The sequence below is a fragment of the Agelaius phoeniceus genome, chromosome 13, assembly GCF_051311805.1.
Source record: "Agelaius phoeniceus isolate bAgePho1 chromosome 13, bAgePho1.hap1, whole genome shotgun sequence".
NCBI lineage: Eukaryota > Metazoa > Chordata > Aves > Passeriformes > Icteridae > Agelaius > Agelaius phoeniceus.
Window position 1 is genome coordinate 14,680,340 of NC_135277.1, and position 109,295 is coordinate 14,789,634.

A 109,295-nucleotide genomic window follows, 5' to 3' on the forward strand; every position below is an offset into this window, starting at 1 on the left:
GGACAGGGCTTTGGGCAATCTGGTCTGGTGGAAAATGTCCCTGCCTCTGGCAGAGCATTGGAACTAGATGGTCTTTAAAGTCCATTCCAACCCAAACCTTCCATGATTTTCTGGCCATAAAAACACATTAAACTGTATCTGCATCTCTGCTTTGACAGAAAATACCTTCTAGATACAGTTTAAAAATAAACTTACCTTTGAGTCATAGAAATCTTTGCAGGAAGTTTTCTTTAGTTTCTTTTTTATAAATGAGCCCAAGTAAAATAAGAACACTTTTAATAAAGTAGAAAATGCACAAAGGTTTTGGATTGTTTTAGTTAAGATACAATGGAACTAAAAATTTAAATTTAAATGGCACAAATTTCTACCTGCATCTGAATGCCATCCATGGCAATCAGCTGGACTTGCTAAGGCTTCCTAGATTCAATTTCTGGACAGGAGCTGACAAGCTGTTTATTGTGGCAGTTACTGTACTATGGAATGGGGGGTTGTTCTGCCCCTTCAGTTGATTTTGGGGCAAGTGTTGTCTCATCTCTTCATGCAGCATTAAGTCTTTTCTTTGCACACAGTACTTCTTTATAGTATCTGTGAAAGGTAAAAGTGAAGAATTTATTTTTATTGATAATATGAAATTTTCACAGAGTCACAGAAATGAATTACAACTGAATAGCAGTTATCAGTCTCCCTACCAAATGTAATGCATGCATTTTAGCTCATTTGATCTTGGCAAACCTCAGAAGTTAATAAGTTAGTAATCAAGAAACAAAATAAATTATACTAACATATTTTAACAAAATAAAAATAAAGCTCAAGTGAGAACACCCTGGAATCATATTTTACCTATAACAATTTACACAACCTTAATAACATTAACAAAAAACATTTGAAATTAGGTTTGGGCAATTTGTCCAGTTGAGAATTAGGCTGATTAAATGTCAACATTCTGAGCACTCTCATGTGCAAAAGTGTTCTATAATCTGACAAATTAAACAATAATAATAAGTCTTCATCAAGTTCAGGGTGTAAAATAATTTATTAGGTTCTGGTCATAAAAAAATTTAGCTACTATTCTTAGGGTTTTTAAACAGCAGCAGTCAAAAAAGTGACAATTGAAAAGTGTTCAATAGAAATAAGGCAAACTTTGTAAATTTGTTCCTTAAAAATCAATGCTGTAGCACTACAGAATCAAGGATAGCAGAAAATAATAAACAAAAACTTAGTAAAACAATCACCAACTTAATTTCTTTGCTATCACTTTAGATAGCCAAGGAAGCATTGGTAAAGCAGTATGAAAGTAAACTTTCATTTCAAAACTAATAAGAATTAATTAAGATTTAAAGGCATCCTTTTGAGGGGAGGAAGTGAAGTATGCCCTAGTGATGAGAATTTCATATTCTATTGGTTTAAGTTTGTAAAACAAGAGAGAATAGTGAACCAAAAGCCTGGACTCTACTGTTTCTGCTCAGTGATCCTCTGGAGGCAGAGTTTCATGTAGGAGTTTTTATTGCGGATTTCCAGCACTGCATCTCGGACAAGCTCAATGAACAGCTGAGGCCAGAGCTTCTGCAAGGATTCATTCTTCATATTGATGTCAGCTGCTTCTTTCACTAAGTTCTCAACGTATGTCTGGCAAAATGTTTTTCTTTCTTTGATTTCCTGCATGAGAGAAAAATTACACAATGTATTAAAAAAAAGGAAAAAAAGATTAAACCAGAGCAAATCCACAAAAACCCTCTCAAAAATCGAATGAATTAAAGAACATAGCAATTAGCTGGCAGATGCTGTTGTGTACTTTCTCCCCCTGGTTCTAAGTTGCATGGCTCAGGGTCTATGTCCAGGCTTTTATGAGTGTAGCCACAGAACCTTAATGTATTCATAATGTTCATACTATATTAAGTAATTAATTTATCTGAAATTAATTTTCAAGTAATTATATAAATACCTGTTAACAGCATTACAATTTGTGTTGCTTTCTGGCATAGCAGGGAAAATTTACAGAAATTATTAAACACTAAACTACTTTTCCTTCTCTCCCTTCCCAGAATTTCATCCTTATAGTACAACAGTTGAAAAGTAGATAGTTTTCTACCTGCCCTAACAAGAAGATTGTCATAGAAAAACATCCCAGTACTCATCCTTTGCCACAGTCACTCTGGCAAGTGCTGCTTCCTAATGTGTATTACATTAGATACTGAAGTAAGCTGAACTTTCAAAAATAATAAAAAGATACTATGCTTTGTGCAACTACTAGCTCTGCATTTTAATAACTCAAACTGTATTAATCCCTGATTCAGCAAAGTTTCTATAAAATGCCTTAAGCTTTGAAGAGTAAGTTATATTGGAGCTAAATATCTAGTTAGCTTGAATGGCAGCAGTGTTAAAAATGTTAGATCATGCTTCAGGCCACCAAAACAAAAGTTTTTAATGACTAATAAAGGTGAGAAAATGCTTTCCAGCAGTTTCAGCTAAAACTCCAAATTATTAATCAAAGACTCAAGACTGTCATCTTTAGCAATACACTTCTTCAGTGTCACATTTGTGAAGGTTACAGCTGCTGGGGACCTGCAAGGAGTCCTTTTTCCAGGACATAATCTTGTGACACCCTGTAGTACCTGCTGCCACATGCACAATGCTACAGCAAAGGACAAAGGGGAATTGCTGCACTGGGAAGAGAAAACAACACATTTATTTAATGGACTGTACAAATCCTAAGCTTACTCTATTTTATTTTATTATAGGGCTGGTTCCATGGTAAAGGACAACAGGAATACTTCACTGTCTTCTCCATGCCATTCAAAGATTGAAGAGCTATCACTGTTTTTGAGACTAAAATGTTTTCTTAATTTAATTTAAACCCTCCACACATGCAGTCATGGTCTCCTTCTTATGCTGTGGATCTGAGATAATAAAACCACAATGGAATAAAAGATTCAGTGATTACTGAATTTGATTTAATTTCTTGCACTACAGGATTTACATATTTCCACAAAATCAAAAAGCAAACAATGGGACAAATGTGGGAAGCAGAGTGCCTACACTTAGAACTCATGATGATTGCTCAGAAGGGAGATTGTGGCTGAAAAAATCATATTCTCCCTGGGAACAATTCCCCTCTGCCCAAGCAAAAGAGTGAGCAGATCAAAACCACAAACTAAAACAAGCGTGACTGATGCCCTTGTCTGAAACAAGCCAGCTTGTAATTTTACTAATAATTAAACCTAGTACTTTGCTTATATATTTATTTTCCTGTAGCTCACTTAAAAGCTAGGAAGCAGCTTTTTGTTACTACAGCCTGAACTATCTCTGAAGGTGTTCTTCACCAATTCATTCAGGGAAAATTGAACATGCACAATATACATTTTTCTTCCCAAAAAATTGTGTTCACTCCATATGGCTTGTAGGTGAGAAAGTATTTCTGAGACTGTGGCATTGTTCAGGAATCACATCACCAAGGACAGAAACTGAACATTTTCCAGTATTTAGGGGAAAAGATCAGTTAGATAAAATCAGATATGTAAATACGTTAAGCACTGATCTTTTAAAATCACCATTCTCAATAGCACAACTGAAACTTGACATACAGATAAATTCAAAGAGCAGTAGCCTAAGGTTACCTAAAGGAAAATGTAAATATTTTGTAATGATATATTTACCTCAAGCTTTTCCATATGAAAATCTTTTGTCATGTAATTCAATGTTGCTCGAGCTGTGCTTTCCCCTCCACTTCTTCTGTTATCACCACTTTCCTCACTCCCAACCCCAGATTTCTTTCCCTTTCCCTCCAGCAGATAATGGAATTGCTTCCTCCTGTGAAATGAGATTTACAATCCTAATTATCAAAAACTTTTAAGTGCATATGTTTCTAGCTATTGTGAGGGGGGTTCTCCTTTTGAACATACATTTTTGAGCTTTGAAGTACTTTACATCCTCAAGTTATTTAATTACATATGACTCTAGATGTCCCTTCATTAATTTGTCTCTAAACAATTGACTCTGATATCACATAGCATCTCCTAAATAGGAAGTCTTGCAGCTTTAACTTTTATTAAGTATTTCTGCATAGTCTTCTATAGAAGACTAAAAATAGGGGGGTTTGGCAGCCTCTTTTACACTACAACTCTTAAATCTGTTAACCATTAATTACCCACTATAAAATACCCACTAAATAACCAGTTCTCATCATGAAGGTCCACAAGTCTTCAGCAGTCCCAGTACAAATGCAGAATTGAACATGCAGTTCATTTGTGTGCACATTCCTTTTCATCTCCTCAGCAGACTTCATACAAGGTCTGGGAAAGCCTCTGGCTACATAGACCAGAGTTGGTAACACCTGCGCATTATGCAGAGGACTTGTCTTCTAGAAGATGGTATTTGTGAAATTTTCATCTTTTTACTTAAAATGAAGTTATTATAACAGTGTGCAAAAGAGTTAAACAACACGTTCTGGACAAACTCCAGTTCTGTTCTTGTATTTTACCTGGATTCTCCAAATAATGAAAGCATGCGGTAATGAGGCAGCTCTGAAGATGCCACATATGCCAGGATGCCAAAGAGCCTTTCTGCCTTTACAATGTCATTTTCAGTAACCTGTGAGACAGTGGGAAGAGGAGAAAAAAGAAAAAAATTACATTTCAAAATTAGCACATTTATATTTCATAACATATGTACATTAAGAATTAACTGAAATTTTTTATATAGAACACTGCACACAGATCTGTTGCAGGCACACCTTCAAAACATAGACTTGCTTCTACTGGCACTTTAAATGTATTTTAGAAGAAACCAGATGGGGTACTGGTGCTTGTTTTATTTCCTGTCATTCTGGATATTTTAATGTATATACATGCTGCCCTGTGCTTCATGATAGTCTTTGTGAAGTGAGGAATTTTAAAAAGGTTCCTTACATTCATTTTCTGAAGGCCAGACATATTAATTCTGCATGCATTTACAAAAAGGTCTACTGGAAAATTTCTGATTAAGCTATGCTGGAGAAACAGAAAGATTCTGGGCATGCACATGTGAAAAGATAACTTACAGACTCCCTTATTTTGGCAGCATCATGGAAAAGGTTTCATAAAAGAGAGGCTTTAGAGGGAAAAATTTTTCTCTGTATTTTTCAGCTCCTGAAAATAAGTGTTCACTCATTATATTTCTCTAAATGTCTACCATACTGTTGTTTCAATATTAAGTTCCAGCTGCTCTTTAACTTTCAATGGTTGAAAAATTTTCAGGATTCATTTTACACAAAATTGAAAAGCGTAAAGAAAGTGGAAGAGATTCATTCTTTGGTGCTGCTGGTTACTATTTTTTGCTTGTCTTGGCTTGTAGTCTCTGGAGACCACGGCCTGTGTTTCTCCCTGATGGCCAGACTATGAACTGACTTCAACTGCCAAAAGTTTGTTGGCACAGTTTCTGGACTCCTGGCTTTGTACTGAGTGCAGAAGCAATCTTTATGATCACCATCTGACCTGGGTAACACTGGACAATGAAACTTACTCATTGACTTCTTAACTTCTGGATGAAATTTAATTTCCATTCATCCTATAACATACTTTGGGAGAGCAACCATTATTAAATACACTTCAATACTCACAATATTTACTAAGCACTTCCAGATAAACTTTGTATTCTGTGCTATTGAAATGCATGCATAAAATGGAATTTTGATCCACATTAACAGATTTTTATTGTATTCTTGTGTAATGTTTAGAGACTATACAATCTACAGTTGCCTAAAGTATACTGCTATAGCATAATGCAGGGGGGTAAATTTAGTCAAAACACAGATCAGGCAATTAGAAATGTCAATTCAATTTTTACAGTGGAGTTGTTAATTTTCATTTAAAATTAAGTAAGTCTTACTTAGTAGCCTAGGAGTAGATGACCTTGCTGAACAGTCTGCAACAGAAGCAAGGTCTAAAACAAAGAGCACAGAAGGCAGCTAGGGAAACAAAGCCCAGTGCAGGCAGAAATGCCTGCTGGAGAAATAAGTGATTTTAATGTATTTATTTATGTTAAGAGAAGCATAAGGACCAGGTCAACAGAGACAGCAATGCTGAATACAGTCTCCAGCTCACAGAAACTCATGTTCTCTATCTTAGTGCAGTGCATTGTTTGCTCCATTAATCACAAAAAGATGATAACGGTGGTATCACATAAATGTAAGGCTTTATGCCTGCTCCTTGCCAAGTGCACAGAGTAGGCACTGACTGTGCCAGCAGCCCTGCAAAGGCACAGGGATGCATCTGTCACACTCTATCCCATACCACGGGGTGCACAGCACTCTGGAGGGCTTGGAAACTTCAAACCTGGACAGTTTAGAATTAATCTGAGTTTAGAATTAATCTGAGATTACTATCACTGGGAAGAATTTCATGTAGTATCTCAATAAAGACAATTTGCTTCTTCACAGTTAGTAAATGTAACAATTGGACAAGGGCACAGAATTATTGTTAGGGGGAGACCAACACTCAGCTTCTAGCCTGGAATATTAAGTGGAATGGTGGGGGAAGGCTGGGGAGAAAATAAAAGTTTTTTAAAGAAGTTTTTTACAGTTTGATAGTGCTAGAGTGATGGAATTTATTTAGTTAATTCAGTTAGTATATATTGCTTTTACTTTGCAACTCTGCGTACCTCAGAGCTGACAACACAATATGGTCTCCACAAACACTGCTCACAAATGATGATCAGAATAGCAGAATATGCACATTTCCCTTTCTGTCATCTGGAACTGTTATTTAGGGCTGATCTAAGGTCTGAGAATCACTTCAGGGGTTGTGTTCTTTACATTGAAATAGAATTTTTTATTACTCATGTTAATCCAATAGGTATACACATCTGCAAAGCTGAACATCATGACTTCTGCTGTAGAGTAATGAAAAACAGCAATCAGAGCTCATCTCTTTCTTCTGCTTAGCTAAGACACTTTTCAAATGATTCATGACACTAGAAAAAAATCCTGTATGCACATCTTCATGTAGTGTGGTCTGGCTGAAAAAGTTTGTTGAGGACAAAAATGTTCTTGTCATACATATTTAAGATCTGATATATGTCCTACATAAAATCATGCTGTGCTACATGTGCTTCATTTACTAAATTAATCCCCAAGAACTATTAAATACAAAGTTTTCCCTCAGAGACTGAATTTGTTGACCTTGAGTTTGTAACAAAAAGTCTACTTAAACAGTTGTGTTACTTTCTCTCTCCATGAAGACCAAACACAAGAATTATCTATTTGCTTATCATCCAAATCTCTAGTAGATTTTGAAAATATGATGAAGTAAAAAAAGAAATAAACTTTCTATTTTTTAAATCAAATTTGAAGAGCATTTTTTCAGCAAAGTACTATTTTGAAGTTATTCTATATTTTCCATGGGATTACTATAGTTATATTTTTTTCCTTTTCAAGATACTGTGCTGTTGGAGTGAGCCCTATTTCCATCCTTTCCTTGTGAGTTAATTCATTTAAGCTCTTTACCCACTCTTACTCTTCTGAGTGACTAATCTATGTTTTATACAACTAAAACCAAGTAAACCACAACATCCAGCTTTGGCTGGATCAGATAACAAGTATATCTAATCCAAAACATATGATGATGACCAAATTAAAATACCAGATCTAAATACTAAAGCTGTGTATTATTTTTGCTCTAATTAACTTCCATAACATCTCTTAAACTTATTTAGCATTTAAAATTGAATGTGTATTCATACATTGTGTTGCATTGTAACTATTTTCACCCCCTTTATGATCAAAGCCCAAGTATAAAATAGCTGGTTTATATGCTTGAATAAATTTAATTTCAATTGATGTAAAGGGGAACACATAGTATACAAAGAACAACAATATTAGTGTCCTAACTTTATGTTTATTTAAACACGAAATGTTCACTCAACAACAAAAAATGCACCCTAAAAATCTTGTACATAGCAAGCAGAAAAACTTTTTAAAATTGTATTTGACAGACTTTTCCTGTAACAGGCTTAAAGCAGAAAATATGATTCTATGGTATTTTGTAACACTGGCAGTTGCAAATAATCATATACAGTAAACTACTAAGGACTCCGTCAAACACATTTTTGCCTAAGTATTCAATGTCAGTGCTGTGATTTCCTTAAAAAGTGCTTCTTAAAATCAAGTGCAATTGGGCAGTTCTTTAATAATAATTTCACTAAATATTATTAATTTTAGTATTAATTGCACAAGAAATTACATGGTGAAGTCTACTTAAATCTTTTCCCCCTAATACCGAGAAGACACTGACAGGGTTGTGCTCATTTCATTAGGAATTCATCTGCTCTTTTAAAACAACACTAATTTATCCTGTAAGAACAATTATAAGAAGCAAGACCATGCTACCTTCTCTCCATTTATCTTCTGCAGATTAAAATGGTTCAGTCTGAAGAGAACATAGTATTTCCACAAAGTGAAGTTGACAACTGGATTTCCCTGAGGATCAACTGTCAGCTGTTCCATGCGATGCATCTCAGCCAAGGCATTGAACTGCTGCAGCGCCACAAGATTTGTCTCCTTAAACTTCAGGTGCTAAAGAAAGTCAAACCCCAACAAATTAAATAAGGAAACAATAAAGAGTGAACACAGTGATTCTATTCTGTGCCACTCCATTTTCAAACTGTAACACTCATGTGTCTGATGAAGCAACTGAGCCCATTTCATTTGAGATCTCTGTAGCAAAACACATCAATGTATCAACCAACTGCTGTATTACCTATACTAAGAGATGTCAACCTTACAAGCCCCAAGCAATTTCTAAATTCTTTACTTAAAGCAGGAATATTTTCAATGTTACATAAAGCAATGATACTACTTAAACAATGCCTACTTTAATTCTACAAGTAAAGCACCTGCAATATCTACAGATAAAAGTAAGTACAATACACACTTTTAAAATATTCTGCCCTTTTCAGGCACAGGGTGCTGACTTAAATCATTCCTGCCCTACACCAATGTTCCTATGAACATGGTGTGTGCTACATAGCAGCATTAATGCTGGAAGAGCAAGGGGGAAAAGTTGATGGTGAAGATAAAAATTTAGTTGTGATTCTGCTATCACCCACAAATTGTCCCCCAATCACAGTGAAACAATGGTTTTGTTAAGACAGATAAATTTGTCTTGAGCTCCCCACAAATTGATCAGTCTCAATTAAACCATTAAGTTTTGTTATACTCAAAATCTTGAGAAGCAGCAGGGAGCTCCAGAGCCAATCAATCTCAGCTACAAGTGGCTTGCTCAGATAATGTTTGTTATCTCTATTTTACTATTTGCATTAAAATGACTGATTTGAATGACTAAGAAAAAAAGAGACAAACTGAAGAGACTTCTCATTCATATTGCTTTTCTCTATCAAGAACTGAGGAATTTTGTTAACTGTGCTGATTTAGTCAGCTATTCCTTCTAATCTTCATCTTTTTATCCTATCAGCAATTTGCTCTTTGGACACAAATGAAGTCTTCCCGATACCATGGTTTCATAACAATAGTACAGAACAACAATACTATATTTACACACAAGTCTTGCAACTTAAAAATAATTAGGTAGGTCAAAGGAATTAGAAGAAATATAAATCAGTCTGAAAATAAATCTAAATTTAAATTATTAATTTTTAAGTATCAAGGTTATCATTATAACAGAAGAAAATATGCAATTCTTAACTGTATCTATTCACATGAAAGCACTTAGTGGGGGAGGGGGTATGCCAAAGTAAGGTTCTTTTAAACAATCCCTATTCCATAGCTGTTCAAAGCTGAAACATGAGGCATGCTCACCACACAGTTAGGGAATTTTGTCTTCAGTTTTGCTAACACTTGAACAATTTCATCAAATTCTATGAACATGAAGGAGACTGTGGCAATAATGCCAGCTGTTTGAACACTCCAGTTTCGATCCAGGCACTCCAGTGCCCCAGAGCCATACAAGCCAAGAGTGTCTCCTTCCACCTCCACTAAATGAGACTCCAGAACAGACAAGCCTTGTACTGCACTGCTCAGGATTGTATCAAGAGATCTGTAGAGGAAATAAAAATACAGTGATAGAAATGAGATGATTTTGAAATAATATCATCACTCTACCAAGTAACATTACTTTCTTTTACCAAAACTCAACTGTCAAATGCAATGGCATTTCTCAGTATTCATTCATTTTCAGTACCCCATCTGGTTCAAATACATAAAGGCTGGAAAACCCTTCTTCCATCAAGTAACACTGTATTTGTTCTACTTCTTCAGCAGAAAGGGTCTGGGTGTATTTGAGTTGGTGGTGGGGTCAAATTAAATAAAGAGTCCATTCCCATTTAGTAATTGGCTTTAAAATTTAAGCTCAGAATGGTAACCTAGCATGTTTTGTGTTGCTTTAGATATCTAAACAAAGCTTCAAACAATCTATTTATTTAAGCAATGTCGCCTTCACATTCTGTTTGCTATGTGAAGTGTAAAAGTGGACATAAGCAATAACTCAAGCATTGCTTTGAAATAATGTGACCTTTCCAATTCACAAGAGCAATTTTTAAATTAAGCAATCAATCCAGGTATTCCTGAAAACTATTTCTTTTTGTCCTACCTCAAACATGACACACTCATCTGGCTGGACCTAAAGCGTACAGAGACCTCAGGATAAGCACAAATTACAGGTTTAGAAAGTTATGTGATGATTGTTATTTTATACTTTATTCTTTACCACATTCTTAGTCTTGTTAATGTATTTTGACTAGTAGCAATCATTTGACTGATGTTCTCTTGACAATAAGAATCAGAACTCTAAAATTTCACTCCACTGAAAATGTTGAGAGCCCACCACTTCATATGTGAGGCTTTAATTACTTCTCTATTCTGAATTGCACCTGCAATTTTATTGCTTAGTAGCTCATCTTGCAATTCTTCACTATGATAAAACACATACATCAAAATAGCATCATTTCTCAAGCAATGGCAATTTTTTGATTAACAGACAAACAGTCAAACTACCATAGTTACACTGACTTGGTCATGGGGGAGGGATTACTGAATTAAATTAATTAACACTGAATTAAATGGCAAAGAAACCAAGCAGGCAATAAAGCAGTGGGTAAATGCATTGAGGGGAAACTTTTGGAAGCACAAGAATAGAAAAGATGATGGCAATTTAAAAATGCAAAGGAAAAAGGGGTTCAAAAGATGTAGCACTTGACTGGAGATAAGAACCAGTTCTAGCCACACAAGACTGAAACTCAGATGGGTGCTACTTGTGAGAGACAAAGACTTCCTGAGCATCCCTGACATTTGCAGCATTGACCAGGGACAGCAGGAAGCTGTACTTGCTATTGAATTTGTGCAGACTATTTTTTCAGGCATTTGCTCGAGCTAGCCAAGGTTGAAGTGCTACTTTGGTTTTAGCCAATCCAAGGCATACACTGCTCATTAAGTTCTACAGTGGTTTCTGGCCACATGGCCACTTTTTTAGATGCAAATAAACAAAAAATAATATCTTTTAAACCAAAAAATACTAAAATAATCTTGAGAATAAAACTAAGTCTGGTAATTGCTACTGTTACTGTATGGGTGTGAAAGCAGTCCAATAAAAGATGCTGCAGTTCAGACTAAGAGCCTGAATTCAACTATGAAACCTCTTGATACACAAAGAGACTACAAATCTTCATAATGCTCATACATCTTCATTTTGCTCATTTAAACTGAAGGCAACAATCTAAGCTGTTAAGGAAATGAACAGCCTCAAGAAGGCTCAGGAATTCACATTTAACATTTCTTGTAAACATGAAGTTGTCCTTTATTTAGCAAAATCACATAATAATTTAGCTTGCACTTCTTTAGGCAATGAGTTGCTGTTCTATTTCTTTTTAAATATGTTACTCATTACTAATGGTCAAAAGCAAAGTAAGCCATCTTTCCAGGGTTGCTGTGCATATATAGTACTTTTGATAATGAAATACAGTGAGATCTCAGTGGTGAGAAGCAGTAACCTGGAACTGAAGACTTGAACAGGTAAAAGCATCACCAAATAGAATACCTGCTTTCTTCAGGAAATACATATGCAGCACTGCCATTGATCTGGCAGGGCTCATTTTCTTTATCTTTGTTTAAAGAAGCCTCAAGAGCGAGTTGGTTCTGCTGGATCTCCCACTGCCGAGCGATGTTACCGATCGTTAACCGCTTCTTTTCCTGAAACGAGACACACCAGGCACCGTGAGCGTGACAGGGCAGGGGCAGCACATTTGTTTGGTCTGAAATATGCTGCTCAAGCAAAACATTTTAAATTGTTTCAAATTGAAGAAACTGTACTAGTGGTTGGTGGTTATACATTAAAATCAATGCATTGTTCTAGTGCTATTTTGCATAAGTGCCAGCACATAATTTCACAAAATTTGAAATAAAGAAACAAGAAAAGTAACATAATAAACCCACAGCTTATGAAAGCATGAAGTTAAGTTACTTAGGACATGGAAACTGCTACTTCTGCAAGTTTTTCCATTTCAAAGAGCTCAAAACTCTAGTTCATGTTCCATTTGCCATGGGAGTTTTGATGCTCTCTGGTCAGTGCTCTACACTTACAGACTTCCACAATGACCGAGCTCCATGTCACAGGAAGGGAGGGAAGCTGGAATCATCAGTGGTTTTTATCACAACAATCTTTAGAAAATTCTGTTGGTTCTCAAGGCTTTAGGGTCTCAACCTCAATTACTGTACAGCTCTACTGCTTTGTTAGCCCTCAGATGTGGGCTGCTGGATTCCTACAGAACTTCAAAAACTTCCATGAATTCCTTCTACATAAAGCAAACTTTACAAGTGTGAAGATTCTGCTAGCAGTAACTTTCTCTTGTTCCAGTAAATATTAAGTTCAACCACTGTTGGAAAGGAATGACATTCTCTATACATTTCAAAGCACATCTCAAGCTTTCCCAGAAGAGTGGGTTGGAAGCAATAAAAGAGAAGCTGGAAAAAGAGATGAAGAAATTCTGTTGTTTGGACAGACAAATATCAGCAAGGGAAAAAGAAGAGATGACATTGGTGAAATAAACATTTTCAATGCAGTGCATACAGGAAAACAGCAATTGTTTGCTACTGAACAAGTGCCTATAATTTCATTTACACTTCATATAGCATAAGGAATGTTGGAGAAATGTGATGGTAAAAGAAAATTGCAGAACATAATTCTCTAAATATTTTTTCAGATTTAACTATGAAGAAACCTATAGTTGACAACTTTTTTTGCTGGACATTGTATCTATGTCATATTTGTTCCTTCAGTTCAAATGTGTAGAACAGGAAAAAAGCCTGAATCATAACAACCCATTCACAAAGGAAAATCTACAAAATCATCAAATCGTATGAAAAATATTGGTGTTTTACTGTTATCCCACTTAACTGTTTGAAGATAGGAAATATACTTTGATAAAATAAAGTCTAAAATGTAATGTTGAAACTGATTAATGATGACACTAGGTGTTAAAAATATTTTTTCTTCTAAGGAAATTTTCCACTAGCAAAAAGCACCTCAAAATCTAGGCCACCAAGACAAACAATCTCTCTGCTACAAGGAAACATCACATCAATGATTAAGAACATGAACTACAAATAAATACCTACTTTTTTTTTTCTAGTCAGAGAGACACTTTCAACAGCATGAGACAATGTCATGTGTGAAAATTCTTTACTAATTTTCCATTTCTTGATGCTACTAAGATCTATCACCAACACTTCAAATCTGAAGATATTTTAAATACATCAATATCTTGCAGGGAAAGAAGAAATACCAAAACCAAACAAACACACTATTTACAAAACCCAAAACCACCTCTCAAACCATATCTAAGTCTTTTATTATAATATCAATATTTTTTAATCAAACAGAAATATACAAGGATACAAATATACAAGAAATCAAAACATATTCTTATTCACTGGACACAAAATTTTTCACCCCTATTCTCTTGGGGGGTTTTGATATACTTAAAACATCTTTTAACATACTGTTAACATTCTGTTTGTGTCTTATTATTTTTCAGTTCTATGTTTGCTACACTTCTTATGGCCTCCTGCAACTAATCCAGTCTAATCCCCTTCATGAAATATGATTTTACCTAGGAAACTTAATATGGACATGAACATTTCTTGTTTATTTGAATGCCAAATGGAAGGAGATTGTTTGTACGGGCATTACTGGCTGACAACAACAAAAAAAAAAGTAGGCACTTTTTATCCCCAAAAAAAGAGATTTGGAGCCAGATGATGATATTCACACAGCAAATGGAATGAAGATACTCTTAGATTCTGGATCTTTGGTCTCCTATTAGGAGCACAGCCCATGCAGTCAGCAGCCCATGAAGAGTGTTCTGGAGGGCAGCAGGGTCTGCCCTGGTGGGGCACTTCTGCCTGTGTGTGTCAGCACCAAGCAGGCCAGCTGGGCTGGGAGATAAGATAGATCAGAGTTGTGCTGACAGAGACACAGCTGGAGCCTGCCTGTGCCCTCAGGGCCCCTGCACTCTATCCACAGAAAGGAACAAACTCAACAGGAGGAAACAAAGGAAAAACTACTTGAGAACACCAGAGTGGTCACCTGGAAAGGGGAGACCAAGGAATGTGAAATGACTGGAGATGTCCTTTACTTTAGCCTGGATTTAGGAAAATGAAGTTTGCCATCCACTGACATGTATCACACTCGTGGTTCAACATGGGCTTTCTGCTAAAGTGCACCTTGCATGTTTGACTGAATAGAGTTTCAGTCATGGAGTGCACTGTTGAAGCTGGGAAAATAGATGGAGGCATATTAGGGTATACAATACAATATCTACAGCCAAAAAAGGGATATAAATGATTGCTGTAAACTGGTTTACAGTAACCTTAGAACAGCCATGACAATACCTTAAGCAAGGTCTGTCTGTGGCTTTCACGCTTCCTCTCTTCCTCTTTCCTGGCTGCAATAGAGGCCATACGTCTTTCTTCTTCCTGGAGGAAAAAAGAAACACAAATTCCTAAAGGGAGGAACTAAGCCAGTTCTGAAAAGTATTACTGATAAAATACGTTCTTGTGTTGGTATTTGAAATGGAAATTTTCATTTTAACACAATTTTAGAATTTTTATCATCTTAATGTTTCTAAATACCATTAAAACCAATCAAATTGTTACTACTCAGATAAAAATGCTGAAGATAAAGCAAGTTAAAAGTAATATATGTAAGAGTCTTTGAAAAAGTATAAAGCATATGGTGACCATGAAAAATATTTTTAGATATGACACTGCAATATATCTTTGTAGTAGTTTTTGCAATTACCAGGATTTTTTTTTTTTTTGGTAAAAAACACACAGAGCAAAAAAGCTGGGTTCTAGTTATGCTTGAATCACAATCCAGGATTAATTTTCATCATTATAAGCTTTTTTCTGGGCCTGGCTTTTCTCAATCAGCAACAGAACTTGAGAAGAACAGAACATTTTCCAAGTTAGCTATTCCATGACCATTATGCCTCATCAACATTATTGCCTAATGATGAAGTCTCAAGAAGAAAGTCATTGATTTCTAAACAATGAAAGTGAAGCTGTTTCATTTTCCTGGTACAGCAATTTGATACTGCAATAGCCATATTAGGTTGGATGCCCCTTGTTTACAGAAGTCTAAACATTCTCACAGCACAGTATTTTTAGAACATATATTTTCCAAGTAACAAAAGAAATGTTCACTATGAAGTAAAAAGTGTAGATTCTTTCCAACACAAATATTTGGGAAGCATACTTTAACTTATTTTGATTTACTTCACATGCCATTTGGGCGTTTCTATTGAAGCCTCTTCCCAGAACATATGAAAAGTGTTTTCATTTCCTCAAAATAGAAAGCTCCTGTCCAAATCTTTTCATTTTCTGGAAAAGTTATATGTTAACAAAATTAACAAACAAAAATGAACAGAAAGCACCATCAACCAATAAGACAAATTGACATGTCAAAATTTCTGCATAAATACAACATGCTATGTTTAGAGCATTTTAAGAGCCCCTAAGCACATGGGTGAGTGCTTACTGGAAGAGAAAATAAAACAGGAACTTCACACTTAGCAGGGCCATTACATTTTTAAGAAAACAATTTCCAAAGCATAAGAAATTCAGTGCACGTAGCAGACTTACTCTGATGTGTGTACAGTCCCCCTGAAACCAACTGACACACCATGGAATTTGGCACCAGTCTGAAAAGGGGTTAAAGAACAGATTTTCAAACTGTTCCTCCATGACTATCCTAATATCATATATTAACAACAGCATACCTCAATGCACAGAAAGGCAAGAGGCTTTGCACAGAGCAAGCTTCTATAACAAAATTGTATGCAAGAATTTCCTTGGAACACTAACTGAAAGCCCTTAACTTTTTTTTTTTTTTTTTAATTTATTTATTCTCAAAGCAACTTGTCTTTCACTGGTGAAGTTCTGGCAGCCTCCTCTGCTACTGGGATTTTAAGCTATTCCTAAACAGGATATTTCCAAGGGGCTACTGCCATGGAGTTACAGCATGATCCTGGTTAGAAGGACTTCTGTAGGTCACCAGTGCATGTTAAAGGAGATCACCAGTAACTGAATGACAAAATAAAAGGCACGTGGATACAGAAGGCCTTCTAGATGCCACTCCAACAAAACATCACACAATGAAATCCAGCAGGGAATGGGATGGTTCGGGGTTCAGGCAGGCTGTGGAAATCATGAACAAACCCCACACAGACAATATGTCACAAATATGAATGCATTATTTATAATGCAAATAAAAATGTACTGTTCCTCACTATATGATCCAGAATTTTAAGAACTGAAAATATTATCCCAATTATGTATTACATTATTCTGTTAGTGTTTTGTCTAAAAACCACAAATCTTAAAATAAAAGATAAACACTAGCAAACTACATTAGTGATATCTTTCTTTAGAGAGCAGGTTAGATTTGTTTCAGGGATTTTTTTTTAATTAAATAGCTTCATTTGACTGTGTATCTATGCTTTTAAACCAGGCTTCCTAAAGAAACAAGCTTTTTATAATTTTTTTGTCTTCATCTTCTCTGATGACTTTTCAACACATTGATCATATCAAATAACAATGTTTAGAAGTCTTAAACTAAGGGACTTTTCTTGTTCCCTAGAAGTTTGATTATATTAAACTGGTGTGTAGAAAGAAGAGAAATGTAAGCTAGTTTTACCACCAAGGAAGAGGAAGAAGAAACTATCCATTCTATTTGGCAGAAAACATCTGGCCATTCATCAGAGACTCAGTTTCAATCTAACTGAGCTGGTGTTGTGTTTCACAGTGGTGGAGGTGAGAGCTTGATAACAAAATGCCATTAATAGACAATTAGCCTTCATTAATTTTATTCATTTCAAAACAATTTGCTGTAGTTTTTTCCCAAGTTTTAAAGCAAAAGTTCCCTAATCAGTTTTCTCTCAGCTTCTACAAGTCTCTTCTTTCTCTGTCTTCCTTCCCAAAGCTGTCCCTTAATCCAGCCCAGATGTGTACCTTATGACTGCCTCCCATGCAGGAGGGTCTGCTGCCCCCATTGCAGTCAGTCCTGGGCCTTCCCTGCCAACACAGTCTCCATACAAAGATCAAAATCAACTAATGCAAACTACATTCTAAAAAGAGTTTTAACTGAATAAGGCTTTTTTAACTTGATCAAGAGTTTATCCTAATTATAGACATTTTAGAAACACTAATCCTTCTCTAAAATAAGCTAGCTTAGCAAAAAATTAAAATATATCCTTAGCTTTACTCAGTATTCATAAAGGCAGAGTGATAGAGGAAATCTCTGAATAAAGATCAAGGGTTACATCTACATATGCATTCTTGATTCATCTTAAAAAACACATTCCCCAGGAGCCCACAAAAAAACCACCCAGAGCACTGAACAAGTAATGAAACAAACCCCTGCCCAGCCTTGCCACAATTCATTTTTACTGTCATCCCTTCTCTTTTAGAAAGGATTTGGGAAGAGCTGGAGCCCTGTCCCTGTGTCACTCGTTTCCCCTCGCTGTCCCGCCGGTTGTGTCCATGTCCGTGCCTCTGTCCGTGCCTCTGTCCGGACGCGTTCCCAGGCCGTTCCCGCCGCTGTCCCTGAGGGCTCTGCCGTGCCCACGGCGCCCCCTGCCGGCCCCCGCGCGCTCTGCAGCAGCGCCCATCCCTGCCCGCCTGACCGGGGGAGGAACCCCAGGGAAGCGGGGAGGATCCGCACGGACCGCAGCGGATGCGCTCCTCCTCACCACCGCATTGCTATTCTTCAAACAAGGTCCTTTCAACAAATGACACCATTTAAGTCACACTTAAGTGTCTTATTTCCCAGTGGAAAGAAAAATAAAACCGTTAGGGATCCCTCCCTAAAAAAAACCCCTCGGTGTGGGAACCCAGGACATCCCTCTGGCTGTCCAGGACAGCCAGGACCCCTGCCAGGGAGCTCAGAAGCCCTGGCACAGAGCCCAAAACACCTGTGGGTTTGATTATGAGCAATCACCAACCTTATATGAAGATCAGCAAGCCACAACAGTTTAGGCAGAATAATAGTGAAGTTATCAGGGGGTGGAAAAGTAGATTTTGGGGTTTCTGTTATGGGGGTTCAGGAGGCAAGATGGAGGGAATTGGGCATGTCCAGCCTTTCTCCTTCTTCTTCTTGGCCTCCATCTTCTGCTGTGATGTTGGCACTCACAGATTGGTTTAGAGTAGAAGAAGCTCACTGTCTAACATAGGTGAAGGGTATTGGAAAGTAATTGTAAACATTGTATACATAGTTTTCAGTATAAAGACATAACACCGCCCTGGGGGCAGGCAGAGTGCCTGGAACTGTCCTGCTGGACAGACCTCAGCAGTGCAGGAGAAAATTTTTTATAGATAAGACACAATAAACAACCTTGAGACTGAGAAATGAAGAGCTCAGACTCATTCTTGAAGTGCTCAGGCTAGGAAAAGAGACTTTTAACATTCCCGGGGTCACAGCAACCCAAAAGATTCCAAGACCTCAGAACACTTTATGGTAGTGATGGAATCTATTCTGGCTAGAGCAGTAGAACCTACTCCCTGATCAGCAATGAAATGTCTAAGCAAATAATCAAAACCAAACACAGCTCTCTTACTTTAAGGTTCTAAAACGTATAAAACCTCAATGAAAAATCCAAAGCTTTGCTTCTAAGAAGACACAGCTTGTGTTTCAATCTGGCAATATTTAAAAAAATTTGCATTATATATCATATTTACACACACATACAGGAATACATACACACTTAGCAAATTCTCTTGAGGAAGTCTGTTGGAAGTGATGAATAGCAAATGTTCCTGGTTATGTAACTCCTTAGTAAAGCATATGTACATATTTCAATCTTATTTAAATACTTTATTACATATCTGCAACAGTCTCTGCTTACTATTACCAAAGAGTGGAAAAAAAGAAATAGGTCCCAATCAAACTGTAAGCACCACTGGGCAGGCCCACTTTTGAAAAAGTTCAACATACAAAGCAGGGTGAAAAAGCTTCAGAGCCCAGAAAAACAACCAATATGCCAGGTTAACCAAGGTAAATAACCACAAATGCAACCTGAGCCTGCTCTGACTGTGAGGCTCTGCACAAGCCCATTCCATTCATCCAGTCCCATCACCTTGCAGCTAAGGTGAGGTGGAAGTGTGAGTTACTGACAGGAACACAAGTGAACAGGAGTCCATCCAGCTACAATAATTCAGCCTCCTGCCCAGTCTTTAAGCCTTTAGACTGAGCTACCAAAGGTCAAGAAAGCAAAAGATTTCCACTGAGCTGATGTTTTAGATACACAACACCAAGGGGTTGGGTTTTCAGCTGAAAATCATCTTGTCTGGACAATGAACAAGTGAAGAGCATTATAGGTGCTTAACCTCACTGATTTTATCCCAAGTATGGCTGTGCTTCAGTGCTTCAAGAGCTTGAATCTAACATTCAAAAAGGGCTTAGGAATGAGGTGGCCTAAGAGAACATCAGCTTGCACACATGTCAGGGTTTAAGAGTTGACATAATTCAATCCAATCCCTTACCTAAAGGCAATCTACCCCAACTTAAAGAATAATTACAGTGCACAAATGTTTTTTTCCAAGTACAGTGTCTTTGGTTTTCATGGCAAATTAAAATGTTTCTATGTTTCTGAATAGTGCCCTCAGGCAGAGACAGTTGTCATTAAATTTTTGACCAGGGCTCCTTTCTCCAGGGAATCCTATGGAAAAAGCCTGGCACCAAAGTCTGTATATTCTTAAAACCAAACATGAATGAAGCTTCCAAGTCTCATAAAAACTTTTGACAATATCCTTCAGTAAAAGAAAAGTTAAAATCAGAACAAATAATTGTGTAAAACTCAGTTCTTGAGCAGAAAACTTCTGAAGAAGTTAGTGAAGAATTCCTAGTCAGGTAAAAACCCAGCAATCATCCAGCTCTCAGTTTTGTTGCAAGACAAAGCAATGCTAAAGTTCAAAATGCCCAAATGTTCTTCAGGCTGATGAAGAAAAGATCCTATAAATGTAATTAGAGTTTCATTTCTTACACTTATCAAGAGTACAAGTCACATGCTCAGCACTGGAAATCCATTCCCCCAACTAGGTTAGATCTACCCTTAGAGCTGACAGCAACAACATATTGCAGTGCTAGGCAGAATAGCTGCATTTGGGATTGCCAGCTCTTTAATTTTACCACAGATCCCATGATACTTGTTATTTTTCTTTAAATCCCAGTTTCTTAAGTCACACAATTATCTGGGTAGCAGTTTTTATTGGAGAAAATATATAGCACCCTCTACGTGGAGAAAAATGTTAAAAGACTCAAAAAACAGAAGGCAAATAAAGAGTAAAACACATTATTTTTACAAGTAGGTTTATGAGCAGCACAACTGAAGCCTGGTTTTCTATGGCTTTGTGTCTTTGTGGTAGATTCTCTGATGTTTAACAAGGTGCAAACCCAGATTAAGTTCTTCCCATGGCTGTGAATTTCTGACAATTTTCCCCCATACAGATCTCATAGAGTCTAAGAAGGAGTTTGAGCTCTTTCTACCATTTTCCCTATCACTGATATTTCCACCAGGATCCATCTCCTCTTGACAAGGGTTAAAATGGGGAGATGGAGAGATATTTTCTTTATGCAATCAAGTTTCTGAAATAATACTGATAAAACAAGTTTTTAAAAGCAAAGTAATTTGCAATTATTAAGTCAGTATAAAGTCATAATAAAAGTTATTATTAAGTCATTATTAAAGTCAGTATAAAATATAAAACCCCCTAGTTTAGGAAAGCTTAGAATATCCATGAAAAAACAAGTATTTAGTATTTTCAGTGATGGAAGCAAAACTCTCATGTCCCAAAGCACTTTCTTTTTAACATTAACGTTTTCCACACACATGTTACATTTTTCAGCCTAACTGGCTCTATGAAAAAGCATCAGCTGCAGTTCACAATGCAGTACAGCCTTGGTACAAAGCAAATGAGCATTTAAGAGAAGGTGTATATATCAAAACCTGGTCCAAAAATTCACCACTGTATCACTGTTGCTTGCTGCTGGACAGGTTTCTCTGGTAAGAAATCATGCTTACACATCACTTTTGAGCAGGCACAGAAGAATTTATATTCTATATTAAAAGACAAAATTGGTGGCATTATGGTAAGACCCTGGTGATTGTCCTTCATCCCTTGGAGTGGATTTTCAAGAGGGCTGTAGGAGACTGAGTCCTCTCTCCCTTATCAAGGTTACTTGAGTCTGAGCAGCAGAAACAGAAATCATCAGGGAGAGTAGGTTAGGAAGAGAGAAATACAGACAGACACAACCTGTGTGATCACCAGATCTCCCTTGAGAGGCTGAATAAAGAAACCAATTAAATTCTTAAATAAAAGATACCAATTACAGCAGTTTTAGGGCAAACAAACCACTCCTTTGGAAGAAATGTGCTGTTCCTTCTCAGCTACACAACAAAACAACAAAGACTGTCAGGAAAATTCTAACCAAAAGCTTTGCAGGCTCTCTCATGTCAGCTGAACACACAGCATTTGCTGCTGGAGTTTAACCACTTCAAAATAAACATGTTAAATGAAGTAAAAATGCAAACCCTTAAGAAAGGGTTACAGTTTTAAATATTATAATGTCTATTCACCATTCAATTCCATACCAAATTAATAAAAAAAGTTTGTATTTTTAATATACACATACACACAGAAACGCCTGCATTCTACTTCTGCTTTGAAGTATCTATGAAATTTGATGAAAACAGAAATTTCTTACTGTGATTCTCTTCATATCTAGCTGTCGGAGCTGCATCATATGATGGAGAACAGTGTGTTTGTACCATGTCTCCTGAGCTATTGGATTGCCATCAAGGGTGATATCTGACAAGGATGAGGAATCAGCAAGGCACAGAATATCCTCAAAACTGTAACCAAAAGAGTTTAAAGTTTTAATGTCACGGAGTAGGAATAAATTTGAGGTGGAAGATTTTATTTCTTAAGGACAGAACATAAATATTTAACTGTACTGAAACACTTCCACCTATCAATACTGTATATGACAAATACAAGTGTTCTGAAATACCAGCAGCTGCTGCTGGCAAACTTTTTATTCCCTTCACATACAGGTAAAAAGAGATCCAGAATAAGGAGAACTATAGGAGTATTTAAATCAAACTCCCTGGTAAAATATGATACATATAAATTCATATTCAGAAATATAATAGGTGTGTTTGCCATCAAAGGCAGCATGGAAAACCTGGAAAGTAAAAGGAGAGAAAGCCAACCACAAATATCACAGAATGATCCTAGGTGTCTGAATCATCATTAATATTGAAAGTAAAACAACTACAAAAGCATCATAATCTTCAAAACAGCTTAGTCCATTAGTTTGAGTTCAGTCTACAAACTCTAACCAGCTGGCTTCTTAGAACACATCACATTTGGTTACCTGCCAAAAAGTAACTGAGCTGTGTAAAATGCATTTAGAGATGCATAACCTCTCTAGTGTTCCTTTCATTGAAAATGAAATGTGAAAAGAAAGCATCTCAGATATTTAGTACTTTTAAACATCAGAGAACTATTTGACTGGATTTTAATTTAAAAAGCTGAACATTTATGGTAATAAATAAAACTCCCTAACATGTTTACAAGGTATGTATGACACTGCACCATCCTTATGTCCTTTGGCCTTCCAAAGTCAAGTCTGCCTTAAGTCAAGTCAAAGCTTAAGTATGCCCTGAGCTTAGTGATCAGAAAACATATGCAGTACAGATGTTCCTTTCAAAGACTGTCACTGAATAAAGTTGCAATAGCTATTGTGGTGCAATTGGTGCAGAATGCAAGGAGCTCCTGCACTGTACAAAGGGCACAGCAGAAAAGTGACAGGAAAGGGGAAGAGGTTTCTTTCTGCTTGGTGCAAGAAAACAACCTAAAAACCAATGGAAAGTGAACTGTGGGTAAATTGTGACAAAGACAGTGAAAGTTCTTAAGATATCTGAAGAACTGGCTGTTTTGTACATGTATTTAAATCTCAATTATTATTTTCTGTTTCTTTTTATGATCCTGTTTCCTTTCTAGAAAACAGCTTATGGAAGCATATTTTTGGAGGATCAGTCTGACATATTACATAAAATATATACTCAATATGTCCTAAAGATAAAAGATAATCTTCCCAAATGACACAGAATTTAGTAAGGCAAACTCAAACATGTTAGAACTAAAAACCCCATAGTCTGAATTTCCATTGAGCTAGAACATATTTTGTTTGAAAATTTGAAAATCTTTGGTCTTCAAAATTATTTTTAAGTATATTTAAAAGCATTAAATATATTTATTCTGAGTACTTACCACTAAACATTTAACCAAACAGTACTTCTTTCATTACATATGATTTACAGATTTTGAATAAAAACAGTTTCTTCAGGAAATGACAGAAAAGTTGAAAGCTTGCTAGTGTGTTTTCAAGACCTTCCACTTACACATACTGCTGTGCTTTGAAATTCTCACTGCTTCAGCATTGAGACTGAATCAACATTCACTCTAGACCTAAAACCAGATGTGCTTGCTTTATCCTGCCTTTAGCTGCCCTATTAGCAGATCAGTTTTAGAAAGAAACAGCAGTGCACAAAACTGTTTTCACATCTTTGTATATGCATACAAAAAGCCTGAGCTTTAGAAATTCCACATAGAAAAGTTCATATACTGTACTTGTCACACTGGTATCCTAATCCTAAACTAATTAAAGCTTTAATGTGCTACATTCCCAAACAGATTGCACAGTTTCCAACCAAGCTTCTGCTGCTTCCCAGCGCTCAGACTGCTGGGACAGAGCCCCATGGCACTCCACAGCAATCAGAGGCCACATCTCAAGGCTTTGTCTCTCCAGGCTCTGCTCACCACTAAGGAGCCTTTAACCTGCTCAGCAAACACAAAGCAGCTCTGGATGGTGCTGTGTCACACTGCCTCAGGCAATCTTCTCCATGGAATGTCTGATTCTCTTTCCAAAAGGCCTTCTCCTGCAGGACACAACCATCTCTCATTCCTGTTCTTCTTCTTACATAAATTATCTTAGCTAAAATTATCATTTCAGCAACACAAATAAGTCACAAATTTGGGCTAAATTATCAGAAAGCGTTTTCTGGAAAGCTTTTAGGAATAGATCAGTTTTCCATCTTGTGTTCATGCTCCTAGTCCTGCATCCAGGTCTCCCCTCTGCCAAAGGGACTCAAACCCACTTCTCCTTCTCATATCAGAATGCAGCAATTATCTAACAGCAGAGCACTCTGGAGCTCAACCTGCACCAGTGATACACATGCACAGGAATATTTATCTTCTGTTCTAATCTGCTTGTTTAGGGAGACAATTGCTCCTTCTCTACACATTTGCATCAACTTTTAAAAGCACATTGCACAAAGGGGAAAAGCTCTGGAATTGAGAAGGAGGGCAACATACTTACTATAGTCTGAAAGAATACCTGAGAGGGAACTCTGTGTTCAAAAATACTCCAAAGAAAAAAACTTGTGTTTTTCCATGTCTCTAACTACTAAACTACCTATGAGAACAGATGTAACTACCATAACCTCTCATTCCCCTTTACCTGCTGTTGTGCAAGCATTTAACAATGCATTTATAAATTTTCATCTTGCTGAGTAAAAAGGTACTTGCTTGTTTTTATTAGGCTAAGAACATTGCTTCTCTCAGGTTTCCAATTCAGCAACCAAATGAAGAACAAAAATTACATGAGCTTGTATCCAACTCATTCCATATACCTAGACTAAATGAAAAAGCCAACACAATGCTGACCTGGACAGCAGTGTAACACTGAAAATATGTATTTGGTTTCCAAGATTAAAAAATGGTCTTCCCTGGTTTAAAATGTTCAAACATGAGCAATAACTTTCTTTCTGATTCTCTGTGGCAAATCTTTCCTGCAAATGTTACTGCAATCTTTTCCCTATGCCACATGACAAATTAAAAATGAGATTTCTCCCATTTCTTTATAACCAGCTCTATATATAGATACTGCATTCAGCCATCAGGTATAAACACCTTCAGAGTGTAACTTTGGGCTGAAGACAAAACCAGGACTTCCTTTGTTTCCTGTCAGCATCAAGTTCAGTTTTAGCTTACATTATCTTGCCAATATATCTTTTTTTTACTAAAGTTCTGCAGTGAAGCAGCAGCATTCTGAGTCCTTCTCTGAAGTATGAGGTAAAAAGAACATAGTGATTAAACCCATGGAATACCCTTATGCCTAAAATAGTGACAATTTCTATTTGGCATTCTTGAGTCTTCTACTGCAGTATTAATTCAATATGTCAGTATGTGTCAGTTTAAGACTCAAATATTTTCACTGACACAAAAATAGAAACAAGAAAATCTTTCCATGGAAGCATTGCTTCAGAAATGCTATTTTAAAATAATGAACATTAATAAAGTATTGCAATGCAATGGTAACAAATATATCCAAGTTCTGGCAATTTTGTTGTTTGTTATCATTTGCAGGGCCTTTTTTAATGCACCTACAGATAAATTAATTAAGAGTATTTGTGCAACAATTTGCTTGTCAAACAAAATTCAGTTGTATAGACAGAGTGGTTTTAAGGAAAAATAAGGAAAAATAATTTTTCAAATTACCCTATGGCCCAGACTAAATGGGGTAAGTGACTGAAAAGCATACAAAAGCATTTAAAAGGGTGTAGGAATGGTCAGAGAGAGCACAGCAGTTCACTGGTTGGTTGCAAACAAGTTCCTCAGTCAGTTCAAAGAGTATCAAGCCAAGCATCAGATCACAGATGGTCAAGAAAATAATTAAATATTTAATATTTAATAACTTCCCTGGTAGAAAACATATCTACTACGTAAGTCTAAATAAGGAATTATTTAGAGGGACTTAGCCTTCAGAACTGCTATAGGTAGTAAAAGTTTATTATTTAAAAAATCTCCAAGCTGAATGTGATTAAAAGAAATTTTTCATTTGTATTGTTTAAAATAATGACTGGTAAATAGAGAGTTAAAGATATCTGCCCACCTATCTACCACATGCATATACAAAATTTATAGAAGAGCAATATCTTTTGTTTAACGTTAAGATTTTTTTATATCTATTTCAGCTGCAAACTCAAACTGAATTATGTATTTCCATATATGTTCTAGATAAGTATTTGTAGCTTATGAGAAACCTAAGCAATAGACCAACTGAAGTCCCCATGGATAAATGACAGAATTTTTTATATAGTAGCAAGAAGCAAGCTACTGATCACAAACTTTGAGAAATCTATCAAAACCTCACAGAAAATTCCAAACAATTTTCTTTCTTTGAACACTGTAAAAATAACATGAATTTGCATAAAACAATATGAGAAAGCAGCCAGAAAGCTACAACAAAAGCCACCAAGTCCATGAAAAGACAGGGCAATTTCCCTGACTGCAGTGATGCTCCCTGACAGCAAGGGAGCCAAGTGCTGCAGTCTCCTCCTTGCTCCTGCCAACCTGAGACTTTTTTTAGAAAGCCAGAAACAAAGGCAAGTCTCAATTCTGGAACTGATTCAAAAGCAGCAAAATGCTAACCCCCTCTCTTCACTATGCCAAATTAAAATGTAAAATAAAAAGACTAGCAAATTAACTAAGGGAAGAGCATAAGAAAGACTCCTGCAGTTCATCTCTGAATTGTTTTGAAGTGTTTAACAGCCATGAGTATTTAAGATGTACTGCATTTGTACTTGAAAAACCTAAGAAACACAGACAAGTAGGTTGGAGCTGTCTGCAAGACACATAATGCAGGTCAATATGAAATGTTTGAGTGGCTGCTACAATAAAAGCTGCTACTAAGTACATTCTACAGAGAAAGCAGATACCACAAGAATAGCATGGCATTTCCAGTAATTAGAACATGAAGCATCTTCCCCTACCCCACATTTAATTATTTGATGCTAAACAAAGAAAGCTGCTGGTGATCAAGGGATTAGAAAAAGGACATACCAAAGTGAAGATAATGCAGGCACTTAGGGTTTTTCTCAAATACTGGCACGAGTATAAAGGCAGACTTCAAAAATGCATTAATATGAAAAGGCACAGAAGACAAACATTTCTATTTATAACAAAATGCTCTTAGTTACTTGAAACTATAGAAGCCCAGCTTTGTGAGTTGAGCTATTTTGCTTCTGCCATCTGGTCTGAAAGGGAATCATGAATATACCTTTCAGACTTTATTAATACATGGACAAGTAAAATACAGGCATGAAATAATTTACCCATAGCAAGCAGAATCTGACTCAGCAATTTGCATAACTCCAGAAATACAGTGATGGAATGTTAAATATAATTTGTACCTTGCATCATGCTGCTTTAACAGATAACTAGGTTAACAGCAAAACAACCTATTTACAAATCCACTTTTAATTTTGACCACTATAAACAGTATGCTAATCAATTAAAAATATGTTTCTTGGGAGAATACTCATAGTACAACTACATTTAAATGCAAAGGGTCTCAAGAATTTTTTATACTTAAAGTAGAAAATACACAATGGCTTGATTTTTTTCATCTGATATGTTAGAGAAGGAAAAAAGGATCTGTACTCACAGTGTTTGAATTCAAATTTTCATGAAATACAGCTCCAGTAGGAAACTTCAAATTACTGATAGGAAGGAAACTACTATTCCCCTTACCTAGATATATTGTTGAAGCTGAGGAAGAGACGCTGGAGACAGGGCAAAGTATCCACATCTTTCTAGAAAGAAAAGATAGGCATAAATTCAGCAGATGAAAATGGCTTTTGAGCCTCTTTACTTGGCCTGATGAAATGCTTTCATTTCTAAATGCTGTAACCTTGCTGCAACATTGATTTGTGTTGATGGTGCAGCTCCATCTCTCCCTAATGCAGACTGCAAGGGAGTGTTTCAGTGCAGATCCCACTCTGCAGAACACGCTGCATCACTTGCAAAGCAAATCATGTTAAAGAAAAGGAGGATACTGCTGCTGCTTTCTGAACAGGCTTTTGGGAAATAAGCCAAGGTGCTCTCTCAGCATTTAAGCTGCAGGATAAACATGCTTTTAAAAAAAAAAAAAAAAAAAAGGCAAAAAAAGCTTGCTGAAATAAGGGTTTTGAGGTGCAATACAGCAGTGCAATTAGCACTGCCAAACAGCAGTGACTCTCCAGTCAGAGAATTATCTGAAGGACTCTGTCACCTTTACAACCTTCACAATTAACATTTAGAAGAAGGTATGAATTTACAGAATAAGAAACTTCAAATTTAATATTGCACTAAATGGCTTTGCAGAAAACCTCTAAATAGCAAATAGCTCAAATATTAGTAAGATGAAACGTATTAAGTAAGATCAAACTTCATTTATGAAATATACATCCACATCAGACAGACAGCAGAGACTGCAGGGACCCACGAGCCATTCACACCTAACCCCTGAGTTCTGAGTCTGCATCTCCTTACCCTAACAATGGCCACACTCCAGCTTGAAACCAGAGGACACAAACCTGGGAAAGGGAAAGGAGCATCAGAGCTCAGTGCCTTGATTTTAGCCTACAACTCTTCCTCCCTTCATCAGATTTCTGACATGACTACATAGCAGTCCAGAACAGTTCATTCCAAACAGGTAAACAAAGGCAGCTCTAACAAACCCTGCAGATCCTATTAATGAAAAACTGAATTTTAGCCAGCAAAGCTGCTGAGAGTCACCACTGGGTAGGATGACATGTTAGAACAAAGGGCTTAAGGGATCAAATCTGCAGGTGCAAAACTCCTGGGTCAGAGCTGTCCTGAGTCCTCCCAGATCAGACCATGGTAAGACAGAGTTCACAACAGGTGCATTTGTGTATCCCCTCTGTCCCTAGGGCTACTTGGTGTTCATGCCTAAAAGGAAGCGCACACATGTGAGGACAGGCATTACAGGCTTGTGCACTGTAATGCTTAAGCAGCAATGATTTCAGCTAATCACTGGGGAACACAAAGAAATTACCCCTCAAGGCAAATTTCCTAGCATGGTGCGTTGCTGTCTTGTAAAACAAGTTTCAAATCTCATAGATGTGACAGGAAAATCCCAAAAAGCTCCAGCTACTTCAATTTTGATACAAAGTCTTATAGTGAGGTGGACAGAGGGCAAGAGTTCTTTCTTGACAAAATGGTGAACACCTTGACCAGTCCTCCTTTGCAGATGACAAAAGCCAAAACTCTAAATTTTTAGTACCTCAAATTAAACAAGCAGGTCAGTCTTTCAAAGAAAAACATAAATAATCTTCCTAACAGAGGCCCCAGCTCACAACTGGATGGGAAATAAGTAGATTTTTCATAACTCAGGGGATGCATAGCTCTGTGCTTTTGATGCCATGTGAGACTCTTTGTCATCATTGATTCTGTTTGCTATTCTCCTGACAAGTCAGACTCCCTGAATGCACTTCAATCCTCTAAGACTCTTCTTCCATAAACCAAGCCCCAGGACTGTCCCTGCAAATCCTACAGCTTTGAATCATTCTTACAAAAATAACTACTTATTACTCAAGGTTTTCCAGTCTATGGTGGAAAGCTCAAAACCAGTCCCTAAACTGGTAGTCCAAGGCCAGTGGATTGTAAAGGATGGTGGCAGATTTAATTCCCCAAACCAACTACAACCCAGTTGGATGAATTTAGTTATTGAATACAGTAAACTGCAATGGGCAGAGAGTTCAGTATGGAACCTTATTTTTGTTTGACAAATGAGATCATCATTTTTCCTACACAAGAACAATACACTTAGGGCAGGTCAAAGGGAGGTATGTGAAACATAAGGAAGGTTCACCAAAAAATGCAAAGTTATTTAAAACAGAATTATTTTTAAAATTATTTTAGAACAGCAATTTATTTTTAAAATTGAGTTTAGATTCATTCATCTGAAGGAATAATCAAGTTTAAAAAGCTTGATTCATAATGAGCATTGTCACAGTAACTGAGTAACTAAAGCAAAGTAACCAAATTCTTTTCATGAGCTTAGGAGTGAATATTTTGCAGCTAAGTGCAACAGCATAACAACATCATGATTAAAATATCTCCTCCACCTGCACAGTCAACCACATGAACTTAAACTTCATCTTAAATAAAATATAACCCCCCTCCCTCAGCTGCTCGAGTGCTCCAGAAATAATCTATCTTGGGTATTCTTTCCATAGAATGAGGTATTTCTTTCCATATTTCTGCATCTTAGTAATTTCCTATTGCAGCAAAATGTGAATTTCCATACAAAAGGAATGTAGCTTTCATTTAAAAAAACCAAACAAATATAAGAAACACATGCACATTGTTGTACACACAGAAGAAGACAACACCTATCATGAACATATGAAAGAATATTTTATTTTAGGAGCCATATTTACTTAGAGTTTTAGACAGTATAATGTGTCCAAAACTTAAACACAGAGTTAGTGCCATACTTGCTAAAATTAACATTTAATGAAAAACAAAACAATCCACACTCACAAAACTCTATTTCATTAGAATTTAATCAGAGTAAAAACCCAAAAAGATACTGACAACAACAACAGTTAAAAAAACCCACAAGCCAACAAGTAAAATAAATATTTCCCTGAAGAGAACATCATCTTCTGAAACACTGTCTCTGCCAGGAAACACTAAAACATTGAGATACAGCACAGACTCCAAGTCTCTAGGTCACTAATTTAAATTTCATGCTGACTCTCCACTTAGGACACTGAAAGCAAGCAGAAAGTACAAGTTGCACCTGAGAGGACTGAAAAGGCAGAAGCTACAAGCAAAGAGAATTCTAGATAACATCACTGACACAGGGGAAGGTACAGTGACAGAGTCAGCAATGAGCAGAAATTTCTCATTTTTAAGATGTAAAAACAATTCCTATTTGGCAAATGGTAGAAACTGAAGAAAAGAAAGGCTCAGCAACAACAGGGGACCAGGAACGAAAAGAATTATGCAGGCCAGAGAAAAGCAGCTATCTAAGTAATCTGTTCTATTTTAAAAAGCTCTTCTTAGAATAATCCACTTGCCATACCTGAACTACAACTCCAATTGCAAAGTAAAATCTTAATTTTTAGGATATGAAGACTTAAAATGCTGGGTTAAAGCTTCCATTAGAAAACTCTGCTCTTACAATCAATACCTTTTTTCTCTGCATATGCTCCAGAAACATTCTTAAGATGAAATTTAACATGACTTTATGGCTTAGCTAACCTACAAAAATTGAGATTGTTTCTAGAACATGAACGTGTATGGGAGAAGAGTATCTAAATTTGCATGTTAGAACCACAAAATCTCTTTTCCCCTCCCCAGGGAACATCATGAGCTTTCAAGATTTGAAACAGAACAAGTGATCATAGAATCATAGCATAGTTTGGGTTGGAAAGGACCTTTAAAGGTCCTCTAAGTCCAGTCTCCCTGAACACATTCAAAGAAAATAACACCAAAATGAATGTTTGTGTTTGTTTCACCTGTATGTTGTACAATTAAGTATTGCAGCAGAACAATATAAGCAACACAACATGAGGAAACATCAGATGTCAAAAATTTGAAACACTGATATGGTTTAAAGAAGCTACAGTTAACATTCATTTTGTCAAAAACAAAGAAAAGGAAATGAAAAAGAAAAAAGAGAAGGGCAAGAGTTTTGGTCCTTACTATAGCAGAGACTTGATTGTGACGGAGGTTGAGCTCTGTGAGTGAATCCAGCCCATTCAGGTTTTCTACAACAGTGAGGAGGTTTCTGGCAAGGTTTAACACCCTCAGTTCACTTAAATGACCAATGTTTTCTATTTTAGCAATCTGTCAGAGACATAATAAACATGCACACTGTGTTTTATAAGGATATAAAATATATTTTTATATATGTGACACATGTTTTCTAAAAGTATACATGAACTCTCAGCTTCATACATAGTGTGCCTGTGTTTCTCTAAACCATGATACTCAGAGATCCAGAACAGGTATTCACCCACATTTTTCTTGCCATCCTGCAGTAAAATTCAGTCAGCATTTCCTTCTATCCCATCAAAAACCAGGTTATTTCAGCTGTGCTGCTCTGCAGCAGCAACCTTGAAGACATAAAACCAAGACAACACTGATGGTATTGTGGTATGCCAAAATGGGGGAATTTTGTGCATGTTTGAGCCTTAATTTCTCTGCAAAGACACTCATTTATTTTCCTGGGATTAGAAAAGGGAGGGATCTAACAAAGACTGAATTACAGTAAGCAGGCAGCTTGTTTTTATACTTAATAAGTTATTTTAAAGACTCAGGTGATATTGACAGAGCAAAAAACAAAACAAAAAAAGAGGCATAAAAAGAGCAGTAATAGCTAATGCTCCTTAATTTTAGTTTTTATTTCTAGAAACACTATTGTATTTTACAGAGGCATTGATTCTTGCTTTGATGATTGAGTATGGGTTTGTTTCCTGCTGTTAGTATTTCCCAGTGATCCACACAAGGCTCTCTATCCAGATAATTATTTCTCATGGCACTGTGGATCTGTCCTCCAGCACCTCTGCAGAATTTATGCCTGACCTCCACCCAGGGAGAAGGAACAGCCACTGCACGAGGGACAGCAGGGGACTCTCAGTGAAACCCATGCTGGGGGGCAGAAAGAAGCCAGCAGCTTTTCCTGTGGAAAATACTTTAGCAGCCCCAAGGTTTTGGCAGTGCAAAGAGCTACCAGCATGAATCATTCCCTGCCAGCTAGAATGAACATCTCTGCACCACTGTGAGCCCCCTTCAGCAGCCAGTGCCCAGGCACACCCTCCTCCTCCAGGAGGCCAACAGTGCCAAGAGAGCAGCACAGAGTGCCTGGTGCCACTGCCATGGAACTTCCTGCTGCTTTGCACCAGGGCAGCTGGGGCCATGCCATCCTGCACAGTGTCCAGCAGCTCCTGGAGCAGAAGAGGTGAGGTGGCCATAATTCACCAGTTTGACAATGTCCCATTTTGTTGGTAATTTCCATATATCCATACACATATATGTGTACATCTAACTCTGTGATTGGAATATGCTGCTATAAGAAAAATTTCAACAATTTCACAGTTAAAAAGCATACAAAAGTATAGAGCAAGGCCAAAATTAAATAGCATCTTAAACTTTTGATTCAAGGTGCTTAAACTTTTGATTCAACTGCTAATTAAACTGTCCATTTATGTGCATTTTATACAAAAATATTACAGCAAGAGGAACAGAAAATGCCACTACTTAAAAGATATTTATACAGAGAGACTTTCAAAAGCAACCCCAGGAGCAGACAGTTGGCATGAAGGGCACAGACCTCTGCTGATGTCTGCCCAGCTAGAATGCCACAGTCTAGAATATTAATCCTGGTATTTCACTGCTATTGCAAAGATAATGATTTCATCAGCACCATATAGAAATACTCTTTACCACTTTGCTAAGCTTTAAGATTAACTCTACTGAATTGCCTGTTTCAATTATGCATGCACACATGAAGGTACACCAGCTTTTCATATGGGCTATTAGGTAAGAAACAATACAAGCTATTATCACTTCTTTTTGGATGTTTCAAATAATACTGATATAAAATAAAAAATAAATTAGTACACAAGTCAAAGTCTACTTGTAAATACTGAACAAAAACACTATTTATTTTCTCATTCACTTTTATCTTTGAATAATTCACTATGAAATAGAATTCAGAAAAAGGTTTTTATGCACCAAATAATCACCCATCAACAATTAAATTGCACTAATTAAAGCTGCATCTTTTAAAAAAATCTGAGATTAATGAAAAGAAGTTCATACATGAAAAAATCAGATTGCATAATTTTACTTACAGCTTGAACTTCTGGAAAGAAAAATGATTCATGGAATTAAACAGAACACAGGAAATTACTCCAATACCATTTCATATTCAAAGCATTCTAGAATAAAATTCATGTGTAGAGTCCCTGAATAGACACAGAGAATTGTATCATATTCCTGTGTTAATAACAGTTAATCTAGTGTATTTCCAGTACCTTGCCTATAACTTGTGCACAGGATTTAATTGTTCAGTGTTCACCTGGGATCACTGGTAACATATGAGGCACTGGACATCACAATGCTCAATTCTTATTTTCCTTTTGCTGAACACCACTGAGATAAGCCTGGCTCCAATTTTCTGACCTGTTGTTTAAACTGCTACATTCTTAAACATGAGAACCAGATTTTGCAGTTCTCAAAGCAAATTATGTTGCTGAAGTCTGTTCTTCAGAAATTTGTAATGTAGAAGAAATACCTTTTAAGATAGACAAGAAGGCTGCCAAAAATAAAAACCCCAGAAATTTAAACAGTTAAAGGAGCTCCCTTCTTCAGTGTTGTATAAGCAAACAACAAAAAAACCCAGCCTTCAAAACAAGGCACTAGTCCACTAAGATGTATCCCAAACACAACATTTCTTCCCTTCATTTCTTCATTAAGCATTCAAAAATAACTAATACTCTGGGATGGCAGATTGGTGTTATAAATTTTGAATTCCTCAAAGGCAGGGAAAAAAAGAACTTTAACAGGAAAACATGCTTATCTTTGAACTAGAAAGGAAGAGAAAGATAATTTATTTATGGAAGATAAGTTCATAGTCTTTATTTGGTCTTGACATGAAAAATACACTAAATCTACCAAAAAAGGTAATAACTCCATAAATTTAGATGTAAAGGGCACAAATGTTTGGAAATGATGAAAACATCTTGGAAATCAAAATAACTTCCTAAACTCCAAGATTTAATGTTAATTCCTGATATAGGGTAATTTGTTACATTCTCTGTGTCCAAGTAAGCCTATCATTATGAAGTTGATCCAGCAACAACCAGCCTAAAACTCCTAATAAAGTTGCAATTAATGTAAATAGTTATATAGATACTTTAAAAAAAAAGTCAGATCTACATCACTTGTAAGAATTGTGCAAGATGTGTTTCATTTTCATTAGTGATTCCTTCATTTGTGCTGGGAAAGTTGCTGACTGCCACAGCTGTAGCGTTAGTCTGCAAGTATTTTTATCAAAAACAGAACCCCCCATCAAATTTCCAACAGCAATACAAAAAGGACTGTGTTGTTCAAGCAAACACTTGTGAATGGATATATTTGGAGATGGCCAAGACTCCAAGGGCAATGCCATCCCCTGGTCCTAGAGTGCCTCTGCCACTGTACAACGTGCTCATTGTTTGACTAATGGCATTTAAAGAAGCCACAAACTTATTGCATGACCTATAGTCCCTACAGGGCTAACTTGTCTTTTTCTTCTCTTTTATATGTATGTAGGGAATCTGGTTTTGTCAGACCACCAACAGTAGAAACAGCAATCAATCATACCAGAAAATTTTATAGCAGTTCTAAGGGTGTGTTACTGGAACTACAGCACAACTGCTTGTGGCAGGTTACTGTTGTGTAGGTAGGAGTGCCATCACACTCAGCTAGCTCAGCATGTTAATCACTGTAACCTGCCTCAAGTACAACACTGAAAGCACAGGTGTTCTTAACAGACTGCTACAAAGATTCAAAATAAACACCATGACACCTTTATTAACTTACTGACTTCTGTGACCTCAAGAGCTGCACAACTTGTCACCAGTCCCCCTTCATGAAACAATACTTTGGTAAAAGACACAGCAAATACAGGATGCCTGCACAACAAACATAAGCAATCAAGTTATTGTACTGTACCTGATTTCCATGAAGATCTAAAACATCAAGGTTTTTTAGGTTCTCCAGATTTGAGATCTTCTTTATTCTGCAAGATTTCGATTATGACAATTATTTTTAATATTAGATTAAAAGTATCTTTCATTTTCCAGCCAACACAAAATAAAGCCTTTTTTTTCTGACTAACAAGAGTAACAGAAATATAACAACATCTTGAACCATGAAAAAAAAAAGATAGATAAATGAGAATGACTTCAAGACTATCACCTTCCTTTCTAACTGTCAATAATTCAATAGCAGCAGAATTTATGGGTCTCTTCTAGAAAGAAAAGGATGGAATGCTTGCTCCACTAGAAACTGAAGTCAAAAATTTCATTGTCTTAAAACTTCTCTGTCCTGTCATATTTTGTTAGATTCCAAACCTAGGCTATCATATACCCAACAGCATCATCTACTGGCTGATGACATTAAACACATGTATTAAGCATTTGCTTTGAGAGTAATCAAAGATCACACACAGGCCAAGTGGAAACAAGTTGCTAACAACTCTGTCTGATGTGTAACCACTCACTCACCAGTGGGCCAAGTCCCAACCACCTCAACACCACACTCCTAAGGTAAACTGCAACCAGGGTGGTTATGATAAGGAAAATAATTCCTCAAAGCACTTGAAAATTGTAGTACCCACATTTTCCTATAAACAAAAGTGATTTCTACAGGTGAGATTTTTAATCCAAAAGCTCTTAGCTCTAGTTACATATGGCACTATTGAAACTTGTCGGTTTTGAACACAGGCTGATCTAGGAGGTAAACTCTTTATAAGCTGCACATAACTGAAATCTGGCCACTAGTTCTCACTGAATATAAGAAAATGAGGAAAATTTAAAAAGTCAGAGCACAACCTTTAGATGTATGAGCAATTCCACAGACACATGTATTAAATTAAAAAAATTAAAGGCTACAGGACTAAAAGCAATAAATAAACATTAAAATCCATGACTCATCTGTCTGGTATGTTTCCCAGATAAATACATCAGGCAGAAATATTTTTATAGGTTATAAATAATCAATGAATAGTACATTTGATCTGAAAAGACATTCCACAACATGCCACACAAATCTAAGAACATATTTAATAATCAATCAGAATAGAAGATGATATGGGAACATGTGAAGTACTTTGGAAATGTTGCTTAAATTTACTAAGAAAGGAAGTTGTGACACGACACACAAAATCTGTGTGCTTCCTCAGTGGGATCTGACACTTAGCTAATCCTAGGGCTGGTCTCACTGGTATGACAGAACATCACAAACTGAAAACTGCATCAGAAGCAAAGGGAAATCACAGTTGTTACACCATAGGAGGTAGAGTGCCCTAGTTAGGTATTTACCTGTTCTTTCCCAACAGAAGGACTCTCAGGGATCTCAAAGTTGAAACCCCACTTATCTCTTCAATCTGATTATCATATAAATCTAAGAAAACAAGATGGTGAAGATTAGAAATATTTTGGATACGAGTTATAAAGTTATGCTGGAAATTCAAAAGACGAAGATGATCTTCCCCATCGATAATTGGGCACACTGTCAGTTTTTGCCTGGAAGAAAAAAGAAAAAACAGAATACACAAGTAAGTAACAAATCAGTAATCCACCTTCTGCTCACTCACTCTGACTGAACAGAGAAAAGTATATCATCTTGGTTAAGACAGCATTAATTAAGTTTGTTAATTAAATTTTATAGATAAAGCAGAAACTCCTGCCTATTAAAAAATTAGCCTGAAAACACAGCTGAAATACTTCCAAAATTTTCTGAACCCCTCTCCTATTAGAGATTTGCTTGTTACACTGAACCTACAAGGAAGTTTTGTGTTGTGACCACACTAAAATTCCAAGAGATGTGGCCTCGCCCTCTGTTAAGTTTTTCTTCAGCTCTCACACGAACAGCCTGTTCAGATGAGAAATCTGCCTGCCTCAGGTGACTGCTGTATGGATACACTCATCACAAGGACACTCTCAGAGCATTTCTCCATGGGACACAGTTCTTCTCTCAGAAACACACACACAGCACACACAGAGCCAACAACCCAAGCCCACCACTGACTGCAGCATCAGTGGGGCACTCTGGTCACTGCAGACCAGGGGCTGAGGCTCTGGGCCGTGTGCTCTGCCACCCTCTCACCTTTCCAGGGTAAGTCTGTCTGAGTTCAGGATTTTTTCTTCAGCAGTACGTTGCAATACAGGAAATGTTATTGATGAACTGCTCCCAAAATTCGTGTTATCTGTTGGAAAATCATACAGAGAACACATGAACTACTGCTCTGTAGGTGCATGTCTTGAACTACAGGTGATAAAAGCAAAATTTTCTTTCTTATAAAAAGTAAAGCATGAAAGGGCTTTTTGCCTCCATTCAGTACTACAATTTATCAGTTTCTTTCCTGATGTTATGACTATGTCCCTCTACATCCTCTTTCCAAAGTACATCTATTTCTTTACTTAAAGATTCTTGTCAACAATTTGCTGTAAGCAGGTATTTTGTAAATGCCTTTATTTTTATTTGAATTACCCAATGATATTTTAACATAAAATTGTAAAATTGTTTCACAGTTTCAGTATCTGAACTTAAAGAACTTCAGATAAATTTAAAGACATAGATCAAATAGATGTTGATAGAACTTGAAAAATAAAGCACAAATTATTGAAACACTCCCGCTGAGTCACAAAAAAATGCGAAGTCTTTCAAAGGTAAGTGCACACAACACCTAGTAATCATTGGTATTTCACTCCATTATCAAGAAACAGGCACCCCTTTAAAGCATATTTATAAATTCATCCTCATGCATTTCATTAATATAAGAGGAAAAAAGGGAGGATGTCTAAAAATGCCTACAAAATTAATCAACAAATGTGTTCTGTGAGTTTTGGCTTATTTAGAAAATGATCCATTGAAAAATATTGGTGACAGCAATGACAGCACCAATATATTGCTCTGCAAAGCCAAGAGCATGCAAGTACAATAGAAAAACTATCTCTCAACTATCTCTCAATATCACAGTTCTAAATTACAAACTAATTTTGTCTAAACATATTAAAATGTTAAACATCCAGTAAAATGTTACTTTAGACAATTGTGTGACTATTGAGGGAATATAGAGTAGGGCACTTGATAGGTTGTGGCTTTGTGGATAGCAGAAAAAATACTCTTCCATAAGGGGAAAAAACAAGGATGAAAAAAAGCCAAGCAGTGGGTTCAGGACACGATGCAACAGTAATTACATTGAATTACTGTAGCCAAGTAGGAAACACTGTCATTCTTATATTTTGTAATCATGATACAACCTTTCTTTACTTTTTAAAGAATAAAACAGATACAAAAGACAAACAAACCAAACTCATTGGAATTTTACCTTGTCTTCCCGAGTAGTTTTTTTCCAGATCATGCTGCAGAAGCCTATTGTGGAAAGATGACTGCTCTTTATTTATTCTGAATTCAAACTGTAACACAATATTATAGACAAATGTTAGGGTTTTCAAATGCAAATAATATCTTTACACAAACACAACCTCAGTACTAACAGCTCTCAGGAATTAGAGGAGAGAGGTACAGACAGAAGATCAAGAAATTATATATATGATTTATTTATATATATATATAAAGCTTATGGCAGGCTATAGTACAACCCCATATTTTTAATAGGGTTAAATAAAATAACAAAATATTATCAGATACATTCGATATTGTAAGTCAACAGATGAGTACTGAAAAGGTAATTCCTATTTGAAAGCATACAAATGTGTCTGTATCATACAACTACATTTGTTAATACTACTATCCAAGAAAAGGTAATAATTACTGGTTTGGTTTTTTCTGGTATTGATGAGGTCTGGATGACCAGCTGGAGACCACAATTATTAACCTGCAAATTGGAAGAAAATTGAATTAAATGCTACCTTTCTCAGAAGTATCAATACAATTGTTGATTGCAATATTGATATTACATATCAATAGAACTGCTTTTTAAATAATAAAGCTATTTGCAACAGCAAAATCTGCCAAGGAAGGAATTATTTTGCAAAAATACTATGAAGAATACATCACAGCTCCAAGTAACACAAAATTTTTCGTTTACAAAAATCACACTGGTTTTAGCTTTAAAAATACACTGAAAGCATGACTTCCATGGGGATACAACTCTCAGTATGAAGAAAACAAGTATTTACATTTTAACACGCCTTGTATTTTCAAAAGACAAAACATGCTGGTCTTTGAGCTAGATTTATGCGACAAAAACCGAGACGTCTCCCAGGAGCACAGAACCGAGCGGCTCATCCATGCACCTCCCAGCGCAGCACAAATGATGTCGGGGCGCTGCCGCCCGCCGGCACCCCAGCACCTACCCCGGCACCCCCGGCACCCCAGCCCCGCAGCACCTACCCCGGTGACCCCCGGTGCCCCTCAGCACCCCAGCCCCGCAGCACCTACCCCGGTGACCCCCGGTACCCCCGGCACCCCAGCCCCTCAGCACCTACCCCGGTACCCCCGGCACCCCAGCCCCGCAGCACCTACCGCTGAGGGCGCGGCCCGCGGGCCCCGGCCGGGCCGGCCCTTGCTGGGCACCATGGCCCGCAGCCCCTCAGCCCCTCAGGGCCCCGCGCAGCTCCTCCGCTCCAGGCGGCCCCTCAGGGCCCCGCAGCCTCAAGCAGCCTGTCAGAGCTCCGCGGTGCCAAACAAGCCCGCACGGCCCCGCGCCGCCGCCCTCCTGTCGGAAATGGCTCCGCCGTTACCGCGGACACCGCGGCTTCCGCCCCGCCCGCCGTCTGGGGCGGTGCCGAGGGGCGGGAAACCGTGAGGGGTGGGAAACCGTGAGGGGTGGGAAACCGTGAGGGGTGGGAAACCGTGAGGGGACGGGGACCGACGGACGGATGGATGGACGGACGGATGGATGGATGGACGGACGGACGGACGGACGGACGGACGGGGCGCTCTGTGGTAGTCCTGCTGTGCGCAGTGTCGCCCACACCCCGCTGCCTCACAGTAAAAAGCGGCTATTATGATTGTATTTTTCTGAATTCTACAAGCAAGTGGTTGTGTGTGAAAACCCGTGACAGGGCGAGAAGCTGGATGGTTCCTGTCGTGCCTCGGGAAGCTGTCTTCTGTGGGCATAGACTGGTCACTAAATGTGACAGTCACAAAATGTGAGAGTCAACCTGCGCGAGCTCCTGGTGCTGATCCCGCGGCAGCTCCTGGAGCCCAGAAGCTCCTCTGATCGTAGTGGATGCTTTTAAATACACTCATCAAGAAATTCATGGTAGGAGAAGTAACGGTGTGGCTGTCAGTGCATGGAAGGGCTGTGAGTTGCCTCATGGTGTTTTCCCTAATCAAATCATGGAATCATCAAGGTTGGAAGGAACCTTTAAGATCATCAAGTCCAAATGTTAACCCAGAACTGCAACTGTAACCCCTAAACTACAAACCACATGATCCAGTGCAGATCCAGACACTCTTAAACACCTGACTGGGCAACCTATTCCAATGCCTGGCCACACAAACAAATAAATATTCCAGCTTTAGCTTCTCGTATTGTCATTTTATTTTCCATCTGCTGGAAAATGCACCATAAGAAATCTGTGCAGATTTTGGTTGTGCAGTTGAGGTTCATGGGTTTAGGATGTTTACTGGGTACCAGTGAGCCATGGGTTTCCCTCTAAGGGACTTCTCTACATTAATACATTTAGTTTTAAGCTCTGCTATGTTTTCAAATACTGCTTTATCTCTACTGGAAGTTGAGCATTATAGAGCACTGTTACATTAAAAGGAAAATAAAACAAAACAAACTCAGAAAACATCAGTCTGGCAATTTCAATGGAAATCTAATCAACAGTGTTTGAAATTACATCAGTCTTCATCTGGTCAAAAGCCAGTTCTGTGCTGCGACCACTGGTAGAACAAATAAACACATCTAGTGTCCTTTGCTATAAAATCAAGTTCCCTCAACCTTGACAGAAAGATATATCAGATAAACTGAAAGGTCTCTCTCAAACATCATTTGGGTTAGCTATTTGGGTAGCATGAAATAGTTCTTTGTTCATACTCCTGACCTTGTTTGTGCCCAGGGAGGCAAACAACTTCCATGAACTCATACAAAATCTGCCCACAGCCCCTGTCCATATTCTTGCCTAGAATGTGTAATTCGTGTTTGTATTTCTGCATCCACTGAAAAAAAATAGCAAAGTGATGCATTACCCAAGACATAATACAGAATGTTCCATCAGCAGAGAACTAGAGATTTGGTTAGTGGTGCTTGTAAGCGTATTTCATAAACAAAATACTTTATTGCTTAAGGCACATTTAAAAATCAGCCAAAGCCTGAGGCAGGGCAGTCTCAAATGTGTCCATGCCAGCAAACCTGACTCATGAGGACTGTTTGCCACAGTAATGAGAAGAACTGGCCATGAGTGCAGTCTCACTCTTTGTCCATCCAAATTTTTAAGAAGAAAATATTGAAGCAATGCAAACATAAACAAGAATGCCACAAATGAAACTGTGATGTAAAGATCATTTAGCAGTTTGGGTACAGACAGTATTGAAAAAAATCTTCCTTGAGTGAAGAATGAGTATTTAGATGGTAAATTGAAAAGCTTTTGATTCTAATGTTTAGTACATGAACTGAAACAGAACACTGTAGTGGACAGTTAAGTAGCTGGAACAGTGCACTGAAATATAGTGCATTAGTCTTAAGTTCAAAATAATCACTGCCTAAGTGTTTTAGAAAGAGGGCCTCTATTTTAATTAGTTCTTAAGGAGGGAATGTTTCTATTCTGTGTAAGTGCCATGCAAAACTATAGAGGAGACTCCTCTGCAAAACCAGCACGTATCCAATCATATCCTTGTCCACTCGCGTATCTTATTTCCAGATCTCACCCTCGGCATTTAAACCACACTTACCCCTGCGAGACCTTTTTGACTTTCAGAAATGCAATGCTCTGGTCAGGGAGCGGCGGCGCAGCCCCAAGGCTGCACAAGGAGAGGAGCAGCCGAAACGCTGCCTTCCGGCGAGGAGCCCGTTGTTTTCTGGCGAAACAAAAGCAGTCCCTGCTCAGCCGTCAAGTGAAGGACTCCTCAGCTGCCCGGCGGGCCCGGAGGCGGCATGGCTGGAGGAGGGTCGGACCCTCCCGCTGCCGTGCGGCCGCGCCGGGGGAGTGGAGCTGGGAGCGCCGCCCCAGCGGGAGGGGACAGAGGGGGACAGGAGGGGAGGCGGCCGGGCGGCTGTCGCAAGCCGGGGCATCGCGGGTGTCGCGGCGGGCTGATCCCGGCCGGGGAGCTCCATGGCCCAGCCGCAGCCGGCCGAGGCCGGGGCCGAGCCCGCCGGGCCGGAGCTGCCGGCGGGGAGCGGCCCCGTGCAGATCCGAGTGGCCGTCCAGGCGGCCGCCGAGGAGGACGAGGAGGAAGAGGAGGAGGAGGGGGGCGGCGGAACGCGGTGCCCCAGCTGCAGCGAGGAGGACTCGGGGCGCTGCGGGCGTTCCAGGTGAGCCCCCGGGCAGGGCGGGGCTGTGCGGGGCGAGCAGCGGGGCCGCCGCGGACACCCCCGGAACGGAGCGGGCCCGGCTGATGCAACGCCGAGGGGCGGGTGGGAGACGCTGGAAAGCCTCCAGCGCAGGCAGCCGGCGGCCGGCAGGCAGCTGCCCGCAGCACCCATGGCTCCGCCGGGCTGCCACCCACCCGCCCCCGACGGGACTGCCGGGCCCGGGGCTCCCCACAGCCAGAAACGCCTGTGATGCCCCCGACATTTCCAATTCACTGCGTTTTACAGAAATATTTTGGGGGTCAGCTGTAGCTGTGATTTGGAGTTTCGCTCTGGGGTTTGAGGTTTTGGTTTTTTCTCTCTTTTTGCCCGTTTTGGCTGAATGGCCTGAAATAGCTTTGATGCTTACCAGAATCGCTTACTTGTAAAACGAACATCCAGGATTTTTGTGCCAGCAAACTGCAGGAAGACAAAGATCTACTAGTTGTAGTTCATCCTGTGGTCTGTAGTAAAGCTGCAGATGGAGTCATAAATTGTCACATAAAAATTTAGGTACAGTAGCAAGAAATTCAGTATTCTATTTGAACATTTATTGTTTCTAACTGATTTTCTAACTTCATACATTGACTCACAATGAACTGCAATGTAGTATTTTTAATTACAGAGGGGTTGTAGGGGAGTGAGAAATTTTCTGTAGCTGCCAAAACTGTCAACTATGGACTACAGAAACAGGAGTTGAACAGAGCTAGGCACAGTGCAGGTAAGGTTTTTAGACTGAGTCAGCTTAGTTATTCCAAAATCATACGTGACTGTTGTATTTTTATAAAAATGTACAGTAGCCTACAATATTGCATTCCATGTACTGATTTCTTAGAATATTATTTACATTTTTTATCTATGATAGTACTACTTGTGAAGAGCTTCTAGCCCTGGCCTAGACTAGGAATAAAAACATGGTTATTTTTTCAAGCTTTGGAAGACAATAGCTCTTAAATATTCCTAAATGTCACCTATTTAATCCTCTGCAGCAGGTGCTGTCCTCAGAAATGTTTGCTGACAGTGTTGATGTATATTCAGTTCTTGTGGAGGTTGCCTTTTTGTAAATGGCCTCTTCCTGATCAGGAAAGGCCAGAGGTATTGCCATGGAGAGAACTCTAAAGACTCCACATCAAAAGTAGGTGAATGGAATTTACACATGCTTCTGCCATTTACATATAACCCTACCTAAGGATTTCCTTTTTTGGGAATGCAGCATCTGATAGGAAATTATTTACAAACATTTGGAAAATTATTAGGGATGATCTAAAACTGCTGGGAATGAGCCATCTCTCTCTCCAGCTGAAGCTTGCAGACAGCTTGCCATCAGTAGGCACCCAGTGCTGTATTCATGGTTTTGTTGACAAATGTGGACTGCCCTTGAGTGACTGTACTCTTGGAACTTATAAATTACATTGTCACATTGTGTTTATTAATGCAATACTTCATTCATTTGGAGACTCAGCTAAAACTTTTCAGAAGGTTAAATGCTATCCAAACAATTTAATATATTGTGAGATATTTAAAATTCCCAATCTGCTCTCTCTGTAGATATGTTTAGTTTCTTGTGTGACTAATGACCAGATGAGTCACCGTGCTGAAAGATTGTTTTTCATTCTGTTTTACGAGCATATCATCACAAAGCTCTGAATAAAAAAATAAAGTTGTTAATAACTACTAGGGTTTGGTTCTTTGTCAATGTTGACTGAAATTATTTATCAACTACTTTTGTAATACAGTTGATACCCCAGAGGTGCTACAAATTGATCGTTATCACAAATTAACATGGAGCTAGTTACAAATTTCTGCATTTATGGAAGGTGCTGTTTCCATGCAGCATTTAGTGAGGGCTGTTGTAAGAGCCCATAAGATTTTGTAAAAACTGACATGTCTGCCAAACATAGAAATAGTGTATAGGTCAAACTGTGACCAATATTTGAGAGGTGAAATGTTTCAGCCTGATTCAGTGTGACAATGCCGTAGGTCTCTGCAAACATGCAATTCATTTTTGTTGTTTTCCAAAGCACAACACCCCTTTTTGTCTCTAAACAAACATCTGCAAATATCTCTGCTAATAAATCCCTAAAACAAATGTAAGCCTGATCCAGAACTAAAGGCAAGCTTTTCCTAGCAGAGTGTGGATTTGCAAAAAGGCTGAAATGTTCCAAGCTTCTTGTACCCAGACTAATTCTGAATCAGTAGTAAATGAAGTAGTGGGAAGGGATTATCATGAATGAAAAACAAACACCATTGGTTTTTGCTTTCTTCTGAAACCAGCACCCACAGCTGGGTATTGGATATTTTTTACCATCCTAATCGTAACTTCATCTATCATCCTCCACTTCTGGCTTTGCCAAATAACAGAAATTCTTTGTCTTGGTCTCTCATTCTTGTCGTTCCTTTGAACTGTACCCTATTAAAGGCTAGGAAGATTTCTAACAGGGAGACTTCCAGGACTATACAAGTGTCCACATATATCAGATGTGTTGCCCTATCATCAGAAGAACCACAACAACTAAATGTAAGCTGTAAGTTTCAAAAAGCCAGGTGCCAGAGAACTGCTGTAAGTGGTGCCAGCAGCAGGCAGAGTCCTGTGCAGAGCCCCCTGACCTACCCACTCTCTCCAGACAGCAGCACAGGCACAGCACTGCAGTCACTGCCTCTGTCACCCCTGCACAGAACTGGCCAGGGCAGGGGATCCACCAGGCTGCATCCTCCCTGCCAGATCGGTCTCACAGCACTCCAGTGTGATGCCTGCTCCTTTTCCTAAGGATTCCAAAGCCTAAAAAAGCTAGTTAAGGCAATTTTGGGGAAATGCATGGCTCCTTCTTTTCATTACTAATGTACCTGGCAGACCAAACTAATACATGATTTATGGGGTAATTAGTGGATGATTTTATTTTCTTTAACATAAACTTTCATGATGATCCCACAACAAAACTAGACCACTAACAGCTTGAAAAAATGACTCTGACTTAAGACAGACTCATTATAGTCACCTGTAAATGGAAATTTCTATTTCAGCAACAAACACGTTGCTGTAACTGCACGTGGCAAGATGTTTATCTTGAATCCATGGCTGCAGTATTTTTTGAGGAATAGAATGCTCAACAGTGATCCATTTTGCCCAGGTACCCAGACAATAAGATGGAAGGTAAAGAGAAGAAATGAGAATGACCTCATGAGGTCATTCCTCAGGAGGAGCCTGCCTGTGCACATATAAACCTGTTCCTGAGGTACACGAGCTGGCAGGTTTGGCCCCTGTGCTAAACTGCTGGTTATGTTACTCTGTCACTCTGGAAGTGACCTATAAAATGTGCAACAGTCCTCCTTACTCCCTGGATATCAGCTCCTGCATCCATGCAGTGAAGAGGCTCAAGAAATCATGACTGCATCCAGTTGGAATATTCATTCTCTGGTATGTGACACTACTCATGAAGCACATAAAGGACGGGCCTATGTTTAATAGCTTCATACTGAAAAATATAACACTGTAACTGGAGGAACTTTATATAGTACCAAGTGCCAGGGCACCTTCATTTCATGTTTTGGCAGAGGATTTGAGTTGTCAGTGCTTTCAAGCCATTAGTGTAGAAGTCTCATTGTTCTGCACTGAGATCAGCTTTTGGAATGAGCTCAGGAACTCGAGTCCTTGTGCTGACTGGAAAGCTTCATGCTCTGAGCTAGCCTGCTGGCTCTGCTGGGTGGGTGATACCTGTCCAGTGCCCACATCTAAAGTCAGTTGGAACCATAATGGTTATGCCCTTTCATTTTGAAAGGCTGCTTGAGTCCACTAATTTTAGTGAAGATCTGTTGATAAAATGATTTAACTGTTTTCCAGTGGTGGGGAAAATGACGATGACTCTGACCAGAACTGGAAACCACCAGAAAATGACCTGATCCAGAAGTTAATAGCACAGATTGAATATTACTTCTCAGATGAGAACCTTGAGAAAGATGCCTTCCTTCTGAAGCATGTGAGAAGAAATAAGATGGGCTATGTCAGTGTTAAACTCCTCACCTCATTTAAGAAGGTAAGCTAACTTTTTAAGACTTGAGGGATCTTATGCAAGCCTGATGAATCTAAAAACAGTAGAAGAGATTAAAGTAACATGTTATACAGGCAACTTTATAGTCTTTGTCTTTATCTGCCTGTTTTTGCTATGATGGTTATGTTTGTAGTCATCCAGAACTTTCACTGCTGAACTTGTTGATGATTGGCTAGGGAAATAATTGGCTTAAAAGCCTGTATGCTTTTAAATTATCATTCTTTGAGACAGGAGGACATTAGATAAAATTAATTTCCATGGCAACTACTTATGAACAGCTGGGTCGTCCTGGTAAAGTTACATTCCTGTCTCTGAGAAGGAACAGTGAATCTGACTTTTGACAGAGAACTAAAAATGAAGAGTAGTATAAAGTATCTGGTAACTGATGTCCCTTAGACTTGAAGTGAGTTTTATTATTTTTTTCTTTTTTTTTTCTCCTTTTATTAGAAAGACCTATGTAAATCTGTAAGTAACTGATTTCTAGAGTTACATTAGAAACACTTTGTCAAGCTTCTAAATCTCATTGTTTTGCAGAGTTATTCAGTCTAGAAGTAAAGGGACTCTCAATTTTGTCAGGTCACTTCAAACAGATTATATTGGTAACTGATAAACTCGTTATAAACATGTAATGAAAATGGAAAAGTTTGTGGTGTTTTTTAGACTGAGATTTTTGAGGGAGGAAAGATCAGTTCAATACAATGAAGACCTACACTTAACAAAACTTCTTGTTTGGCAGATGTAACATCCATAGAACATACATTTTGATCATGGTTCAGGCCTAGATGTGGAATGACCAACCTCTACTTGAGCAGGCTTTCAGATGTAGTAATGATTCCCAGTTTGAGCTTTAGTGCCAGTCTTGTTTTCATTTGATTCAACAGGACATGAGCTTTACAGGAGCTCACTGCTGCCCATTACAGCACGAATACTGGGTACTTTCTCACTAAGTCTGCTACATGAAACTAAAATCCAGGGTTCTGCTTGTAGACTGAAGCCTGCATCTGCCTTAAAATACAGTGACTAGTTTGATTGGGTTTGCTCAGTTGTGTGCTTAACCTGTGTCTGTCCCACAGGTGAAACACCTTACCCGTGACTGGAGAACCACAGCCTATGCCTTGAAGTACTCCAGCACTCTGGAGCTCAATGATGATAACAAAAAAGTTCGAAGAAATACTCCAGTTCCAGTGTTTCCAAGTGAAAATGTCCCTACTAGGATGCTACTGGTGTATGATATCCACATGATTTCTGAGCTGCAGGCCCTTAACAAAGAAGAAAATGGATGCATGCAAGAAAGGATAATGGAGCATCTCCTCAAAGCCTTTGTAACTTTTGGTGTAATTTCATCAGTTCGTATTCTCAAGCCTGGCAGGGATCTCCCACCTGATATCAGGAGGGTCAGCAATCGGTACACCCAGCTGGGAACCCAGGAATGTGCAATTATAGAATTTGAAGAAGTAGAAGCGGCCGTACGTGCTCATGATTTCATGTGTGCCGAAAACAAAGAGACCGGCATGAAAGTTGTCCAAATAGGCATGAAACCACCAAAGAAAAAAGTTCCCAAAGACAAGAACCGTGATGAAGATACCAGCAAGAGCCTTAAGAAGGCTCGATCCCTTAACAAGAGAGTTGAGGAACTTCAGTTTGCTGGTGATGAATCTTCAGCCAACAGCTCTTCTGACCCAGAGAGCAATCCCACGTCACCGCTGTCAGGACGCAAACGTACCACAGCAAATACCACAAGTAATTTGAGCCCCAACATCCACCCAACCAACCATTTGAGTCCTAACATGTCACCCAGATCAAGTCCTTGGAACAGTCCATCTTCACTACGAAAAGTAACCAAAAAATCTCCACTGGCTGAAGACAACAAGCTTAATGCAAGCACTAGCCCTGAAATTCCAAGGAAATACACTGATTATTCCTCAGATAGCAGCATCACTCCTTCTGGGAGCCCCTGGGTGCAGAGAAGAAAAGCCCAAACTCTGACCCAAGAGAAGAGCCCTGTCAGCAGTCCCATGTTGGTTCGGAAAATACAAAATGCAGACGGTCTCCCTGTAGGGGTGCTGAGGCTGCCTAAAGGTCCTGATGGCACCAAAGGATTCCACAATGGCTGTGAAAGAAGGAAGGCTATGAAGGGTGAATAGACTATTCTTTAAAAACAGTTTCACAAATCAGCCAACTGCTGGTGACCAAGCCTGGTGAAAAACTGTTGCTTGAGTGACTCAGTTAAGTCAGTATTTAATTTTAAAAGCTTTTGTATTTATATAGAGACTTTATCATTTGTATATTTGTATATTTTCTTCACAGAACAGATGAGGCTGGAAGGCATCTCTGGAGATTGCCCAGTCCACCTCCTTTGCTGAAGCTACAAGTCACTGATAGGTTTGAGTATCTGCAAGGACAGACTCCCCAGCCTGTCTGGGTGAGCATTCCCTTGTTCAACCACCCACACAGAACCAGTCTGTGCCCATTTTCCTGTTACCAGCTATGGCTGAGAAGTACCTGGCTCCATCTTCTTTACTTCTTCTCATCAGATATTTAAAAACCTTGATGAGATTCTCCCCCAGAGCCCTCTCCACTCCAATCTAAGCAGTGCCCACTCTCTAGGGCTCACAGGAGGGATGTGCTGGCCTTTTAATCAGCTGAATCACTTAGCTAATGCAGGGCCCCTACCTGCATCCATTCTTTTTAATGTATTATTCTGAAACACCTAAGTATTCAAGCAGCCATATAAATCATTGATGTAAGTACATTATTTGCCAAGCTAGGATCCTGAGGAGCACTGTGTACTTACACTTTAGTGGCTATATTATGAAAAGCTATGGAATGTTACCAGTCTCATCACAGGGAGCTGAGGTTTTGAAGACTGCCTGTGCTTGCCTCAGAAGGAACAGAGAAACCAATGCCACAGTGAGCAATTGTTCTCACATACATCACCAAAGCAGTATTGTTCAAGACTGCTTGTCTTGAACCAGTGTACATTTTCATGAGTAAAGACTGAGCACTGAGACTGCTCTGTAAGTGTTCTCTTGTATAATCAATGGAAATAAAAATATTAACTCTAGATCTATTTTGTTTACTTAAAAAATAAGTTGAGCTGCACACGAATAGATAACTTAAACCTCATCTTATACCACATGAAATTCCAGTAGCAGTTACTCAAAATTTCCATTGCATTCAGGGAAAAAAATCTTCTCTGCCCCATTACTGATGGTTAATTCTGTGATGATGCTTCACTCTGTGGGTCACAGTCACTTTTATACAATATTATAAACTAAACTGTAGTTGATAGAATTTGACAAGCAGGCTCAGCAAGAAGTGCTTAAATTAAAATTAACTATGATGCTACATGAAGTCAAAGAAGGAAACTGCAGTTTTACTTATAAAAGTTAAACTGGAAAACTAGCCCAGGGACAGCAAGAGCATTTCAAGTTCTAATGGTCATCTTGGGAACTGTGCATGACAAAGGTCTCATCAGATGGTGATTCTTCATTCCAAAAGTCCACATCCTGTCCAACTTCCTAAGTGTAACATTTCTGCTGTGTAAATAACTGCAGTAACTCACAGTTAGACTCCTATACACAGAAATCTCAGCTCTGTGTGTTGCTCTTTAGCCACCCACGTACATTCTTGGTTCTTTCACTGCACACAGATGGAATCCTCCAGGTGACCTCCTGACTCCCATGACACAAACTGCAGCATGTGCACATTCACAGACTTTGTGAGCTCTCAGCACCAGAACACACAGGCAGGTGCTTGGAGAGTGAACCCTGTGGCTGCCCAGGACAGGGAGAGCCAGGGGCTGCCACAGCAGCAGGGGGAGGCTGGCAGGCAGCACGGTGCTCCAGGGACTCACCCCACAGAATCCTGCTTCTCTTCTGTAGAGCTCAAACACACACACACACACCTTGAAGTGGTGGTTTCAAAAACATGGAGCTTGAGGCTATTTTTATTCCTTTTTTCACACAACAAACAGCAATTCTAAAAAGCATTTTAAGAATGAGACCACTTTGCCAAGTAGCTCAGTCACTGAAGGCATTCAAGATTCTTAAGTGCCTACACACCACCAGTGCCCAGGGCACCAGCAGAGACCCCCATGTGCTACTCAATCCACAGCAGCTTTAGTCATACATATACAGCAATAAAAACAGGTACAACATTAATTCCTTGGTATAAATATTTAGTTCTCCCTGAGTTTGTTTCTGTCTTCACATTCAGTCAAGAGCTCAAAACCTGAAAACAATACAAACCCCAAAAATACACACCACACGTTCAAACTGCTTGGCCAAATGCTGCCAACAGAAATGTTTTAAACACCAATAGCTCTGCCTTTATTTTGTTCCAGCTCTTCAATGTTTATATTATTATGACATATTTCAACTAAGTATTTTGAAAAATACTTACACATCAACTCAAGAGAAACAAGGTGGCAACACATCTGGCATTTTAGTCACTGGTTGAGAACCCTTCTCACCTACCAAAAGAACATTTACTTCTGTCCCCAGTTACAAGGGATGCATTCCAGTTGCCTTCATTTCACACAGGCAGTTTATGGCTGGGTTAAAAACCCTGAGGTCTGAAAAAAGCCAGGGACTTCAGTAAAAAAAGCTTATTAACTCAGCCAATACACCCCAGCTATTTAGGACAACAGTTTGGTTAATCAAACAGAGCTGGCTTCAGCTTATACCATTGCTCCCTCAGCTTGGATTTTACTGCATCTGAAGCAAAAATATAGTTGATTGATCCATAGGAAAGATCCCACATCTGTGATCGAGTCAGATTAAATGTTCTTGCAACCAGCTCATACTCTTGCGATAGGTCAGTAGCGAAGACGCCTTTATCATCAGTCTGGAGTTAAATTGAAAGGAAAGAAATAAAAAAGTTTAAATTAGTTCCTCGGTATCAAAAAGGTCTCTTTCTATAAATACAAACCAGTTTTATCTCGCTGTCTCACATTTTATTCTGCTGTTCTTTCATCTCTGCATGGTTATTTAATTCTCTATTTGCCCTATTTTCACTAAAAATGAATAAATTATTCAAACATATAAGAAAACTTCTTAAAATGATGGCACAATTTATCAAGAAAATAAGATTTCCTACTAAAATTGCTAGAAAGATGGCTATCAAATGATGTATATATTCAAGGTATGTCACTATGTGCAGGTCTCCTTAATCCTCTTTTCCCTTTCCCCAGATAAGCTATAAGGTGCTATAAAATATATATATATGTATACACACTCATGTGAACAATGCTGTGGATTATGGGGGTTAAATTAACAGGATAATACTAAAACCCTGCCAATGGCAGCACAAGCACTTGGCACCTGCAATGTGTAAAGACCTTAATGAGCTATCAGGAGAACTGTCAAGAGCAGGAGCTCTCATCCAGCACAAGGAACACCAGGTAAGCACAGGTGCATATGCAAGCACTGGAGCCGTGGGTTTTAAGAGAAATCTGTCATTGTGCAAAGAGCTATGAAGTTCACTGCTTGTATAACTGATCATTTTATCCCACAGAAAAAAGTCCTGGCTTAACAATAGAACCAAGATAAATACTAGCAATTCCCATTTGAATTAAAAGCATTTCTCAAACTGAACATTATGATTTTCTAAAAGCAAATTATTTGCCACAAGGTCAGAAATTGTAAGTCAGTTCTAATCCATAAACAGAGAAAAACTTTTCCAACTTCACTTAGCCCTTTGCTTAAATACATGCTTTAAAGTCAAAAAACTTACACAAAGCACTGCAGGATGGCCCATGCTGTACCAGTATCCAAAATGGTGTTTGTCACAGGAAGGCACTGTCTGAGATTTTATGTTTGATGTCATGCAAAATTCTAAGAGAAAAACAGGAAAAGAAATGAGGATATATTAAAACAAGAGACACGTTAATTGACTTAGAAAGGTCTGAATAAAAATTAAAATCAGCTACTGTTGATTTTCTATGACTCTTGTAATTTCTTTTGAGAAAAGTTTGCTAATTGATTTCTTTGGGGTATGAAATTTAAAGAGCTTGCAAAACTAGGTACAGAACCACCACACAGTCTTGTACACTAATGACAAATTATGATTTGGGATTTGGTTTTGCTTCCATCTGAGACATCGGTTGTTGTCTGCTGCCACAAAGGTGCCAAAAACCCCACAAGTGTCATGAGTGTACCTTTATAGGCAAGTTTCTTTGCCACATTTGTCCAAGTCACCTTGGTCAGACACAAACTGGTGTCACTAGATCAGCAGCACATATCCTGTTCTGATATCCAGAGATCAAGTCCTGGTAAATATTTTTTTCCTTACCAATAGGTATATGATTCTGCTGAACCAGTGACACGATCTCTTCAGAACCTGCTGCTGTGGAGTTGAGAAATGTTCCATGTCCAATTCTGTCAGGAGGCAGGCCCAGGAGAATCTTGGTCTCCTCTTCTTGATTTGGAATCTAGAGAGGATATATGTCACATTCTGTCAAGGCAGCATAAACCAGCACATTATATAATTACAATGGACTTTCAGTTCTATTTTCACAGCATCTCTTACCCAAAAAAAGTGTTAGTGAAATAGAAACAAGTAGAAATATGCTGATGACATCATATGTCCTGGTTAATTTCCTGAAAAAATAACTATCTTCAGTAATTATTGGGCTTCTCAGAGCCAATTCTAGCCACCATTTGAACAAAAGCTCAACTCTTTCTACTGTTCCCAGTGGAACTAACAGAGCTCACTGCTCATAAAACTGTGTGGATTTCACTACATGATTGCTGGTCTTAATACCAGAAAGAAAGCAGTGGATCTCTTAGAAAGCTCCTAATTTCACACCTAAACCCACAATTTATATAGTACTGGAAGAAATAATCAGGCTGTTCAGATTTAGAACCAAAGGTTGAAGATTTCTCCTTGTTTTCTTGTCTCAAATACCCCAAACCATTAATACTTTGGCCTGAGAAGTCAAAAATGCACAGGAAGTAATTTTACTTTCATCAAGATTTTCACAAAATGAAAATTACAGAGAAGCAGCAAAATAAAAAAAAAAAAACCTGGTACCTCACAAAGATGCAGTGCCAGCTTCAGACCTGCTTTTTTTGCTTCAGAGAGCGGCTCCAAAAAATCTTGACCATGTCCTGCCTGGAAAACAGGAACACAACACTGTTCTACAGCTTATTTGACAAAATCCCTGTCATTACCATAATTGAGAAGTGTAGCAACATCCAAACACTACATTCAAACACAGTTACATTTAAATTATTCCACTTTTCCCATTATTTCAGTGTGGGATGCAGCGAGTCAAACAAGCCTGTGCCACATGGTTTAGACCAATGGATCAAACTACTGGTGTTAGCTCAGATGATGCCTAAGACTTACAAGCCAATTGTCTTGATTTTGATACCTTTTACACAGCTAGCACCTAGAGCTATTTCACTTCAGCTTGGGGACAGCTGTCCTCAAACATTTTTGCTTCCTTAATACGAAATGAACACTTGGTGCAGTAAACAAAATGTAAACTACTGACAACTTGCCTCCACCCAGTTTTCTGAATGGGACAATTGAGGCACACACACTTCCCAGATAAACACTGCATTTCAATGGGTCCTTTCTCAGTCACACACTAATCTAAGGGTTCTTTGTTAGAGTATCTGCCCCTTACAGCAACAGGGATTAACCCAGCATCAATCCATTCCAGCTAGGCACAAAAATTGGACAAAAACTTGTGAGAAAAAAACTATGGTTAGAACCACCTGCTGTTACACAACGTTATACATTTATCTTCAAGAACATACTAAAATTAACCAAAAACTTACAGTGGGATCACCACTGAGGTCAAGTCCTACTACAACCCCATCACTGGAAAGCAGGAACTCTTCAGCAAGTTTAACAGTCTGCTTAGCAACTGCTGGGCCATCTCTTCTGTTTATTGCTATTAACAGCCTGGGACAGAAATGTATTAAATTTTTTAATTAAATTATTATTAAATTATATACAAGCTGTAATATCAATAGCCCAACAGGTCTGATACCAACAAAAAATGGCAATTCATATCCTTCATGGCTGAGTATAAAGAGTATTTGTATAGGAAACTGTTCTAGGAATGAAGGCACCAAAGTGCAGAGGGACACAGATAAATAAGTTGGCCCATGATATGCAATGACATACATGAAGGATGACAATTCTTCAACTTTCACAAACAAATCTAGTAAGGGTTGCTACAGAGGCTCTAAAAGACAGGAGAGCAAACTGTCTGCAAACAGCCACTGACACCTTCTGAAACTTCTCTGCTGCTCAGGACCAGCTCTTCTTTACAGCAGGTGCTTGTACAGTAATCAAACTAAATCTTTGCAACGAAGCTAAGCTGTGAAAAAGGAGCCAAGTTCTTTTCCTGAAAACGTTGCAAAGAATAGACAGTCTTAAAGATGAGAGGTTTTACCTGGTTTTCTTCTTTACCAGTAAAAAAAGAAGATAAAAAGTCAGGTCTCCATATTAATTACCTGTTTCCACTCCATGTAATCTGGTTTAAAAACAATTTTCTTTCCTATACAGATGGCTTGTAAACCTCTCTGCAAGCATGACCAAGCATCAGACTACACAAACCCTTGAAACAGACATGTTCCACATGCTTTATTTACCTTACATCTATATCCAAGCCTTCTTCTTGACACTGCTTTATACCCTCAAGTACAGTTTCAACATACATCCTTTTGGTCATACCTGCAAACACATGCACACGTTTGGAACAAACATATTTTCAATTATTTTTATTATATTGCAGACCCAGCTCTCTAGTCTCCTAAGTTTCATGTTGCACCTCCTAACCCAAGTAATTCTAATTCTGTCTGCAAATATAGCTTTACTGTGAAGCACATATTTGAACTAAACCTCTTCCTAAGCATATGGAAAAATTAAAATGACTTTGTGTGAACCAGAGAATCGCAATAGGACTTCTATTATGTGTTTCTACTAAACCACACTTAGAAGAAAAAACCAAAATAACAAAAGTAAATTATATCAACTATTAAAAATATTAGCAGACTCAGATGCCATACTCAAGTGAATAACCCAATCTCATGGGTCACAGACTTATGACCAACCCCTTTTTTCCCCTCAAAAATCTAATAGGAAAGTGACATGCTTTTACATGGTTAAATCTTAGCTTTTGTATTTAAAGTATATTTTTATTGAACCAACTAAATTTGACTTTACTTGTTAACATCGCCTTCAACTAAGTTTTATAGTGCTAGAAGATGACAAATTTAAAACCAGAAAAGTCTGGTACCTGTTGAATTTTCTTCTCTTGGAGTGCTTCTCAATTCCAGATACTTAACACCATCATCAGCAAATTCTTTAATGACATCTTTAGTTATCTGATTAAGTAAAAGTGTATCCAACATCATAAAAGTGATACTTATAATTAGTTATATTTTCATTTACAACTAAAAGACCCAGTTATTTTTTATTATGAAACACTTGCAATGTTTTCAGGCCCAATGTGTTTTTAATGGTCCCCATATCTGTGGAAATACTACCACACAGAAGACACATGTGATTCCTTCAGGGATAGTGAAGAGAGTTCAAGAGTTTTACAATAATTATTCTGACCTTCAATTGAAAAAGATATTTTTTTCTATTATTACTTGGAACCCAATGCTCTTAATCCAAGTGGTTGTAACTGTGTGTAATGCTTGCTTGTTTGAAGTAAACTTTTAATTAATTTACCAGTAAAATATCTTCAGTCCTCGTGGTAACCTGATAGATGATCTGAAACATCTGAAAACATCTAAAATAAAATTGAAAAAATTAATTGGAAAGACAATGAATGAGCATGTAGGAAAAAAAAAGTGCAACATTTTAAAAATACCTACCCACTGGAGTCAACTAAACAAACTGTAGCTTGAAATACAAAGAAACATCTGAATGGCAATTTCTGATTTTAGACACTAACAAAGCATTTGCAACAAAAGTTGTAAGTACCACAAAACTTTTATAAGGAAAAGGAAAACATGAAGTTTCCAATAAAGGAAACTATGTGAGTCAATTTTCTCTGAAAGGCAGATTATCTAAGTGAAAAACTTCAATCCTTTCAAGAAGGAATGAATCAACAAGAGTTGTCCTTTTAGTTTGCAAGCACTAAAGAAATGACTCTGTAGATACAAATATCAAAAAAATCTATGAGATTCTGCTCTAAATCTTAAAAGCATATTTTCTCCAGTTAGTGTGTAAGGCCACACATTTCTGGTTTCAGCTTAAATAAAAAACCTTTGGTAAACGTTCATCACACACACGCATATACTCACTCATCTAAGGTTCTTTTCTTTCCTTTGTCAATCACAGTCATTCCATTCTGGATCTGAAGGTTTGGCTTCTGGGCCATGAGTTTCTTCATAGTAGCAGTACTGATACAGCCATTCAAATGAGCATGGAGTTCCTATAGAAATAAAAATCACTGGACTTATGAAAAGGATGGCACCTGCACCTCGTTTGTACTTCTGTTCTTGTAGCCTACATCAGTGTTTCACTCTGAGTTTGAAAAGAACAGTTATCTGCATTTTGCTAATAATAACTTCCTTAGGTTTCTGCAACTGGTTCAGCTGAGAACTGCCCTATTTCTTTGGTGGCTGCTGTTGGCTCAGGTCTCCATGGGAGCACAGCTGGCTCAGCAAAGAGCTCTCCAGACAATTCTTGGGGTGGTGTGATCCAAGCTGAGGAGGAAGCCAATAGCAGCCTCGGTATTACAAAAAGTACACTAAGGATTCAAGAACTCTCCCCATCCACTGCAAATTAAATGTACATGTCCATCATTCAAATATAGCAACAGGTGTCTACCCACTCCCCTTGCTTTTGCTCATACTCTGAAGTTTAAACTCACTCCAGAAATGCAGCAAGACTCTGCCATGAGCAGCAACTGCACTCCTTTGCCTGAGGTCTCTTTCTGCCTGACTTCCTATTGCCATCCTAACTTTGGGCTCCAAACCTATGATCCTCAGCTCCACTCAATCACTTCACCTTTGCTCCTTATCTCCGGGCTCCTGACTTAAGGAATAGGTCTCTAGCGCCCTCCCAGCTCGTTCAGAATGTATCCACAAAGCATCTACTTTGTTACCTACCTCTCACCTCCCTGTACACATCCATTCTCAATAGGAAAAAAATTCAATAAATACTGCTCAAGCTTTACACTGGAAAACATGTTGAAATTGTAAGCACCAGAAGCTGTGGCTGCTTACAGATTCTGGTAACTGAGCCAGATACACAGTGCTACAACTGTGTTATATTTCTCACAAGCTTACAATTACCACACAATTCTGTCAGACATTAAACATACACGCTGAAAAGCAACTTAGTGAAAAGGAGCACTGGAATGCCAGGATGGTGTGGTCTGAGTGGGTTTGCTGGTTGCCCGTGCACTGCCTGTGCAGAGCTCTGTGCTGGAGTACGTGCCCTGGGGGTTTGGTGAGTGCGGCACACGAGCCGCGATAAATCCACACACACGCCTACGGAAGGCTTGCACTGATATGCCAGAAGTAAGGCACACCCTGGGGACGTGGAGAAAAAGTGTTATCCGAGGCAGACTTCTTGGCTAGACTGAAGGGAAATAGGACAAAACGGGAAAATGAAGATCGCGCTCAACTGATTTAATTGCAATTAGATTAGTAAAGTCTGTAAACAAACCGGACGGGCAAACACCCGATGCATTTCGCGGTGGGATAAGGCCCTCAGAAACCGCGCGTTTGGCAAGAACTCCGAGACAGCAGCAGCGTCTGTCGCTCTGTCTGCCTGTCCGTCTGCAGCCCGAGCCCGGTGCCGCCGGAGGAGGGTCCGGGCCCGCCGCCCCCCGCCGCTCACCGCTTTGGGCAGCCGTCGGTAGAAGAGCAGCTCCCGCTCGCGGTCCCGCTCTGCCGCCATGGTGGCTCCTGTGCCGGCGGGGCGGGACCAGCCGGGGCTCGGCGGCGGCGGCACCGCCCCCGGCCCCACCCCCAGCACCGCCCCGGCCCGGCCCCAGCACCGCCCCCGGCACCGCCCCCCGGCACCGCCCAGCGCGGGACCGCGCCCGCCCCGCGCCGCTGCAGCGGGACCGAGCCGAGCCCGCGCCAAACACTGTCAGCATGAACGCCAGGAAAGCTTCAAGGGGCAGTTTATTGAAGCGATAGCATTTCCAGCCCGTCGGCTCCGCAGCGCTACAGCGGCGGCCGCTCCAGTCCCGGTCAGGGGCACGCACGCACGGCCGAGCATCCACCGCGACTGCACAAAGCTGTCCTGCAATGGCACTAGTCCGCTACATCATCGCGTCACAAAGTCCTAAGTGGATAAACTCATCGATTATAGTGCCAGTCTTTTTTTAAAGTAATTTGGCAAGCTTGCTAGCACAAGAACAGGAACTAACTTTCACAGATATGCTGGTCAAACCCAACCAAAATGAAGTTATTCCAGAACAATCAAAAAATCTATTTCAATTATTTCATATTTAGCATTTAGTGATACTGCAGTCTAATTCTAAACTCCCCCACAATTTAAAGTCGAGTCCCTAAGCAGATATTGGCTCTTGCTATGTCCCAAACCAAGAAGATAATGTAATTAACATCATAAAACATGGTGATTTACATACCACCCACATAACTCAGGCAAATAAATTATCCTCCCACAAATACAAAAAAAAAAATCCTGACATACTTAGGGAAGTTAGCCTTAGAGTTAAATTCAAGCATAGAAATATGAAGTAAACAATTCAGTATTCAAGTTAGTTTACAGCTCTTTGGGGGCCTGACAGATCATCCAAGCTCAAACACAGTGAAGAATTTGGTTAGCTGCTCAACTTTTTTTCATAGAAAAATACCATGTCCATAGAAGAAATGAAATTAATTTCAACTTACTCAGTGATCCACTCTTTTATTTGACCTTAGTTAAAGGCAAACCAAGTACAGATACTGTACATTAAAATGTATGCACATAGAACAAACAGTTGTTCTGCATTCTACTTTAAAGGCTCAAACCTCCACACTTGTTTATTTAGAGCCCTTTGCAGGCAATGACTCCTCTGAGAAACACATTGCACCCACATTTAAATATAGAGAGATCCATCTGCAGGTCCCACATAGCCAACACCTATTAGCAGCACATCAATCAGTGTCCATATTCCAAGTCCACCGAAGCTGAAGAGTTTTCCCAGACCTTCCCGCCACTGACCCAAATAGAAACGATCGGCACCAAATCCACCAAGGGTGATGCTATAAGAATAAAAGTATGATTAATTATTATTATTTTACAGGAACTTGGGTACCCAAGTGTTTTTCCTCCAGCTGTGTTTGCTGAAGACAGCCAGCACTGCTGCATGTGAACCCTTCATGCATTCTATGACCACCATTTCAAGCTAGACTATCTGAAATACTGGTTATCCAGCACACCTTTAAAAAATACCAAGCAGAAAACCACAGAACCTGAAGATTTTAAAGAAAACTAATCTATTTTAACTTGACATTATCAATAGTTCCTGCTTACCTTAGTGCCAAGGCAGTAGACCACTTATAACCTCCAGTCCAGTTGCAATAGAGCATCTTAGGAAAGACACGGTTACCTAAACATCAGAAAATATTAAAACCTTAATGCAATAAACAAAGACCATTTTATAAGGAAGAAAATGACAAGGAAGAAGATACTCTATTTTTCCAAAAGGAGTCTCAAAGGGTTGTCACTGAGAAACAACTGTCAACACACAAGCTCATTTATACCCTGCAGTTCTCTGTTTCATCAATCTTGGTCCCATATCAGAAAAGTGATTGAACAAACAGCAGGAAAATTAAGCCTAGTTGGATGGAATCAGTGTATTTTTTTAATTGGCCTATGGAGACATTTGATATTGATTCTATTAGTGGTCTGAGAATCAGACCACTAGTAGATTAAAGTAATTTTAACTCACAGCCGTTGACAAAAATAAAAAGAACTGTTTTCTCTAGTGTGACAGTATACAATAATACAATAAGTCAATGTCTACAGTTAGATGTCGCTATTATGCTAAAAAATGAAATGTAACAATAAAAATTCAGTAGATTGATCAAGGAGCAGGCTGTTATTGCAAAAGGACACAAACAATCTTTGTATTCACCCATTACAAAATATGTGGAAAATTCTTTAGAGAACTCCACGTTTGCCCACCTTACCTAGACAATGAATGTGATCCCGGACTGTGCAAGTTGCATTGTATCGCTGTCGAGGGCAGGAAACTGTCATGCAGTTTGTGGAATTGGTACACACATAATCACTTGTGGCAAGCTGCCAGCAAAACTGGCACGTCATGTTAATTGTAAAGTTCTCCTGCTCGTGGTTATTCTCATCCTGTAAAAGGACAGCACTATTACTTCAAGACTATTAAAACCAAAAATCAATGTGCAGTATCAAATTAGATTTCATGAGTAGACATTTTGGGCAAAAGAACAATTCTTTTGCTACCTTTTATAGAGCAGAATAGAAATCCACCAAAGAGGTATCAAAGTCACATTTAACATTCCTTATTCCTCCAATCTAAGGCTGCTGCCAAAAGGAGGACTCTTTTAGTTTCACCTGTAAGGTCAGTTTGTAGCTGTGACAGATATTTAGCCTCCCCACTCTCAAAATGTTTGGAATGGTTTAACTCAAAGGCATGGCCAGGTAACAGAAAGATCCAAGGTGAGAAAGGCAAACCAGGGAAGGGCAGGCCTGCCTCTTCAACAGCCCATAGTGAGTGATCAAACTTATCACAGAACTGCAAACCGGCCTACATCAGAACCTGGAAATCAATATTCTGCATTTTAAGATAAGATGACACAGTTTAATTACTTAAATCTGGGGTTAAGAGTAACAGGCTACTTACAACACAATGAACATGTGGCTTGACTTTGCAATCAAAAGTTGCTGTCTTCCCATATACACAGGAATAGTTTGTGTTACATGTCATGCAGTCTGGTGGCAGTCTACTGCAAAGCCCGTTGCTGGGACAATTAGTCAGGTAAGGTGGAATTTCTGTACTTTCTGAAAGGTGCAATAAATGAATTAAGAACATGAGTAAAAAAAGCTAAATAGCCTGAAGTATTTATATACATTATTTTATACATGGGCATAGACAAACACATGCACTGACACTGTATAAAGTGCTTTCCTCACTACACATGGAGCAGCATTCCCAGCCTGTGCTGTGAGGGTCAGAGGAGCCACAGGGCTCAGTGAAGGACAGCAGCCAACACTCCAGCACAGCACCAGGACTGAGCTGATGGGGATTAGTGCCACCTCGGCCAGCGCTCCTCAGCAGGAATAATCAGTTCAGGAATAGCAGTGGGTGACATGGGTAACCTACTTTAAGTTGAGCTCTAATTAGGGCTGCAGCTACCTCAGCCATTTGCTGTTTGCACGTGTACAGAATCACCTCCTAAAGTGCCAGCAAGAACAGCATTTCTGTCAGTCCTGGTGCACCCTCAGTGAGCTAGAAAGCTGTACTGATGTTGGACAGGGAGCAAGTTCTTGCAGGATGCTAGAGTCTTCCAAGAACTTCCACCATCCTGAGGGGTATAAATCACATATTCCACAATGGCACTATATTCTACCATTTTCTAGTTCTTACATGGACTAGTTGTCTAATTAGATAACCCAAAGCAATTGTTGTGATCATTGAAGAGTAATTCATAATGTGCTACACTGCAATGCTTCTTACCACTGTGAAATCATGTAATCATCAGGTTTCTAAGACCCAGTTTAAGAACTTTTGGACTCAAGACTGAGAAGGATCCATGAATAACAACCAAAAGAAACAACATGATAACTTACCTACAGCTTTGAAATAGGGAGCGTTTGTACTTGTTGAAGTTAGGCTTTTTGCCAGTGTAGACTGCGGCTGTGAAAGCTTTGTCGTCATCAAAGATCCTGCTACAAGACAAAAACAATGGAGAAAGCGACATTTCTAAAACAAATTTCATCTTCAGAAACAGTTTGATTTCAGCACTCTGATATGAAAATGCAAATGGAAAGTGTAATGAGATTACAAAAAAATCTGTTTTCCTATTATACTAGCAGTGGGATATTTATGCTAACATTAGAAACAACAGTAGAGTGGAATTGTTCCTTTAAGACAAGGAACTACATTTATTTCCATTCAATCTATATTTTGATTCGTGAGAATTAAAGCACTGCTCAGAAAGCAGATTTTACACAGGGTTTTCTACTGAACAATACCATTTAATGAAGCAACGCAAGCAGTTCTTTGACAGAAGGATGGAGCAGAGGAAACGCTGGGAGGCACGGCTGTGTCCGTGCGGGCGCTGCTCTCTGCGGGAGCCGCCGGCCGAGGGCTGGGACAGCCGCGATGTGCCAGCTGTGCCGAGCCCCCACGGCAGCCACCGGGCACGGCGGAGGAAGGAGAGGCAGCTTTGTCACACCACCCACCCTGAGCGTGCCGGGGAGCCCCAGGACGCTCTGAATCACACGCGTCCGCGACAGAGAGCAGGTACAAAAGGTGATGTGTAATAGAGCAGCACAGGAGCCGGCGAGTGGGGCCTGGCCCGTTTTCTGCCCTCACACCGAGCACCTCAGCGCCAACCCCGCAGAGGCGGCACAACGAAATGCGGCCATGCCCAAACACCCGCTTCGCCCTCAGTCAGGGGAGCGGCAGCGATTCTCACCCCACGGCGGGGACCGCCACCCCCGCAGCCGGACCGGCGCTCAGTCCTGGCCGCGGGATCGGCCGCTGACGTTCGGAGAAGCCGTCCCCACCCCAGTCCTAGCCAGAGCCCCTGCCCCTTCTCCCACCCCCGCCGCCCTGTCTCGGCCCTGTGGCCGCGCTCACCACGGCCCGAGAGGACGGAGAGCTGTGACAGGAACAGCGCGGCCCCGCAGAGCCCGCGCAGGGCGCGCCGCCACCACCGCGCCGCCATCTTGGTGCGGCCGGCGGGCCCCGCGCCGCTGCCAGGGGGCGGGCAGGGGGCGGGGCCGGGCCGGCTGAGGGAACGGCGGCGCCAGGGCGGCCCCACGCGGGAGCGGGCACCGGCAAAGCCCGAAACCCGCTCTGAAACACCGAAACACCCTCAGAACGTCAATGCTGCAGGCTCACTACATCGCACATGGAGCACGGAAGCGATCGTCCATAAAAAAGTAGGTATGTATAAAATATAGAAATAAAAATCTCCCGCCCCGCCCCGCGTTAATTCTGTCAAGCGGAACAGAAAGCTTTCCCATTGCTCCTTCAATGTTTGCTTTTCCCCCTTTTCTTTCACAAGCAGGAGATAAAAACAGACCCACAAAACCAAACACAGACCTATTAAACACAGGTCTGTACGAGTGTGAGGCAAAAGTAAAACATAAGCTTTGTATTTGTGTTAATATTTACACACTAAATTGTAGTTTCTGCTTCATGGCTGTGATATTTAAATCACAACTAGAACTGTATAGCTTAGGTAACTGAGCAATACGCTTAAAACTATTTAAGCCTGTTCACATATTAAAGTGAAAAAACTGGTCAAAATCAAATCTCTAAAAAAATCCAGCTCAATTGCCTGCAACACCAGCTTTAAAAATAATTTCTAAGCATAAACAAAACAGAAATATGGCCAGCTTCAAGTCCAGCTTACTGTTTTAAAATTAAAATTGTCCTCTGCTCCTTTTCAGCATCCTAACTACTTCCAGCAAATAAAGTCATAAATTACACACAGAAAGATTTTTCAAAGTTTTTTTTTTGGTTTGTTTTAGTAAAAAGCCAAAACAACAGCAAACAGAGGGAAAAAAATAAAACACTTCACACACAGTTATAGTAATTGAACTGCATTCTTGGCAACCACCATCACAGCAACCAGTCATCACACCAACTCCACAAGTGCCTTGTTATACTGAGACTTCCAACAAAGACTCCAGTGCATTCATAGTCTCTGAACACTCATTCTGAAACAATCAAGCTATTCAATCCCCCCCAAATTTTTGTTACCATCTGGAGCTAAAAAAAAACCGAATCCAGACTGCTCCTGAGGCACCTGTGCACTGCCAGGCTCAGGATGCCAGATCACAGCCAGGTACCTGCTCCATGACTGAGGGAGCTCAGCACCCCCAGCATCTCCCCTGTCCTTCCCAGCCTCCTGATCCCCACCATGGTACAGCCCTGACTTATTTCCACAGCAAACCCACCACATCAGAGGTGTAGGACTTTCTAAATAAGCATTCTGCAATTCAGGCAGATTGGAAATCCATGCGATTGTTAAAGGAGCTGGCAGGTGCATCTGTCCTCTCATGCTTTCCCTAGAGCACCAACAGTGCTCCATTTGCTCAGTTTGTGTATCCATTAACTGAAAATTCTCTCAGATGAGCATCACTGCTGTGCAGGAAGAAAGAAACATTCCACATAGGCAGCTAATATTTTTTTTCCTAGCAGTAACATCAGAATTCTTCTTCTGCGTTTGCAATTTGTGAAGTCTTAAATTTCTTGAGTTTTTCAATAGTAGAAGATACTGAAATCTCTCCATGAACTTTGTTGTCTCTGGTTCGCACATTGACAGCATTATTTGCTTTCTCCTTTTCTCCAACCACTGCAAGACATAGCACAAAATATTGCACAATGTACATGAGAAAATGAGCCTAGAACAAACTTTGTCCAACATTATAACTTCAGTGATATTCAGAAATGTAAGATGCTGCAATTACCTAAAATGAAGTTATACTGAGCCAGCTGTGCATTTCTAATTTTCTTGTTTAATGTGCAACTTTGATCTAGATCCACGTCTGACATAAATCCTGCTTCAAAAAACTGGTTGCAAACCTAAAAAAAAACCCAAAGAAACCAAAACCCTCTTAGTATTACTACATAGTTTCCCACATACATTTGTAAATGCTGCAGTTATTGATCTCTCCCAATAATTAATTCATGCATATGCATAATTTCATTCTTATGGATGATTATAAGGATTTCAACGAAGTTATCTGAAGAAACCTGCACACACAGCAGCACCCCAGCTGGGAGACAATAGAAGGTAACATCTATATCAAACATGTCCTCAGTCTGAGAAAGAACAAAGAGGAGTAGGAACAAACACACTTATTCTTGCATTAAAAGGAGAGCATGGGACAGGGGTAAAACCAACCATGGCTCAAAAGGGATGTGGTCAAGAATAGAGATGGTGGGAAATGGAACAAACTGGCCCTGCCTACTTAGAGCTGAGAGTGCTGTAATGAAGCATGAGTTATATAAGGTCTGTTATCCAGGATGCTTTGTCCTTGAATAATTACAGAAGTATGTACATAATTAAAGAACCCCAAATACTTAAAGTTGCATACCCCTTACTCAGACATATACACATTTTGGACAGGAACTTGCATATTGAAAAATTTACCTCTCCCCCCCACCATGTCTCCAGAGTTAGTAAGCTTTAATTCCCTGTTCTAGGACAAGCACAAAGCATCTCTGAAATGTGCCTGCTGCCACCAGGAGAGAAGCTGAGCCGAGCTGTCCTCTCACCTGCTGGGCGTATTGCTCCGAGCTGGGGCCCACGGGCACAACCATCACCTGCCGTGGAGACAGCCAGAACGGCCTGGCCAGCACAGCACAGACAGGAAACAAAGGTGCATTTTACATTTCCACTCACAGCCACAGTCACGTTCCACAACAATCATTTCTGTACACAATTATTTACTTTAGCTAAGGATGTTGGATAGTGTATTATCTCCCTCGTTTCAAGCTCACACAAAATAGCAAATAGATTCCAGTAAAATGACATATGGGGAAGTTGGACCTTCTGTTTTCTTCCCAGGTGACTTGACAACTTTAAACAGAATTTTTTTCTGCATAATTTTCACTTTTATCTATTACTTTACAGTGAAGATGGACAGTCAGGTGACTGAAAATAAGAATTAATTCTTCCTTAGTAATTAAAATACATTCACGAAGAAATACTTCCAGATCTTATCCAAGATAAAATGATCAATCTTAGAAGTACAAAAATATTTCACATATTACAATTCCTTAATGCCTGTGTACACCAAATAATTGCTTTACATACATCTGACATCCTCCTGGTACACAAGCATTATTTTTAAGAAAAAAGGAACAAGATTAATGCAGGATAATGCAGAATAATTACACATTCAATTACAATTCCTATTTTTGCATTATTTTTTCTTTTTTTCTGCAGTCTCATGAAATTGTATGGATATCATACAACTCAGACCAGAAAACCAGACTTTTCTTGTAATCTTACTAATTTTGAGAAAATTTTAGGGATATTATTTTTGCATTATAATATATGGGACAATAGGAAGGATATACAGTTTCTACTTTGTTAAAGTCTTCTTAGAATTCCGTTTGTTAGAATTGGTAAAGTCTTAGATTTCCACATACCATTTTCCTCCATAATTTTCTGCTAGAATAGCTATCATTCTCTCCACAGATCCCAAAATAGCTCTGTGAATAATCACTGGCCTTTTCTTGTCATCGCCATCCTTACTGAAAAAAAAAAATGAAGGTTTTTGTTTAAAAATAAAGTTATCTTAGCTCTCTCCACACATGTAATCTTACTAATATTTTTGATTCTTCTTTTAACATGAAGATAAATTTTAGTTAGTTATACTTATGAAAAGCCTACTGGTTTTATTAAAAATGTACTTCGAGTCAGCTGGGCTTTTAAAGAAATTCTAATTTAAAATAATCATGCCTGCAGCTAGTGGCAGAGACACACTCTTAAACCTGAGAAGACACTTGACTGACTCAGCACCATTTTTGTGCATTTTAATATTTTATGCTCTTCCTTGCACTCTCTTTCCATTAGGACTTGCTTTTATTTTGTTGCACAGGAAATTACCTGCCCTTACTTTTCATTACTTCACTTAAATTACAATCCTGAAATTTAAAAAAACTGGCTTTAAAAAAAAGCCAGTTCATAATAATATTATCACCTACCATAAAAACTGTAACATCTACAGCAGAATATATATACCACAGGACCAAAAAATTACAAATTCTTATCTATCTTCCCCATCTTCAAAAAATGCAAAAATCAAACACAGATTTGCAAAAATACAACCCAGAAAATGAGTATTCAAGTCAATGTGGCACTAAAATTAATTTCCTCAGTGGGCCTAGCTGGAAACCAGCCAGATTTTCACTAAAAGCTGTTTGCACTTGGTTTATGTTCAAAGTTAACTAATTTAATCTGATAAAAATAAAGAACCACTTAGTACAGACATACGTGCTCCTTAGGGCATGTTTGAATGTGTGTGCTGTGTCTTCCAAGGAGACACAATGACTAAACTGAAAAAGAAAACTGACTCAGCTGAGGGGATTTTAGCATTACTTATGATTGATTGTCTTCAAAACTGGCAGACAAGACAGAAAATAAGATTTTCCTGCATTTGCAATATAAGTGAGCTATCATTACATTGAGAAAATATCTTCAAGTTCATGACTCGCTCCTCTACCCACTGGGGCTGTTTGCTCTGCCTAGCAGCTGACTGATTTACAAGCTAATCATTTGTTAAATGAGCAATATAGCATTAGTACATAATGGGAATTACAGATAATGGAAGCTATTGTTCAATTTCATTTTAAAAAGGAAGATATTCAGCTGAAGCACTCACCCAACATAAGTAAGGTTGAACCGAATGGGTAGCTGGAAGTCAAGCTGGATGGTAGCACATTGATGGTACCTACCAATGGCATCTTTGATTTTAATATCAATCTGTGAAGCAAAATTACACAGTTACTAAATATAGTTTGCCTGCAGTACATCTGCATTTCTGTCCATCCCAAAGTTATACTGAAATGCTGAGTCACTAACCTTAGGACCATAAAATGCTCCATCTCCTGGATTCAAACTCCATTGCTCTCCAAAGTTATTCAAGCTGTTCTGAAGTTGCTAATCATAATAATGAGAGAGGAATTAATAAAGAGTGTAGAAGGGCATCTCATTACTGCAAGTCAAAGCAATTGCCTTTGAAATTCAAAAGGATCAAAAGGCAGCACAACCTCTATTGTTCAAGCATTTGCTCGTTTATGATAAATAATCTGGAAATAGTAGTTCCTTGTATAAATATAATGATTTATCAGAAAAAAAGATTAATAGAAATTTAACTAGTTCAAGGTAAGGGGCTAAGTAAGAACCTGAAAGTTCTGATTTTCTATAGAAACTTCAGATTTAATGTGATTTTTTCCTACAAGAATTTCCACCAAGGGTAGTATTTAGCATGTGATTTAATCAATTTCACCATGCAGCATGGAAGGACTCAGTTAAATATCTATCTCTGCAAGTACATATATTAAGGGGCTTGTTTGTTTGCTTTTAAATTAATTACCTTTTCTGCATGATCCCAGATCTCTAAATCTCCAAGATAATTGTCTGGTCTTGTAGAAAGATGTAGTTGGAAGGTAAAGCCAAAGACAGCATACACTGACTTCAAGAAATCAAGACACTCCCTAATTTCCTCTTCAATCTTAAACATAAAACATATTAAATAGGTTAAAATTGAATTATATAAAAATGTAATTGAATCTACTGAATTCCTCATAACAAGAACATAAAGAATTAAAAATCACTTGAAAATTACATCCAAGCAACCCAAATCCATTTAATGGGCAAAGAAAGATCTGAGGTGTTGTGGCTTCAAAACATGGCAAGAAAAGTGGTATTTTTGTTAAGCATGAGGTTCTGGAGACAAATTGTATCCTGAATTAAAGTAAATCCATTTTTACATGGAGTTCCACTAAAATCTATGGCATTACTGACAAAATTAAGGTTTTATTCAGCATTACTATAGAAAACAATGGGATCAACTGCTTTTTTTTTTTTTGTAGAGGGAGATGGAAAATGCAACAAATCTTACTTTCTGGGGTTTAACTGCCCAAATGCATCTTTCTAAATAAAACGAAGCACGTAGGAAAAATCTATCAAAAGCAGCTTTATGCTGTACAATGGAAGAATCAAGAGTTGAAATACTTCAGAGATTTTCTTCTGGTTTATTGTTAGTTTGCACTGGGAGAGGGAAGGGTTTTTTTGGTTGACTGGTGGGGATGTAGAAGGTGCCTTTTTTTTACCTGTTCCATTGTGCAAAAGATGTGAGCATCATCTTGTTGGAAGCGCCTTACACGAGTCAAGCCACTCAAAGTGCCTGAGAGCTCATTTCGGTGAAGAACTCCAAAATCTGCAAGTCTAAGAGGCAGCTCCCTCCAGGATCTGGGACGATGGGCAAACATCAAGCTGAAAGGAACACAGAAGAACCTTCCTTTTATCCCTCTTACAGGAGATTTAAGACAACACAGAAATAAACAAAACTCAGTACAGACAGTGATCACATTTTTAAGTATTTACTCATTCAGAGTGTCTACATCCTGAAAGACAGGCAAACACAAGAAGCACACCACTCAGTGTACTGCTAAAGATCACTGAGAAAAAAAACACTGCAAGAGTAAATCAAGACAGGTTAATCCATCCCCTTCTTGGAACACCACATCTGATGCCCACCTCTATCCCACAGAATTGCTATTTACTAGTGGCACAGACTAGTATTAGCATGCACAAACCCAGCTCAGTGCAGACTTACTGCAAAGGTCTGCTTTGGGGCACTGTCAGAGAAGCTCTCTGGACACACTGGCTTAGTAGTCTATAATAAACATACATTACTGTGTGTATTAATACTCCTTTTATTTCTCCTCAGCCCCAAAACGGATAAATGACATAAAATAAGACATTTTCCAGTTGAGAGTACAAACCAATGTCCTGGACAATTCATGGGTTTAAGGGCAAAGGTTTCCTTCTCAATCTCAAAAGAGAACATATTTTCACTGTAGTGCTGCCAGTGTCCTGAAGCTTCCCAGAGTTTACTGTTGAAGACGTTTGGAGACACAACTTCAGTAAAATTACGCCTGCGATACTCCCCCTAGAGAACAAGTGCAACATTGAAAAGGTGAGAGAGCTTTTGACAAGCCAGAGCTTGATTCTTTTCAACTGTGGTATTATGATGGCAATTTACAGGGACACAATAGGACTACTGCACATGTAGACTTGGCACAATTGGAAAAACACAGCTTCACTCTGCCTTTTTTCAAAAAGGTTAAATTTGTATAATCCTTGTAAAAATCTTGTATATGTTTACATACATAGATACTTTTCCTTCTGTGGCTAGCTCAGCACTATGAATGGCTTATCATTTAAGATCAACAAATGATAATAAAGTTGTTAGGACTTATATCAGTAACATCAGTACATACCCGTATGAAATCCACCAGAGTGTTATAAAGAAAGGCACCTCTAGGCAGGAAAAAGCAGCTTCCAGGACTCAAATCATGAAAGAAGAAGAGCTCTTGCTCCTAGGTAAATCAAACCCAGAATGCTCTAATAGCAATTCAGAGAGAATTGCAGAATGTAACTACTTCACACACATCAAGACACTGCTTGCAAAGATGGAATATTACAGCAACAAGGTGATTTATGGTCTGCAAGTGCTCAGCAAGACCAGTTAATTCATCTGCAGTTCTTACTCTTAGAGATTCGTAAAAACACCAAATTCCATTTGATTCTTTGACCATGTAAACACACATTTCCCCAAATTTACGCCTATTATAAAGAACAGCCAAACCTTGTTATTTACACAATTTCCAAATAAATTCTCTTCTGTGAAAAACAGAGGGGTTAGGTAGGATCTGGCAAAGACTCTACATTAATAGGTTTAAGGTTTATATCCTTAAACTAAGGGACTACAGCCGTTAACTTCTTCCCAACATTAGTTTAATGCTCATATGCAAGTGATGAGCTTGTTGAACTAAAATTTTAAAATCTAAGTGACATCAAGAAGCACAACTGGCTCCCCTTAAAACTGTCAGAAAACAACAACAAAAAAACCAAACCAAAACTAAAATACAAGGGAAGAGAATAAATTCTACAATAGAAATATAAAAGAAGTAGACAGTGGAACAGTGTACCTTTCCAATTTTCCTATGATCCCGGTTTTTGGCTTCTTCCTGGATTTTTTCCCATTCCTTCATCATTTTGTTATCAGGAAAGGATATTCCATATATCCTCTGCAGAGTTTCCATGTCAGATTTTCCTTCCCAGTATGTAGAGGAACTCTGACACACAAAACCCATACTTTAGGATAATATTATATAATATCAGGGAAAGAGGGATAAACACTAACCCATTCGAACATTATTGTATTTTTCCTTGGGAAAAGAATTATATGCAGTCCTTCAGCTTTTGTGTGTAATACAAAGAGACTTGCAGTGCCTTTTAGTCAGCATACTAATACAGAAGACAAGCAGAAGTGACAAGTCAAATCCTATTTTATTCTGCTTAGGTACCTTGTTTTAACTCACATCATGACATATTTTATTATTTCACATTATGGCTTTTAAAAAGGCAGGAGTTGTTTACGTTGAAAACATAATCCAGTAGGAAAGCTAGAAAGGCAAACCAAACCTAACTGTCACAGTTAAACCTGAGCAGTTTTAACCCTCTACCCACTCAATCCCTGGAACTCAAGGGTTCCATACACTTCAGTTTGGAAGTCAGGAAAAGCCACAATGATGAATGTTCCAAAGAGCTCAGACTAATAAGGTTACCAAAAGCAGGATCTGTGAGTAACTTAAACTACACCATACATTCAGAGGCCTCTGCAAACACTGTCTCTGGCTTCCCTGGAAGCAATGCCATTTTTTAACAGCAGCACTTGCAGACCTGCTAAGGTCCACTTGATCTCCTGTACCTGAAAATCTCCTGTACCTGACAAGGTCAAAACACTGTTTTCTGGCCCAGTGAGTATCTTGATGTGAACTTACTGCAGAACAGAGCATGTACACCCCCTTGCAGTCAGACTAAGCAGGACCCTTGTCCTGTGAAGTGCAGTGCTGATGGGAGACAGGGGCACAGTCCTGCCACAGGGGCTTAGGCTGCTCTTCTCTCCTGTGCACAGCAGAATTGGCTCCACAGCTCATCTGTCACCACTAGCTAGAATAGTTTTGCAGTGCTCTTCATCAGTCTAAATGAGCAGGTTACTACACTAATACTCTGGTACAAAACATGCTGGGAACTTTCACTGAGGTACTACTGTCTTAGCCAAGAATCAGTAAATGTCAGACACAGATCAACAAAGTCAGTAGTTCTACTTGTACAATGGGAACTGGGAAAGAAATGAAGAACTATTCTACAGTAAGCGAAGAAAACAATACAAAGGACCAATCCTAGTACAGTCAGCTCAGGAAAAATAAATATATAAATAGATCAACTGACAGTTTATTTCAGTTTTGATGCACAGTTAATTTAAACTTACCTTAACTATTTTAAGGGCCTTAATTTTTCCAGTGTGTCTCACATGTGGTCCCTTGCAGAGATCAATCAATGGACCACATCTATATGCCAAACAAAAACAGTGTTAATTTCCAAGCAACCTAACATTTTTCAATGCATTCACTAATGGCACACAAGTTCATGTTTAACACATTCAAACATGCCAGTAAATATAAATATGCACCATGCAGCAAATTCAGTGCACCTCAAATGTAACTGTGCCTTCTACCTGAAGTGGAATATTCACTCAGTAAATGCTCAGCACAATTGATCCATTTTCAAGAGCATCATAACACATTTGCCAATTCATACAGTTCCATATATGAACTTGTTCAAGTTGGCCAGGAAATTTTAAAGTATGCACATCAAACAGAAAATGATGTTGCCATTTTCCAACCAACTAACAAGTAACTGAATGAGCAGGTTCTTCACCCCACACTGAGCTAGAGTTAGCTTTATCCATTATGCAGTCAGACAATGGCAGAGATGGCAAATTATTTTAATCAGTCTACTGAAACCAGAGGGAATAAATAAAAACTGAATTTGATATTTGTCCACAAATTGAGACCTAATCTGTCCCAGCAGAGAAAGAAAATCTCACTCTACCTAAGTAGCAATATTATTTACAAACTAAATCACAATCACACAGGAATTCAGAACTTATAATGAAAAACCCCCAAAATTTTCTCTCAAATTAAATTAATTAGCTATAAAAATACCTAATAATACCATTCAAGTATATTTCTTTACCTGTATATTGTGGTAGTTGGTGTCTTCACCTTCTCATTAAGGATACGACACTTAAACTTGTTATACTGTGTGTGGAAGCATGAAAAGTCAGAAATGTTTATAAAACGGATAATAAAATTCTCTTCAAAAATTACATTTTTATATTACAAGTGCACCAGTAAAAGACACTTCTAAATAAAAAACCCACCAAAACAAACAAAACCCCACAAAACAAAACAACAAATCAACAACACCAAAAACCCCCCACTTCAGATCCACAGCTACTCTAAAGATTTACCTTAAACATGTCTAAAAGGATCTCCTTTTTGACTTCCAGCCTTTCAAAAGGCTGTTTCTCTTTCATGATATTTTTACAACGGTTCTCTAGTAGTGGGAATTCAGAACTAGATACACTTCTAGATAAAAAGACACAGGCAAAAGAAATATAAATGAATCATTTTGATACTCCCATTTTTCTAATGGTTTAATTTGAAAAACATGGAATGTGTCGTGATTTGTCATGGTATTTTTTTCCTTAGTTACTTAGAATCAGCTGTATTTTCTAAACCCAGAAACACAGGTAGTACCACCCTGAAAAAACCCATTGCAATAATTCCTTTGAATGTCTGGAACAGTCTTTGACATGATTAACTGTCTGGAAGACCTATAGCTCAAAATATACACATGATTTAAGAAAAAAAACAAACCAAGGGTCAAAAAGGCTCAACCCAGCCACAAGAGCCAGTTTATCAGCTCATGCAGATTCAGTATTCCCCCTGCCTACAGAAGGATAAACAAGAAAAAAAACAGAATTGCAAAGCTGTGCACAAGGATTAGAAAAGTAGTAAACACCTAGACAAGTTACATGCATTTGTGCCCTTTCTACAAGTGACTCTGGCCCCTGGAAACCAAACTTGCATGACTCTTTAAAGAAACCATCCCCTTTGCCTCACAGGAACTTCAGAAAGTTCAACCCCAAGACTTTGCATTTTTTCCACAGAACAGCTTCAGCACTTAGAGAGCAGGTGTCTGAACACTGTTTCTGAATTTAAATATATACACACACTCAGTTGAACCGTATATACAGAAGACTATGTTTCAAATCATATTAGAGTCAGAATTATACTTGTAACATGCAGAAACAAACAAAATAACTCTAATACTAATCTTTAATAGGGAGTATTAAAGTTCTAAGACACTGTAATTTTACCTGTCTTCAATATACATGTCATAATGAAATCCATTCTCAATTGGTGGTCCATAGCATAAGCAGCCCCCAAAATGTCCTTCCATGGCCTCTCCAAGAATGTGAGCACTTGAATGCCAATAAACCTGTAAATGAAGTCAGCTGAGCAAACCATGAGCTCAATGGCATTGTGTAACTAAAAAGAAGAAAAAACAAACTAGAGATACGTGCAGGTAGGACACAGACTGGAACCAATGTTGTTCAAATTTTGAGAGAAGTAAACAACTTTGTATCACTCATTTAGAATACTTCAAAATGAAAAGATAATGGCAGATGTAGCACTAAAGGCCCATCATACTTCAGTCTGAAAGAGGATGACTCTACCTCTGCACAATTCCTTCAACTTAATTACTGTACCTTGTTTATTTAGAAGTTAATTTCAGTTGAAGTCTATGCACCACTAATCACATCTAAAGCAATGAAGCCAATTAGGCTGCCATTGTTCACATTCAGTACATTTATTAATGGGCCTGTAAACTATATTACCTGAAATGTCAGAAGAGGGAAGCCAAAAACACAGTAGATCAATACCAGTTTGATGTTCTGACTTATTAATTGAGACTATTTCAGAGCTACTGCTATAAGATAAAGCCTTGACAGGCTCCTGAAATGTCTCCAACAAGCTTAATCACATGAATAATTCTTTGACAAAACTGAAGTCCAATCCCAGTGTATAAAGATAACATAAGCTTCAGACTGAATACCATTAAAAAAAAATCTCAGTCAAGTTGCTAAGTATACATGTAGTTTAATTGACTAAGAAATGTCTACTTAAGGATCTAATAAACAGTGCCAGTACAAGGGGGTGTAGATTTTATTTATGGCTCAAGTCTAATATTGGACAGCTTTTAAAAAACAGTTGAGACTGCCTTACATTGCTTTTACCATCTGATCTTCAGATGCACTGAGCCAAACCACAGACTGCTTCAAGTTCACATACAAATCAAGGCTTTCTGTGCTAACTCCTTTGAGAAATAACATATTTATGTAAAACAGAAGGATGAAAAGAACACAAAGACTTTACTCAGTCTCAGACTACAGGCACTTAGTATCTAATCTTTGTTAAATCATAGGAAATACATTACTTGAATAGTTTTGTGGGTTTTTTTAATGTAAGATTTTTAAAGCTTAATGCTGCAACCAATTTTACGTTATTAGTTTCTTTAATCAAGCAGAAACCAGAGTGTTTACTCACAGCTTTGGCTTCTTCATTATCAAAGGTGAGCAGCTCCAGAGTACAATCTCCCTCCAGCGGACGGTCCAGATCCCAGAGTTCACCATTCACTTTGGCTATGACTGCATTTGAAGCCAACACTTGGCTAAAGAAACAGAAGAGACAAGAATATTTAGGTTCAGATTTGTAAAAGCCTTTAGATTTTTAAATCCCATGAGACCACATCCACATCTTGTAGCAATTGAAGACCGTAAACTTTTGCTTCTGTGGCTGCTTAAACACTTGCCTGCTTTTAAGGTATAGAACCTTAAGGTCTTGAGAGGTTTTGTTCAACACTTTTCAGTGCTGGGGACCTCGAGGAAAGGCTGCTCCTTGCAACAGGTTCTACTGATTCTGCTAACTCACAAAACTTCTGATGTCTCTTAATTCCCAGCAGTGCCACAGATTTAATTGGAAGCCAGCACAGAATCCCAAGCATCAGAACTGTAACCAGCTGTTTCTACTACATGAAGCTGAAGTGCCAATGCTTTCCAAGCAACTCAATTTAAGGGAGCCACCACCCACTGACCATGATATATATTTTATAACAAGGTAAGAGACAAACAATAGTAACAGTTTTATCACTACAAAATTACACCTCCTTGAATGTGCAGGTTACCTAATTCCTACAGCTAATTGATATGGCGTGGTTTTCCAAGATTCCCCTTCAACTGTCTCCCCATCTGTCAGAGTAATTTTGATAGGTTTGCTCTGGTTGGCTGCTCTGTAAGCTAGCAAAGCATCATGTTCTTTTTTCAGTGCTTCATAAAGCTTCAGTCTGTCTTCTATGAAGCTTGGCCCACACTGGAACTGTAAGACATAAATTTGATCATGCACACATATTTGTGAGACAAAGAGAATAAAAGGATTCACAGTGTTGGTGCATCCCCAGAGGTTCCAACTCATCCAGATTTAGCTGTACTGGAATTTACACTGAAATTCAGTAAAGCATTTATAAATAATAATATACAGGATAGTCCCATCCAACTTACTGACTATTTTAGAGTGATTTTACAATTTTCCATGCACTTACATCAATCTGGGCCTAAATGGGTCTGTGAGCTGGACCTCAGAAAGCAGCTTATATTCCTGACTCAAAATTTGCATTTGGCAGATGTCCTGGATAAATTTGGATCACTCCAACAAGCCCTCGCCTCTGCCACTACATTTAAAGCATCAGATTCAAGCCAGAGAGTTCACATGAAGTTCCTATATTTTAGCTTTAGGTGAGTTATTAAGCTCTGTTGTACTACAGCAGTGCTGCCAATATCCCTTCAGCCATCATGAATGCTCATGAACCACCACCCTCCTTAGGCACCACAAAACCATGACCTTTATTTTCCAATAACCCAAATCCTTTCGTTACATAAAATGTAGAGATTTAATAATGTATGAGTAACCCTACTAATGCAAGATTAAGCTCTTGAATAATGTGAGGTTTTTTTCACTGTGCTATAGTGAGCTTTCTTCCCAAAGCTGGGATTTCAAAATACAGCAAAGTATTCCAGATTTGAGTGCCTTTTCTGAACCTGGATGAAAACCACTCCTATTACTACATGGTATTAAAGAACCACTTACATCATTCTGGTGCTGGTTCACAGCTTCATTTTCCTTTTTCTTTTCCTCTTTAATTTGATTCACTGCATCAGTAGGACTTGCACTGGAGACTTTCTGAAAACAGTGAGAATACAAAGTATACCCCTACTATACCTTCACCTTTTTTTCCAGCAATCATCAAAACAAAGCAAACCGCTATAATATTGGGCTAAAAAGGCAATTACAGGGAACAAGGTATGTCCTCAGTACAAAGACTTCTCATGGCACATCTAAACTTCATCCTTTTGATGCTCTGCAGACACAGCAATGCTGCTCACCAAGCAAAGTCCTCTCAATAAAATTTCCCAAATTTTACTACTACAACTATCACTAGCAAAATGGCCACAGAGGGGCCGTTGGAGGTCAAACCAGAGCAGTGAGCAGTCACAGCAACTTTCAATCGTGTGATACCTCGAACAGGTTGCCCAGTGATGCTGTGGATGCCCTTCCCTAGCAGTGTTCAAGGCCAGGCTGGATGAGGCTCTGATCAATCTGGTCTAGTGGAAGATGTCCCTGCCCATGGCAAGGGGCTTGGAACGAGATGATCTTTAGGGTGTTTCCCAACACAAACCATTCTATGGCTCTATGAACCCACCGCCTTGGCACAAGGGCAGAGAGCACTGCCCAGGGCTGCGGGCAGACACCGCGACAGGCTTCTGCTCCCGGGAGCTGGGCATAGGTGCCTCGGCCCCGTGAATGTCCGTGTCCCGTCCCGTCCCGTCCCGCCCGCCCGGGGTCACCGTCCCGCCCCGCTCCGAGCGGTACCGGCGCTACCTCTCCGCCGGCCGGGGGCTGCGCCGGCGCCGCCCGGCCCAGCTCGGCCGCCAGGCTGCGGCGCAGGTGCAACAGGCGGTAGCGCAGCTTCTCGTTCTCGGCCCGCAGCCGCTGCAGCTCGGGGCTGGCGCTGCCGGAGCAGTGCAGCTCCTGCGGCTCCTTCAGCCGGCCGACCTCAGCCGCCAGCCAGCGCAGCTCCCGCTCCTGCCGCGACAACCGCAGCTCCACCGCCTCGGCGGCCGCCGCTGCCGCCATCTTGGCCCCGGCGCGCTCCGCCCCGGTCCCGCCCGCTGCCGGCGGAGCCCGCCCAGGCGCGGCGGCGCGGCCGTGCGAGGCGTGCCTGCTCCCATCGCTCCTTTTAATTGAGCAGACGGCTCTTCGGAGCTGCTGCTGCCGTGCTGGTGATCAATCTACCTACCCGAGGCCGGCGAGCAATTGGGAAGCGTCGATATCCACAGAGTCAATTGGGGTGGAAAAGACCTCTGAGATCATCGAGTCCAACCTATGACCGAGGACCACCGCGTCAATTGGACCATGGCTCCATGTGCCACATTTAGTCTTTCCTTAAACGCTTTATGAAATAATGTCATTGTTAAAACGTGTTGGTCGATTGCATTCTTATTTGACTTTAATATCAAATAAACACTGTCAGAGCTTATTTGTAGTGGATGCTTCCTGGCTGACACCATTTCGTATGAAATCAGGCTGATTGAAACTATTCAGCATCTTAGCACAAATTGCAGAAGTTAGCATGAAGGTAAATAATTTGAAGAGGTTTGAGTTGCCAGGTGTTAGGACTCGGAGCTTGGGAGGATTTCACATCTCCTATTGCACAGCACAACAGTCTGCTGCATCATTTACAAGTCATTGCAGTTAAATACTTCAGACCCTTGACCCTGGGAAAAGAATAGCTCTCCATCACAAATCTTTTATATCCACCATGTACTTCCATGTATCCTTTTGTCTTAAACACTTCCTTGGCATCTTCAATTTATCTAGTTTCCTCCCTTGATTGCACTTCACACTCACTTTTCTGTGTTCAGTTTCTCAACACACACTTTCAAATTTTTGCCTTTAATCTATACTCAGACTTTAAAAGGTGTGGGTTTTTATTACCAAATTGGCAATTACCAAATCAGAATTTTAGCATTTTATTTTTGTATTTACAGAGTGGGAAATAACTACATGGTATGTGAGAAGGCAGAGAGATAAATTTTGTAATTGTTCGCAACTTGATACATTTCCTATATCATCTACTTTTCTTTGTGATTTTAAGATTTTATAAGAACAAATTTGAGGTTATATTTTACCAACAAAAATAATGGGAAGATTTCCGGCTCCAAACATTGTACTCCTTTAGAAAAAAAAAGTCAATCATTCAGTGCACCAAGTCCAAAGACACTTCTATAGCGTATACTCACAAATTTTAGGTTAATATACCTCAGCAAACTGATACCAATGCACTTTTTAAATTTGCACCAATTCTTCCTTGCTTTCCTGAAGAGGTACAACTCAACAACACCTATGTCTATCCCTCACTACAGCAAGGTTGTATATCTTTGAGGTTGGATTGGCAGGTGTGAAAGTAAAGCATAGTCTATAGCTTCCTTTAGAAATCCATTTCATTATTAATTTGATAAGTTACCTGTTATTTTAATTTTTAAATTCACTACTGTGCAGAATTTATTACTGTGCTTAGGATACTGATGACAAGCAGTGTTGTCAGCACAATGAAATAAACACAGATTTGTCTTTTAAATTAAACTCTGAGAAATGTATTCAGGTTATATTCTCTGTATCTCATCTTTGGGTAGAGCCTTATGAACTCAAACACATATAACTTGTGGCTTGCTCTAGCATCTAGTGAAGTAATGGAAGAACTTCCCCTCTGAAGCTGTAGAGGCTGAGAAGGCTGATTCAGAGGATGCTGTCTAACATATGTGGAGTACCAGTACCCTCTATCAGGAACTTTTATCTGCTGAGATAATGTGGTGCTAATTAGTAGAACTTCCAAGACAGAAACAATTTGAAGAGAGAAAAAAAATCTTACTACCTCTATGGATGTTCAAAACCAGAGGGAATTTTGAGAATTAAAGAGCCCTTGCTTTCAAAGGCTACCTAGAAGATGTGCCAGACAGGTTGGCTACTTTCTCTGCCCTCTGCAGATGACGCTGGTTTAGCTGTGCTCCTGGCTCATGGTTAGGATGGCTCATGGTGGGATTGCAGCTGCTTTGTACCATCCCTGTCCCCCCAGAGGGCCCTCTTTGGTGTGTGACGTCGTGCAGAGCACGGGGAGCTCTACCTGAGATGGTCACAGGAGCGTGAGAATCTGCTATGGCCAATAAGCCATGACATTGTAAACTGGGACCATTAATATTGCTTCCAGTAAAACACAATCCCACGGTCCTTGCTCCACACGATGTCAATGTCACACAGAGGCTTGTTGTGTCTGCAAACAACCACAAGGTGACAGGCAATGCTGCCAAACAATTCTGGGACGCCTCACTGGCTGACTGGATGCTCACATGCACAATAAAATTCCTGCATTATGATATGGTCAGTGGTCAACTCTAATGTTAACTGAAAAGTACTTGAAATTTTGGAAACAGAAGCCTGATGGGAGGATACAGTGATTGCAACTTAAGATCACAAGAACAGAAAATATTCTAAAACTCGTTGGACTAAAAGATTGGCAAAATATTTTTGTTTGCTCCACAACAGATAAAATATCCTTTAGAAAAGTGCAGGTAAGGCCACACAAGCAAGGCCATGGATGCATTATCAGTTGGCAGCAGTAGAAATAGAAAAAATAGACTAAGAAACAGGAGGAGGAGGCAGGAAGTATTCATAGCTTTTCTATACAGGGAATTTATGTTGACAGAAAGTATGAAAACAAGCCCAAGCAGTCCATGTACTAAGGAGCATTTGCATAAGGGAGGTTATGTAATGTGTGATCCTCAATGAATGATTATCAGTGGCAGAACACCTCCACTGGGATTGCAGTAATCTCCACTGTTAAACCTGGCTCAGGAAATGGACGCTACATGAATTATTTTGCTTAGAAATGGCATAAAAATCTAGACATGCAGAAATGTTGTTATTCTTAGTAGTTATGTATTTACCTTCACAAAAAAGGTCCTATTCTGTAACCTTTTTTTTTACCTTTTGCATACAGGTTTACAAAATATATATAGAAACATGCTTTCTAAATGTGTAATTCCATTGCATATTAAAGCTAATATTTTATGGAAGAACAAGAAGTGGAGGGCATTCGTACTGTGGTTTGAGTATGGCCTCTGAGGAATATAAAATTAAAGTGTACAAAGGATGCTTTATTTTATGTCCTGCACCAGCTTGTACAGATTATTTCAGTTTGATCAGCTGTCTTCTAGAATGAATTATTTTTTGCAAAGGGATATCTTTGAAGATCAGTTACAGAATTAAAAAGTAACAGTAACTAAGCAATTCTCAGTCTCATCATTACGGTTCAGAAGCTGTTAACAGTTGTAAAGGGCTAATTAGTGTAATGTAATCCTCTTAGGAGGCTGCAGGCATTGAGCTAGATTTCTTTATAATTTGTATGTAGGCCTTCTTTATTCCATTGGAATTACAATAATCACAGACAGCAGTATGTATTTGCATTCTAGCCATCCACATAATGTTTATTTTGCATACTGAATACTGCACAATTAATGCAGAAGCAGAAATTTCTATTTTCTACTTCAATATCAAAATGTTTGGAAGAACAGCCAAGTCTTGGTTTTACAACTGTGCAAAATCTACCAGAAGAGAAAATGAAAACAGGAGTAAGTGGCTTTCTGAAATCCCAAGCAATCAGAGAGAGAAAATACTGGAAGAGCTGGATGTGAACAAAGTGCTGTCATATTTGGTTTACAAGAGAGTCTTTTCCTTGGAGGAATACAAAGACATTTGGTCCCAGGAGAGCTACAAGAAGAGAACTGAATATTTTCTAGATAAACTGTATTTAAAAGGCCCAGGTGCTTTCTCTGCCTTTTGTTCCATTCTGGAGGAGGTCTCTCCTAACTTGCTGACATGCTTTCTCCTTGGCTATGAAGGTAAGGTCACTGTCTGCTCTGAAATGCTTAAGTGTATATTGGTAATGTCTTGCAATCCTTTGACACTAATAGTTATTTGCTATAATTAGTGTTTACTTTCTCTCTTGCACTAAACCAGAGATAGTATTTGCTGCCTTTATGGTTCTTTGTTATGAAAGAGAAAATAATCAGGAGAAAAAAAATTAAATATATTTTATTGTTATACTTAGAATATTTAACCTGATAAAATGCTGAATATTCAAATTGCTGTTACTAATAAATGAAAGTCAGGATAGGAAAAGGATTTCTAGGTATTACTGATAATGCTTAGATAAGAAATGTAACACTGATCGTTTACGCTCCTTCCGCTTTCCAAAATATTAAAAATAGATTGAGAAGTTCTGTAGGCAAAAGCCCGAGTAAGTGATCCTGTTCACATTTTTCTTGTTTGTTATTGTATCTGTCTGTAAACAACTGTGTGAGAAAGGATTGAATTACTAAATACCACCAATACAAGTGAAGTGAATCAAATGGTGATTTGGACATCAGGCACTAGCCGTGCTGATTTGCAGAACAATCTTTTTCTCGACATTAGCAAAGATAATGCGGGAACGCGCAGAGTGCTCACAATTATATCTTACTGACCTATTTTTATTTTTTGTGTCTGTTATATTCTAAATTTCAGTCTATCAAGTCAGCTAGAGTTTTTCTCAGCAATGACTGCAGGGTTGTGCTCAAAGGTTATATAGAGAATGTCCTTTTAGAATGTAATTAAAATAGTCACATCTTTCACCAATCTATTCAGTACCAGCTTTAAACACCTTAAAATTACAACTATTTAGAAATGAAAGAAGTCTGAGTCCTGTAAAAATATTAATAAACTAAATATGAAAAATTGAAATATAAAAACCATTCTGACCTTTAAAATAACTAGATTGTGCCCTCTCTTGACACCCTGATTACTTTTAAAATTGACAGTTGGAGTTTTAATTACATGAGAAAGCAACAGACATTTTACCCTAATTTAATTACAAAAGATGCCCATTTAATATAACTTTTCAAGATCAATTTACAGTAAGGTTTTATAGCAGGAACGAGAAAATCAAAGGAGGTTCACAAATATTGTTGGGGAATTTAATACATTTACAATGTACTTCACAGACTACAATGTTATGAAAAGGCTACCTAGGGCCTCTTTATGCTATCATTTTTTTTAAAAACCCATATCAATATAAATATAATTGATCATAAATACATTATAAAGCCAAGTCTTTTGGAATACACTTTTTAGAATGAAGTTTGGGCTTCCTCCGAATTAACTGAAGAGACAGTGCAGGGAGGTTTTTATTCTATGCCACCTAAACAGATCGTGCAGGGGCCTGTCACAGAACAGATTTCAATCTTCCAGTGGGTACAAGGTTTGGGGGTAGCACTGCTCTAAAGGGGGATGGCCTCAGCTGCGGGGTGCAAGTCAAGGACTCTGTCTCCCTGACAACATCACAGGAGATACAGAGAAAAAGGAGAAAGCAAATGCCACACATTTCCAAAAGAGTAAAGGATACTGTTGGAACAGCGTCCCCAATCCATTCTGTCTGTCTGTGCCTTGTGCAGGCAGAAAAATGCCTCGGGCTGCCTTAGCTCAGCCACTATTACACTCTTTCTTCCTTCCCCTCCCCCAGCAGCGCCTATCAAATGTGCAAAGCTAGTTTTAGAATCTGTTTTTGCTAGTAATAATTGACTGGATACCAGGCAAAGAAAAACACATGCTATATATTCACATTAATTCATGCAAATAATCTGTTTAAATTCATGCATACGTATATTTCAGATTCAATTAAAATGCATGATGTGTTATGGCATTGTGGATTTTTATAGATCGATTTTGATAAACCATGTTACAAGGTGCACAGAAAGATATGATGAAAAAGAACATTGTTCATTATTTCCATTACAATAATTTTCTTCTCCACCCTCTAAAAGATGACTGATAGGGCAAAGGAATCAGAAGGAGGGAATGCAGTCTAGATGCATGACGAGAAGCTGCTATGGCTGTGCTATGTGGCATCAGCACCCAGCTAGCAGAGCAGTGCCATCCTGCCCACTGTGCTTGTTAAAGACACTCTTTATGGCAGGCTGACTGAGCACACAGAATAGAATCAATCTCTGTTATTGATCAGCTGCATGTGCAGTGGGGCCAATTTCTGTTCTCTGAACCTGCCCCTGTTGGCAGATATGGTTATTTTAATGGGTTTCCATTGTCTGCATGCCCTCCAGAAAGAACCATTTGACAGGTGCTGGAAATGTGGCATGACTCCATGAGGTCACTCAGGCTGTGGACTAATGTGGCTCTGCAAAAACTGTGAACTGTGCTAGTGAGATGTGGCCACTGAAGGATGTACTGTTGCTTGCACATAATTGTTTTAACACCACTTTGAACTCTTTCGCCTCATTATTTCAAAGAATTACCCTCACGGTAACTTAAGGGTGTTACAGCACCACTGATGCCTCAAGATTTGTGACTTCATTCATTTACTTACAATTCTCCCCATAATATAAAACAAAGCCCCTAGTGATTTCATAGGGAGAAACTGTGGGTTACTACTTGCCAATATGATACCATAGAAAGTCAGTTCTTCATTGGCCAGACAGAATTTTATATGGAGTAAGACTTTTCATTATTTCCAAATTTCTATGAATTGTCTGACCTGTATATCTCAGGTCTATTGGAAATATGAATAGTGAAACAACTTTATGAATATGAGGTCAAAAGATATTGTGTTTACCTTAACCAGCCACTTATCCAAATGTAACATCACTGACAGAATTACATCAAACTGTAGATGTTATTTTGAATTATGCATCAGCTATTAGAGAAATTTCTTTGTTATCCAGACCATATGCGTTTCCCAGCGTTATCAGAGCAAACAAAGCTGAGAGCTGTAGCAGAGATGGAGCTTCATGAAACCTGTCAGATGAGTGACCAAGAAGGAAGCCTTTCTGCTGAGGAGCAACTGAACCAATCATTCCACAAATACAGGTTAAAATTATCACTGTCATGATGTCTTTAATAATCACATTTCCCATGAGTTAATTTCTGTATAAGTGAAGTACCACTGAAGCTTTAATTGCATTTGATTTTACCTGGCATTTGTAAAGTACAATTCTGCTTTGTTTAAAGAACATTTTTGGATGTTGATTTTTGGATGCTGTTGAATGCTGGGAGTCATCCCTGGTCTTTGCTACAGGTATTCAGTAGTGAAGTAATGCATTGATGACACTGCTAGTTTTCAGTGTTAAGGGCTAAGTACATATGTAGAATATTTTACTCATATGTTTTTTTGGAGTGTGGCAGACAGCCTAAGTTAGTATCCCAGTTTCTGTTATTTTTATTTATTTACTTTTAGATTAATAGAAACTGAGGAAGACCTATGTAAGAACAGCATGTAACCTGATACATGCTGTGATACTGGGATTTAAGTCCCTTCTTCAGATATTTGAACATAAAAATAGGAGAAAGAAAACCTTGGAAACTCCGAAAATGCTTCATTTTATGTAGTTAGTATTCAGTTCCAGCATTTGCAGTTGTGTGTTTGGAGTCATGCTTTGCCTAATTTGTTAAGGAATCTAGCTGAGAATGGACTACAGCTCACAATAGCTCATTTGGTTACAATAAGGTGCTAATAACCCACCAAGGTTGTGGGTTCAATCCCTGTATGTGATTGCCTTAAGTCACTTGAGAGTCGGACTTGATGATCCATGTGGGTCCCTTGTAACTCAGAATGTTCTGGAATCTGTCATTTGGAAATTAACATTTTGCACAGGGGAACAAAGCTTATGTGTGGCAAAACTTCACTGCTAATTATAAGTTCATTGTAAAAGTGACAGTCTTTGCCTTGCTTTAAATAACAAAAAATAATGTGTACAAAGCATGTAAATAGCATTTATTCAGAAAGAAGTGCAGAGTTAAGCCACAACAGATTTTTATAATTTTTTTGGACAGCCATATATTGGCATCTGACACCTCTAAACATCATTACTAATTTAGGTAGTAGGGTGTTTATGTCATTTTTTGCATTTATTTTGTGTTCCTTCAGAAACTTAATAACAATAACAAAAAGCATCAACAAATGCAGCATTTGGCAGTTAATACTGAGCACCAGTACTTGTGACCAATAAAGCCCTGTTCAATGGGGCCACTAGATGGTACTGCACTACAGGACAATTCCTTGGCTGCCTATTTGACATTATAACTGTGAATGATTATCTGGAATTGCAACAATAGCATAATGGCTTGTTTGCCCAGTTTTCCCAGGCACAATACACACACACACACAGACAGATGCAGAGGATACACATAGGACTTTTAGAAGCATTTCTTGGTTTGATTTGCTAGCATCAATAAAGAGTCCATGTTCCTTATCAAGCCATACAAATGTAACTTTGATGTTTCAAAGACATAGTGGCAAATACTTCCTTTCCTTCATTGAATGTGGCAAACAAAATTCAGAGACTGTCTTCCCTGAGAGGAATAAATGGCACCAAACACAAACCAGTGAAGAGTATGAGCCCAAATTCAGAGATGTGATGATGGTCACACTTCAGGAATTTTGAATTCCTTGCAGTTTGGAGAGCTTCATAACCACGTTCCATATGCAAACAGCAAAGTGAAGTGCACTGTAGTGGTAAATCAAGCCCATGAAGTTAAAACCAAGTAAAAAAGCCACAGCTATTCAAACATCTAGGTTTTATTTGTCTGGCTATATTCATTCAACTCCAACAGATTAATATACAATTCCTTTTTTTGCATGTTTATGAAAACAAATCATATTACCACAGACTTTCTACTCATCTTCTACAGTTTCCCTACTGAATGGCTGTATTGGGCCCTGAGTAGTGGGTCACAAGGCTGTGTATTGTTGTTATTTGTGCTCTAAAACACCTTTTCTATGCCCCAAAACATTCCTTTAGCAAAGGCTTTAGTGTCCTACCTTCTGTGTGAAGTCAGATTTCTGAAGTTCATTCTTTCTTACATGTGTCTGATCATGGGGGTCAAATCACATGACAAAGAAGATAAGTCTGGGCTGCATATAGAAAAAATCCCTTTTGAGAAGACCTCAGTTAATGTAGAATCTTGATGGAAATCACACAGTCCTCCACTGCTGGAAATGCCAAACAATTCCCTCACTTGCTGCCCAGTGTGCCAGGCACAGAGGAAGGCACACATCAGGTTGGTGAGCTCTTGCTGGAGTGCAGATCCCAGTGCAAGGGACAGAGCACAGCACACAAGTGCACATGATTCTCACACAGGAAATCCCAGACCAGGGACCACCCAGCTCCCCAGCACCTTTACAGACCCGTGCTGAGTGCCACATTCCCCAGCACAAGGCTTCAACCACATGAACACTGGGGCAATACAGAGAGAAGTCACCAGTAGAATTCTGTAGGGGATTGATTTTTCCTAACAAACTCAAAAATTGGTTGGAAGAAGATCTTAGCAGTGAAGTGGAAAAATTTGCTGAGGATATACATTTACTCAATGTAGGTAGTGTGAGAGCTGTGCACAGAACTGTAAATGGGCCTTAACTGGTTAATAAAATGGCAGAGGAAATTTAGTGTAGATAAATGTGAAATTATATACATGGGCTAGTGTTCTTGGCTTTATGAATAAAGTGATGAACTCTGAGTTGCCCGTTACCACTCAAAGTAAAAGTTTCAGATTGTGACAGGTATTTTCATAAAAACATCAACTCAGTGCATGGCACCAATCCAAAAATACAAATGTTTGTTAGGAAAGGAAAAGGAGCAAAACAGGAAATAAAATGATGCCAGTTGATAAGCCACAATTTCCTCACACCTGGAATACTGTGTGCTGCTCTGGTACTTGCATCTCGTGTTTTCCTGCTTCCAGTGATTACTTAGAGAAGTAGTTAGTCCTCAAAGAGGTTTTAGGATGTTCTTGGAGTACAGAGCTTCTTAATGAACGGTCATGCTTTTCTCCACATCTGAATGATTTGGAGGGGCATTGGAAATAGAAAAGAAACCCTGCTCTCCTTATGAAATTTATGTGGGAAGAATCTATAAGAGAAAATTCTCGTGGATTATGCACCTCCTCGTGGATGGTATTCTGCAAGAGAGAATTCACTGAGCCAGTGCAATCAAGGATCAGGAAAAACAGCCATTTCTTGCCAGCAAATACTGAGAGAAAACCTTGACTGGCTTCCTGCAAACACCTGCTACTTGGCATGCCCAAGTCACTGCCAGTATTCCTGCTTTGAGGGTGCCATCCCTAATTTTGCATGTATTTTCAGAGCAAATGTGTTTTGCAAAGTGGGAGGTAATACCACAGGTAACATACATATGGAAGGGTTTTATTTAGATTGTGCCTGACACAATTGTTCATTGAGGTTCAAGAGGTTAGATTTTGATGAACCAAGGGACTGCACTCTTTGTGTCTTTACCACCTGGTATTTTTATGACATGCATCAACAATACAAATCAGGTGACAATATGTAACAATTGTCACCATTTGCTTGTGGCTTTTGGCATCACAGCAGTCATGTCAAGGTCAATTCATCCAGCAGCATTGGCTTATTTGACAGGAAGCTGCTTATCTCAGTTTGGAACCTGGAACAGATTAACCATGGCTATAGACAGCAGGAGAAAGAAGAGTAAAAGAGAAGTGAAGGAAGAGAAGAGAAAAGGAAATAAAGAGCTGAGAACAAGTGTCTTCCCCAACTATTATGGCTATTTCCACTTTAGAATTACCATTTTAAGTACTCTTCAGTCTCTTATCTTAATTTCTTGCAACTATTGACACATTAGAAGCTATCAGACCCTGTAGTTAATGGTACTGTAAGTACAGTATGTTGGAGTAAAGACCAGAATCTCTCCTTAATAACCTGCTCACCTCAGGGAAATCTACATTTCCTCTATATAAATTGCCACTTCAGTAAACTGCTCCCCTTGCTACACAAAATGTAAAATATGAGAAGTTCTATGATATTATAGATAACTAAATGGCTCTTGTGACTGAAGTAGCAGTTGCTTATGTAACTACACTTTTACAGAATTTATTTTTTTTTTCCACAAAACATACCAACTCTGGCAACCATTACCATAGCAATGCATTATGTATGCTTCCACACACAATATCCCATATCTGAAAATATCCAGACCTCACTTCTCTATTCTCCCTCAATTTTGCGTTCAACAAAATCTAAAAGCAAGCCTTTGGCCTTGAAAACATTTTTTCTGATCTTTGAATTTCTCTAATTTTTGGCTTTTACATTTAATTACTGCAGTGTCTGTAGGGGGATACAGTATGGGTAAATGAAGGTGGTATAGAATGTGATCTCATCCCCTAAAGAGTTGCAGCTGATCTAATTTCCAAAGATTAGGAGCAGGCCTGATGTTAACAGGCCACACCTGTAGCCAATAAGAACAGTGGTATAAAAGAGTGGATTGGGGGGCTCTGGAGTCAGATGGCTGCTGCAAGGACCAGGAACTGTCAGTGCTTAGAGGAGCTGCCTGTGGGAGACATTGAGGCGGTAAGAAACTCTGGTGATGTAGAATCCTTGCACTATAACAACAATAGAACTCTTGATCTATAAGACAATAGTCTCAAACTTAATTTTGGCTTTTCTTGGCAAGGAATGCCCAAAAGATTGTTCTTTGCATGAGAAAACATCAGAGTACAGTGGTATTCTAGCTAAATCCCACACTCTGGGAGCTGTGATGGGGCTTCTATATGCATCTTGGGCCATCTCTTCAGTATCCTGGAGAGCCTTTTTCAATTTCTTGTGCATCCCAGGCACAGTTGGCATTGTTAGAGTGGACCAGCCACAGACAGCTGTATTTCCAGCCACCCAACAGTCTTAAGGTGACTCCTCTCTGCCCTAAGGGTTTTGATGAAGGCTAAGACATGGAAGTGTTGGGTTTGAGAAGGGCTGTGTGAGGGATGAGCTGGAGCTGGCAGTCTGCATTCCCACTGCCACTGTGCTCATCCATCACTTGGGGGATGGACATATTCTTGCTGTAATTTAATTTATATTTATACCAGTCTTTGAGTAAGAAATCATAACACAGTGACTGCATCTTAGTAAGATTTTCTCACAGAAGCCTTCTGCCTTAAAACTTGGCTATGCTTAGGAAGATTCCCTCTGTAATATTAATAACACATTCTTTACTACTGCCCAGCCCCAACAGCACTGCATCACAAAGTTGCCATAAAAATATTTCTTCTATGAGTGCTTTTAGCATATGCTCTGCTTGCATACTGAGGAAAAAATGCATTAAACTATATGTAATAACATAACTTTGACCTTTTTGTCATAGCAATACTTCCATAAGGACATGCTTAGATTGTAAACGCTTCCAGTCCAGAATAAATCTCTGTCAGTGTCACCTGGGAACTCCAGGCATTGAAATCCTGCAGTAACAGTAGCACCAAGAAACAGATACTCAGTTTATGAGGGGGGCTAAGGAATCATTGTTGCTTTGGGTATGGTTTCCAATGTATGTATTTAGTACAATGTTGGGAAAAATCTGTGTTGTATACAGCATGAATAGTCTTGCAAAGGTCAGCACAAACTTTTTAGAGTTTCTGCAGTGAGAGTATATGGAGCTGTTTGCTGTGCAGGCTAATGATTTCTCAAGAGGCAGAGAGCTATTTACACAAACACTTAAAGCAGCATTTCAATTAATCAAATTGCTTTTTCCATGTCTTTTAAGGCTGATCTGGGAATAAAGTAAAGCATTAAAATGAGAACACATTTATACAAGTATATTGACCCCAATGGCCGTTCTTCACCCTGTTTTTAAACCTAAGTGGAATGTTGAACAAATGTCCACAAAGTTGCAGTTCAGGCACTGCAATCTTCAAGGTGTTTGATAATGCCAGAGGAAAGCTGATAAATACAGATACAGAATAATGAACTGATTTTAGAAGGAACAATAATAATTTGTAGCTGGTGTTCAATTTCATGATGCATTTAATGGTTTTTGAGACAGCTATACGTTAGTCTATATTGGCAGTGTAACACTTGTACAGAAATGGCCCAAATAAATCTTCACTAACAGATCAAGAAGATTATTATCTTCTACTTACACATTTTTATGGTGTGTATGTCACAGCCAAAGAAATGATCTCAAATGCTTAGATTCAAGATGGTTTCTTTCCATGATAAAGTTTGCATCATAGCTTGGTTTCACTGGTGTACATTGAAGATTTTCACCTCCTCTTTAACCTCATTTACTGACATAAGTAAAACTTGGAAAAAAGTTCTAGGGTAATAACATTCAAGTTTGGGGTTTTTATTAAGGAGTTTAGCATCAAAAGTACTGCTTGTATTTTAAAATCTTACTTTACTGGAGCAGCAACCATGATGGTTTTATTCATTGGTTTGCAAGTTCATTTATGGACACAGTTATAAATGAGATGAATGGAATTGCCTGCAAGTTAATTTGGCCTATTATCTTTATTTCTAAATTTATAGGTACCATGGGAGGAAAAAAAGGAAAAGTACTTTCCAGAAATACAGAAATTTTAGTAAGAACTGGTGGTTGGTGTTCCAGAGTAGCCAAAGTATTATGATGCAGAAAGAATCTATTGGAAAACTCTTCTCTAATATTGCTCACTGCTCTTTATACTCTATCCCAGAAAGGAAGAAAAAAAATCAGCAAGAACAAAATTAAAAATATGAGGCAAAATATATTATTAGTTTAATAAGCAAAGAGATCTTTTTACCTGAGCCTGAAAAAGGCACTGTTGGATTCAGACTAGAGATTAGGGTAAGGCAAAAGGTAGGTAATAGAGGAGATGAGCCAAACAATTAGAAATATTTTTTTCTCTTTGGTGACCAGGCAAAATGAAGTCTAAAAGAACAGAACAATTAAGTATTTATTATCTTAGCAAAACTGTAAGTAATCTGTAATTGCCACCATACATGATCGAAACCATTAATTTAATGTGATTCAGAACAGAATTTTATTTTTCCATGAGTAACAGACCCTTCTATAATCTTGCTAACAGTAAATTCCATTTCCCTACCATATTGTAAATGCACTTTTATCAGAAGAGTGTTTAGAAAAAACATCTTCTGGGAAGAGATTTTTCTCTTTACTCTTGCTAAAGTCCAAAGCTAAGGCAGCTGTGCTAAAACACCCCACAAATTCTAGAGGGCTGATGCAGGAAAATAAAATCTGTGCTGCTCTGCAACATCTGCACTGCTTTATGGGACAACTAAAACCAAAAATACAGATTAAAATGACAGCATATGAATGACCATAGCTTACACCACATTTGCCAATGTAACCCTGCAGCATTACCTGAAGAATTTCAGAATTCAGTGAATCCTTGTCCAGTGGTTCTGCTTTCTATCAAGATTTATGTTCCACTGTGCCAACTGCTCCCATGGCTTTAGTAAGACACAATCAATCAGCTGTTCCAGAAACCATTTGGTTCTTTATGTGCACTGAATCTTATCTCTTTTATTCTCAAGGCTACTTTCTCAACTCTAAATTAAGGAGTAAAGTGAAAACACTGATTGGAAGTTTCTGTATATTTCTTAAATTTATAATGTCCCTAGAAACCAATTATGTGATTTTGCATAGAAAATAAAAATAATTTGACTTTTCACCAGATTATATTTCAAAATAACATAGTAAGGTTTAAATTAGTTATTTAATGTTAAAAATTAAACACATTTTGTCCTAGCATTACTGAATAAGTTTTTTTTTTTTATGATTTAAATACCACAGAATATCTTAAATATGTTTTCTGATAGATCTGGGGCAGCAAAGCCCTTCTGGACATTTATCTCTGAAATTACATTGAGAGGAATAAACAGCTGTCGGGAATATAAATGCTAACTCATCAGAATGCTGACTCAGTGCTGTAGAAATCAAAATATGTTCATCTACTGCAGAGGTAACATGTCATATACCAACTAGTCATATTTTAGCTTGGCCAACTATAAAACCAGTTGAACAAAACTGCTGGAACAGGGGAGTGGAAATCAAATTATAAATGGGAATAATTTTAAGGTTCTTGTGAAGATCTGGCATATGACCATAAAAATAGAATTATAGGATAGTTAGGGTTGGAAGGGACCTTTTAAAGGTCATCTGATCCAAACCTCACTGCAGAGCAGGTGGCTCAGAGCCCCATCCTGCCTGACCTTGACTGTTTCCAGGAACTGGGCATCTACCAGCTCACTTAGCAACCTGTGCCAGGGTTTACCCTCACTGTAAAAATCCCTTTCTTCTACGTAATCTAAACTGACCCTCCTTCAGTTTAAAACCATTGCCCCTTGTCCTATCACAACAGGCCTTACTAAAAAGCTTGTCCCCTTCTAATAACCCCAAAAGTAAGCATCACAGTCAGGATTTGTTTGTTGGTCACCTTCAGCGGCAAAACTCTCTACTCTTCCAGGATTTAAGAGAGAATTCAAGAGACAAGATTGTCTCTTGGGTTATCATGTGATTTAAGGTCCACTTCTGATTTCTCTGCAAGTAATAGAATTTCTTTATTTTGTTGAAACAGGATTTAGCAATGAGGGATCTGAATCCTCTGCAATGCCCTCTTAATGCCTAATGTCCCATTAGAGACATTGGTCCAGTTTTCACACTAAGGATGAGCTGAATGCTAGTGACTTTTTGCACTAAGATTTATTAAGGGTGGAAATCCATTACAGGAGAAAATGATTGTGTTTTACTAAACATACTGATGATCTGCCAACAGATGTGACAAAGTTGGAGGTTTTTTCCGAGTTTTGTTTTGATAATAAATTCTGTTAGGAAAATAACTGCTATTTAGGCATTATTTCAGGACTTTTTGTCCAGACTAATTTTATCTTTGATACTTTGGGTCAACTCTCTTGACTTCAATTGAAGCTATCTGTACTCTCTGGTCAAGATTTTGGCTCAGTCTGGAGTTTTATCCAAGCAAGTGGACCTGGACTAGTGTTTTTCTGGTGCAACAAATTAATTTACATTCAATGCATTTCTTTCTTAATATTTCAAAATTATATATACATGTGAACGAATGTCTATATATTCCTAAAACCATTTCTAAAGTTGCTGATATTCTCTTTTGTATTTCCTCTGTGATCTGCATCTGTCACTGTTCTGCCAGATATCAAGATTGATATAGGGCATCAACCTATATCTTACAGAAGGATGAGCACCTGGTTCTCTGGATATACTCTCTGCCATAGGTCCTGCAGCAATGCTGCAAAGGAAGAATTTGCTTTTCAAAAGTATGACCCTGGGCATTACTCAGCAAGATGGCTGTCAAAGGGAAAGAGGAAAACACAGCAAAAAAAATGATTTTGAAATATGGCATTAAAGCTGAAAAGTCTTTCCACTGAAAAAAACCCATCCCTCTGCAAAAAAAGAATCTAAAAGTGGAAAATCTTAACCACTTCACACAATGAAATTTTTGTAAAGATAAAAGATGACAGAATACAGCTCTATTACTTAAAGAAATCAAAATATTCATAGAGACACTACAGCACAAAAGTATAGGCTTCCATTTTTAATTTTGTAACCTCAAGCTTAATTCTTTTATTTGCTTCAACTCTTCAAAGCAATTGGAATGTCTCAAGTCAGAATCTTTCCAGGCAGCTGAATTTCTCTGCTGGGCTCCCTGATCCTGTGACATCTTTGTCATGCCCAAGTTATTGTGCAGTTTCACAAGGCAGCCCTGGGTTCTGCAGAACCCAATCCAGAGGCATTGTTTCATTGCCCCAGGTAAAGCAGTCTTGTTTCGTAAACGGAGTGAAATTTTCCCTGGACTGGCATGTTAGGCCTTCTGGTTCCAAATCATCCAGCTGTTACTAATCTGTTATGTAGCTAGTATCTCTTTGTGCTGTATGATCTTTGAGCAGCCAACATTTCTGCATATTTTTATACATCAACATGCTTAATAACCTGTAACATTATAAAATACACATGCAGATATTGTAGAGCAAGACTGCAGCTTGGACCTACTTAAGACCGCATCTACTTTTGGTTTGAGAAATTATTTAGTCAAGGTATTCAGTTCCTGGACATATTTTGTTAAAAATCTGTGAAGCAACTTTTAGTTACTTAAAAATAATTACCATAACTTACAATTTTTACTTATCCTTAATATATTTAGTCTCCTCATTAAAAAAAAAAAAGGATGAACCTCCATATAATTTTCTTTTCCATTTTCTTTATTGCTCTAATCTTACATGAGAAGGTTAAAAGGACCTTTTCTTATTACACTCATAGGTACAATATCTCTGATCTTGCCTCCTAGACTTCCTGACTTATGAAAGATTTGGTGGTTTCAAAGGTGGTTATCTCACCCAGACTTTCACATCTGGCACTAGTATCAGCACAGATAGAAATAATCTGAAGCAATTTAACCTTGCATTCTAATTCCAGCTTCTGTTAACAGCCTTTCTTCAGCTGTTCTACTTCCAAATTAGCTTAGGATTTCTTATGTCATGGTAGTCCTAATCCTTCTAGTTAGGGGCATGTTATCCAGTGACAGCCCCAGGACTAGATTTGCATCTTATCTGCAAACATTCTTGCTGCACAATTCAAGAAAAATGATGGATTTGTGTTTATTTCATATTAGCAGATTCATTCTCATTGCTGCTGTAAATATTGATGTGTTAGTGGTTTATTTCTGAAATAGATTTGTACCTTGAGCATTCCTGCAAAATATAGCTTCATTCTGCAGAATTGGCCCACAGCTTCTGATGCTGTAGTTTAGCTTTCTTGTTTGTTTTTGGCAGTAAGCTTTGGATTTGCTACCAATCTCAGTGAGACAAGGCTCCTCTTCTCAGAGCACTGCCTGGATTATACAATTCTCTTCCATCTTTCCTCTTGACTTTCTACTGCTCCTTTAATTTACCTCTTGCAGTCGTGAAACTATAGGAGTTTCATAAATTTTCCAGGTTCCCTCAACCTTCTATTGTGAACTTTCTGTTCTGAATTTCACATTCTCTATATCAAGTTTATTCTCTATCCCTTTGGCAATCTGGTCTCTCCTGGGAATGTACACCTTGGGAAATTTTACCCTGCACAAGAGCAGTTAATGACTACCCAGTCTCAGCTCTTGCACTTCCATCTGAGCCTCTGGAGTATGCAGTAATGAAGCCTGATTAAGTATGGTTGGAGCTCTGTGATACTTCTGTACCATAAAAATACAGATTGAACATCATTATTTGGGATCAGCTCCTCAAATCAATCTCTTGCCTTAGATGTTCCCTTCTTTAAAAGCAATTTTTCTTTAAAACAAGTGAGTCTTTTGAATAGGAAGCCAGGTTCATACTCACTAAGGTCTGACTCTAATCTTTTTGTGATAGCTGACTTTAAATCCAGCAAACAAAACTCTGTGTTAAATCAATGTAAACTCCCTGAGTAATGGGAGTGCCAGTGCCGCAGGATAATAAAAACCTGGCACAGAGACATTCCTGTCATGGAGAAATGCTTGGTTCTTGCATTAACTAATAACAATAGATGAATTAATCACTTTACTTTTCTTCATTGCCAACCTGGTAGACTGTGATTAAGTTCTCCACTGCTGGCCATGTTGAGGGGTTTATTTTTGTCTTATTGGCTTATATGTCTATTTTCCTTTTGCCAATACAAACCTCAATCTATTCTTGGGTCTCTGTAGACATCTCCCTACTAGTGTTACACTTGTTATGAAGAACTGTGTCAGAACAGCTACAGTCTCCCTTGGGAGGCATTTGATCATTCTTGTTATCCAGATCACTTAAAATCTTCAAAGACCAGCTGTACCTGGGTATTAATGCTCTTTCAGAACCATATGTTTCCCTTCTGCACAAAACCCTTTTAAGGGGGACACTTACATAAAAATCTTGCTGCAAATTATTGCTACTTGCTCCTTCTGGAGGGGATAAAGGATAAGGGACAAGTGGGAACACATGATTTTAATCAACCCATGGAGGACATAAGAAAGCCCATAGGACATTTAAACATAGCTAGATTTTTTTCCCTCCCTTCCTCAAACCCTCCCCAAAGAAATGGTAAACAGTGCCTGCTAATAACCCCTGCCAATTCAGCTAAGAAGAAATACAGATAGTACTTTTGGAACCAGGCACAGGTTTTTTGCTTGATGTGTTTCTCAGTTACAGAATTCAGCATGTTATATTGCTGTGCTATCTGTTGCTACAGGCAGCATACAGACATATGATGGCTGCCTGATAAAGATACAATAGATTACACATTTAGCCCACTCTGCAGAAGTTTAAAACATATTTTACATATGGCTTTGGCCCACTAGTTTCCTCTACTTTTCACAGGCAAATATGCCATTGTTATTAGTAGAAACACTGCAAAATAAAGACAATATGCAGCAGGCAGGCACAAGAGGATAATTTAAGTTCAATTTCAAAGTTGTCTGATTTCCTGGGTTTGTTCATCCCTTTAGTATCATTCTCCTATTCTTCATGTGAATTTCCTTAAAACTTTACAAAATTATCATTAAACCATAGGTGAGAGGATATGTATTCCTTCTATAAACAAATGCAAAAAAAGGAACAATCTTTATAAACCACATGTAATCTTGTTCATACAAACAAAGCTCAATTATATGGTTCCATTAATTATTCAGAAGATTACATAAAACTGGCAAGTGCAAATCAGGTGAGGGCACTTCTCTTTTCTCTGGGTTGACAAAAGTAAGAATAATTCTATGTACCACAGTAACTAGCAGTGTCTGTAAATATAGTGAAATTATAGAATGAAGAATAATACCTGGGTAGGGGTGAGTTTGCTTCTTCCAGTTGTTGGCTGTATGTCAAATGCACAGCACAATTTATGAGTAACTTCAGCTGCTGCTGCAAAAAATGGAAGACAGCATTGTCACTTTGTGTAGGTGATACAAGATGAATTTGTTCTTTGTAAAACACTTGCAACAGACTGCAAAGAAAAAATTAGCTTATGATATTGGAGAGGGAAACATCAAAAAAGAAAGCACATCACAAGCTAGCAACAAATGCCATGAAAATGTCTCAAGATGTCTCAATATTGGGCCTGCAAAAGAAGTTAAGATGAAATCTATAGTGCTTTTATATGGGTTATTTCATTGCTAGTCTCTTTCTATTCCATCAAAACATGTGAAGAACCAAAATGTCTCTTCAAGAAGAAAAGAATATGAAGATTCAGATAACATTTGTAGCCAACTCCCCCAGAAATTCATCACTCCTGAAGTTGGAGCTGTTCACCATTATACTCCTTCAGAGATGCTCATATAAGAGATGACAGAAATGCAAATGAGATTCTATGCATGATATTTAATTTTATCTTATCATAGTCACTTAGAATCTTAGCTATGACCTTGAATTTGGTTGTATTTGTAGTACAGTTCACCAGAGAGAGGCTGAGCTTCAACAGTATCAGATTTGCTATGAGATGTCAGATGTCTGCATCAAGTAGGATGACAAGTAGCTGAGAAATGACATTGGTGCTACCCTAATCTTAAACCCACCAAAAGAATAAAATTCCTTGCAACCAGAACATCATCAGGATACTTATGTAGAACTTTTTTTCTTTGCTACTGGACAACTCTATTCCATTGCTATGCTGAATGATTTTTCTTAGTGTGTTTTCCAGCCATTAGAAATCTTTCAGATTTGAGTTGTAAAAGAGAGTTTAATGTTTTATTCTGGTGGAATAGCATTATTTTGTCAAAATTGACAGAAGTCAGTAGGAATCACATAGATAAATAACTTGGATCAGGTGACCAGGTAAAAGGTGGAATTCAGTGCTGACAGCTATACTTGCAGAAGTTGCAGGAGAAGAGATCATTAAAGAACAAAGCATCTTGCTGAGAGATGTGATCATATGAAGATACTGGAAGGCAAGAGCAGAGTCTGTTACTGTTTTGCTCACAGTGTAGATATCACAGTACTAACATTTCATAAATGCTAAACACAGATGGTATGTATGTTTTTTGCATAAGATAACCAGAAACTTATCTATTGAATGGAGTGAATCCAATATCATGTGATCCACCTTAATCTTTGGCTTCAGGTTCACAGGAAACCTTCCCTCTGAACAGTTGCAAAGCCTGTGATTTATTGCTGCTGTCACAGTGATGTGCACAGACCACCAGACTGAATGTGTTTTGCAGTGACTACTTGCAAGTGTTGGTATTTTTGCTTTGTTCCTACAAACACTATGTCTTCTGTCTTCTACAGAGATCTGTGTTTGCCTTTAGTGTCAGTGTACTCTGGTACACATTCAAACTGGCAGCACTGCAAATGCTATCTCCAGCCACTGTGAGGTCACTCCCAATAAGTGGAACATCATCACTTTTGGTTACATGAGCCCATAAGAAATTTGATTTTGTTAATTCCATTTGAATATTCACTGCTGTTTATTTGTTCTGTTGTGCAGTCACTGCTTGATTCATTCTATTTGCTCATCACTGAGGTCCAGCAAAGATTTTGAGGAGGAATATCATGCTAGATTTGTGTGAGAAATCAGCTGGTTTTCTTTAGAGAAGTTCTCTGGCTTCTGTAATGTTTGTATCTTTCACATGGGAGTGAGACCAGTGAAGAGGTGCTTTAGCTGCTTGGGCACTTGTCTGGGAAATAAGTGCAGTGAGTTTGACAATGTCCTTGATCATTATCCATTAAGCAATGGGGTTTTTTTCTGTGTTCTGGCTTTCAAATCTCAGTAGTGTTGCAGATGGTTCTGAGGAAGAGGTTGCACTACTGCAATAAAATGAACAGATTTGCTGAGATGTTCAGGGTGCCAGGAGAGATCTCTATTCATGGCTTTTATGGTTAATCTTCAAAATTTATCATTTGTACGTTATTAAAAAATTTTCAAAGAAAAAAGGCCTTGGGTCCTTTAACTAAAACAAAACAAAAAAACCAAACCAACACACCAGAATGTTTTTAGGAAAGCAGTCAGTTTCCTGACTGCTTGGGTGCTCTTCACATGCAGATGGTGGGCAGATTGATTAGCTGGCAAGAGAGCAAGTGAGCTCTCAAACCTGCTAGTGTGTAAAGAGACAAAAAAGTAGTAGGTGATAGTGAGAAGAGTAATTCTCCTGTACCTGTTCACATGGTGCCATTGCAGCAGGGCAGATCACAGCAGGACACGTCTCAGGACAGACAGGATCCAGGTCACCTTCAGGACATCACTTGTTAGAAATACTGCTCCCAACACTCACCAAAATGCAAGGACTGGATGATGCTACCAGACCCTCACATGGTAGAAATGATCACTTCCAGGTGGCCTTGTTATTTTATGCCAGCTGAATACACCTGACCCCAACATGGTCGTCTTGTTCTTCCAAAGCCCCAATCAAACATGTTAAATAATTAGAGGCAAACAAAGGGAAAGGACAGAGAGTATATTGAAATGTAACTTCATTCCATATCTTCTGCTAATTTGTTTTTGAAACATGATAGGAAGTAGAGATATTGCAGTATTAGAGAATACTAATGCAATAATCAATTTTAAATTGGGCAAATAAAATGTAGTCCAATGGTATTGTACAGGCTTCTAGTTTTTTAATATCCAAAAACAAGCAAGGGAAATATTATATAAACCAGAAAAATGTTACATAAACTGCCATAACAGCAAAAGCTAAGTCTATTTACATTACCAGATAAAACCTTACCAGTGCATTATTTGTGTTATTCTTCTTAATTTATTCTGCTTAAAACCAAATGACTGACTCACACCACACCCCACAACACAAATGCAAAACTTTGTGCTCTCTTCTAAGTGGGGGAATGCCAAATTGCTTAATTACCTTAATTACCTGCTTTTCTCTTTTGCTGTTCATGCTTTCCCCAGGATGGAAGGCCTTGTGCAATTTGATAGTGTAACATCAGGAATGCCATAAAAGCAGTTTTATTTTTATACTGGGAAAATGAAGAAAAAAATTGGTCTACTCACAGCAAATTTGGAGCCAGATCATCTATGCCAAAAGTAGCAATAACTGCAGTGTATAAAAGAAGCTAGAATTGATTGTGTCTTCTCTAAAGCAGAGGACAGGGATTTGCTTTTTGATACAAAAATCTGGTTGATAGCAAGATCGTTGATCTGCACATTAATTTTTACTGTTTATAAATAACTGAAGAGAATCTAGAAAAGCCTTCACACTGGTTAGTCAAAGATAGATGAATGTAAATCCCTTATGTATTCAATGCAGTAAAAAAGTGCTTGATATTCAAAATTACATGTACCTAGTATTAACAGATCTATTTTGTCTTTCTATCATATTAGATAGTCTTGCTTTATATTCTTAATTTGCATAGACCTGAAAGAATGACATATCTTAAATTTTTGTCACATTGAAAATATTGGTTCAAATTAATATAAAATATTTTTAATAAAACAAAGTTGAATTGGGATACCCAGACATATACTGTCTGAAGCTAAGGTTTCATAAATTGGAACATTTTCAAAACTTTGGCTCAAGAGTTCCTTTAAACTGATTTTTATCTCTCTCATGTCTTTCTTTTTTAAATATATAACCCCCCCCTTCACATACACATCCTTAATGGGAGAGCTCTGTCTCACTGCAATGTTATAAGTGCTACCTCTGCTGTTTTCCCAAAATTACAAACTCAGTGACTAAAGGACCGGATCTTGCAGACTGTTCTCCACATAAGGTTTTTGTTCTTGAAAATATTCATACTGGACTTGTGAAAGCTTTGTAGATGCACACTGTGAGCCAGTGCTGCATTTTGAATCTCCAGTAGGAGAGGGTGCCATGGCACTAGGGATGGCATCAGCTAATTACTAATGACAGCAAAAGTGACATCCTAGGAACCAGCCCTTCACCCTGCTGGGGTCAGGCTGATGCTTTCGCCACGTGGAGTCCCAGATACTCACAAAAAAATCCCTGCAGCATCAAAGATTTTGCTATTACATTTAGCTATATTTTAAATTAGCTTTTCATTTCCTAATTTCCACCTGTTAGGCTTCATTTGTGTATCTTATATTTTATGATCTATGAGAAGGTTATGAGAGACAGGTATATAAGAACAGTATAATCATCTGGGAAACAGATCTGGAATCTGAGCCAAATTTCATGTAGGTTTCTCTACACTGGAATTACAGGTACATTTGGGGTATACTAAGACTGATAAACACTGAACACTTAGTTTCTTCATCTATGCTGTGAAAGTCTTGTTTATCACTATTTTACCATTTTTACTCTTCATTTTCATGATATCTTTTATTTGGACAGGACAATAAAAAGAGTAGCTGTAGTCCATCATTTTTAAAAATTGTTTGTCATAGGTTCCTCTTCTTTCCATGCTATAAAAGAGTAATGCTTGAACAGAAATAACATTTTTGGGTTGAATTGTTTTATTAAAGTTGTGTAAAAAAAATATTCTGATTAAAATCAGACTTAGCATGATTTTTAGAACATTTGAATAATTACCATAAACAATATCCCTGTAATGAGCACCACTGACATTTTTTGTGTTCTTTTCATAGTAGATTACTGTATACTTGCCTCTAATTATAGCAAATCCTATTACATTAATTTTCATTGTACTGCTAATCTGATTAAAATAGTATAACGTTAACAGTCACACACATGATAATGAGAAAGCTTTATACACTCTAAGCTTTATACACTCTAATGAGAACAACTTTCTTCTTGAAAGTGAAAAATGGTTTTCATATTTGTGATAACTGTGCAAATATTCAACTAGACATATAAAACTGTCTTCAACTCAAATTATAAACAATTTCAATACATTCATCCAAAACATCCATCTAACCTTCAGACTCACATCTCACAAATGTGAAACATTCCTATCAGCATTTAATTAAAGATATTAAAAAGATGCTAAATAAGGCTCTGAATTTATAAATTTCATATTAATAGTCTTGTAAAAAATTATAGTTAGACTTGTTTATTTATAACATAAAAATAATTTATAAAATTAGGCATGTTCATAAATTTTGGCAAGAGAAACACCTTAAATTTTAGTTTGTCATTTTGATCTACTTATTCTGATGTGTACAGGAGCCATGCACAAAACTCACTATTGAACTGAAAAGGGGCAAGGAAAGCAAGCAGCTTTTCTAGACAACTGAGTACCAACACATGAATTGAATGGTTGGACTGCATTGGTCCTGGTTCCAGATTTTTCACAGTGGTTCTATAACACAACTACCACAGCAGTTCAGACAGCCATATTTCTTTTTCAGCCTGTGATATTTTGAATTTTTGTTTTTCAGAATTTTACACCCTTCCTCTGGGGAACAGTAATTATCTCCTGCTTTTCACAATCTCTTATTTTCTTTTTACTGTTGTGTGCTTGGAGGCTTGCCCATCGGGCATCGCTTCTAAAAATGAAAGCTATTAACAACTCCACATCCCAAAATCATAGCAAGGTCTGGTCACACCTCACCTCAGAGTTACAGAGCCTCAATACACAGTTAGCAAGATTAATTAATTAGATCTGTGTGTTGCAGATGGCAGTCTACTCCTTAGAATCTTTTTTGGGAGGCGATGTTACTTACGCTTCTCTCTCTGTGCATCTCACATTGGAATTGTATGCTTGGTGATTTCTTCCCTCCAGTCGTTTTCTACATGAATAAGCCGTATCAGAGAGCACTAATGGAATTCATGCATATGTTTATTTTTTTCTACATTAAGCTTATTTTATCCTGTGAGAGGGTCATGCTTGTCAGGCACAATGTGATATTTGGATAATTTTGACTCCGGGTGTTTTTTTTTTTTTTTTTTTTTTTAAGAGCAAAATCTTAGCATGACAAGCTTGCAAGGAATGGGTATATCTAAAACCACTGGACAGTGGCTGTACAAGTCCACTTTGGTCTAGCCTGAATTCCTCACTTTAATAGTACTCTAATTTCTGCAGTAACTTAAAATTTGCTTGTAATAGTATAAAGCAATTCCACATCAGACTTGATAGAAGAGCACTAATACTATTTTATGGAAAACCACTTCTAAATGCCCTAACTGTAGTCAAACAGGATATACTTGCTTACAAGTTTGTTGTAAATATTTCAATTTCTTATTCCAGAAAACCCTTTCATCTTGATAATCCACAGTAAAGTTATTTATTCTGTGAATAAATTCTTTTAAAATAATCTCTTCTTCTGAGGAAACAAGGTGAACATTCTTTCCTTCCAAAGCAAAATTGTTCACCTCTTTTTATTTTGGCAGCCCAAATAAATGATCAGGATGAACAGTTTCAGAAAATGCAAGGTAGTTTTAAATGACTGTGTCAGTTCATTACTGTTTCCACTTAGACCCACATTTCTCTGCCACCAGTCAAGCCAGCCTATCATGAAGGCACTTGAAAGAAATGAGCAAACTTCCCTTTGTGTACGTGGTCAATTGCGTAGTAAAAGGCCATAGGAAAATTCCTTCAAGCATTTCTGTTTATTTTTTTATGTTGGTACTGTAAGTACCTCTATATATATATATATTTACATAATCTTCACTTAACGCATTTTATGAAAAAAAGCATAAGAGGCAAGAAAAAAGCCTTTGTTTTATATTCAATAAATTAATGTGAGTATAAAGAAGCCCTAGTAGATAAGAAAAAGTCAGAGAATTATGTATTTTAAATGCAGTTAGGAAACATACAAACACACTTTTGAGGAGGGAGAAAATAACCCCAGAGTCATTGCACTTGACAAACTTGTAGATTCCAAAGAATTGTTTTGTCTTTGACAGATATGATTCCTCACTTTTTCTTCTGGAAAGAAAATAGAAGCTGTAACAAGTTTACAGATGACAGACTGAAATAGGAAGGAAGTGTTTACAGTAGCTTTAACAGAAATCTTTATTAATATTATTACTAGAATTGACTACCTATACAAATTCACATTACTAAAAAAACCTCCCTTAGTAAATAGGAACATTTTGATTAAATTAGAGATGGAGATCAGTCAGCGAATGTCATGTTTTAATGTCACTACTGTATCCTATCAGTCTGCAACTCTGCCACTTTACCAACTGAACTGTCTAATTAAAAACTACTCAAACCATTTTAAATACCACAGGAGCAAAGAACATGACATGTACTGAGATTTTTTTATCACTCATTGGAGTAAAAGTCAGCAAGGGGAACAGGTTCCTCCTGGAAGTAAACAAAATGTTAATTCTTCAGCACACAGAGCAGCACAGTATTGAGAACTATATGGAACAGATGATGTGATGTTATTAGAAGTGTCTGTTATATGCACAGTACAGCTAGAATTAACTCTATCCTAAGATTCAAATAAAAGAAGTTATTCAATATTCCAAGAAACTGGCAACAAGTTTATTTAACATTTGATTTAGTTCTAATAAATTTTGCAAACCTAAAAATCAATGCAATTGAGCGCTTGAAATGTGCCATTAAGGTCTAATCTGCCCTCGGAAGTTGCTGATGCAACCATTATGTTACTAATAAAAATGCCAGTTATTCTGGTAAAATTATTTTTTTTATTTTTGCCAAACAGTAGTTTATACAGGTTTGTTAAACAAAACAAGCTACATCAGCAAATAAAAAGTATTTTTGCTTTTTTACCAGCACAGCTATGCCAGTTAGAAGTGCAGTTTCTTTTTCCTCACATTCTTGCTGAAAAACATTATCTGAAGTAATTTAAGTATAGCCAACACTTTTAAAGTGCATTTCTATAGTGTCTCCAAAGAGCCTTTTGAGTCAGACCTAAATTTCCCCTTGTCCTGTGAGCACAGTCAAAACTGACACAGGTGAGAGTTTGAAAAGGATGGCAGCTAGTGATAACTGGCACTGCAGGGTTGTGTGATGGGCTCATGATAAGGGGAAAGCAAGATAAGGTTCTGCAATCCCAGTGACAGCTGTACTGAAATCTAAAGTCTGCAGGGGTAGATAATGCAAAAATCTTGCTTTGTGTTCTCTAGAATCTCATATTTATGCTATCAATACTAAGATGGAAAAAATGAGAGGCACAACTTAGGATGAAGATAGCTTTACACCACAATTACACTTCCTCAGTCTTACAGCTGATGGGAGCTCCTCAGTGGCCCCCTCTAAGTTGCAGTGAGTCAGTCTGCTGCTGCTGACAGCAGCCTAAAATCACCATGCATGGGCCAAGACTGGCACACACACTGGATTAAACTCTACCTTCTCAGGCTCCTTCCATCGATTTTCTGGATACACCACTGTCCTGGGGTACCCACACAATCATCAGTGGAGTTGTGCCAAGAGCACATGCACTCAGTGTAGCAGTCACACACAACATTGCAGCTTGTAGCTGTGTGAAAGAGCACTCTGCTCCTCTGAGCCAGGAGGTGCATTGGAAGGTCATTCTGGAGACAGGCTTCAGAAGAGGCCAGGGCATCACACACTGTAAGAAATAGATTGTACAGCTTGTTCTAAGGTAAAGTCTGCAGCTGAGTTACCTGAGCAAATAAAATTAAGAAATTAATATGGTTCTGCTTGGTTTGTACTGAAAAAACCCTATGAAACAGCTGTATTAACCTAAGAGGAATTAATTGTTTTTAAAACACACACTAGGTTCAAAAGGTGTTGCAGCTTTCTGCAGTGAAGGAGACAGAAGGGGTTTGGTGGAGCTCAGAAAATACCATCAGAGAGCCTCTTGCACAGATCTCTACCTCAGAAATGTTGGTCTTAGCTCAGCAGACAGGTCCATGCAGGCCTGGGAGATAACAGTGGGACGTCCAAATGCTTCCTCTAATCTGGAAGTTGCTGATTGACCCCTGTTAAAAATAGCCTGTTCATCTAAAAGGCAGGACAGACAGGATCTTTTTACTCTTTTAGCATATGTGCAAAACATTAAAGCAAGATGTTCTGAAAGGCAATATATCATGGAGCCACACTAAGAAGGAATAGATGCAAGAAAACCAGAAATAATGCCAATTAAGTCTAGAGGATAAAATGTCTTCATTCATAACTGGTTTTTATCTCTGTATGCACATCAAGAAGTACAGAAGATGATGCATAAAGTGCACATAAGTTAATTTGTTAATACCAGATGGATAGACTATAATAGTTGAAAACTTTAGAGCTAAATTTGGAATAGCTGTCATTATTCAGCAAATTTAAATAGATTTAGGAATCCCTATTGAATTAGGAACAGGAATCACATCAGAGATTTCTAAAGAGGTTTTGAATATATACCCAAGCTCCACTCTAAGTCTTTCTGTAAGGTACTGCTGTCACATTTCTTAACTCTTTTGTAGACAAATACTTAAAACAAATATATGTCCCAAACTTGCCAATGTGAAAATGAAAAAGTAAGATTTTGAGCTCCTCTAATATGCAGTTCTTTTACAAAGTAAAAACCTCTGACAGCTTACCTGCTTCTTTCAGGTTTATCAGCTTTCAAATAAACTTAACATCCCATATCCTTAGATTCTACAAAGATCTACAAAATTTTCACCACTACAACCAGATTAAGACTAGATTTTTTTGGGAAGAATTTCTATATGACATGAATTTTTATAACTAGCAAATGTTACATTCAAATATTTAATAATAACAACACTCAATATTTAAACTATTACAATCTCATCGTTATTTTAGTCAGCACTTCCTACCATTTTAAGGTGTATATTATTTTCTCAATAGTAGTGCACAAATGTAATTGACAACTTCAATTACAATGTCACTATCATTCTGTTCATGTTGTTGAGATCAAAACCCAGCCCACACTTACTCTCTTATGTGTGGGCAACAAGAGGTTTTTTAGCCAGCTAATGATGACTAGATACAAAGAAGGA

General features: G+C 38.5%; 5 protein-coding genes across 10 annotated transcripts; 1 reads left to right on the top strand and 4 right to left on the bottom strand.

Moving 5' to 3' along the window:
* Positions 1-588: 588 nt before the first annotated feature.
* On the bottom strand, positions 589-40,918 carry LRRC49 (leucine rich repeat containing 49). 2 transcript variants are annotated; one of them, XM_077185667.1, is made up of 17 exons: positions 40,661-40,918; positions 39,948-40,010; positions 39,501-39,588; positions 38,276-38,375; positions 37,489-37,692; positions 36,119-36,185; positions 32,102-32,245; positions 28,916-28,959; positions 28,136-28,197; positions 16,124-16,182; positions 14,873-14,956; positions 12,021-12,172; positions 9,788-10,025; positions 8,360-8,545; positions 4,478-4,587; positions 3,654-3,807; positions 589-1,656 (listed from the first exon to the last, which is right to left on the bottom strand). In XM_077185667.1, the coding sequence occupies exons 1-17, from the start codon at positions 40,712-40,714 to the stop codon at positions 1,450-1,452; spliced, it is 2,016 nt and encodes a 671-aa protein (XP_077041782.1). In that variant the 5' UTR covers positions 40,715-40,918; the 3' UTR covers positions 589-1,449. The 2 variants fall into 2 exon arrangements, with proteins under 2 accessions (XP_077041782.1, XP_054497939.2); XM_054641964.2 differs by lacking the exons at positions 16,124-16,182; positions 28,916-28,959 and adding an exon at positions 22,242-22,389.
* Positions 40,919-43,333: 2,415 nt separating this feature from the next.
* Positions 43,334-50,765, top strand: LARP6 (La ribonucleoprotein 6, translational regulator). Its single transcript, XM_054642053.2, has 3 exons — positions 43,334-43,619; positions 47,494-47,686; positions 48,775-50,765. The coding sequence occupies exons 1-3, from the start codon at positions 43,420-43,422 to the stop codon at positions 49,843-49,845; spliced, it is 1,464 nt and encodes a 487-aa protein (XP_054498028.2). The 5' UTR covers positions 43,334-43,419; the 3' UTR covers positions 49,846-50,765.
* Positions 50,766-51,615: 850 nt separating this feature from the next.
* On the bottom strand, positions 51,616-59,641 carry MAPDA (N6-Methyl-AMP deaminase). Of its 3 annotated transcripts, none has more exons than XM_054642054.2 (10): positions 59,525-59,641; positions 57,979-58,109; positions 57,401-57,461; positions 56,961-57,048; positions 56,314-56,395; positions 55,492-55,618; positions 54,737-54,817; positions 53,996-54,134; positions 53,438-53,538; positions 51,616-52,549 (listed from the first exon to the last, which is right to left on the bottom strand). In XM_054642054.2, the coding sequence occupies exons 1-10, from the start codon at positions 59,582-59,584 to the stop codon at positions 52,358-52,360; spliced, it is 1,062 nt and encodes a 353-aa protein (XP_054498029.2). In that variant the 5' UTR covers positions 59,585-59,641; the 3' UTR covers positions 51,616-52,357. The 3 variants fall into 3 exon arrangements, with proteins under 3 accessions (XP_054498029.2, XP_077041783.1, XP_054498030.2); XM_077185668.1 differs by having other exon boundaries at positions 54,737-54,813; positions 55,488-55,618; XM_054642055.2 differs by lacking the exon at positions 59,525-59,641 and adding an exon at positions 59,351-59,512.
* Positions 59,642-59,796: 155 nt separating this feature from the next.
* On the bottom strand, positions 59,797-64,635 carry TM2D3 (TM2 domain containing 3). Of its 2 annotated transcripts, none has more exons than XM_054641955.2 (6): positions 64,485-64,635; positions 63,470-63,568; positions 62,523-62,680; positions 61,834-62,008; positions 61,175-61,250; positions 59,797-60,903 (listed from the first exon to the last, which is right to left on the bottom strand). In XM_054641955.2, the coding sequence occupies exons 1-6, from the start codon at positions 64,570-64,572 to the stop codon at positions 60,738-60,740; spliced, it is 762 nt and encodes a 253-aa protein (XP_054497930.2). In that variant the 5' UTR covers positions 64,573-64,635; the 3' UTR covers positions 59,797-60,737. The 2 variants fall into 2 exon arrangements, with proteins under 2 accessions (XP_054497930.2, XP_054497931.2); XM_054641956.2 differs by having other exon boundaries at positions 63,470-63,565; positions 64,485-64,613.
* Positions 64,636-65,349: 714 nt separating this feature from the next.
* On the bottom strand, positions 65,350-79,799 carry TARS3 (threonyl-tRNA synthetase 3). Of its 2 annotated transcripts, none has more exons than XM_054642220.2 (19): positions 79,509-79,799; positions 78,717-78,809; positions 77,758-77,948; positions 77,121-77,244; positions 75,890-76,011; positions 74,978-75,095; positions 74,701-74,765; positions 73,934-74,012; positions 72,588-72,734; positions 71,877-71,975; positions 71,379-71,545; positions 70,704-70,866; positions 69,965-70,102; positions 69,451-69,528; positions 69,251-69,351; positions 68,016-68,120; positions 67,137-67,209; positions 66,326-66,440; positions 65,350-66,210 (listed from the first exon to the last, which is right to left on the bottom strand). In XM_054642220.2, the coding sequence occupies exons 1-19, from the start codon at positions 79,761-79,763 to the stop codon at positions 66,062-66,064; spliced, it is 2,382 nt and encodes a 793-aa protein (XP_054498195.2). In that variant the 5' UTR covers positions 79,764-79,799; the 3' UTR covers positions 65,350-66,061. The 2 variants fall into 2 exon arrangements, with proteins under 2 accessions (XP_054498195.2, XP_077041481.1); XM_077185366.1 differs by having other exon boundaries at positions 79,500-79,799.
* Positions 79,800-109,295: the final 29,496 nt, after the last annotated feature.

Coding starts and splice junctions, on each gene's coding strand:
- LRRC49 (XM_054641964.2), bottom strand. CDS start 40,714: ATGGTGCCCAGCAAGGGCCGGCCCGGCCGGGGCCCGCGGGCCGCGCCC. Junction 38,376..39,500: donor AAACTACTCGGGAAGACAAG/GTAAAATTCCAA, acceptor ATTTTCCAACAG/ATAACACGAATTTTGGGAGC. Junction 36,186..37,488: donor CTTCTGTTGGGAAAGAACAG/GTAAATACCTAA, acceptor GAAATCTTGCAG/AATAAAGAAGATCTCAAATC.
- MAPDA (XM_054642054.2), bottom strand. CDS start 59,584: ATGGCGGCAGAGCGGGACCGCGAGCGGGAGCTGCTCTTCTACCGACGG. Junction 58,110..59,524: donor ACCGACGGCTGCCCAAAGCG/GTGAGCGGCGGG, acceptor TTATTTCTATAG/GAACTCCATGCTCATTTGAA. Junction 54,135..54,736: donor TGGCACTGCATCTTTGTGAG/GTACCAGGTTTT, acceptor TATCCTCTCTAG/ATTCCAAATCAAGAAGAGGA.
- LARP6 (XM_054642053.2), top strand. CDS start 43,420: ATGGCCCAGCCGCAGCCGGCCGAGGCCGGGGCCGAGCCCGCCGGGCCG. Junction 43,620..47,493: donor GGGCGCTGCGGGCGTTCCAG/GTGAGCCCCCGG, acceptor ACTGTTTTCCAG/TGGTGGGGAAAATGACGATG. Junction 47,687..48,774: donor TCCTCACCTCATTTAAGAAG/GTAAGCTAACTT, acceptor TCTGTCCCACAG/GTGAAACACCTTACCCGTGA.
- TM2D3 (XM_054641955.2), bottom strand. CDS start 64,572: ATGGCGGCGCGGTGGTGGCGGCGCGCCCTGCGCGGGCTCTGCGGGGCC. Junction 61,251..61,833: donor GGATCACATTCATTGTCTAG/GTAAGGTGGGCA, acceptor TCTGATGTTTAG/GTAACCGTGTCTTTCCTAAG. Junction 60,904..61,174: donor TCTACTGCCTTGGCACTAAG/GTAAGCAGGAAC, acceptor TTATTCTTATAG/CATCACCCTTGGTGGATTTG.
- TARS3 (XM_077185366.1), bottom strand. CDS start 79,763: ATGGCGGCAGCGGCGGCCGCCGAGGCGGTGGAGCTGCGGTTGTCGCGG. Junction 77,949..78,716: donor TGAACCAGCACCAGAATGAT/GTAAGTGGTTCT, acceptor TATGTCTTACAG/TTCCAGTGTGGGCCAAGCTT. Junction 67,210..68,015: donor GAAAATTATGGAGGAAAATG/GTATGTGGAAAT, acceptor TGTGCTGGCCAG/GCCGTTCTGGCTGTCTCCAC.